This window comes from Harpia harpyja, assembly GCF_026419915.1.
Source record: "Harpia harpyja isolate bHarHar1 chromosome W unlocalized genomic scaffold, bHarHar1 primary haplotype SUPER_W_unloc_3, whole genome shotgun sequence".
In the NCBI taxonomy this organism is placed as follows: domain Eukaryota; kingdom Metazoa; phylum Chordata; class Aves; order Accipitriformes; family Accipitridae; genus Harpia; species Harpia harpyja.
In genome coordinates this window covers 253,747-374,869 of record NW_026293185.1, presented here as the reverse complement: position 1 = coordinate 374,869, position 121,123 = coordinate 253,747, and the positions used below count along the sequence as shown (strand labels likewise).

The 121,123-nt window shown below is 50.0% G+C and overlaps 2 protein-coding genes and 2 long non-coding RNA genes across 4 annotated transcripts; 3 read left to right on the top strand and 1 right to left on the bottom strand.

The window, feature by feature from the left end:
- Nucleotides 1-27,195: 27,195 nt before the first annotated feature.
- On the bottom strand, nt 27,196-36,746 carry LOC128138163 (uncharacterized; the record flags this gene model as incomplete). The annotated part of the gene is given in 7 exon segments (XM_052779471.1): nt 27,196-27,249; nt 27,252-27,402; nt 27,574-27,718; nt 28,119-28,191; nt 32,204-32,261; nt 34,634-34,740; nt 36,723-36,746. Coding segments are annotated over 7 exon segments (612 nt in total), but the record flags the coding sequence as incomplete, so codon positions are not given.
- Nucleotides 36,747-47,465: 10,719 nt separating this feature from the next.
- On the top strand, nt 47,466-48,871 carry LOC128138164 (uncharacterized). The gene is made up of 3 exons (XR_008233971.1): nt 47,466-47,573; nt 48,093-48,223; nt 48,791-48,871. It is a non-coding gene; the product is annotated as an uncharacterized LOC128138164 (long non-coding RNA).
- Nucleotides 48,872-51,447: 2,576 nt separating this feature from the next.
- On the top strand, nt 51,448-69,211 carry LOC128138162 (adenylate cyclase type 10-like; the record flags this gene model as incomplete). Its single annotated transcript, XM_052779469.1, has 23 exons — nt 51,448-51,574; nt 52,712-52,750; nt 53,398-53,541; nt 54,264-54,469; nt 54,907-55,000; nt 55,318-55,406; nt 55,977-56,168; nt 56,283-56,404; nt 57,042-57,118; nt 57,422-57,611; nt 58,523-58,575; nt 60,003-60,156; nt 60,877-61,069; nt 61,592-61,678; nt 62,124-62,407; nt 63,031-63,161; nt 64,033-64,158; nt 65,194-65,448; nt 66,146-66,484; nt 67,282-67,496; nt 67,883-67,990; nt 68,148-68,326; nt 69,008-69,211. Coding segments are annotated over 23 exons (3,582 nt in total), but the record flags the coding sequence as incomplete, so codon positions are not given.
- Nucleotides 69,212-109,543: 40,332 nt separating this feature from the next.
- On the top strand, nt 109,544-110,108 carry LOC128138165 (uncharacterized). The gene is made up of 3 exons (XR_008233972.1): nt 109,544-109,643; nt 109,906-109,965; nt 110,053-110,108. It is a non-coding gene; the product is annotated as an uncharacterized LOC128138165 (long non-coding RNA).
- The last annotated feature ends 11,015 nt before the right edge of the window (nt 110,109-121,123 follow it).

Below are 121,123 nucleotides of genomic sequence, written 5' to 3'. Positions count from 1 at the left end.
TAGCAATCATGCAATTACCCCAAATAATCTTAAGGCTGATGGATAAGAGCTTAATCTTTGCTAACGTCCTGCATTTCTTCTTAATGTGAAGAGCTTTGAAGGCGGAGGAAAAAGGGATACTTAGCTCCAGTTAATTATGACGATCAGATCTGGAGAGAAAACTGTGTTCCGTCTTGGGAAAACACTAGCCATTTATGCATTGAAATATCAATTTGAGATTTGTTTTTTTCATGAAACCCAAGAGAGAATCTATGCTAAACATTTACCTGGGACACATTGGAAATGCCCAAACCTGTTGCAGGTGTCATGCATCCAATGGATTGAATTGTTGATTCCCCCAGGAATGCTATGACTACCAGGCTATGGGTTGCTTGGAGTCCCCTGTTTGCACCCCCTGCTCTGTGTGTCTCTCTTTTGACCCTGTGCTTTCTGACGAAGGTTTTGTCTGGTTTGCCTCCCCATGCAGAATGATTTTTGGTAACTGCTGTATTTTGCTGGAAATTCTTTTGCCAGAAATTCTAAAGCCCAGCCTACCAGTGCCTTTGCAGATAGATAGCAAGGTCTAGGTAAGCTGCTGTGAACTGTCAACACCCCTTACCCACCTAACTTGCTAATGGCTGTTCTTCATCTGGTTTTTGCATGTTAGGCTGCCAACTGGCAATTTCTAGAAACTGCTTTATGTAATAGAAAGGTCTCATTTGGAAATTATCACACTATCCGAGTACTCAGCACATGCTGATGTCAGAGCCGCTGTGTCTGTAGTTTGCAGATTGGGACATTTCTTTTTAGTTGTAATAATTTTTGGATCTGAATCTACTGAAGTGTTCACAGCAAGACTGCTAAAGCTATCATGTGTTACTTGGTTTCCATGTGAACTTTATAAATTGACGCGGGTTGTTTTGAAAGCAGGCCTATAGTTTAAATTTGCTGTCAGTGCTGCTCTTACTCTGGCAAAGAGCAATCTTGTGGAAAGGCCTTCATTCTGAGGTGCGGCAATTGACCCACAGGACTGTGGGCTTTGGGTCCCCCTTTGTGCCCAGGGCTTCCTTCTGTTATGTCTGTACCTTTGATCTGTCTCTTCTTTCACGTGAGCACTTGCAGTTCCCTGTCAGAGCAAATTTTCTCTCAGCTCAGCTGAGAAAGGGCTAGACCTGAAGTTGTGTTTCTTTTAAATGAGAGCTACTGAAGAGCATTTATTGTAAAAAGGAAAACTATCAGAAGCTTCTTTTCCTTCCTCTTAAATGATGTGCGCAAGCAGCATTTAGATCAGTGTGAGCATCTGTAGTTGGAGTTTCTAAGATGAAGGTAACATTTCTCTTTCCAGTACTTGGAACCTCAAGACTGATTTTTGTCATGTAATTGTCACCAATAGTATCTGCTCCTGAATCAAAAAGATGCTTGTTATCCTGCCGGCTGCTTGTAGCAGTTACAATTAAGTCTGCCCTAATTCCAAACAGTATCACTCATAATAAAGTAATACTCAGATTCATTCTGAAGATGTTGAGAAAATTGGATTCCTCATGTGGCACTGTACCTCCTTGTGAGAGTTTCTTCGCTTCCTAAATAGTTTTCAAGTTGCTGATAATATAATTACCTGCAATGTCTGCAGTACTTGAGTAAAAGAATTAGAGAGTGTAGTAGTGTAAATGGAGTGGGCCAAAATTGGTGTAAATTGGCATAAAACTCAGTTGACTTCTGTGGAGTTATACTGATTTACTGCAGGCGAGTGTGTGGCTTGGTATTTCAGAACAGTGCTCGTGCACTGAAGCGTGCCTCTTTGTTGATTAATGTTACAAATCTGATAAACTTGGCAGAGTGGTTTTGCTGAATCATGAGCGATGCTGCTGAATAACGTGTTAATCCAAGTGGCCTGGGCTAGATACAGCAAATTCCCATCTGCGGAATGCCCACTGGCTTTCACAAAAACTCCATGAAGCTTGCAGACTTGGAATCAGTATGGCCTTTAACTGTTGACCTTTTTTCTCCACTGCTTTAACGCTGATTCTAATGTAGCCAAGGCACTTTGTGAGCGCCTGAGGATGGTGTTGGCAAGCCATGAGCTGACATGTAGGTTCTCTTTGTGTTGCTTGGGCTTTGCATGTTTGCTCATTGCATTAGTTCTCAGAAAAAAAAATGTGCTTAGTGCTTTTCTGCTTTATAATTCATTATATAATATAAATAATTGTGTTATCCTGATATATCAGCTCTTCTGCTAGCAAAACTGTCTAAATTTCTTAGAAAAATTGCTGGTTGGTGTCAACAGAATACAGGCTCCTTAGTTTTGTGCTGCAGCAGAATATCAGCTGTATTGGTCTCTTTTCTCCAAACTCATTTCATTTTTTTCTGAATTGAAGTGAGGTTGAACTCAGATTTGTCATCTTCTATATGTCATTCTTTTTGAAGCAGTTGTACAGTAATGAATGAAAATTTTATAATAGCACAAATTGATTCAATGTATTTTACACAGATTGATTTCTGCCCCGGTCGCCCGTGTCCCAGCATGGCTGTGTTATGGCCTATACAACTGTGGTTTGTGCTGTTCAACATTAATGACCTGGATGATGGGGCACAGTGCACCCTCAGCAAGTTTGTAGATGAACCCCCCCCCCCCCCCCCAAAAGAGGGGGTGTGGTTGGTAGACCTGGTGGGTGTGTTGCCATCCAGAGGGACCTCCGCAGGCTGGAGAACTGGGCTGACAGGAACCTCATGCAGTTCAGCAAGGGGAAGCACAAAGTCCTGCTCCGTGGCAGGGAAAAACCCCATGCCCCAGTATGTGCTGGGGGCTGACTGACTGGAAAGCAGCTTTGCTGAGAAGAAGGTTGGGGTCCTGGTGGACAACAACTTAGACCATGAGCCAGCAATGTGACCTTGGAGCAAAGGCGGTGGCCAACAGCATCCTGGGTGGCATTAGGAAGAGCGTCACCGGCAGGTCCATCTTCCGCTCTGCTCAGCACTGGTGAGGCCACATGTGGAGTGCTGGGTCCAGTTCTGGATTCCGCAGTGCAAGAGAGACAGGGGCATACTGGAAAGAGTCCAGCAAAGGACCATGAAGAAGATGAAGAGACTGGAGCATCTGACATAGAAGGGGAGGCCAGGAGAGCTGGGACTGTTCAGCCTGGAGGCGAGAAGGTTTGGGGGAAGCTTATCAATATAAATACCTGACGGAAGGAAGCACACAAGATGGGGCCAGGCTCTTCTCAGTAGTGCCCAGTGACAGGACAAGAGGCAGAGGGCAAACATGGAAATTCAGGAAATACCATTCAAACATAAGAAAAAGCTTTTTTTGTGTTAAATGGTTTTTGGGTTGGATTTTTTTTTTTGTTTTGGGTTTTTTTTTTACTGTGAGGGGTAGTCAGACACCGGCAGAGGTTGTCCAGAGAAGTTGTGGAATCTCCATCCTTGGAGATATTCAGAACATGATGGGACAGAGTCCTGGGCAACCTGCTGTAGCTGACGCTGCTTTGAGCAAGGGGATTGGACTAGATGATCTCCAGAGGCCCCCTCCAGCCTCAGCATTTCTGTGATTCTGTAGTGGGAACAGCAAAGCTGAATTATCACCCTGTGAGTAAAATCCTAGCATCTGATCTGCATTGCGGATCTGTTGTCTGCATTGCAGATTTTTGTTGCATTGTCTGCACACGTCTGCTGGGTGGAACTCCCTCTAACATCAGTACGAAGTAGAGGTCTGCAGTGCAGATTGACAGCTGGGATTTTTCTCTGGAGCGTTTCCCCATCTGTGTTTGAGACAAACCAGGATAACTATTTTAACTTTTTTCCTCTGTAAATCGAGTGTTTGGTGAGTTGAGTGTTCCATAGAGAAGTTCATTAAAAGGCAAGCTTCATCTCCCAGTCCTCGAAAGAAAGTGGCACTGAGTTCACAGCTCAGATGATAGGAAAGAAGAAACTCATGTGACAAGATACTAATACAGGTCTGCAAATGTAATTTAAATTTGTCTGAACAAGTTTCCTCTAAGAAGGGAGGGGAAGTGCAAATGACAGAGACAACTTCCATAGAGAAGTAGTGAAAACTTTTTTATCAGTTCCTTGTGAGTTGGGTAATGGTCTTAGTGAGATTATCTGTAGCCTTAGAAAGCATTAGTTCATTTCCAGGGTCAGCCAAATGCTTTGATCTATTTTGAATCGAAGCCTGGTAACAGAGGTTGCTGCTTGTTGCTTCTGCAGAAGCATTTCTGGGGGTCCTGCTGAGCTTTCTCTAGGTCTTAAAAAATACTGCTTAAATATTGATCTTGGCAGAGATACTAGGCTAAGGTGTCATCTATTTTTAACCAGTACTCTCTACTGATGTTGATGTCAACAGAGAACTTCTAGTGTATTTCCTCCAGCCCTGAGATAAGAGGAAGCGATAGGGAAAGCAAATAAGCCCGTTCTCTCATTAATCTTTCAATTGCTGAATTTGTGTGTCTATTGATGTGCAAAATGTGATTATACTTTTCCTTTGTCTTGTCAAAGGTAAAGTCATCTTAATGACACTCCTCTGTCCACAGACACTTTATGGGGAACTCCCTGTTAAATACTTTCAGTAGCTGGCTTCTAAAATTCTCTATTTTTGTTTGGTTTTGTTGGCCCAGGCATGGCCTCAGACGTGAGACCAGATTCTCTGCCAGTTTTATCCGTGCAGTTTTATCAGAGTACCTGCCTTTAGCAGGGCTGTACCAGTATATGCCTAAGGCAACTAAGATGTCACAAGCTGAATGGCATTAGCTAATTGGGTGCAATTCAGATGGAGAGCAAGGTAATCAATCAACCAGTTCTCTGTTCTCCTCTGAGTGCCTTCATACTTCTGTGGGAATTTCAAGGACTCTGGTGATAGAAACAAAGCACCAAAAGCTAACTTGACTCAGAATTTCAGATGGGTATCATGAACAGCGACCATCTGTGTCTTTTTTTTTTTTGAACAGGAGGTATTTTCTGGAGAGGAGGTGAAAGAAACAGGCTTGCTATGTGACCACATTGAGATAAACACTGGCTTTGTTGAACTCTGAGACAAAATGCTGGCTTTTGAGGGCCAAGTATGTGCAATTTTCAGAGTAAGTCGCCACGGCTGTAGCTCTGGCTAGACAACTGCATCCATGTTCATGCTGTTTGACATCACTGGTACAGAAAGGCTGAGTGCTGCGAGGGATACTTGCTATTCCATAGCACCTGACTACGGTCTGCCTAGCCTTGGCGAGCATTTGTGCCATACTTGACTTCTCTGTAACCATGCGGACCCCAGGGCCACCTCACTGTTACCTTTGTAAGTGGCTCTGCCCCATGTCCTCCTTGGCTGTTCACCAGTGACCACGGAGGGATTCTTTTTCAGTGGGATGTTACTAGGAAGACAGGAAAGGCAGGAGGGGTTCAGCTGTTTTGTGAGGGACTTAGGACAGCCAGAGCTGCAGGTAGAGAGCTGAGGTGACCTGTGGTGACCTCCTCGTGGTCGTGGATAAGCAGCTGGTTCACATGCAGGGGTCTAGCTCCTGTGCCAGTGTTATGTTGTGTGTGGGATTTTGTGTGATTTTTTTGTTGTTGTTGTTTTTGGGTTTGGTTTTTTTTGTGATTCTTATTGAACCAAGGCCTGTCACCTCAGGCTGTTTCTGGCAGAGTGACACCAGCATCCCTGGGTAGGACTGGATTTGCAGGACTGGGCTGTGGGCTAAATGAGCTGGCAGAAAGTCTGGAGTAGTGCCAGGTCTGGGATGAGCTGCCCAGTCCAGGAGGAGAGGGTGGTGGTCATCATCCTCTGTCTGCACTGAACTCGCATTACCTTGTGGCTTTCCTCGCTTGGCACCAGCCTGTTCAATGTCAGCATTGGAGCGTGCAGGTGTGTGAAACTACAGCCATCTGGCTTGCCCTCAACTTGGCAATGAAACTAACAGTCGCTTTCTGACAGAAGGCCATCCTTGGCTGGGCTGGGCATGTCCAGGGGTTCCCTGTTGCGTAGCATCTACTGGAGGATATTGTCCATTTGTGCCATAAGCATTCCATTTATGCTAGTGTCACTGATCAAGTCTACGATTTCTGTGTGTTTTAGGGCTTTTGCGTGGCCCAAACTTGTAAGCAGTCGAGTCCCAGCTGTTAGTTTAGTCTTGTGAAGCCCAGTGGCAGTTACCTGATCAGAAACCTCCTTGCTTGGTGCCAGTGTTGAGATGACATCATGACTGGTTACGGTGTGGCATCATTGCATCTAGTTTTCTGGGTCACACTGGCTATGGCATCGTGCTGACCTGGCCATGTAACTACTTTGGGCTATGTTTTGGGCTATGCCTCTTCTCCAGGTGTACATTGACTAGGGATGCTTCAGGTGGCTTGCGTCCAGAAGATGCACCCAAACTACATAGGAGTGCCGACTGGAAAGTGCATCAAAAGCTCACTATTTTCAAAGCGTTACTGCTTGTTGAACAAAGGCTGGTGCCTTGCTGTAGCCTAGGCAGTGTGGACATATGGCCAACTTAGCCTGCAAAGTGTCTTTGAGAAGATAGTCTCAATAGCACCAATGGAGAGTTTAGAGAGGATCGCTGAGTTCATTTTATACCTATTTCCTGAAATTTCTTCTCAGCTTTATTCTTCTTGGTCATATATTCTTAAAATGAAACTCTTCTTTACGGGAAAAAAAAAAAAAAAAAAAAAATCTGGCTCTGTAGTTTCCAGGCAGCATGGATTATAAAATGAAATAACCCAACTGTATATTTAGAAGCATGCAAGTAAATGTCTCGTAGCTAAACTTAATATAAAGGTACAGCTAATTGGAAGTAGTATGTTAACACAGAGAATAATGGTGTACTTATTTCCCATTTCACAAGGTAGAAAATAGAATTCAGTTAAATGAAATTGCAATGAAAATCATCATGATTTTGTTGTATTTCTGAGGAAGAAAGTAAACCTTGGCAATTTCTCAGGTGATTTTGGAACTTTCTTCTATTGTGGGTGTTCTTTCAACTTTAAAACATTTTCCTCAGAATTTTTTGATGCCTGTAAAAATAGTACTAATGTAGGAGACTAGCAATATTAGATAAACAATTGCCAATTAAATCAATCTCACTGTTAAAACACAATATGAGAATGTACACTGCAAAGCAGCATGAAAAAAATGCGTAGAAAAATGGTAATGCATGATTTTCAGAATAATGCGCTTTGTGGTTTTTACATCCCTGTTTAGTGGTTTGTCATAGTCCTTACCAAACAGTCATGTAAGGAACCAGCTTTGCAAAGGACCTTCCTTGCAACACTGTCCTTGGGATACCTAGTTTGTGACAGCAAAAATGGGAATGCCATGGAAAGAAGAACGAGGAATGAGAGTAGATGGATGGTTTTCCGTGTGTGTGCATGTGTAGGTAGGGAGAGCCCTGGACCATTTCATGAATGTCAGACCAGGATCCTGCTGGGAGATGCTGGTGGTCCTGCAGGATAACTCAGCCCCGGGTTGTCTTCCTTCTTCAAGTGCTCTGTCTGTGAGAAGCCTGAAAAAGGCGGCATATGTTGGAAAAGCAGGGTGTGTGGTACCAAGTGCCTGCTTTTTTTTACCCTGATAGGAGAGGAGGAATTGTGGCCTGTCACAGGCTGCAAGCCTGCTTTCCTCTCTAGTGTCAGCAAGTGGGAATTTTGCTCCTTCCAGGGCAACATGGTAGGTTGAGACCTCTGAACACACTGCAACAACTCAGCCAGGTGGGAAGCCTGAAACCATAGTGAGGGACAAAACTTAGCTGCTAGAAGAAGCATTAGAAACTGGCGGTGAAATTTGTCATGAACAGGTCCAGTGAGGAACCCGCTATGTTGTGCCCATCTCTGAGGAGATGCAAAATCCACAGCTGAATACTAAGCAAAAAGGGGGAAAAAAGTAGGAAGAAGAAAAAACCAAGCAGCATCGTTTGGAGGAAAGCACGAATTTTTCACTCTCATGTAGAATACAGGAAGTTGATTTCAAAAGTTTTGTTGTTGTCATTACCTTTTTGATACGAGTAGTTCATGCTGCTACAGGAGAATCACAATTAAAACTGATGACGGTGTGAGGGTAGCGTCCATGGTAGGAGGCAGTGCATTCCCCTCTGCCTGTGTTGGCTTGCAGAGCCTCGCTCCTCACTGAGGGAGGTGGGCTGCCACACTGCTCTGAGCAGGAGGCGGGTGATTTTGATGCTGAAGGTCATGCCCAGCTCCTCTTTCATGTGCCACAGGTCTGTGACTAGCTGATGAGTGTAGCTGCCCGTTATGTATATGCAACAGGAGATAAGAGGGCTGTTTTTCTGTGGCTCTACAAAAGCTGTGGACAAGAGGACCCAATGACAGAGGGGTGATAGCTCTGATAAGCCAGACCTCTACGCAGTGTCAAATGTTAGTGTTTATCTGACCAGTGGGTAACTGGAAGCGTTGTCAAATGGCAGATAAAACCCTAAAAACGTGCACTGTGACCATCCTTTTATCATTCGTCGCAAGTAACCGTGGGGCTAGGGATCCAAGAAGTCGGTTTTTGTTTTGCCGTTGTTCAGTTCAAGAGTGAAATCAGGAATAACTTTAAGTGAGAGTTAAATGGACTCCAAGCCTGTAGATGAAACTAAATACAGGGACGGAGACTCTGACCTTGTCTATCCACAAAAATAGCAGTGATTTAGAGATCAGTTTATGAACTTATTACTTGCATCTATTTAATTTAATTCAGTAACTGATGTGTGCAGCATTCCCTTCCGAGCACACCTGGGTAGAGGAAGATGTTACCATGCCAGTTCAGGCACTCATGCAGCAGCAGGAAATCATGAATAGAATAGCTGTTGTTTTCTTCCTTCACTTCCTCTGGATGAACATCTGAAGTAAGGCAGAGGGGCATCTTTCCACACTGTCATTCTCTGTATTTCTTTTTCTTCAGCCTGTTTCCATTGTACTTTAATTTTGTGCAGAAGTGATGGCTTGCCCATGACACCTGACTGATGGTTGTTCTCTCATTTGGCCCTTGTCATGGCAGAAGCAGGCATACTGTGATTGCTTTACTCACCACGTTAGGCTATCAACCAGCGTTTGTTGATCACTTATGCGCTTGCAGATTTGAAGTTGTCATTCTTTCCATTTGCCACAGTTCTCTTTTCTGTTTTCGTTTTTTTTTTTTTTTTTTTTTTAAAGCTTCTGGCACAGGACACAGCCCTCGCTATACTTTAAGTAATCCTCTCTGCACCCTTCCCCAAATTCATCATGGCTATTATTCAAGAAAGCAAAGAAGGGTTCAACGAACAACACTGAAACAGGAAGAATTAAGTCCTGTCAGTTTATATTTCATGGATGGCATTTTTTTAAATTCCTAATTAAATACCACAACCTTTTCTCATTTCAATTGTTGGCAATAGTTTTGCTGTAGCCCAGTGTAAATTTACTGTTCTGAGGCAAGAGAGGAGCCCTGTTGGTGGGAGAATTGTGCGGGTGGTCTAACACATGGAGCTTCCAGCTCGCCTTCCTGTTATTCAGATGCCAGAGTCTGTGATCAGTTGTATACAGCAAGTTGCCTATATTTGTGTTTCACATTTTGGTGGCACTTGCAAGATACCTACTGCTATGTATGAGTCTTGTATTTTGCCACTAGTATGAGATTGCTGCTGAGCTGATTCATCCTTGTGGAGAGTGAAGTCATATATGTAAAAAGTAAATTATTTGGCATGTGCTTGACTTACTACCCTGACTTTTTAGGATGTTGTGAGTCAAATTCAGAGTGTTTGTCCTCATCTTCAGTGATCTGGATTGGCTGTAGTTCAAGCTGCAAAGGAAGGCTGTGGTCAGCAGCCTTCTGGACAGTGGAGCTTTTTCTACAAGCGTACCAGTCTGTATAGAAAATGGAAATAACTTTAGCTTTCAAGATTTTTCTGCATTTCAATGGAAACTTACAATTCTGAACAAATCCTGCGTGCAAAGGTGGCTGGGTTAAAATCAAAGAGTGACTCCTAGGCAAACAAGAACAAGGGGAAGTTTGACAGAAAGTGGTCCAAATTCATGCAAGCATTTGGACGAGTTAGCACAATTTTTTTTTTATAAACTTGAGGAGATCTTCTTGGCCTCGTTAAGGTATCTTTCAAGGTTGTTAGTTCCTGCAACAGAGAGGTTTCCGTAGTCATCCTGAGACCTTTCAAGCATGGGATGTTTGGCTGAGCAATATTAATTGAGGAGTGAGGAGTTTTTGGAGTCTGTTATTAATAGATGAGTGATCCAGGAGAATTTAATATTTTATGAGGTTTGGGGGGAAAAAAAAGATATAAAAGAGGTACAGGAGGGGAAAATATTCCTCAGGTGAATCATTCTGTTTTACATCAATGGTTCTCATTCCACCTCCCAAAATGTGAGTTAAATATTCAGAACAAGTAATTGTGAAGTAATGGACAAAACCTGACATACACCTGCTGCATCCTTTCTACCTCTTAAATGAACAGTAAATGATGCAGCTGCTTTGCCTCACTGGGTGTATTTAGCTACAGAAATGGGGAGATGGCAATAGAGAGCTGTGATGAGGCTGTGGTAGGTTTCTGTTTTTAACAAAGGCTGCCAAATGTCAATGTGTAATTTATGATCATTTCAATAAAGACTGCTTTTAGATTGAATACAGAGGGGAAACAGGCATGTTGTGAGTGGCAGATTTATGCCCAAAGTCCTCTACTCTTAAGAATATAAGTGAAATTCGAGAACAAGTAATTCTTAAACCATATTTTACTCTGTCCACTGTAAGTTAGGAGTAAGTCGGTGCATATCAGACTGATAAAGGAGAAGTCAGATGCTGTTATCTGATTTTACTGAATGAACCTAGTCTATAGCGTCTCTCTTGGTTCTTCTCCTAGAGACAATATAGTGCTCTCTTTTTCTCATCTGCATGGAGATGCTGTTGCATTTTTTTTTTTTCCTTGATGGCAATTTTGTTGGCCAGTTGACAGCTTAAGAAAATTTCTTCTCTAAGCAAATTACCTGCAGTTTGCCAAGGGCAGGACTGAGGTTTGTGTGGGAAATCATCTTAGTTGTTGTTCATTGCTGATTTTGTTTGGTGTCAGAGGTCTTTGCTGTGCTGGCGGTTTCAATTTCAGGACAGAGTGACAATTAGAGCATTCAAAAATTTCCTCCTCCTTTTGAGGTTCTTTGCATGTTGATGCAGCTCCCCAAACGTTTTCCAGAGGCAGCCAGCCATATAATTTGCTGGAAAAGCAGTAAGGTAACCTTCCAGGTGCTTTCTACATTGCTTGTCTTGTACTTTATCATGCATGAACACAGCTAATGTTGATGAATGATAAAACCGTGTAGCATGGAGGCAGCAGTGTTTTGGGATTCCCATATTCCCCAGTGGATATCTGCAAGTGCTGCAAAAGAAAGAAACAACATGAAGAAAATGTAGGATGTGACTGATGCGCAGTTATCCCATGTGGTGCCGAGCAGAGACAGTCTGTGGCTTCTGTGTCCAGAGGGACTGTTTATTAAGGAGAAAATGTACAAATTTTTTGTGTATCCTTCAAGTGGCTTGGATTACACAGCTTTGCATGCTCACAGCAGCATAATTCTTCTGGGAATGTCCACCCAAGGAGAACCGATGTGGATGTGCAGAGCTCTGAGGTGTCCTGGGAGTTGTGGAGTGGCAGGACTGCAAGGCAGCAGGAGCATTTCTTTGCTCCGACATGATGCAGAGGCTGCATGCAGAAATATAATAGCAAATTATAGATCTTTGTGAGTCCCAAGCAGTCCTTTTAGGCAATAGTGGGGTGGAGGAAGAGATCTCCATAGCCATACCTGGTCTATGGATTTTCCATGTGGGCAATGAAAGGATGTGCCTTGGCATTTTTTAAATCAGCATTTTCTACTTGTGTGTTTCTCCATTCAGCCTGAATTTGCCTGAATTAAAGCATCTTTTTAACTTCCCTGGTAATGGAAAAGAGTCTACACTGGCACATACTGCATCGTAACCACCTGAGGAACATTGTGCTTGGTGAAAGACCTGTGATGTAAATGAGCATCAGACTGGTGGATTTACAGGCGAGGGATGTTTTGGAGTTGCACTTACAACTGGACTGCTGTAAAAGTTAGAGATGTTTTAAAACTAAAAAAGTGTTTTTAAAACCTGAAATCAGTTGTTTGTTTTGAGTGGGCCCATGTTTAGAGATGGAAATATTGAGTACAGTGTAAAACAGTTGGCATTACAGAAATGAAGGATCTCGCCCAACTGGCTTACAAGTGGTGGAGATGTAAGGATAAAAAGGAAACAAATTGCAAATTAACCTATTAACACTTTGTTGTACGTGTGACATAGACAAATCGCTGATCTACCTGTGCTGATTCCCATTTCTCTATTATTCATGTACAAAACCTCGCACTCTCCAGAATGTGTGAAAGATGGTCAGCCTTTCAAGCCATATCACTGTGTAATCTTTGTATTAATCACAGAGCAATAACTTGAAATAACACTCAGGGTAGGTGAAAACAGCATTGGACTCTAGTCTTTCTGTTGTCATCTTCACCTCTGGAAAGAAACTAAAACTATAAGGTGTGTTGCAGTGAAGCTTACAACTTGCAGTTGAGTGAGTAGGTGTATACTTGTTTTCTCATGTTGAGATATGTTTCTTCAGCTATGAAATAAATAACTGATCATTTGAAATGAATGCATGCATATGTATTTTATAATCTGAGATATGTAGTTACAGGACAGTAAGTTCCATGCTGGTGGATAGCAGTATAACAATAATATACAGCAGGTTTTTCCAATAGCTCAGGTAACTTTATGACTAGAAAACTTGCTTCCAACAATTACAAACTGAGATTCAGAAGAAAAAAAGCCATCAGTACAGTGTGAAGTATTTTCAATGCTAAACTGTGTGCATGTGTTTTTCCTTTGGAGGCAGGGCTACAAACCATACAAGAACACACAAGCATACTTGAAGAGCTGTTGACATTTACTACTTTCTGGTAATTTCTTCTGGAAAAACAACCACCCACCCCATCAAGCCAAAACACACCCTAAGGGTGTGACAAATACACTTGTATTTGTCAAGTATGTACAATTGGAGAAGGACTGTTAAGTACTCAGCTCAAAGGAGTCCTCTTAGCTGCAGATGTTTTGAAAACAGTTAATAAAAGTGGCAGTTCTTGCTCTGGAGAAGAGTACTGTCCGGTTTCAGAAGGCAAATCCTGTTCCGCTTTCTCCCTTCTCACCCAGTAAATTCACTGTATCACGTGAATCTTACTCCTGTGTTTGTCTACGCTGTGGATAGAGGATGCAGCATCCATGCTGGATGCACCAAAGGAGACTGTTTTAGCCACCTCGTTAGCCTTTGCACAGGCATTGTCTCACAAATGCCAGATTCTGTATGTGCGGGTACCTGTGGGAATCATATGTATACCTAAGGGTTGACCAGTTGATGTTGCCAACGAGACGGTATTCAAAGCAAGCTGTGATGAAAATAGCCCTACTAAGATAAGTTGCTTTAAATGAGTATGCGTATATGAACGAATGAATACTGATAAGCAATGCAGGTAATTAAGAAAGTGTATAAGACAGGTCTCTGCGTATATAGAATGTCTGGCACAGGATGCACGTTAGGCACCTATACATCAGGTAATTTTAGCAGAGCTTGAACTAAAGCAGACTATTTTTATTTTCTTTGAAACACGGAGCTTTATTTTTGTTCATACATCTGCCAAGGTTTTGATTAATTTTAGAAGTTCTGATCTCTAACTTGCCTAGTTTTTCAAGCTAAAGAGAACAAGCTTAATCTATGAATATTTACCTTCTGCAACCTGGTAATACTTTCTACATCAGCTTTTATGGTATGCAATTTAATTATGGAACAGCTGCATAACATCTAAGTGTACTAAGGCGAGGTGTGTGGTACTGTGGGGTATTTTCCAAAGCATGACAGGTAGAGGTGAAAAGCGTATTTTTGCGTTCGGAAACTTGCTCCGCCGCTGTGCTTCTTGGCCAACGATGCATGAAAGGCGCTCTCGTGCCGGCCCTGCGCTTGATTTGCATGCAGGGAGAGGTGAAAAGTGGCAGCTCCTGATGGGGCAGCAAGCCTGGAGCCCTTCCAAGCACAGGCTGTTTTGCCCAAGCCAGAACCCCTGGGGAAATGGAGCTAAGGGAAGAGCAGAGCTCGCTCCCGCTCCAGACTTGCGCTGGGCAAGAGAGCCCGAGAGAGCCAGGGCACGAGCGGTGCCTCGGAGGTGCAAGAGCAGCAGGCAAGGACCTAGGCGAAAGGGCCCAGAGGAGCCCTGACAAGGGGCTGTGCTCAGTGCTACAGAGGACAAGAAGCAACCCCCCGGGAGCATCCCTTGGAGCGCGCCGTGGGAGTCAGAAAGCTTCCTCCCCCCGGATGCGGGGCACGAGGGCCACCTTCGTGGAGCACGAGCAGCGGGCACCTAGCCACAACGGCCCAAAGGAGCCCTGGCGAGGGGCCGTGCTCAGTGCTGCAGAGGAAGGCAAAAAACCCCCGGGGACACTTGCTAGCCCACCGTGGGGGAAAAAAAAGCCTTCCTCCCCCCAGCTGCAGGGCACGAGAGGCCATCTTCGTGGTGCACGAGCAGCAGGCAGCAACCTAGCCACAACGGACCGGAGGAGCCCTGACAAGTGGTCCTGCTCAGTGCTGCAGAGGAAGGCAAAAAACCCCCGGGGCCCAGTGCCAATCTGCCCCGGGGGAAAATTCCTTCCTGACCCCAGAGCTGGCGATCGGCTATTCCCTGAGCACGTGAGCAAGACCTGCCTCCTGGTCCCACAGGCTGGTCACACCTCCCAGAAGATGCCCGAGCCCTGTTCTCCCTCAACCTGGAGCCATCTCAGGGGCTTCCGAGAGTGGCCAAATGCCCGCGGCCTGATGGACCTTGGGGGCAAGAATCCTTCTCGCGCCTTCGGGCCGCCAGCGGGTGCTCCAAGGCACTGGGACCCCGGCAACATCTCTGCATCCCACTTCTTACGGCTGCTGCCACTGGTTCCGCGGGGAGTGAGGACGGCGAGCTCTGCAGTGCTCCTCAAGAAGGCATTCCCTTGGTCTTGCCACAGCTATCCATCCAAAAAAGCCTGATGGCCTCAGGCACCTCCAGGGCTTGGTGGTTCTTCTCGTCTCCAGCAGCCTGGTGCAGCCGCCGGTCGTCCTCCCTCAGCCCCCGGCAAGTAATTCCAGCGGCTCCTCGCGGACTTCGTCTGGGCTGTCTCTGGGCCGCCTGCCAGGCAGACTGGCAGTGGGACAGGGGAGGCTGCCCCTTTTATACTGCCCCGGGGCATTGTGACTGCTGCGTTGCCGGGTGGTGGCACTGCGACACGGGGGTGAGGGGGCCCCCGTGCGCAGCCCTGCCCGCCGCCCCTTGGCCCAGCATCCTTCGGAGGAAGGCCTTTGGGGCGCCGGCCCCGGGGGCTGTGTTGCGTTACCGAGTCAAGAAGTTTGGCAGAAAATAACCCCCCTTGCGTTCCAGCTTGTCCTTAGATGTCAGAGGGGCTGGGGACGGCTAGGTTTAATTTCTTTCTGAGTGGTGTCCAATTTGACGCTCTAAGTGCGGTCGCGTTCAATGTGCTGAACTATCACGATGACGGATGCACTTAACAGCCTACTGCACTCTCGGCTTAGCCGCGTTCAACGCACGAGAATGACCAGACTTGGGGAGTTTGGTTGCGCTAACGAACTATCACGACTAGATGAATGAGCAGCGCAGCTTATTAAAGCAACAGTACAGGTTCTTTTGGATTGCCCGTGATAAACAGACTGTCTGCAAAGCACGTGCAGGTGGCAATACAGTCGACTACAAGCGCATTAAATGAGGAAAGAAAAGAGCTCTGAAGAATTCTAAGTTTCCCGGGGAAGCACTCGGTACAGCCAAGTGTTCGAATCTCACGCAAGAGGCGTCCCTGTGGCGGGGGGAGAGAGGCTCAGCCCGTCGAGTGATCCCAGAAGTCAGCGGTGTCCTCCTGACTTGTCTATGATGGTGTCTTCCCTAACATTTCTCCTCTCTTAAGCCCTTTTATATTTTCTGATTTTTTCGGTGGAGCTTGAGTGACTCTAGTCATACGTACCTTTCCTTTGATTGGTATAAAGTTCTCCTGCTTTGCTTTTAAAGGTGTACGCTAGAGAAAATTCAGAGCGCGTGCTCAGTGGGGGGGTGGTGGCACCTTGGAGGTGGGTACCTTTGGGGATGGAGGTGTGTTTTGGTGTTGTAATGAGCAAAGTTCACCCAAAGGGCTTGCTGTTGCCTGTCAGTACCCCAGAAGTGGGCACGTGTGATATAAACCAGAAGCGTAGGGCATTAGCTCGACAGAACCCCCGTTCTTTTACCTCCTTGCTCCAGTGGATTCAATGCAGGGACCAACCGTTCTCGTTCTGATCGTTCCGGTTGCCTACCCCTGCGATCACAGAGCCTGGCCGCGGCGCCTCGGCTCCGCTCCGCCCTCCGTGTTACTTTTCAGAGTCAGCACACCAAGCTCCCCTGGTGTTGCTGACATCTAAAGTTGCAGGTTATGTCGCTTAGGGAACTACCGTGGAACCGATTCTTTACGTGTCCACTGCGTTGCACCCTGGAGGTTCACCTTCCTGTGAGGGGTGGCGGGGGGCGTGTGTCATACCGACAAGTCACCTCCAGCAATCATTCCACAGGCTGTGGCTGTGCCCAGGAGGCCCGGGGGTCTCTCCCTGCCCTTGGTGGCCATGCCCTGGGCCCAGCTGCTGGGTGTCCCTGACGCCTGCTCTGCCACTCGGCTCCCAAGGCCAAGCCTGGTGCTGTTCCTCTTCTCTCGGGCCATGGCAGAAACCAAGCGTGCAGCGCAGAGACCGCCCCTATTAGCCGTCCCCTCTCTGCGCCAGAGCTAAAGCCTATGCGGCCCCGCAGCCAGGAGGAGCGGGGACTTGATGTGGCTGGACACAAGCCCTTTTCCTGGGGAGAAAGGGGGGGTGATGTTGGCAGCTGCAGCCTGGAGGCAAGCCAAAGTGTAGCCAGAGCCCTAGGCTGGGATGGTGGGTGCCAACAGCCCGCCACGGAAGTAAGCCAGGCTTTGAGAAACAAGTGCGCGGCGGTGAGCCTGGTGTGGTGGAAGGAAAGGTTGGTGGTATTCAGACCTGGACCATTTGGATCCGTGACCAAAGCCCAGCCAGGCAAACGGCAGCTCTTCCAAACTGTCAAAATAGCCCATTGCTGCTGTCGCCGTCACATCCCCTTGTCCCACTGAAACCAAGCTGCGCAGCCTCTCTATTAAACGCACCCATTGGCCGTGTTTATATGGGATGCAAAACGCGCTTCAGCCACGGGGTAAAAGCTTCAGAGCTCCTTTGTGACTTGAAGCTTTCCGAGAGTTCTTTGCCTACCTCGGTTTGTGGGAAGATGTTCGGATCTTGCCTCAAGCCCTGGCAAGTCTCCTTTTCCTTTAGGATTTAGTATTTTGAGTACTGAGAGATTGAGAGGGGTACTCTCCTTGCCATTTTGTGCATTGGTGCCAAAATTGATCTGTACCTTCAGACTATGTAAATAAGGGCATTTATGCCACAGACATTCCTTTGGTTGTGGTGATGCCAGAGGTGAAAGACGGGGGTTTGGTTCCCTCTGCAGGAACTCTGCAGAGATGCAGAGAGCACGCATGGTTTCCTCACCATTCCCTTACCAGCGCACCAAGGGACATTTGCTGCTGCACTGTCAGGGGAGGTTTGGACTTGACGTGAGGAGACATTTCTTTCCCAAGAGGGTGGTCACACCCTGAAACAGGCTTCCTGGAGAGGTGGTGGATGCCCCATGCCTGTCAGTGTTGAAGAGGCATTTGGTCAATGCCCTTAATACCATGCTTGGAACTTTTGGTCAGCCCTGAAATGGTGGGGTAGTTGGACTAGGTGATCGTTGTAGGTTCCTTCCAGCTGAACTATTCTATTCTATTCTGCTCTGTTCTGTTCTATTCCATTCTACTCTACTCTGTTCCCTGTGCTCACCATGAGTCAAATACCGATGAGAGTGTTATTGGCCTGAAACGCCAGGGGCCTTTCAGCTCCCAGAACACTTTGAAGGACACATGACACAAAGGTTACGAGTGGAAACAGGGTATTACTTTTATTTTTCTGAGTCTGCTTCGGAGCCGATGCTCACAAGCATTAACACGGTGTGCCCGTGTAGCCAGGAGCAGGCTGATGCATTCTTCAGTTGAGCTTGAGAAGACATTCTTTGCAGCCTGGCAAAGGCAAGTCAGAGAGCTACAGAAAGTAGCAGCAGGAATACAGGCCAAGCAGTCCCTGTATCCTGAAGAGTGAGACCGTGAAGAATGAGGATCAGGACCGACCACACGCCAAAGAAGAAGAAGAAGAAGAAGAAGAAGAAGGAGGAGGAGGAGCAGGAGGAGCAGGAGGAGCAGGAGGAGGAGGTGTGTGGTACCGTGGGGTATTTTCCAAAGTATGACAGGTAGAGGTGAAAAGCGTATTTTTGCGTTCGGCTACTTGCTCCGCCGCTGTGCTTCTTGGCCAACGATGCATGAAAGGCGCTCTCGTGCCGGCCCTGCGCTTGATTTGCATGCAGGGAGAGGTGAAAAGTGGCAGCTCCTGATGGGGCAGCAAGCCTGGAGCCCTTCCAAGCACAGGCTGTTTTGCCCAAGCCAGAACCCCTGGGGAAATGGAGCTAAGGGAAGAGCAGAGCTCACTCCCGCTCCAGACTTGCGCTGGGCAAGAGAGCCCGAGAGAGCCAGGGCACGAGCGGTGCCTCGGAGGTGCAAGAGCAGCAGGCAAGGACCTAGGCGAAAGGGCCCAGAGGAGCCCTGACAAGGGGCTGTGCTCAGTGCTACAGAGGACAAGAAGCAACCCCCCGGGAGCATCCCTTGGAGCGCGCCGTGGGAGTCAGAAAGCTTCCTCCCCCCGGATGCGGGGCACGAGGGCCACCTTCGTGGAGCACGAGCAGCAGGCACCTAGCCACAACGGCCCAAAGGAGCCCTGGCGAGGGGCCGTGCTCAGTGCTGCAGAGGAAGGCAAAAAACCCCCGGGGACACTTGCTAGCCCACCGTGGGGGAAAAAAAGCCTTCCTCCCCCCAGCTGCAGGGCATGAGAGGCCATCTTCATGGTGCACGAGCAGCAGGCAGTAACCTAGCCACAACAGACCGGAGGAGCCCTGACAAGTGGTCCTGCTCAGTGCTGCAGAGGAAGGCAAAAAACCCCCGGGTCCAGTGCCAATCTGCCCCGGGGGAAAATTCCTTCCTGACCCCAGAGCTGGCGATCGGCTATTCCCTGAGCACGTGAGCAAGACCTGCCTCCTGGTCCCACAGGCTGGTCATGCCTCCCAGGGGATGCCCAGCCCCAGATTTCGTCAAGGCCGCTACCCAAGACGATTTTTCTCCTTTGCAGGAAGCTCTCTCCTCCGGGATTGACCCAAGGCTCCTCCCAGGTGTCTCCCAGAGTGTTTTGACCTCTGCGTTCAGGACCGGAGATCCCAGCTACCTGCCCCAGACTCCTCCAAGTAAGTAGCTCGATACATTTTTTTTTCCTTTAGAGAAATCTCTACTCCGACAGCCACCTGAGACTCTTCCCAGGCATCTCCCAGAGTCTTTTGGCCTCTGCTTTCCGTACCTAACATCTCAGGTAGCAGCCCCAGACTCCTCCAGGGAAGCCACCCAAGATGATTTTTCTCTTTTGCAGGAAGCTCTCTCCTCCGGGATCGATCCAGGTTTCCTCCCAGGCGTCTCCCAGAGTGTTTTGACCTCTAGTTTACGAACGTAAGATCTCAGGTATCAGCCCCAGACTCCTCCAAGGAAGGTACCCGGGAGGTTTTTTTCTTTTTTGGAGGATGGTCTCCCCTCCAGCATTCCCCTGTGACTAATCCCAGTAACTCCCAGAGTCTTTTGACCCTTTCTTATAGGGACCTCAGATCCCATGTAGCAGCCCCAGACTCCTCCAAGACAGCTACCCAAGATGATTTTTCTATTTTTGCGGAAGCTCTCCCCTCCAGGATCCCCCTGTGACTCCTTCCAGGCATCTCCCAGAGTCTTTTGGCCTTTTCTTGTAGGGACCTGAGATTCCAGGTAGCAGCCCCAGACTCCTCCAAGGAAGCTACCCTTCAGGTTTTTTCCTTTGGGGAGGAAGCTCTCCCCTACGGGATCCGCCTGTAACTCCTCCCAGTAGCTCCCAGAGGCATTTGACCTCCCTTTTAGGGACCTGAGATCCCGGGTAGCAGCCCCAGACGTCTCCAAGGAAGCTACCCTTGAGGTTTTTGGGGGTTTTTTTGGAGGAACCTCTCCTATCCAGGATAGACCCAAGGTTCCTGCCAGTAACTCCCAGAGGCTTTTGGCCTTTACTTATAGGGACCTATAATCCCAGGTAGCAGCCCCAGACTCCTCGAAGGAAGCTATGCAAGATGATTTTTCTCCTTTGCAGGAAGCTCTTTTCTCTGGGATTGACCCAAGACTCTTCCCAGGTACTTCCCAGAGTTTTTTGACCTCTGCTTTATGTACCTAAGATCTCAGGTCTCAGTCCTAGACTCCTCCAAGGAAGCCACCCTTGAGGTTTTTTTCTTTTTTGGAGGAAGTTGTCCCATCCAGGATCCCCCTGTGACTCCTCCCAGTAACTCCCAGGGTCTTTTGACATCTCTTTTAGGGTCCTGAGATCCCAGGTATCAGCCCCAGACTTCTCCAAGGCAGCTACCCAAGATGTTTTTTGTCCTTTGGAGGAAGCTCTCTTCTCCGGGATCGACCCAAGACTCCTCCCAGGTATCTCTCAGAGTCTTTTGGCATCTGCTTTAAGTACCGAAGATCTCGGGTCACAGCCAGACTCCTCCAAGGCAGCTACCCAACATGATTTTTGTCCTTTTGAGGAAGCTCTGCCCTCCAGGATCCACCCACCTCTCCGGACAGGCTGCAGAAGTGGGCCTATGTGTATCTTATCAAGTTCAACAAGGCCAGGGGCATGGTACTGCACCCAGTTTGGTGCAATCTCCGGTATCAGTACAGGCTGGGGTTTGAAGTGATTGAGAGCAGCCCCATGCACGACTTGGTGGATGAAGAGCTGGACATGAGCTGACAATGTGCCATTGCAATCCAGAACGCCAACCGTATCCTGGGCCACATCAAAAGAAGCATGGCTGGCAGGTCGAGGGAGGGGATCCAGCCCCTCTCCTCTGCTCTGGTGAGACCCCCACCTGGCATACTGCATCCAGCTTCGGAGTCCCCGGCAAAAGAAAGACATGGTCCTGGTGGAGTGGGTCCAGAGGAGGGCCACAAAAATGATCAGAGGGAGGAGCACCTCTCCTGTGAGGAAAGGCTGAGAGAGCTGGGGTTGTTTATCCTGGAGAAGAGAAGGCTCCAGGGAGACCTTACTGCAGCCCTTCAGTACTTGAAAGGGGGCTTCTTTGAAAGATGGGGACAGACTTTGCAGCAGCACCTGTAGCGACAGGACAAGAGGGAATGCTTTTACACTAAAAGAGGGTAGATTTAGGCTAGCTCTAAGGGAGACATTTTTTACAGTGACGGTGGTGAGACACTGGCACAGGCTGCCCAGAGAGGTGGTAGCTAGATGCCCTATCCCTGGAAACATTCAAGGCCAGGTTGGACGGGGCTCTGAGCAACCTGATCTAGTTGAAGATGTCCCTGCTCATTGCAGGGGGGGGGTTGGACGAGATGACCTTTAAAGGTCCCTTCCAACCCAAACCATTCTATGATTTCTCTGTTGTTTCCCTCTTGGCTCCCATTACCTCAGGAGCCCCTGGCTCATCTCTCTTAAGACTTCACAAGTGTGTTCCAGTGTACCCCTCACGTCTTGGAGCAACAGGCCGAGGGTCCTCGCTAGCACCCCGTCCTCCTAACCTTGGCATGTCGCCCCACAGCTTGTCAAGGGCGAGTCTGATAGTATCCCTCTCCCCCTTGTGGCAGTACACACACAAACACACACCCCCTCCAGGAAACAAAACTCCAAACAGGGAGAAGAGAGAAAAAACCCCAAACCCTAGAGGCCGCAGGTTGAAAATTGAACTTACCAATCGAGAAGCGCCAGGTATACTGAAGTGACCTTTTGGCCAATGGGGAGTAAAATGACCGCAGATCAGATTCGACAAGGGTATAAAGAGGGTCCCGCCAGAGGACATTTTGGAATCAGTCCTCCCGAGAGCAGCGGATCTGCAGTCAGGGACTCCCCCTTGGGTCGGGACGCCGCCCGAGGTAACTCCTCGAGGTAGAGAGCCCTCATCTTTTAGGTGAGTGATACGCGCATTTTGAGTCATCATTTTAAATCTTAAGAATTCTTAAGAAGTCGGTTGTGTGGTATTAATTCCCCTTACATCATTGAGCCTGTGGTTTACAAAATGTTACCGGAGTTCTAACTAACTTTTTACTAAAGAATAAAGCTGAGCTTTAACACCTGTGGGATTTGATTGTGCGTGCCTCTGTAACATCCCTTCGAGTGTAGGTTAAAGCTCTGCCAAGGAGGCCCGCTAGCTCGTGAGCCAAGACCCCCTTCTCCCTTTGAGAAAGGCGAATCCCATCTGACACCAGCAGGCCTGGGGCCGTGCCGGCCACCCCATTATCGAAAAACCCAAAAGTCTGGCGGGGACACCAGCCACGACCCACGTATTAACGGACCGGGTCCGTCTCTTTCTTCCAGTGCCGCTGCCCGCAACTGGAAGGAGAGAGGGAAAAATAACCCGTGTTCCAGATTCCCCTCCCAACCATCCCAAGGCCCCAAAGTCTCTTTCGATCGCCCTCGGACCACGCGTTGCAGCTTCGTCGCCACCCAGGCGGAAGAGCAGTAGTGGGCAATAGCCCGTGGGCCGTCCCAGGCTAGGAAGTTTCCCAGTGCTGCCCTGAACCCGGGCCCCGGGGAGGCAGCAGGCTTCCCTAAGAGGAGGCTCTGTCCGGCATCTCGGACCCTCTGTTCCCCTCAGAAGGGAGTCACCCACACCCCTAAGCCGTCTTTGCTTCCTCGGGGAGGCGGTCGTAGGGTAGGGGGTAGGCCTTTCTGACCGTGGCAACACCTCTGGCGTAGCTGGTCCGAGCTCCACAGCCTTCCTGGACTGGCCTTCCACCTCCGGAGCCTCAGGCACCTGGGAAGGCAAGGAGGGGGTTCACCTGCCACCCCCAGCCTGGCCTCGCCTCCTTTCCTTTTTCCTTTCCTTTCCCCTTTCCTTTCCTTTCCCCTTTCCTTTCCTTTCCTTTCCTTTCCTTTCCTTTCCTTTCCTTTCCTTTCCTTTCCTTTCCTTTTCCCTGTCCTTTCCTTTTCCTTTTCCTGTCCTTTCCTTTTCCTTTCCTTTTCCCTGTCCTTTCCTTTTCCTTTTCCCTGTCCTTTCCTTTTCCTTTCCTTTTCCTTTCCTTTTCCCTGTCCTTTTTCTTTCCTTTTTCCTTTCCTTTCCTTTTCCCTGTCCTTTCCTTTTCCTTTACTTTTCCTTTCCTTTCCTTTCCTTTCCCTTTCCCTTTCCCTTTCCCTTTCCTTTCCTTTTCCTTCCCTTTCCCTTTCCCTTTCCCTTTCCTTTCCTTTTCCTTTTCCTTTCCTTTTCCCTTTCCTTTTCCTTTTCCTTTCCCCTTTCCTTTCCTTTTTCCTTCGCTTTGGAAAGGGCTGGGGGTGGCGCGGCCCCTGGGCCGAGACCTGCCGCTCCGCTCCGCTCCGCTCCGCTGCGGGCCGGGCCGGCTCCGGGGCAGCTCGCCTCGGCGACCGACTGCCGGTTGCAGTGACAGCCGGGCAGCGGCCCCAGGCTGCTCCAAGGAAGCTCCCGGAGACGAGGGTTCTCCTCTGGAGGAAGCTCTCTCCGCCGGGAGCCACCCGCCACTCCGTCCGTCCTCGGGTCCCCCTTGTCCCGGCAGGCTGCGCTGGGGCCCGGGAAGGGCCTCGGGAGAGCCCCGGGGCTGCGCTGGGGCCGGGGCCGGGGCCGGGGCCGGGGCCGGCTCTGTCCTGGCGGCGACCCCCCCTGCGGCGGGGGCACGGGAGGACCCCCTTTGGTCCGCCCCGGGACCCGGGACGGACTGACAGCGCTGCCCTCACAGCGGGGGGGGGACGGACTGACTGACAGCGGCGGGGCGGGGGTGTCGCCCCCCCTCCAGGCGCTGGGGGACGGCATCGCATCCCCCTCGGCCGCCCCTTCCTTCCCCAGGCAGAAGAAACGGCGGGGGGGGCAGGGCGGCAGACAAAAGGGGGTCCCTCGCCTCCCCTGCGACACACGGCCATGGGGGCTTCCTCCCCTGAACCGCTCCGCTCTGCCACAGATTGCCGCCAGGTCCCCGCTAGCAAGTGGGCCCGGGGTTCAAAAAGCAAGTGTCCGTGTGTGTGTGTGCAGGGGGGGGCGTGGGGGCTGTGTATCTAGCTCGCTAGCTCTCTCTCTCTCGAGCTAGTGCAACTGTAATTGCCAACAAGCGGTAACAGCAACTATCGATCCCAGGAGCACCTGGTGTCTATACAGTATTTTGATACAAACTTATCATCTCCAAGAAAGTAAATCGCAAAAAAAGCAAAGCCAGCAGCAGGACAAGCAGCGCCGGGGCAGAGGAGATTCCCCCTTTTGGGGAGGGAGTGGGTAAGTAGCACAAAAACGCCCGGCGGGAGGAGGAAAAACGGAGAAGCCTTTTCCAGTTCCGACTTCCCTCACCCACGAGCTCTCCGGCCTGATCACGCTGACTTCAGCAGCTAGGAGCATCAAGGTCCACAGTCACCAGTGCCGACAACACGGCACCGGTGCCACGAGCCCAGGTACCGCTGGAAGTGATGTCAGATGCAGAAAACCCTGTGGTAGATTAGAAAGTCCTGTTCTAAATTTAGTCAGTTAGCCAAGATCAGCCTGATCTTTTCCAGTCTTCCTGTTTAATGATGCCTCACCTGGAGCACCAATGCTGATCCTTTCTGTCCTTCCTCATGGATGGTGCGTCCCTCTTGGCAGGAAAATGAACCACTGACCCGATACAGAGCGACTGAGCGGTCAAAGCGAGGAGGGGATACCTCCTCAAAGGACCACCGAAGACCAGCCGAGACCCACGCACGTGCGGAGAAGGCACCTGATGCGTCAGGGTTACGTCCTGCTACGCGTATGCATCAGATAGTTTGAATATGTATTAGGTAGGAGTAGTTTGATAAATTAGATGCAACTGTTACTGTATAAAAGGGACACAGCTGATGAATCTGGCGTGCTTGATTTGTGCAAAGTCCACGGAGCACCCTGCGCAGAACAAAACATTATCTCTCCCGCCTGTGTGAGATTGTTCTCTTGCACACCGTGTACCGAATCCGCTTTTAGGACAACAGAAGCAAGCGTGCGGCTTTTTCCAGCCTTTATGGGATGCCAAGGGGAAGAGAGGGAAGAGCTTGCTTGTTTCTGCTTGTTCTTTTTTAAGTACCTTTCCCTTTCCTTTAAGAAAGCGGCCACTGCTTTAAAGAACAAGGTGCTTTCTCCAAGTTAAAAGAATGCCTATCATCCCAGTTAAAATAAAAACCATTTTTGTTTAGATTTCATTAACCCATGTTCTTTATCATCTAAAACGATTTTTCCAAAATGGATGCACATTTTGCCCATAATTCTGTAATGGCATTTTCCGGACTGAGACATCAAAATGTCTTTGTGTGTAGGTTGTAGCCTCAGCCAGCCCAGCTCTTGCAGGGTAAAGGCCCTTTCTTATGCAGCTGCATCTAAGATCAGGGAAGTGGGACATCCTCCTCCTGACAGAACCAGTGCTAAAGAAGACCAACTCACGGATAGCTTCCCTTATTTATGGCTTGTTCTCCGTCTGGTCAACTCTCTATCCATTCCCTGGTCCTCACCGCTGTTCGTCTCATTGTACAGCCCCCCAGCAGAAGGGACCGAACCCTGGTGCACTCAGCCTGTACCACGGTTTGTGGGACAGGCCTAAGGAGAACGGCATAAATGGAACCAGTTTCTCAACCCCATTTCTTCTTGGAGGGAAAGCATTCTTTCACTGCTGACGGGAGTCCGGGAATGAATACAGAGGCGTATAGGGTGGATAATCCATGCACCACGGTGGCAACAAGCCAAACAGACCCCGTGTTGCCTTATCTGACTCATTTAGAGCATCGCCTCATTCTGCCAGACACATTACCCCGTCAGACGGCCACACGTCGCTACTGCTGCAGTAACCACCAGTAACACAGTGTTATGCGTTAGACCAGCATTGTGCATGTACGTGCTGACGGTGCCTCAGCTCAGGAGAGGGCTGAAGAATGACGGTTTATTGCAAATGCGCTAGCGTGATGGCAAAAAGCTGCCTGAGCATGCCCTAGGCACATCTGAAATCTTAACTCCCAGCCTCATCCCACTACGTATCAAAGGCATAAATAATGACACACCTTGTAGCAGAGTGGTAAAATCTAATCCAAAACATTTTCACCAATTTTGACCTTTTTAATGCTGTGAAGCATAGGGCAGCAGTCCATCCAATACTAGAAACCTCTACTTCTTCTTCTTGGAGGGAAGGAGTGTTTTCTGCCAGGGTAAGACTGATTAAAATAACACACAGTTCCAAGCTTGTTTTATTAGAGTCTCATACAATGATTTTCAAATGTAAAATTCCCGATTTATGACACTCAAGGACCAACACCTTAAAGCTTGTTGCTCTTTTTCCAAAACCTCTAGGTTGTGAAGAAAAAGACATTCTAACCCAACATCTTCAGTACGTTAATTTGAAAACATAAACAAAGTAGAAATTCATTTTAAAGCATTTAATAGCGGAGACAAGCAATGCGTAAAGCTGAATTACAAAAGAAACAATACAACCTGACATTCATGCTACAAGTTTACCTTTCCACAACCATGAGTACTTCCAGGTCAGTTCTTTCCAACAAAGAGATGCTGTAGTGGCGAGAAGATTATGCCGGGGAAACAACAACAACAAAACCCCCCCACGTTGTACCTAAAATACTTCTCTGAGAATTGTAACAACAAGGTAATTTCTGTCCACCAGAAAGACACAACCCCAGCACAAAATAATACAGAGGAAGACCGAAAAAGTAGAGGAAACATAAAGAACAACCTGTGCCATAACGGTCTAGTCTCAATAGTTAAGGGGACTGGCATACATTATGATTAACAAGGAGCTTTATTCCTTCCAAAACTAACCCACCTATCAAACAGTTCCTGCCGACGTTCAACACGTGCTGTGCAGTGAACAGACCACTCTTGCGGCACACAGCTTCGACAGCTTTAGAGCGCTCCTTTAGTCAGCAATGCCCAGCAACTGTTGGCGGGGCTCCTTTCATTTCGGTTTGAAATGGTGTCTTTGGGACACCAAAGTTACAAAGGCCACAGTTGCTGAGCGGCCAAATAAAGGCCATACTTGCCTTAAGGGGACTGAAGGTCCCTCCCAGGAAGGCCTCGCGAGAAGGGGGAGTGTGTAAAAGTCCTTTAGAAACTGGGCTGGAGATGGCACTCCTCAGCTGATAAAAGCCACAGCCTATGAGGGCTGTGACTGAGGTCAGCAACCCTCCCCTGAGGAGTTTTTTCCCCAAAGACAGCTCAGAAGAGGACCATTTCCCGGGAATGTTGCACCTTACCACAAGACAAAAGGACACCCCTGAATGCTCCTTTGCCTTGGCAGACTTTGGTTTAACCACAGAAAAGAGGTACCCATTCTTCAAGAGAATCACCTGAACTGCCAGAATCAGGCACAGGCTCGGACAGAGCCAGGACTGCACCTGCTCGTAGCTGCAGTAGTCGTACCTTCTCCAGAACCTGGAGAGACCTCTTCCTTCTGACTCCACGTTTCCTTTGTTCACCATTTGGTCCAGTTGCTGCAGTAGCTGCACCGCACCCTCAGCCTGACCGGTTCCTGTTCTTTGTTCAAGGTTAGATCCCACAGGTGCCCCTGTAAGAAACAGCAGCAAGAACAAAAACACAAGCTCGCTCTCTCCACACTCCCTGCAGACCCAACGGCAGACCCTGAAACCGAGAGGTGGGTCCAGGCTCTGACTGACGTCACGCCTGGGAGCTTTCAAAGCAATCACAGTGCAGACTGGTTTGGAGGTAGGCTCCCATCTCACAGCCCAGCTCTGAAAGAGCTACGGAGCCTGGCTCTATGGGTGGGAATTGCTTACAGCCAAAATCATTGCTGACCTACTGCTCTTCGGTGGTTCTAATTCCTAGTCTCACGTGCTGGAAAATACCAAACACCACTTTTAAAGGAAAACTAATGCCAATGTCATCCTTGCAGCTTTTGATTTTGTATGACCAATTCGAATGAAACAAGCCAGGAATTCCTTACTTACACAAACTCACTCGGTTACAGCCCACAGTAAGGGATGCTGGACTAAACTCACGCTCATCTTCTTTGGAGGAATTCTGAAAGGAAAAGGAACCCAAGAACTTTCACACCATTGTTGAAAATATTTTGATAAAGAAATTAAAATCTAATTATATAAAAGAGTTTGGTTTGATTAAGAATTAGAAAATTGTGAAGCATAGGTAGGGGAGTGTTAAGTTTGAAATGTAGTCATAGGAACTTAGGAAGTTTAGAAAATGTACTATCTGTGATTATAAGAATTCAAGTATTGTCTAAAATCAGTTAACCACAGAAACTTTGGCAAAGATTTGTTGGTTTGTAGTGTTTTGTTTTAGGAAACTAGGGAAACCGTTATGGACGCCAGTTTGCTGCCTGGAAACCCCTTACCCTTCCCACCTCGATCTAATTATCGAGGATTCCAATCAGTAGAGTTAAGTGAGATTAAGCAATGATTGTTTTAACATAAGAATATTCATAAGATGGTGTGACTGAAGGACCAATTATTAGAAAGGTTAAATTTAAGAATAGACATAGTATGCATTTTTATGTAAACTAATATAGATGATGGTGAGAATCGTACTGCGCAGAATCACCGAAGAGAGGTCAAGAAGCGGACAAGTGAGGAAGACTATGGAAGACCACCAGAGGGCTTCTGAAGACCACCAGAGACCTTCACTGCGCTTGCGTAAAGGACATTTACATATGTTAATAGTTTCCCGGAAAACTAATGATTATGTATAACATTTCTCGGAAATCTAGTGAATATGTATAACAGGTGTGCATTTAACCTGCATAGTTAAACCAGACAGATGCACACGATAGGTGGAGCGATCCCCCGTGTGCCCAACGCTGCAAGAAAGGAGTGCCTGCTTCTTAACTTCTCATTGCTGTTAAGGAATTTTATTCCGGATTTCGGCAACACCATGTAAAATTCTGTTCTACGGGAGATCTTTGTTTCTTTGCTTGCTTGCTTGAAGAACTAAAAGGCAAGGTCTACTCTCTTGTTCTGTGACTTTAATTTCTTTCCTGCTACTATGAGGACTTTCTTCACCAATATCTTTCTACCCCTCCCTCCTCAGGACATTCCCAGGCCTAACATAAAGCTGGAATTCACGGACTAGACTTTAATATAGCAGATAGATAGTGAAAGAGGAACAGCAGCTATGGCACAGACAGAGATTTTAAAAAACATCGACAGAGGTGCTGTGGGGAATAACAGCCGCTGGACAATACAGGCCCCTAGACATCAGCTCTGCTAAGACACACTCATAGGAAGCAGAGTAACAGGGCAGGGACAAAAGTGAAAAGTGCCAGAAGCAAGAGGTGAGCCAGGAATACCCATTCGCAAGGCTATCAGCAATACAAAGGACCACAAACAACAAAACCACCAGGTAAGCTTCTTTAGGAGAAAGTAAAACAACTTTGTCACAGAGATAAGAGAAGAGAAGAATAGATCCCTCCCTGATGGTGCTTCTCTTGCACTAAGCTCAGGTTCACGTGAAATTCCAAACTTCAGATGGCCAGAGATCTTTGCAGTTTAGTCTCGGAGCATTAACTAAGGTAGCAAAATTATCTGCAGTGACAGGCTGAGCGTCTCCCCGTTCTTTCTTCCTTGGACTTCTACTGGTGCTCCTGCTAAGCAGAAAGATGCACAGGCTCAACTCCAATCATCCTGACCAGACAGCCTCCTGTCAAAATCGCAGGCCTGGAAGGCATTTGGGTGAGAGCTGAAAATGCAATCTATTCAACAGCCATGCGACTGCGGCACTTCCATGCTCCTCCTTCTGAATTGACTGCCGATGCTGTAAAGTCAGTCCTACGTGTACTAAGCAGACAGATTTCCTTCATGTTTTAATGAGACCCTTCCCTTTTTCGAGATGCACTCTAGAACACCAGCTGGATTTGGATCCAAAGTCATACACTGCTCATAAACTGAACAAGAGCCCTGGAGGAATGACCAGAAGAATCCTGAGAAAGTACAGGCACTACTGAGATGGTTTTTTCTAAACCCGATCTTTCTTCTCATCCTGAATACCAGAAGAAAACAAATGGAAAGCAAACCAAATGGAAGGCATGTCACAGAAGCACCTGGCTCTGATCTCCTAAAAAAGCACACGAGGGAGAGGTCATCTGCTCAGGATTCCATGCGGTGCTCCTGACATCTGGTCTGGTATTCATAAAGACACCAGTTTGTGTCTGGAGCTCCCTCCCAGCATAACAGTGCCCTGACTAGTGCAAATTGCAGCTACGAGTCACGGTGGCACAAGCATCTCTTCTGGAGAAGGTTCTTCTCACCTGAACTGGTATTTACCAAGTTGATGATTCACTCATCCTAGTTCCAGTTTACCTGGAAAGAGCTCAGGACATGTCCTCCCACATCAGTTAACACAGTAGGAGGTTACGGTGACGTCTGCCACCTACCACATCATTTCTCAGGGTCCAACATGCTAACCTGGAGCTCCAGCTTCCGAGGACCCTAATGTTTGGGAAATTCAGCCACTGTACAAGGAGCGGAGGCATTCTGGGGACAGCGATTATAGCAAAGCGGGGAATAAAAAAAAGCATCTTTCAGAGGATGACCTTATCCCACCAACAGAGTGTTTGGGGCACCTGAGGAAAGAAGCCAGAAAGGGCATGTGTAGAGACACCTGTCACTAATCCTGCAAAGGTGAGCCGAGGGGAATAAAAAGGGATACAGGGTTTAGAGACAAATCAGCCTGCTTGTTTTAGAGAAGTTCTTCTGTACTGGAGGCTCCTGAGGAGTTACCAGGCAGTCTCCTTCCTATCTTGAAAATCCAAGAAACCTGCCAAAAACCCCTCTTCTGAAAGAAAGTTTTGGGCTTACAACAAGGTGAGGGCTGTTTCAATACAGGAGTTTACCTGTGCAGGCTGAAGGTAACCATGCAACTAGCAGCACCTGAAATTGCAGGCCACTGTATATGCAGGGGATCCCTGCAGGGCAATTACGCTGAGATTGGCCCTCTGAAACCAGTCCTACAGCAGCAAGCAGGCAGTATGCCCTGGCCAGCAGGCAGCAAGCCCACAGACGATATTTGCGTAAAGGCTCAGCCAGTTGTGGAGAGGTCCAAAAGGTTTCTGAAATGGGGGCAGCACGTCATCGTGCAGAAACACGCAGAAATCTGGGCATCTGATGCAACTGTTCACCTCCCAAGGAATGGTGGGAGAAGCAGCTGTTCCTTTTATACCACCAGGCAACTTCCTTTCCGGACAACCCCAAGAGGAATAAGTTTGCCTCCTTGGAAAAGACTCTCTCCAAAGAGCTGGAGAGGGAAGGCGGCCAGGAAGGCAATAGCATGGCAGGGGTTTGAACTAAATGCAGAATGGCTATCAGGATCCAGAAAATGGATGAAATGCACTGGGAGGATGGGCAACAGCCAGGAGGAGGAGAACAGGGGGGGTGAGGGAAGACCGTCCTACCTAAAGGGTGTGCCTAACAGCAGCTCTGTCAGAGCAGCCTTTTAGCTTGTGGGCTAAAAGAAAAAGACTCTCGCCCTCCTGACAAGGTCTCTGGAGAACAGTGGGTTTAGAAAGCAACTGCCAATCCCTCTGGAACAATCCTGTCGTAAATCTGCCTTCTGATGACATAGCAAGAAAAGGCATGACACCGTTTCAAGAAGAGGGAGATGCCTGCAAAGCCATCTGCACAGAGAAAGGACACTGGTGAGGAGTGGCAAGTACTCGCGCTGAAGCCAGTGTCAAGGTGTCAGCACCCACTCTTGGCCCTTCATGGAGTTCTGCACAAAGGAGCATGTGAGGTAAAAGAGGACTGGAGCCTCTCGAAGACAAGGCAGGGCAACCTTCAGGTTCAGCTCTGAGAGGCTAAGCTCACCCCTAGAGTTTGTAGCTTCACAGTCAGAAAAGCCTGTGTTGGCTCCCGGTCAAACTCATCCCGTGGCTAAGTTTGATGAGCAGGAATCACAAATGCCTCCATGCAGGTGATGCAGGTGAAAAGGGAAAAAAAGTTACCTGAAGGCATTTTTATGCTTGCCACTTTAAGAATCTAGGACTAAACAGATGCTATTGCCTCTTTCTGAATATTCTGTAGCTTACTGTTTCAAATCCATGCTTTGCTTTACTCGTATGGCAAACACGCCCGGCTCCAGTTCGAAAAATAAGTCAAACAGGTAAGAACTGAGTTTACCAAAAGTCACAAAAAGGAAGCAGTCTTGTAAATGGCTGCTCAAGTATTTCATTAGAAAGCAGGGGTTTAGCACCTCCCTCTAAGCCAACAAGATAGATACCCTTAATCTGTATTTGTACTCATGTTTCAAAGTCTCATTTAAAAAATAAAAATAGGCACTCACTCCAGTATTAGGCTTTCTGCTTTTCTAGTAAGCCCAACAAGCAGTTAAAGAGAAAAACAGCGTGACGTGACAGGGAAAGGGGGATGAGCAGCGAGGTGAGAAAGCTTGCAAATCCTACAAGGTTACTAACACAAAGAGAAGGGCAGGTAGCAAAGAACCGTAGAAAGATCTTACAAGACTCGGTCGTGGAGCAATACAATGGCAGAGAGGTACAAAGTGATGCACGTGGGGAAAACCGGTCCTGGCTTCACACACAAAATAGTGCTCTTGGAGCTGATCAGCATCACCTGGAGATTCCGATAGCTCAACACTCAATAGCACTCCAAGAAAACCCAAATCCAAATGCCCCATGAGGACTTACGAGCAAAAGAGCTTCCCAAAAAGAAAAAAAAGATCAAGAAGTGGTCTGACTACAGCAGGCAAACTCCTTCCCAGGGTGGGGGAATGCTCAGACTGAATGCTCAGCTCTTCAGTCTAACAGAGTAACCAGAAAAAAATGACAGAAGGCTTGAAGTTGATGCCTGACCGGTTTAATCTTGAAATCAAGAATACACTGTAGAATTATTAACTGTTTTAATCTTTTCTGGAATAGCCTAACTGCTGGGGCAAGACACAGGACTAAGAGAGAACTGCCAGACTGGACCATGAAATAGCCCTTTCTGGCCTTGTATTTTATGAATCTACAACTCACGCCTTGGCTAAAAGAGATTAGAAAGCATTCTGGATCCTGGTCTCATTCTTCACTCATGTCCAGCAGTTTTATTGTGACTAGAAACTGATGGAGGGGGTGGGGTGGGGAATGAAAGGACTACATCTGTATGAGCAGGAAAAGAACTGGCTTCAGACTTCTCCCATTATAACCTCTGCATGAAATACATTTGGGAATTGGGTAGAATAGAAGGCAACAAGGGAGATGATTTGACATGGTCTGTACGTCGCCATGGAAGGGGAAAGGTGAGCATAAACACTTCCGACCACAACGCTGGATCTGGGACTCTCTGCCACATACTTGTGAATGTTAAGTACAGACACGAATCTTCTGTTTTTAAAAGCTACACTCCATGAAAGAAAGCAGCCTGCCAGACTATAACTAACAATGGGCCTGCCTCTGAAAGGTAATCAAGAACTAAGCTTGAAGTTAGCTACCACAAGCCAGCATTGCACCCTCGCACTGAAGGCGGCCAACAACACCCTGAGCTGCGTTAGGAAGAGTTTTGCCAGCAGCTCGAGGGAGGGAGGTGATCCTTCCCCTCTGCTCAGGGCTGCTGAGGCCAGTCTGTGTGCTCTGTCCACACTGGGCTCCCCAGGACGAGACTGGGACTCACTGGGGTGAGCCCAGCAAAGGGCCACAAAGATGATGAAGGGACTGGAGCACTCTTCATATGCGGAGAGGCTGGGACTCTTCAGCCTGGAGAAGGCTCAGGGGGCTCTTACCAATGTACACCTGATGGGAGGGAAGGAAGAAGAGGGAGCCGGGCTCTCCTCAGCAGCGCCTTCTGGCAGGACAAGAGGCAAAGGGCACAAACTGCAAAACATGAAATTAAAGCTGAACACAAGAAAAAACTTTCTGACTGCAACTGTGGTCGAGCACTGCAATCGGTTGCCCACAGAAGTTGTGGCGTCTCCACCCTTGGAGCCCACTCAAAACCTGAGGGGACACGTCCTGGGCAACCTGCTCTGGGTGACCCTGCTTGAGCAGGAGGGGTTGGACTCGATGATATCAAAGGTCCCCAAAACCTCAATGCTTCTGCGAAAGCCACAGACAGAGATCTCTGCCTCAAGCCGAGAGGCAGCAGTCATCAGCCGACGCAGAGGAACAGGCTGGGAGGCAGCTAGAAAACTGTTCCCAGTTCCTCCCTTGTCATCCCTGCCTCAGCTGTGCAAGCCAGTGCACTGCTTTGTCGAGCTGCCCAGTTCTCATCCCGCTGTGATTCTACAGGTAACGTTAACACAAAGGAGTTAAACGGGAAGAGCTCTAGTTCATGGGAACCTGAAAGCACAGGAGAACTTTCCTCCAAACGTGGGCAAAGCTGCTTAGATTCTGTCACCTAGGGAAGAGAAGGAAGAAGACAAATGGGCCAAAGGGTTACACAGGAATGAAATACGAGGAAGGCGCAAGAGACATCAAAAACATTGATATGTGCCCTGGAAGGCTACTTTGTAGTCAACTGACCTGCCCATACCCGACTGTGGGCGTGAGGCCTCTGCTCTGACTTCCACTCTTCTCCTCTTCACCATTTCTTCCACTGCAGCACTTCCTGACACTTCTTTTCTTCTCTTGACCTTCAAAACATTGCAAACGTGGTATTGATAAAATTTGGTTTTGACTTTTTCTGGCAGGTTGACCCTGGCTGAATGCCAGGTGCCCACCAAAGCCATTCTATCACTCCCCCCCGCCCCTCAGCTGGACGGGGGAGAGAAAATACAACAAAAGGGCTCGTGGGTTGAGATAAGGACAGGAGAGATCACTCACCAATTACCATCACGGGCAAAACAGACTCAGTTTGGGGAAAATTAACTGAATTTATTACCAATCAACCAGAGTAGGGTAATGAGAAATAAAACCAAATCTCAAAACACCTTCCCTGCACCCCTCCCTTCTTCCCGGGCACAACTTCACTCCCGGATTCTCTACCTACCCCCCCCAGTGGCACAGGGGGACTTTGGAATGGGGTTTACGGTCAGTTCATCACACGTTATTTCTGCCACTTCATCCTCCTCAGGGGGAGGACTCATCACACTCTTCCCCTGCTCCAGCATGGGGTCCCTCCCATGGGAAACAGTCCTCCACGAACTTCTCCAACGTGGGTCCTTCCCACGGGCCGCAGTTCTTCACGAACTGCTCCAGCATGGGTCCCTTCCACAGCATGCAGTCCTTCAGGAGCACACTGATCCAGCGTGGGTCCCCCACGGGGTCACAAGTCCTGCCAGAAAACCTGCTCTGTGGGCTCCTCTCTCCACAGATCCCAGGAGCCTGCTCCAGCGCGGGGTTCACACGGGGTCACAGCCTCCTTCGGGAACCCACCTGCTCCGGCGTGGGGTCCTCCACGGGCTGCAGGTGGAGATCTGCTCCACCGTGGACCTCCATGGGCTGCAGGGGGACAGCCTGCCTCACCATGGTCTTCACCACGGGCTGCAGGGGAATCTCTGCTCCGGCGCCTGGAGCATCTCCTCCCCCTCCTTCTGCACTGACCTGGGGGTCTGCAGGGTTGTTTCTCTTACGTGTTCTCACTCCTCTCTCCAGCTGCCATTTCTGTATGTCCCAGCAACTTTTTTTTCCTTCTTAAATATGTTATCACAGAGGTGTTACCACTGTCGCTGATTGGCTCGGCCTTGGCCGGCGGCGGGTCCGTCTTAGAGCCGGCTGGTATGGGCTCTGTTGGACATAGGGGAAGCTTCCAGCAGCTTCTCACAGAAGCCACCCCTGTAACTCCCCCCCCCGCTGCTACCAAAACCTTGCCACACAAAGCCAATACAATTTTCTATTCTAGAACAAAAGTCAGACTTAATATACATCCGTATTTCGCAACATTGTCCAGGCTTACACAACAAAACCCAAAAAATTATTCAGGAATAAAAGATTAGCTGCCTTATTCAAACAGAAGGTAAGCACTGAGAGGCCATCCAGAGAATTATGCTCAACAGTTTTAAACAAGAACTACTGCTTCCCAGGACATCCTATTTGCTCCATTTTTAGAGGAGGGCCTAGGAACGTAATTAGCAGGAACGTAATGCTAGCAGAGAGAGCGGGATTTTCTCTGGGGGAATTTGGACAGGACACCTTCACTAATTCACTCCATCTTCAGACACTTACCTGTATTGAAAACAAACCCACCCTGAGCTCTCACTAAACAACAACTTTCCAAAGAAGCTTAACTTTGTTGTTTTCGACACGTACAGCACTTAGGAAACTACTTAATTATTCAGCAATATTGACCTCATACAGACTCTCACAGTGAAGAAACCTTTTGACAGCTCAGCTCAGACTTGCCAAAAACACATTTAACTGAAGCCAGCACGGCTCTCACGTCCTCAGGCAGGACTTCATTCAAAGTCCGCTGGAATTGACAGGAAGGTTTCCCTCAACTTGGATGGTTCTAGGTGAGAATTCACTCCCACCTGACACTGCCTGACTGACACCCTGAAACAGGAGAACTATAGCATTGCCTAGATATATAATATATTCTGCTTCTCCAGACTACTTGGAATATCACTTTTTAAAAAAAAAAAACAACACACAAAACAAAACCACACACGCAACTTACAAGCTCATCACTGCCCTTGTTTACTTCTTTACCTGTAACAGAGGTATTATAAAATCTGGTGAATATTTGGTGACTGGACTTTCTTTATCCAACTGTAAAGGACATTTTTGCATTGTACCTCACTTCCTGATGTCGTGGTTTAACCCCAGCCAGCAACTAAACACCACGCAGCCGCTCACTCACTCCCCCCCACCCAGTGGGATGGGGGAGAAAATCGGGAGAAGAAGCAAAACCCGTGGGTTGAGATAAGAACGGTTTAATAGAACAGAAAAGAAGAAACTAATAATGATAATGATAACACTAATAAAATGACAACAGCAATAATGAAAGGATTGGAATGTACAAATGATACGCAGTGCAATTGCTCACCACCCGCCGACCGACACCCAGCCAGTCCCCCGAGCGGCGAATCCCTGCCCCCCACTTCCCCGTTTCTGTACTGGATGGGACGTCACATGGTATGGAATACACCGTTGGCCAGTTTGGGTCAGGTGCCCTGGCTGTGTCCTGTGCCAACTTCTTGTGCCCCTCCAGCTTTCTCACTGGCTGGGCATGAGAAGCTGAAAAATCCTTGACATTAGTCTAAACACTACTGAGCAACAACTGAAAACATCAGTGTTATCAACATTCTTCGCTCTGAACTCAAAACATAGCACTGTACCAGCTACTAGGAAGACAGTTAACTCTATCCCAGCTGAAACCAGGACACCTGAGAACAAGATAAACGACTTAGAAACAATGTTGGACTTCCATATGATATCTTGAAACTGAAGAACTGCAAATACAGCTCTTTCAGAATTCCTGGCTGTGAATAACACATGCCAATGGGATGGGGACAATTGCTTTGGACTACTTGTCCATTTGATAAAGGAGATCTGAATATCTACTAAGCGCTCACAAGAAAGACCAGCAGCAGCTTCTCCCAGGGACCAATAATCAGAACAGGAAACAGTAAGAAAAAACACTCAGTTTTCACAACAGAGCAGGTTCAATGCAGAGTCCCACAGAGGTCTCAGCTGGGGCCTGAGGCTGGTCAGGGAATTCATAGAAAACCTGGAAAATGAGACACTAGGGAGGTGACAACAGTTGCTAATTATACAAAAGACATTAGTACCATTATTACTATCATTATTTAGAAAAACAAATGCATTCTTTCTTTAGGAAAATAGAAACAAAGAGTGTGAAGTTCAACGTCAACAAATGTAGTCAAGCACAAGGAAGAAAAACACGTGTTCCATATGTATGTACTGGCTCCAGCCTAGCTACTGACATTCAAGAATGAAGGCTGGGAGCCACTGGGCATTGCTTCATAAAAATACTAGCTGAAGAGTCAGCAGTGGGTGAAAAGGCAAAGAGAAATTCTAGACATTTTCAAAAAGCAATACAGGACAAAAGAGAACACATTGCTATGCTCTCTTTCAAATCCATGGTACAGCCATACTGCACGCAGTTTTGCTCCCTCTAATTCAAAGACACAGTGGAGGAAGGGAAAGGGAAAAGCAAGACACAGATCGTAGATGTTTCCAGACATTATCCAAACATAACCATAGTGACTTACCACAAGATAGGTTTTGCTGAAAAGAGCTGAGTTCTAGATACATAGTGCAAGGTCCCATGGACCTGCTTCATCTCCTACCTCTAACTCCTTGACAGCACTTTCAGTGGTGTCAAGATCCGGAGCGCTGTGAAACAAACAGAGAGAGTTAGTCCCACCCCAACCAAAAAGCAATGGAGCTACATTCCTTGTAAGAGTTTAAACAACAACAAAACATCATTCCCATTGCACAGAGAAAATACTTAGCAGGCAAATGAATTCCCAGTTTATTGTTCTTAAAAAACATCCATTCTTCCACAAGGACTGTTCCTTTGCAATTTTCTGCCCGTTTGTATTTTGTGCGTCTGAGGAAACAAAGGATCAGAGATCAGATCTTTTCAGTCGATCCTCAGTAACCTTTAGGATTGGGGTTTTTGACAAGGTGCCCTCAAACCAGCACCTTTCTCTTCCAGCCTATTGCAATGCCATTCTGCTCAAGGGACTAAAAGAAGGAACCGGCAGGACGTGTCTCTTAATCCCCTCCACAGTGCAAACCTGCAGAGGAACGGGCCTTCACGGCATTGGGGCTAGGCCCTGTGATGCTGGGAGCTGTGTACTGCCTGCATCAAACTGTGTTCCCAACTAGTAACTACACCTTTTGTAAGTCAGCTTCTCAAAAGTTGTTTGCTGCTAGGTATCAGCCAACAATAAAATGCACAGGGAGAGAGAACGTCTCAAAGAAAAGCTGAACCCATGAAGAAGTAAACAAATGTCGCACAAATGTCACTTGGAAATAAGGAAATACGGTGGAGTGTAAGGAATTACGGCATGCAAGTATTCTCTGGTATATGGTCTGGCAGGCAGCCATTCTCATATCCTCCACATTCAGGGGCCCCAGCCAGAACTCGGTCAGAGATGAGAACTTTCCTTCCTCTTCAGAAAGGCCCTCTCCTTGCTTAACATGGAACAAGTTAATGAAAGGAATTACACAGCGCGCCACAGCAGAAGGACAGATATCACCCACCCAAGACTTACGCTGTGGTCATGAAGTCTTCATGAATCAGCAGGGACACAAAAGTACGATTCAGGAAGGGATGCTGAAGCGGCAATGAGGAGAAGAGGGTGGAAAGAATGGAAGAAAGCAAGGGGCGATGACAGGCTGCCAAACTCAAACAAATGCAGTGCTCGCTCTACCATCAGGAGATCAAACACCTGCAGGCTGTTCAGAAACGTATGCACACTACTGGCAGTGCTGTCCAAAGGGATTACACTGTGGGAAAGAGCTTGGTCACAGACAAGAGCAACATTTCAAGCATCTTCTGAACACCACACGACACCACAAGACAGACAACACACCTTCCTCTCCAAAATCAACACAGAGAACAAAACAAGGAGGAAGGTTAATCCTCCTGGATCTGACACTATTCCAGCAGAATGCTAATAAGCAAAGCTAAAGAAACAACTGCGTTTCAATTCATCCCAAAATAAACTCATGCGGCAGAATTTCAAAGACCCAGCCCACTTCTCCAAAGGAAAAAGGAGACTAGTGTGGCACGAGATTTAATGTAGCTTCAGGTCTGGAGACAGCCTAATTGGCGTGGTGTCCATAGCACAGTCTCTTCAATTCTTCTGCAGCTAACAACAGTCACTTCCAGAGTAAACCCAGGCCTTGGCAGTGCCTGTGCACATCTCATTGCAAAAGCAAATTCACTCACACTCCTAAAACCCTTCTCTAGGCAGAGGCTTGAGTCGTTGCCTATGGCATTTTAGCCCTGCTGAAACCTCACTGGCATGAAAACAGGGGTTTCGGGATGCCACGACACAGTTCTGTTTCTCTGATGCAGGGATACTTCCTGGCTCAAAAAGATCTCAGTCCTAGTTTCTGCATGGGTGCCACCACCTGAAAAGAGACTTAACCTCAATAGTTTAGAACACTTTCCAAAAGCCTCTGAGGGCATCAGCCTTGAACTGCTGTCTGATGACGATCACAGCCTTGGAACAATGTACACAGGGAGCCAGATTATGCTGAGCCACTGCTTTTTTATTAATACTTATGAATACTATCATTATTAATTTTTTATCAGAGGCTAAGACAGCAACAACTCATAAAGTTTCAGACCAAGTTTGAGCCCTACAGAACACTCCTTCAGCAGCACCCAATCTATAAGCACCTGCTTAAAAATACAACCCTTAAACCTAAGCAGCTCCAGCTCCTTTTTCAGAGCAGCTCAAACTTCTGGAATTGTTACAGATCGCAGCCTCCGGGATTCCAAGTCCCCTCTCAAACTAAAAGCTCCAGAGCTCCTCGAGTGAGCTGGTCAAGGTTTTGCCCACTCACAAAAGCACTTGCCCATCATCTCTGTCTGCCTGACTAGCAGACACAAGCAGACTCCTCCAGGGCAATACCCTCAGGGAAAGTCTCTGTTTCACTTCTAAAGGACCATCCTCTTCACTTGTTTTACATCTTCCCCCGCTGACCAGACTGCTCAGCACCCTGTGCTTTAGTTACTTTGCTGGCTGCTAACTCAAACTTCCCATTTGAGGCTTACCACACAACTGGTACCTCCCACAACCCTCCTATTCAGTGTCCCCTGCACACCCAAAGGCCGCTTTCCTTTCTCTGCCTTGCATGCCAGCAGTACCACATACTAAAACACTCTCCCTTCACTCTTGTTTCTCAGGCTTGCCACTACAGTGCCTTCTAGAAACTGAGAACAGCAGTTATCCTAAAAGTCCTGCTCAGCCCCTCTGCCTGCAGCAGAGGCACGCTCTTGTTTCAAAACAACAGGACAGGTTTGTCACAAACACATCTGAAAGAGGAGTGGCAGCGCAAGGGGAACCTTGAGAGAGAAAAAATCCCAAGAGCACAACAAACAACTACTGCCAGTGAGAGTTTCCAAAGACTCTTTCCACATCCACACTTGAGCGCCAGATTGCCAGGCCAGCGAACGGCACACTGCTAACAGCAGACAGCCCAAGAAATAAGTACATACTTTGAGTACAGAGCGCCACGGCTGTGCTGGTTTTGACTGGGAGAGAGTTAATTTTCCCCACAGTAGCTTGCACGGCGCTACGTCTTGGATTTGTGCTGAAAGCAGCGCTTACACAGCGTCAAGGCCTTTTCTGCTCCTCACACCGCCCCACCAGGGAGTCGGCTGGGGGTGCACAAGAACCTGGGGGGGCACGAGGCTGGGACAGCTGACCCCAACTGACCCAAGGGATATTCCAGACCATAGGATGTCACGCTCAGCAATATAACTGGGGGAAGAAGAAGGAAGGGGGGACATGCCCAAGTAACTGTTAGGTGTGATGGAGCCCTGCTTTCCTGCAAATAAAACACCTGCCAGACAACGAGAAGCAGTGAATGAAGTCCTGATTTTGCTTTGCTTGCATGCACAGCTTTTGCTTGACTGATTAAACCGCCTTTATCCCAACCTGCGAGTTGATTCACCCTTCCAATTCTCTCCCTCCTCCCACTGCGGGGCAGCGAGCGAGCGGCCGTGCGGGGCTTAGCTGCCTGCTGGGGTTAAACCACTACAAAGGCTCTAGAGCTTCTCAGTTGAACGCTTTAAACAAAGTTTCAAAATACCATCAGTAAAGCCAGCCTCTTTTCCCCCTGAAGCACGAAATCCACACACGGCAGTGAAACAGGAGCACTTTTTACAGCTCCCGTTACTCTCTCAGGCCGATGCTCAGCCTGTCCAAGGGCAGTAGCCACTCGGAAGTGACCGCTTTCACGCTCGGTGAAAGAAGGCAGGAAAAGAGCAGCCCGCACCGTCTGAATTTAGGGTCTCCTATGAACTCACTGTTACCTGCAGTCACCAAACGGCACGCTGTAGCTTCAACATGCTCACCTGCCAGATTTTAAGTGCGTACACAAGCCTGCCTGCATGAAGAAACCTGGTTTCAGGCAACTGACAGGGAAGTGTTGTTTTAGTTAATCTAAAAGTAGATTGTTTAGATTATACTTTAATGAAAAAAGTAATTAGGTTTTGTAATTGATCAAAAAACTGTGTAGAAGTTATACAATGAATAATTATGTTCTCATGATATGGGGAACCAAAACCCACAGATGTGCAAACAGATAAGTCAACCATAAGCAGAACAAAGAGAAGTAAAACCTTCATGTAAGCAATAATGACTAATGCATGCATCGGGAGCTGCCAACAAGAAAACTTCAACTAAAGGACAAATGATGAAGAAGATGATACGACCACTAGATGAAGTCAAGGACCACCAGAGAGGCTGCGATGTTTAAAGGGGACACTAGATGGCAGCAAAGACCACGAAATGAAAGACTGTAACATGATGACATCATTTTTTTAGAATAGGCAGGTTTATGTAAAAGATTGCCAGGAAGATAACGTGGATATGTGACAACTTTGTACATATAACTTGTTTGAAACCATCGTTTCGTTGGAGCACTTGTGGTGGACCAATCCCCAGCGCTGCCCAGCGCTGCTAATAAAGAATACCTGCTTAACAGTATCATCAAAGTGCTGTTAAGTTACATTTCTTGGTTTCAGGCCACTACCAAGGAGGAGTCTGCAGCTGCTACCCAGGAAACCCCCAGCTGTGCTCCAAGTGTTCTCCTGGCACAGGCGCAACTCTGGGTGTGCTTGGTGCGTACCATGCCTCCTGAACGAGAACAGCAACACTCAAAGTTCCTCCTGGGCAGCGTCCTGCTGGGAAGAGCAGATTTCAAGGCAGGCTGGCAGCAGACCCTGAGGCTGTGCCAGGGCTGGCCACATCTGGCTCCTTCCAGCAGGATTTAGGAAATCCTCTTCCCAGCTGTGAGTGCCAAGCCAGGGGCAGAAACAGCCCCCACCTTCGAGGGCCCAGCTGGCCTCTGACCCCCAACTATTCAAACTTCCACACAGCCTCTCCCTCTAAATCAATTCTCTTCAGGTTTGAGAAAAGAAAGCATATACTTCCAGATTAAGTAGTTAAAGACTGTCAGAGTGCGATTTTGGCTTCAATTCCAGAACAAAAGAATTTCCACTACAGAACCTCAGCCACCACCTCCTTGGTCATCTTGTCAGTGACCAACAAACACCATGCTGGAAAAAATCTAATGGCTAATAAAAAGTATCCTCTCCCTCCCAAATCTTTCCTTCTCTTATACCCTCAGACTAGCGCAGTAATAATCATACAATTATTCTGCAATTACCACCAATCTGAAACCCCTCTAAAGCATTGTTCACTGTTGATAAGGGAGAACCATCACTAACCATGCACCTACCCTTTAGTCCTTTTGCAGCAAGGCCTCTGTGACCAAGCACGTCTACATGGATATCTCTGCCTGACAGGAGATGACCGGCCAGAAAACAAAAATCTTAGGTCGTCTTGGCTCTAGTGAAAGCAAAGTATTTAGAATAATGATACAAACAATTTTAAGATGATGCAGGATCGCGGAAAAGGCAGAGGAGGTGATGTGTCGCACCCACCTCTAATTTCAGAGGAAGTTTCAAAGGGTTTTTTTTTTGTTTTTTTTTTTTTTAATCATACCCCAGCACAAGCAAAAAAGCACACACCTGCTGCTTAAGGAGAATGGAAAACCACAAGAGTAAGACTATCGAGTCTGGGTAATTACTCTTCTTTCCAGGACACATTGGTCTTTTTTTTTATTATTTTTTTATATCTCAGTGGAGAGCTTTAATGGAAAATCACTGAGTTCTGATATGGGAATAGCAAAACGTCCTCTGTAAATCTTGGAAAAGAACAGTACATTGAAGGAAAACTGTTCATATAAACTGTTAACGACACGTTTCCGCTGTCAAAGATTCTAACGCTTTTGAGCATCTTTGCCATCCTCATCTTCCTTCCCTCCACTTTCTTCTGATCGCACTATAGCTACCGTACCTCAGCATAACATTAAACTGTTCAAGTACTCTTGCAAATCGTATAAAATCCAAAATACCCCACACAGATGCCTACAGGTTTTGCTGTTACCATCACGTTAACGACACAATTGGTCCTGCCAAACCTACAACCTGCAAAACCTGAAGGCAATTAGCACACAGCCACATACGTATCGATCTTGTCCTGTTCTTGCCAAAACTGCTGGGTGACTTGTCATCAGCTTCAGTGACTAATAGCAGGCAAGACTCTCTCATCTGCCTTAGCTCTGATGCAGCTCCTAGAAAAATGGCTACTTCAGAAAGTCATGTCTTGTTATTTTGGGAACGTGTTATTTCCCACTGAGTACCAAGATGACAGCTCTTAATTATATGTCCTGAGAGCAGCCTCCACCAACTGTCCCCTGCTGCGCGCCAACACGAACAGCACTGTCCTCTCCCCTGCCCATCTCCACGCTTGGGAGGAGCTGTTCACACACCCCTACCCTGGCCATGCTGCCTGAAAACTCCTGCTGTGCTGCTCAAGGCCATGAAAACTGTTACACTACAGCTGTACCCACATCACTGTTCCTCATTCTGAGTGAGACTGCCCGTTCCTGTGTATTCCCACCTGTCTACAGCAGCTGTTGCCTTCTGTCTTGTAAGCCTTTTGGAAAAGTACCCTTTTTTTTTCTGAATACCCTCTTTGACCTCACTACAGGACAGGTCCGGAGTCCACCACCATGGCTGGTAAAGTCCGTAGCGATACAGAATTGCACAGGGATGACAAATACCCAGTGGTCCAGCTCATTTTGATTGTTTAAGACCAGGCTTTTGGGTAGAACACAGTTGAGAAAATTTGAAACCTAACACTCCCATCTTGATTGGCAGCTCTTTCTTCATCAGTTCTTTGAAATGCTTTCATTCCTTGGGAATACACAGCAAGACTTTCCTCATCAAAAGAAGCAACAAAGATCAGTCACAAAGATGCGGAAAACCGGACATCCACCTACTTGCCGCCTACCTAGTGACATTAGCAAGGCCCTGCCTATACACAAAGATTAAATTAATGGCCAATTTTCCTACACAGGAACTAAGGATCAACTGAATACAACCATCTGTTGTCACCTATTTGCACAAGAGGCACATGCTGCTTCAGCTTCTATCTTTCAGGCTGTTACCCATGAGAAAATGGAAGCATGTTTTATTGTAAGAGGAAACCTTTAATTGGAAAGCCAGTTCATGGCTTAATTTGCCTCTCTATGCACATATCTAGCGAATAGCCCAGGAAACGTTACACAAGTGATTAGCAAAGCAAACCCAGCACACCTCAAGAGATCCCGTAACTACACGAGTCTCTCTTTCCTTTTCACCCCAGTTCCCAAAGCACCGAGGCAGGAGCAGGCAGGGCAGTCACGCACTCGGCTCACACCAGGGAAGAGAGAGCAGCAACAGCCCTCTGTCACTCAGGATTAGTAACACCAATTTCTGCTCGCAACTGGGGCTCAGTCCATGTGCGGTCATGCGTTTGAGTTACGGCCTAGCCATGGTGATACTGCTCAGTTCAGGGTTAAACATGATACATTGTCCTTTAAGGAGGACAATTACTCCATAGCTTCACTATGCAAGCCTGATTATTTTGTATAAATTACGCATGCTTTGCTAAGGACTGTACCCTTGAAGAAGGAACTAAACACTGACAAAAAGGAAACATCCTGCTCCAGAAGGCACGGGATGATCGCCAAAGAACCATGAGCTAGGGGAAAAGTAAAGGCAGCAGGGGGAGATCACAACCACCGACTCAATTCAAGGCTGGAAGAACTTGCCCCCCCGCCACTTGCAAGGAGGATGCGTGCTAGTTTACATAGCAAGTGAGGCTAATTTAAATATAACTGGCCAACAGTAGATGAGATGGCGACTACTAACCAATGAATGTAAATTTAGGTGTTTTTTTACTAATCCTGTAACAGAATAAATACATTGTTCTTCTTTGGTGTGCTGTGCCAGCTTTGTGGATTTACCCCCCAGCACCCATCTCTGCGCAGACATGAAAGAAACAAATTTCTCGGCTCTGCCTGTAAGATTGGCTTACTGCACACCGGGTACCGACCCCCGCTTGTGGGACAACACATCTGCAAGTACAGTACTGACCCAGATAGGAAACAGAGGGTGCCAGTTAATCCCAGGTGCCACATACACTGTACCTTCTTCCATCGCCTCCTCTCCATGAATTGTTTTCCAGTCTCTTCTGATAGATGGTAGTTGAGAGATATTCCAGATGTCAATCATATTTTGTAGTTTGTAAGCAATAAGTAGGTATAAGCAGAATGTATGGTTTCCTTTAACGAGATAAGACATCCTGTAACTCAAAAGTAATTAAAGGATGTGTAGATAGATTTGTGAGAACGCAGGAAAACAGACATATGGACTCAAGGACGAGGGAAACTAAGCATGCAAGTAAGAAGATAAGGGGTGGTTTGTTGGCATGAGAACAGCACTTTTGGAGGTCAAAGATTACTTGGCATGAAAGATACAAGAAGAACAAAGGAAAAACAGAAGTTTAATATGGAAATATTGAAAAGGGTAAAGAACGCTTAAGCAAGGAAGAGGATGATAAGACCCCCGAAGAACACCCGACGACCACGCAAGGCAACAACTGCGACTGCGCGAAGGGCATTTGCATACGTTAATTATTTCTCGGAAATGTAATGAATAAGGTTTCCTGGAAATATGATGAATATTTATATCACACATGTCTTTAAACTTCACTAACGAGCTTTACGGCGTGCACGATAGGTGGAGCGATCCCCCGTGTACCCAGCGCTGAAATAAACACGCCTGCTTTAGAACTCACTCTCCGAGTTGCAAAGTTTGTTGCGCGCGCCACTTCCACCTCATCCCAGCTCAGATACCTGCACGCTGGCTCGGGGCTGGCGACCCTCGGGGCAGCAGCAGGAGCTGCTCTGACCCTGGTGCTGGGGTTGTTCCTGGGGCTGAGCACTCGGGCCCAGGGCTGGTGAGCTGGGCCACGGCAGGGCCCACGGGTGATGAGGTCTCCAGGTCTCCCCCGGGCCCGTCCACACGGCGAGACCACCTGCCCCTGCCCCTGCCCCTGCCCCTGCCCTGGGCCTGGCCTTGGCCTTGGCCTTGGCCCTGGTCCCCCCCTCGCCCCGGCTGCCCCACCCCGTCTCTCCCCCATTTCTCCTCAGGCCACTCCGCCTCTGCCCCCTCCGGCCCCGCCCCAGGTCGGCAGTGACTGACAGGCCAACACCGGCTCCGCTGATTGGCTCAGCCGTGGCCAATGGCGCAGCTGTTGCCGGGCGGGCAGGGGCAGCCCGGGCCTCTCCTCACAGAGCTGCCCTGCGCCAGCTGCCCCCCGCCAGGGCAGCTGCTCCTCAGCCAGCCGGGACACTGGGCCTGCGGAGAGACGGCCTGCAAGAGGGGCCATTTCACCTGGAGCTGTTCTCTCAGCAGCGCAAGGTGTGTGCGCAGGTCTGCCCTCCCTCGGTCTGCTCGTGGGGTCTGGGCCCCCTCAGGGAGGGGACGTGAGAGGACAGGAGGGGATCTGCTCTGGATTCGCTCTGGATCGGCAAGTCTTTCCCAAAAGGCGGCTCTGTCTGGGCTCCAGCCACAGCCCCGGGCGGGAGGAGCTGCGTGACGGGAGCCGCTGGCCTCGGCCAGGCCGGCACCCGGCAGGAGACAGGGCTCTGGCCCCGGTCACACCGCCCGTGCTGAGCCCAGCACCCGGGGCCTTCCTCAGGCCTCGCCTTCCCCTGGGGCTGAGGAGGAGAGACACCCTGTCCTGGCGTGGCCCAGGGCATCCTCCTGCGGCCAGAAGGAAGGACGGAGCCCCGTCCCTCTCCCCACAGGGGCTGACCACTGTCCTTCCCTTCTGTGCCTGGGGCTTCAGGGCCAAGCAAATGCTGGGGCACCGAGGGCTCCTGGGGCAGCTTTGGGCATCTCGGAAGCTGAGGCGTGGCTGCCCCTTTGCTTCTGCAGATGCAGTTATCTGCTACCCGCTCCACGATCAGAACTGCTTCTTCGTCGTGGCACGTGGACTGGACAGATGCCACGTCCCTGTTAGTCTGGGAGGACTTCAGGGAAACAAGGAGGTTGCAGCATGCACCCAGGTAGGAGGACGGTGGAAAGGAGCCCTGACAAGGTTTTTCTGCTGTTTCAGATCTGAACTCTGTGTGCATCCCAGCACCAAAGTCTGCTTTTTTTCCTCCAAGCTGCACAGCTTTTTGCCAGCAAAAGCGAGTCGGCCTGAGCTGGTCTTTGGGATAACTTGGCTCCTTCCATTTTGAATTGCGTGCCTACGCTTTTCCTTTTTTCCACCAATGTCTTCCTTTCAACCCCCTTCCCCCCAGGTTCCCTCCTCTTTCAAAGGTGATTGTGATTTCAGTTTCTAGACAGATCGTGGAGCAGGTAGACCCAGGATGTAAGTGTGGACTGGTCTATACCTTCAGAGCTGTAGGCTGAGCTGTTTTACCTTTAAAGGCTAGATAGATATGGGCTATGGGTAGAGTTTCTGTTTGCTAATTAGTACTCCTTTTGGGGCCCTGTGACAGTAAGTTTGTCTGCCTGCAGATCTGCAGCAGTTAAAACTGACACTGAAAGAGTTTCAATGATGGATGCTGTTCCGTGTGTTTCATTTTGGGTACCCATTTCACTGAGCTAGAATTATTCCTTTGCAGTTAGGTGATGGGGATCTTCTTGCACTGATCTTTTCTTTCTGGAGCGCATCCTGATATCCTTTGTCATCCAGAGCTTTCCCCTCTGTTGCTCAGAAGAGTGATGGTCGTGATGAGGACTAAATGCTGTGAGTAACGATTTCTTCAAGTCTGATTATGAAGGTGCCAAGCCCTGTTTGGAGAGTCCAAAGGCTTCATTTCAGGCCCAAAGCCTCATTTTTAGCTTCCAAAGCCTCTTTTTTAGGGACGAAATCCTCCTTTTCATGGACCATAGGCTCATTTTTAGGATTCGGTCTGCAATTTTAAGGGCCCAAAGCCTCATTTTGAGCATCCAAAGACCCATTTTTAGGGTGCAAAGCCTCAGGTTTTGGTACCAAAGCATCCTTGGAGGGCCCCAAACCTAATTTCAGGGTTCAAAGCCTCATTTTCATTTCTAAAGCACCATTTCTAGGGACCAAAGTCCCATTCTTAAGGCCTTGACCCTCATTCAGAGAGTCCAAACCCGTCTTTCACAGCTCTGAGCCTCAAATGTAGTGCTCAAAGCCCTGTATTTGGCATCAAAGCTTCATTTCGGGGGGCCACAGAGGAACCAATAGGTTCACCTTGTTGTCAGGGTCCAAAGCGTATTTGTAGCATCTCCCCCATTCTTTGCAGTGACAAAGCCTGCTTTTGAGGGCTGAAATCCTCCTTTGGAGGGTCCAAACCTGTCTTTCATTACCCATGGCCTTTTTTTAAGAAGCCACAGTTTCATTTTTAGGATCTTGTGGTGGTGTTTATGTCACTGCCGACAGGGCAGGCCCAGGAACCTGGCTTGTGCAGATGCTTGTGATGTCACCTGTGGCCAAATTCCTCTGCCGGAGAGGGCAGAGGCTGAGCGGCCTCAGGAGAAACAGGTGGGAGGTGGGCCAGGGGCAGCTGGGGCAAGGGAGGGAGCAGGGCCAGGACCAGGACCAGGGGTGCCACATGCACAGGAGCAGGTATCTCATTTTTATAGAGCAGCATCACTTTTAGGATCCAGCCGGTTGCTTTGAGGGTCCAAGCTGCATCCTGAGTTTCCAAGCCCTCATGTTTAGGCTCCAAACCCCTCTTTTAGGGCCCAAAGCCTCAGTTTTAGAGTCCAAAACTTCGATTCCAGGGTTGAAAACCTCCTTCTTATGGTCCAAAGCCTCGCTTTTTGGGCCCAGGGACTCATTTTTAGGGTTTTAATCTCTCTTTTAGGGTAGTATGCCTCATTTTTAGGTTTCAAACCTTCATTTTTAGGACTGAAAGCCACTTTGTAGAGTTCAAAGCTTCGTTTATAAGGCCCGAACACACATTTTTCAGTCCCAAAGCCTCATTTTGAGTGTCCAAATACTCATTTTAGGGTCCCAACTCTTATTTTTGTTAAGAAATCCTCATTTTGGTGGTCCAAAGCTTTATTTAGAAGCTCCAGAGCCTCATTTCGGGGTCCACAACCTTGCCTCTAAACTCAAATTTTGAGGGTCCGAACCTGATTTTCAGGGCCCAATGCCTCATTTTCAAGGTCCAAAGAATCATTTTTACAATCCAGCCCTTTATCTTTAGGGTCCTGAAGCCACATTTCAAGGGTCCAAATACCCATTTTTAAGGTCCACCCCCCCCTTTTACAGTACAACCCCCACTTTTAGAGCCCCAAGCCTCATTTTGTAGCTTCCAAAGCCTCCTTTTTGGGATCCAGTCTGCAATTTGGAGGGTCCAAATGCTCATCCGGAGGGCCCGAAGCCTCATTTTAGGGGCCAAACTCCTCCTTTAGGGTACGAAGCCTCATTTGGAGCCTCCAAAGACCCATTCTTAGGGTGCAAGGCCTTAGTTAGGTCGCTGCAAATTCAGCAACGGGTCGCTGCGCAAGCCTCCCTTCGGCACTGTCCTCCAAGAAGTGGGGTGGCGCTGGCTGCCTCCGAGTCAGCGGCTCAGCGTCAAGGAGGGAGACTGGGCCACGGCGGCAGCTGCTCAGCAGGCGATGACATACGGAGGATGTCGCTGCTAGCTGATTGTGTTGCTTGAGGACAGAGGATGGGTAAGTAAGTGATGACCTACGGAGGAGGTCACTGCCGGGTGATTGTGACCACCGCCGTGAGGGCGGAGGGCCAGTTGTCGCGCACAGAGGCCCCGGGCTCACTGTGCAAGTCGCACTGTGTGGTGAGGTCCTCGTCCTCCCAGCTGGGCACGGCCATCTTCTCCTGAGGTACCCCGTGTGCCACAGGGCGCTGATGATGGCTTCTGCCTGGGAGAGGAACCATTACCACTCACAGCTGGAGAAAGCAGCAGCTTTCCTCCCCAGTCTCATTGTTGAGGACTGTCTCAGGAGTGACAATCCCATTCAGACTGTCCACGGAGTGCTGCTCTTTGCGGATATTTCAGGTGGGGGGAGCAGGGAGGAGCAACCACGGACAGGAGCCTTTTTGGGCCACACTAGGCCCTTTGGAGCCCTGCCCCGGCTCCTCAGACAGAGTGGCCGTCTTGTCACTGCTGAGGTCTTCTGCTGGGATGCCCAAAGAGAGGGGGACGGGTTATGTTGGGCGGTCAACCGCTGCCACCGCCAGCACTGAGCCAGCGCGTGGGAAGGTGTGACCTACAGGTTCTCGGGCCGGGCAGCATGGAACTGGCTGCCGGGTCCTTTGGCCCACGTGGGCATTTCCTGACTTCTGGGTGTCCCTGTTACAGGTTTCACTGCTTTGTCAGAGAAATTCATCCAGAGGAGCGGCCCAGACAGAGGCACTGATGAGCTGGCGCAAACCCTCAATGACTACCTGTGTGACATTTTGGAGGGTAAGAGCCGTGCCGCGGGACTGTCTGGCAGCGGGCCGTGAGGCTGCTCATGGAGGGTGGAGGTGGACATGCTGGGCAGCCTGGTCCTGCCTCCTTGCAAGGGCTGGGGCTTTCTGTGGCCTGCAGGAACAGCCAGGGTGTCCTGGTGAATCAAGACCGGCACAGGTCCTTTCTGCTCCCCACTGTGGCCGAGGAGGCACCCGCTTTCTCAGCAGCTTCCTCTGTGCTTCTGGCATGAACACCCGGCTCGGTGATGCATTAGTGCCCAGAGCAGGCTGGGGGCATCCAGCAAGCGCCAGCACGCGAGTGACCTGAGGATGCTGGCGCTGATATACGTGTGTGTGTCTGTGTGTGTGTGTGTGTGTGTGTGTCTGTGACACCCTCACGAGCCCCTTTTCACGGGGGACATCTTGACCCTTCTAAGCTGACCGTGAGCACATTGTGGCCACCTCTTTGGCAGCACCTGTAGAGCAAAGCAAGAGAGTCCTCAAAGATGATGAAGGGTCTGGAGCATCTCTCCTACGAGGAAAGGCTGAGAGAGCTGGGACTGTTTAGCCTAGAGAAGAGAAGGCTTGGGGGGTGATCTTAGTAATGTGTCTAAAACCTGAAGGGAGGGTGCAATGAGGACAGAGCCAGGCTCTTTCCAGTGCTGCCCAGTGTGAGGAGCAGAGGCCACGCCCCAGGCATGCACTGAAACACAGGCCGTTCCCTCTGTACGTCAGGAAAGACTTTTAGAGTGTGAGGGTGACTGAGCGCTGGCACAGGTTGCCCAGGCAGCTTGTGGAGTCTCCCTCGTTAGAGCTCTGAAAAAATGATCTAGCCACCGTCCTGGGCAGCTGGCTCTGTGCAGCCCTGCTTGAGCAGCAGGGTTGGACCAGATGGACCCCAGAGGTCCCTTCCAGCCTCCACCTTTCTGAGATCTGGTGGCAGCTCGCAGCCCTGCCTCCCTGCCTGCTGTGCACGTACCAGGGCTGTGGCCCCTGTGAGCCTGGGAGGCAGGCCAGAGCGGTGCTTTCCTGAGCTGTGCCCCACGGTGCACCCTCACCTGGGTGCTCCTCTCGGGGTAGAGGGGCTTGCTCTGTGGCTTCTGGAAGAAGGTGCCCACGTGACTCTTCCTTTCCTTCTCTCTGTCCGCAGAGATGCTGATTTTTGGAGGAGACATCTTTAAGTTTGCTGGTATGTACGCAGGACGACGATGCCCACGTGTGCTGACCTGCGGCATTTAAGCGCTGTGGCGGCCGTTTGCTGTGCTCTCCTTCTCAAGAGGCTCTGTGCAGCACCTTGAGCCAGCTTCCTGGCCACTCACGCCCCCCCCGTGCAGTGCCCTTTCTCCAGGCTTCTCTTTCTCCCTGGGCCTGCCTGCCTCCGGTTTGGCTTTGGCAAGGGCTGTGGCCTCCCTCATTCTGCCCCTGCTGGTAGGACCCTGGGCTGGGGGTGGGGGCAAGGAAGCACTGAGAGGAGGAGACCCCCTAGAAAGCACAGCCAAAGGTGTGTGTCGGGGGGGTGGTGAGGGGCAGGGAGGCCCTGGTGGTGGCGGAGCTCGGGCTGCCAGGCTGCGAGGGGAGGAGGCGGCCCTGGTGTGCTGCAGCTGCAGAGGAGCGCTCGGGGCAGGGGGTGCCACCGCTGCCGGCTGTCGGCCGCCGTGGCTGGCCCGGGAGAGGAGCGGTGTGCCGGTGCCCAGGGTTTGGCCCTCCAGGACGATGCCCTCCCACGGGCCCATCTTCCTCAGCACGTCGGCCGGTTTCTGCTGTCCCTGCCGCTGAGCGTAGGTCGGGGAGAGTCAGGTCTCAGCAGAGCCTTTACCTTTCCCTCACTTTCCCCAGGGGATGCTGTGCTGGTGCTGTGGAGAGCACCATCCCAGGAGCTGGCTAAGACCATCAGCCTGGTGCTGCAATGTAGCCGGCAGATCCAGAGGAAGTATGGGAATCGTGACACGCACGTGGGTCAGAAGGTCCGACTGAAGATAGGTACGGGCGCTGTGGCACGGGGTGCTTCTCGCTGGCAGGGAATGGGGGGATCCGTACTGGGGCTAGTGCCAAAGGAAAGCATCTCCTGCGAGCATTTAAGGGGCCAGCCGTAGTCTGGGCGGGGATGGGAGACCAGGCCTGCTGGGTTTGCGTGCATTTGCAGCTGCAGAGGAAGCTTAAAGGCAAAGCGGGCGTCAGATCAAGTATGAGGGTCCTTGAATGTCTGATTTAGCACAGATGTCTGTGGGAGGTAGTTATCTTTCCATTTTTTCAGGTGGGGGCAGCTCTGCATCCTTTGCCCTGCTGGATTCTCCCCTGCCTCTCACAAAGAGCAAAGGGGAGCTGCTTTGCACATGGCTCTGGGAAGGGCTTTGGCAGGCTGTCGTGTGTTCTCAAGCAGACAGCTACAACCTGCCTGCATGTTGGTGGAGCAGGCAGTGACCAAGCCCGCCTGGTTTGCTGGGCTTCTGGGCAGGCTGCTGGGCTTCTGGGCAGGCAGCTGGCTAAGACAGCCGGCACTCTCAACACACTGCCTCTTTCTAGACACCCGTTTCAGGGACCTGTGTCAGTATGCCCCTGAGGAGGATGGAGGATGCCCTCCCCTTCCATAATGCCCTCCCCACTGGGCTTCAGATTAGGTTCTGAACAGCTGAGATGCTGGGGGCTGTAGAGCTCCAAATCTTCCCTGTGTCAGTGCTGCTTCTCCCTCTCTCTCTCACCAGGGATCTCTGCAGGGCCCATGGACTTCCTGCTAGTGGGAGACAGGAGGCGGCAGTACTTCTTGATCTGTGGCCAGGCCCTGGATGAAGTTCGTGAGGCCGAAGAGCTTGCGAATGCAGGTGAAGTAATCCTCTCGGCCACCTCCTGGGAGCTCTGTGAGCAGCACCGGCTCAGGACCAGGCGCCTTGCAGGCAAAAGAGCTGTGAAGGTAGGTGGATGGGATGGCCTGTAGAGCCATTTTGAGGACCCAGACCTGGACATGAAGGAGGGAGGTGTCAGAAGGCTGAGGAGCTGGATGTGGAGAGAGTTGGGGCTGTGGAAGTGGGTAGGCAGCTGAAGCTCTTGTCCTTCCATCTCAGGGGTAACGGTGGGCTGGGCTTGCTTGGTTTGAGGGGTCGGGAGGCACTGGGAGGGTTTTGGCCCCACCAGCAATGTCCTCTGTGGGTCATGGCGCTGTGGTTGACAGCTGGGGGATGCTTGGATGATGCCTGCCCAGCTCCGGTGCTTCTGAGGAAGCACTGCTGTCCCATCCAGCCAGGTGGGCTTGTTCTCCCCTTTTCTGGGCAGTGACGGTGGAGGGCGGGCTTTGTCCCCTGGGACTCCTGGGGAGGCCAGTGGCAGTGCCTTCACGCCGTGTGTCTTCAGGTTACAGGCATGGATCGGATGTCTTGGTCAGAATGCCAAGACGCTTTACGCGAGCTTGTGCAACACCCAAGGAGCCGCCGCTTGGAAGGGGAAGGTGAGTGCCAACTTCACCTAGTTCGCGGATTGCCTGGAAAGGTGGGGCCTGGCTGCTTCAGGGGCCAGAGAGGAACCACCCCCGCCCTCTTCCTCCTTTCGGTTAGCACTCATGCTTTTGGCCCTCCTGTGCATCAGCTGGGGCAGTGGCTGCTGCTGCCTTCTCCCTCCAGGGGACAGCACTGCCGTGAGCATCTGGAGGTGGCAACATGAGCAAACGCAGAAGACTCTTTCTCCCCCATTTCCAGTGCCAGCCCCTGCTTTCCGACACCTCGTAGTCCCATCCTCCCAGCAACCACCTGCTTTTTCTCTCCTCAGGTGCCATGAGGCCCGCTCTTCCCCTGCCCAGCGGCCCTAATGCGCACGACATGCTTAGCAAGTACATATCAGAAGCTGCTCTCAGGAAGGTACGTCCAGGCCACCACTGCTGGGGGCTGCATTTTTGGAGGGCAGAAGAAGTGGTGCATTGCAGAGATGGAGTTCTCACGAGAACAGACAAACAGAAGAAAACGCACCCTGAGACGACAACGCGGGGAAACTGAGCCAGGGGGCACTGGTGCTGCACCATTGCGTGTGTTGTTCTCAGAGAGATACGGGTGGTGGGAGGCAGACTTCTGTCTGTCTGTCTTTTCTGTGGGTATGGTTCTGGATGTGCTGCGGTCGTGACAGTGGGATAAAGGGGAGGTTGCACTGAAGTCCCCAGAGCATCCCTGTGGGTCGCCCCTCATGTCCATACCTGTCCCAGGATGGGGTGTTACCTGAGCAACATTCTCTCCTTTGTCATTTGCGTTAACGATTCGGTATCCGCCTGCCACAGGCTGGGCAGCCTGCCCGCCATTTGCACCGAGAGGAGGATTTAGCCCTTCCTCGGGTAGTACCTGCTATTGCCAGTATGCCTGCTCTCCCTCGGTATCTGGTATGGGGAGTAAGCCCCCGGGAGAGCAGGCTGGTGAAGCCGTCGTGCTCTTGTCTTCCAGCTTGATGACAGAGTGCCGCTGGACCTCTTCTCTGAGCTACGGCCAGTCACCAGCCTCTTCGTCCAACTGCAGTTGACTGCAGGTATCAACGCAGCGGCCATCCACACCGTCGTCCACGATGCCAGCAGGATGATGCTGGAAATCCTCTGTCCTCACAAAGGCGAAATCAACAAAATCGTCCTGTTTGATAAAGTGAGTGTGTGGGAGCAATCGCTTCCCCCCACCCTGAGAGGGTGGGCGGTGAGCAAGAGGGAGAGGCTCCCTCTTAGGCACTGTAGCAAGATGTGCTGCATCTGTCCTTGGCAGGGCTGCACGTTCCTCTGTGTGTTTGGCCTCGGCGGAGAAAAGCTGCCCTACGAGAGCATTCATGCCTTGCAGAGTGCTATTCAGATCTTCAATTCCTGCTCCACCATGCTCATGGAAACAAAGTGAGCGTGTGGTGGGGGTGCATGCTGCCTGGGATGGTGCAAGGGGGCTTCCCAGAAAGAGACGCGTCTTCTAGCTTGCTCTGCCTCGTCCCTGGGAGGAAGGAGGCCAGTGCCCTGAGAGGTGGCAGGCGAGCCCCGGGCTTAGCCCTCGGCAGCCAGGCGGAGTCCCTCCAAGCACACCCTGCTAGCCACCGTGCTGGAACGAGCCCTTGCAAGGGCGAGAGGCTCCTTGGTGCCAGAGGCAGGCCCTTCTGGGCGACTGGCCCACGAACGGGATGGGGTCCAGCCACCTGATCTCAGGTTGCTGCCATCGCAGGCAGTGACATCATGGGTGCCTTCTTCCCTCCCTCTTTGCTCACGAGAGGGCTGTGGCCTTCTGCAGGTTGCAGCTCAGGGAATGTGGCCTCAGGGGAAGCGTCCAAAACATCCCACGTGCGCTCTACCCCTGTCCTTTGTCCCTTGCAACGTGGGTATGTTGCGCCCCTGAGCTCTCCACGTCCCCAAGACCCACGCTGGCCGGACAGGATGGCGGGTGGCCCAGGCTAGCGCCGAGGGGAGGTGCGGGAAGGGATGAATCTGGGCGGGCAGGACTGCGCCTGGGGCGCTGCTGAAGCTGCGCTGTTTCCCTGTGTGCCAGGGCGGTGTCTGTTGCAGTTACCAGTGGGACGGTGTTCTGCGGAGTCACCGGCCACCCTCTGAGGCATGAATACACAGGTAGGAGGCGTGCGTCTGAGGCGCGGGAGGCTGGCGTGGGCCTGCTTAAGCATAGCACTCTGGAAGAGGAAGGCGGGCTGGGAGAGGGCTTTCCCAGCAGCCGGTCAGGAGCGGCCCAGGCAGTGCGGGTCCTGGCCCGTGGCAGGAGAATGGGCTCTGTGGCCGTTTGTTCCCCTGGGTTCTGCTGATCCCGCTGTGGGGTTGGCCTGTGCTGGAGGTGAGGCAGCCATTGGCCTGGAAGGGCGCCACGGGGCAGGTCGCACGGAGATGTCAACGCACGCGCGCTCTCTCTCTCTCTGGCAGTCCTTGGCCACAAGGTGAATTTGGCAGCCCGGATGATGGTGCACTACCCTGGGCTGGTGTCCTGTGATGCAGTGACCTACGCCTCCTCTCGGCTGCCCCCTTACTACTTCAAGGAGCTGCCGGAGAGAAAGATGAAAGGCCTCAGTCGTCCTGGCACTGTCTATCAATATGTGGGGATCACCAAGAAGAGGTGAGTGACCTCTGAGAGGGCTGGATGAGGGGATTGTGGCATCAAGGGTGCAGCCTTGGCCAGCAGAGAGGAATTAGGCAGAGAGAGACCAAGCTGGTCTCCCTTGCCTGTGGCTGAGACGGTGAGAAGCCCTGGCGCGGGAGGCTTTTTGCCTCTCTCCCCTGCTGTCTCCTGCTGCTAAGAGAGCGGGAGTGAAGCCACAGGGATGGGGAAGGTTTGCCTGTCTTGGCAGACACAACCTGGCCTTGCAGGCTCTGTCCAAATGGCTTTCAACTGTGCTTGCTCCACCACGTGCCCTGGTAATGCTGACCCAAGGAGGTTTTTGTCCCGGCTGCTTCCGAGCAGGAAGCTTTGGGCCAGCCTGTTTCCCATGGGGAAGTGTTGACCATGGGGACACTCTTCCTCATGTCTTCCTGCTGAAATGTCAGCTCTTCCTCTGGGCCAGGTTTTGACCTTCTCTTTGGATGACGGTTTGAATGTTAACATTGCCATCTCTTGGAAACTACAGGAGGACTTGAGCCAAAGGTGCTAAGGTGCTTGGCATCCCAACCCGTTGAGTGACACAAGTCCTCCTTTGCAAGACACTTGTTTCTCTTTGCCAGCGTGTGCTAGCCAACAGCACGCCCTGGCTCCTTTCACATGTCTCCGATGTCTCTTGGTTTGGCCTCTGGTGGTGGACTCTTGATACGTTCTCCTGTCCTGCCATGGCCGTTGGGCTTCTTTATGCTTGAAGCTGTCCTAGCGTGCAGCTTGAACTATGGGTGGGGGTGCATACAGGGGAAAACATGCTGCTCGGAAGAAAAGCAGGTGCACGAGGAGCACATCCTGCCCCTCTACGCCAGGCTGCTTCTCTGTGTCCCCTGGCTTCTCACCAGCTAATTGACCTGTGTTTTCTTTTCCCCTGCTTCTAGCATATTTGGCATGGGTCTTGCCAAGAAGAGGTCAGAGTACGCCCCCTTACTGGGTAGGTGGAGAATGCCTTGCTCTTCTGAAGCCCAGTTTCTTCCCCTCGGTAACTTTTAGTGCCATGCTGGGAAGGGAGAAGCTTTTGCCGGGGCTGGTGTTGCCTGCAGCGGCCCTAAGGAAGTGCGGCCTCTCTTGGCCCCTACTTGGTTGATCTCTTTGGGGTGGAAAGCAGGGTGAGGCGCCTGGTGCTGCCTTGCCGTGCTCCAGACCTGTACGAAGGTACCTTTCAGCTACGGAGCTGCTCGCACCTGGGGGCTATGTCTTTGGGATCAGGAAAGAGATTGCCTTCTGCCAGACTGATGGAGAGTTCCGGTGGTGGGTTCTCCCCCTTGTACTCCTCAGAGATCCTTTCTTGGCATCATCTGGGCGTAGACATGGAAACGTCAGGACACACGGGGTGCCTTTAATCACTCGGTGTCTTGCTGGAGGTTTTGGGCCCTGTTACAGGTTAACCCCGGGAGGCAGCTCAGCCCCACAGAGCCACTCGCTCCCCCCAGTGGGATGGGGAAGAGAATCGGAAGGGTAAAAGTGAGAACAGTGCTGGGCTGAGACACACACAGCTTAATAGGTAAAGCAAAAGCTGTGCAAGCATGCAAGGCCGAATCAGGCATTCGTTCCCTGCTTCCCATCGGCAGGCAGGTGTCTAGCCATTTCCAGGAAAGCGGGGCTGCATCGTGCGTAACGGTGACTTGGGAAGACAAACGCCTTAACTCCAAACGTCCCCCCTTCCTCCCTCTTTCCCCCAGCTCTTCTTGCCAAGCACCGCATCATATGGTATGGAATAGGCCTTTGGGCAGTTGGGGTCAGCTGTCGTGGCTGTGCCCCCTCCCAGCTTCTTGTGCGCCCCCAGCCTGCTCGCTGGCGGGGCGGCGTCAGAAATGGTAAAGGCCTTGACGCTGTGCAAGCACTCTTCAGCAATAACCGAAACAGCGTTGTGTTAGCAACAGCCGTGTCTGGTCACAAATCCAAACCAGAGCACCGTAGGAGCTATCACTGAAGAAAATTCACTCTAGCCCAGCCAAAAGACACTGAAGATGCTGCCTCGGCTACCAGGAAGTGCCCTGTGGCTCATGCTACAGCAAGGAGATGCTGCAGCGACTCGCATCATCTCTTCCAGTCTTGTGCTGGATCACTGCGGGGAGTTGCATGGGGCCAGCTGAACCTCTGTGCCTGTGGGAGGGCAGAGGGTGGTGGGACGGGGAAGAAGGCATAGGAGCTGCGCTGTGGGGCAGGCGGGCCCCCTCCCGCTCTGAGGAAGGCAGAGGTAAAAAAGCTGGGATGAGAGGGCAGGAAGGAGGCCTGGCTGTAGGCAGGCTGGTGGAAGTGGTGGCGGGACAGGGAACTGCGGTGGAGGGTGCCAGCCAAAGTGACATCTCTCTGCTTTTCAGCACACCCAGCAGCTGGTTTTCTTGTTTGTCTTCACAGGTCGGGAGAAGGAGATTGACCTCTTTGGCAGCTGCTTGAAAGCCTATGAGGACTTAGGACAAAGGCACATCCTGGCATTTGAGGGCACGATGGGCTCCGGAAAGAGCCACTTACTTACCGAACTGGCCTATTTAGGCCAGGCTGCTGGCCACAGGTACAGGTTTTTGACCTCTAGCTTTGGGACGCTGCCCCTGCCCATCACCTGGCAGGCATAGAACATTCCGTCCCCTCTGCCGGTGCGCCTGGCCCTTGGACTGCAGCCTCTCGAGAAAGCCTCCTGGAGACACTCCCTAGGAGCACCTGCATGCTCTGCTCCCGCCTCTACATCTCTGGGGAGTTGGAGGTGGCTTCTTGAGCCATGCCCTTTCCTCCTTCACTTCTGGGCCAGGCACAGATAGAAAGAAAGAGCCCAAGCCCAATGCTTTTCATCTGCCTCCAGACCCAACAGACAGCAGGGTGGCCTGTCTCGGAAGCTCTGCTTGCCCTCTGCCTGTTTCCCAGAAGGAGCACTGGGGCAGAAAAGCCTTCCTGTGGTCTGGGAAGCAGGCTGCTAAGGTCTGGAGCCCAAAGGCAAAGCCGCCACTTGCTCCATCCTTGCCCCTTAGCCCCATGAGTTCCTCTGCAGGGGGACGTAGCGAGACCTGGGCCGGCGCTGGGGAGACGCAAGAGTCTGGACCCGGCTCTCCCGGTGGCTTGGCAGCAACTGCCCCTCTGTGCCCTTTCTCGTATGAGGAGCGAAAAGCTTGGCCTCCTCTGGGAAGCACTTTGAGACGAGTGGCTGACGAGCCCCACCCCCCAAGGGCATCTGCACCCCTTTTGTCTTAGAAGGCTTGGGCTGTTGGGGATCTCAGTCCCCTTTGCTTTTGCACGGCAGGGTAGTTGCCATGGAACTGCTAGAGGTCAACGTGAGGCAGTCCTTCTGTGCCATCCGTACGCTGATGGCCAGGGCCCTGGGCCTCCAGGACTGTGAACACTGCGGTGCCAGGCAGCGCACGCTGCAGACAGTGCTCCGCGGGACAATTGAAGAGAGCAGCTTTTGCCTCCTCAATGACATTTTCCTTGTCGAGGTGAGAGCAAGAGGCCTCTCTGGCCCCTGGAGAAGGCCTTCTCGTGAGCTTTTCTGGGTCTGATGTTGTGTGGGCGCGCTGCTGGGAGTGCCTTAGCTCAGGGTTGGGAATCGTGGGGGTCATAGCACAGGTTTCCCATTCCTGGGCCCTGGGGGGCTCCCTTTCTGGGGTGAGTTCATGTCCCACGCTGCGTCTGGTGGTGCCCGGTGCCTTGTTCAGCACCTTGGAAGTGGCACTGGAGAGAGGCTGGTGCTGGGCGAGTGGTCTGCTCCAGCCAGCCCAAGCGTCCTACAGCCAGAGAACCAGCTCTTCAGCCCACCCCCAAGCCCCAGCTCTGCCAGCGACCCTCAGCAGAGGGCCTCTGCTTTAGGCTCCAGGTGAAGTCCCCACTGTGGCTCCTTGCACCTGTGCTGGGGAGAGGTAAGGTGCTGAGGCCAGCAGTTTGCTCTGCGGTCTTGCTTGGTGGGTTCGTGTGCCTAGCCCCAGAGCGATGCTCCTCCCTGACTCTGCTTTTCTGGCCAGTTTCCCGTTTCGGACAAGGTTCGCGAGATGCGTGGAATTGAAAGAAAAAAGGAGTTGCACTCGACTTGGGCAAAAGTGCTAGAGAAGGTGAGCATTTCTCCTTCCTTTCTTCCTCCTGGGTCAGAGAAGGAAAACAAGCCTGCTGGCTGCGGGCTCTGCACCACAGCAGTGTGAGCGGGTGGGAGGACCACACGCCCGGGCCATCGCCCTTCAGGGCCTGAGGAACGCCCCCCCCCCCCCCCCCGCAGCCCCACAAACACACCCCATAACTTTCCTCTTGTCAAGTGTACCCTGGACAAGGAGCAATGGCTTCTGCATTCCCTTGCCCAAGCTGCCTCCTTCTGCAGGTCAGGTGGTGTTAGGTGTGACCTTAAAATCTCAAAGAAATTAAGAGTCAGTAAGCTTCTGAGCAGGGAAGTGGCTGGGGAGAGACTTCCGAGCATCCTCTCAAGAGACAGAGGCTCAGTCTCCTCCCCTGCAAGATACTTGGGATTCCACTGGATTGCCCTCAGAACATCCTGCTTTTTTTCAGACCATTGGAGGAGAATTTGGCATATTCGTCATCGACAATGCCCATTTCATCGACCCTGCCTCCTGGAGTATCATGTCACCCGTGCTCCGAAATGTCTCCTACTTCATGGTCATGAGCTTAGCGCCGGGCTACGCAAGAACAGAGGGCTTTTGCAAAGCTGCAGCAGACAACACAACGTCCCAGAAAATCACCTATCTTCGTCTGGATGAGCTGAAACCTTCAGCTGTGGTGCAGACAGTCTGCCAGAACCTTAGAGTGGACAGCATCTCCAGGGATCTAGCGAGGTAAGTTCGAGGCGGGGGAGCTCTTCCTGAGGGCTTGAACCTATGCAGACCACGGACGGGAATCAGCCCCCAGGAAAGGGAGCGCAGGGCCACTAGAAGCATCACCGACTCTAGGGAGTACTCTAGGAGCTGGGTTGCTTGTTATGCCTTGTCCTGGCAGGCGCGAGCTGAGAGTGGGCCACTGCCGAGACACAGAGCGTGGGAGGTGTCAGCCCTTCGCGGCTGCACAGAGAGGAAGGGAGGAAGAGTCCTGAGCCCAGGCGTGGCTGGGCTGTGAAAAGGCCTTGGTCTAGGTGGCCGGGCTGTGGGGGAGATGCCCTGGGGCAGAGGCCTGCCCTGCTGCCAGAGAGGATCTAGGCTCCTGAGGAGAGGAAAGGCAGGGCTCGCTGCTCTGCGCTTTGGCCGTTGTCCACGATTCTTTTCCCATGGACTTGAGCGAAGGCTGGAGCTTCAGGGGGGCCCAAAAGCCTAAGCCAGCAGAGGACTGTCCCATTCAAAGGCGAGGTGCAGCTGTGACAAAGATGCTGGCTACCCTGTATTGCCCAAGTGACTCGCTGCCCACCTGAACCGTGTTTCACCTTACTCCCCTTGTGGTGGTCACTGCCGCGTCTGCTCCTGTCCAGGTTCCTGATCCAAAGAAGCTCGGGGATCCCGTATTACTGCAAGGAGCTGCTGGGCTGCCTTCTTTGCAACGACATGCTCCGCACCCGGAGGCGGGCTGAAAAAGCAGAGGACAACTGGGAGAGCCTGATCAGTAAGCACCTTTGCTGCTGACTAGCGAGTTGCTGCGGCGCATTCTCCGCAGCACAGTCTTGCCCCATCATTCCCCCGCGGGTCTGGGCAGAGTCAGATCTTGCAGCGGTGCAGAACGTGGTCTGGCGGAGGCGTGGGCTCCTGCGTGCCTTGCTGTTGGGACAGCCAAAGCAGGGGCTAGCGAGTTCTGGTGGCTTGGAGGGGCCTAAATTCTTGGGGCGGGGGCTGGGGGGCTAAAACAACAGGGGAAATGGTTCCAGAGCACATGTGTTTGTAGTGTTTCTTAGGCGTTCTAATGGGCACGGAATTTACCCTGGCCCAACGCCAGCTCACTTGAGAACAAACCCCAGCTTGAGGCGAGGGACGGGCCCGGGAAACTTGAATTCAAAACCATAAATCCCCACAAGGGTACTGGTAACGGAAGAAAACGGTGGCAATGCCACCGAGCACGCCATGCCAGCCGGAGTGCTGTGGCCTTGGGAACAGCCAGGGCTGATGCTACATTTTGCATGATCCCTGGCAATTTCCCTGGCTGTGGAGGTAGCCCTGTCGAAGGCAGCAATGCTGCTGCTTTCTGTCGCGGGGCATTCAGTTGCCCCCTAGGCACTCCAGAAGCTTTGACTGAGGGGCTGTTTGGGAAAGCTGGTCTGAAGGCAGAACACCTGTCTGTCCTGGGAGGGCTATGCAAAGAAATGCTTGCAGTGGGAACTGTTTTGCTGTGCTTAATGACCACGTTCAGCACATGCAGGTCCCTGCGCTTGCACTGGGCCACGTCAAGTGGGACTTGTCCCCTCTCAGGCGAATTTTGAAACATTTGCAAGCCGCAAGTTACTTTGCACATTGCCTTATTCGTGTTCTCTTGCTCCACCCAGCTTCTGCAGTTGAGGCTTCACCCCTCGCAGCAACCTCGAGCTCCAGCGCGGGGAATGATGGCAGGGTCTGCATCATCAGACCAGACGTGAACCCGGAGAACACGGTGCTGCCCACCACCTTGAAAGGTGAGGGACCGAGAGCCGCTCTGCCGGCTCGCGGCTGTGCTGGGGCCCCTTGGCGGGGCATTGGCTAGAGGGAGGCTGGGCGTTTGTGTGCTGCAGAGTCACCCTCTCAGCTTGGGGGCTCTGCTGGGAAGGTGGCTCCAGTGCAACCAGAAACAGGCCTGGGGTTGCGGGCAGCCATTTTCCCCTCCTGGGCGTGGACCAGCTGTGAGCCTGCTGGCTGCTTTCCAGCAGCAGGTAGGAGAGAAAAGGCTATTGGTGCAACACTAGGATGGCTCCCTTTTCTCACAGAAACAAATGCTTTGCTGGGAAAAGTCTTTGACTTGCCGCTGACTCAGCTGTGATCGCGGCTTTGCCCTCGCTATTTTCTTCTTAAGCTCCCCAGCTAACGGTGCTCTCGAGGCACTTAATCCAAACCAAATCCATTGGTTTTTTTCTGTGGATTGGCACGGAAATCCCCCCATAGCCAGGGGAGCTGGATGGGGGAGCCGTCAACGACTGTCCCTCCTCTCTAGCCGTAGCCATTTGTATGACCCTTGAAGAAACGTCATGCTAAAGCGTTCCTGCTGTTAAGTTGTTTTGTCCCGTCCCGTCCTGTCCCCCAAAACAATGAAAACCAAACGAAAGGCATAGTATTGTCTGGCCAAGTTAAGAGAGCCACTGTGGGGAGTTCTGCGTCCACCTCTGCGCTGGGGAAGGTTCTCTGTTTTCTGTGTGCGCTGTTGGGCAAAAGCCTACTCCAGATGCGGTAGGGCGCATCATGGATGCATGTACCTGCTGGATCCTGCCCTCCTCACCCCAGGTGGGCGAGTGTTTGTTCGAGCGTCTCGCTCTTCCCCAGGCCTTGTGGCCTGTGATTCCAACAGGTGCGGAGCCATTTTGAAGATGCCTGCCCTGGGTTGCAATTGCCCAGCAGGTGCGGTGCCGAGGAGAAGAGGCCAAAGTCGACCCCGTTTCATGTGTTGAGACTTTCCAGCCTCTCCAGCCTCAGCATGGGAAACAGGCAAGAGAGAAAGAGGTGTTGCTTCTTTTTGACAGAGATTGTGCTGGCCCAGCTGGACCGGATAAAGCCACTGAAGCAGATGGTTTTGAAGTTTGCAGCTGTCATCGGGCCAGTGTTTACCACCCAGCTGCTGTCGCACATCCTTCCTGACGGCATGAGGCACAAGACGAATTGCTTGTTGGACATGCTGGTGAGCGACAGCATCCTTAAGTGGCTGAAAACCACAGAGGTGCCAGAAGATGTCCGAGATCCTACCAAGGGGCCAGGCACCTCTCGGCAGGCAGGGAGTGGTAAGTGGTAGCAGTAAAGAGGCCAAGGGAGCTCCCAGCTGTGTCCTGGTGGGGCTCCCCAGGGCATGGTGCGCTTCCCCCCTCTGCCCCAGTAATGGCTGGGTGGAGCTCAGGCAGGCATGGGGGTTCGGGATGGCTTGTTCAAAGATCTTACAAGTCAATCTCAAAGAAGACTAGCTTTGCGCTGGAGGGAAGTTCCCACCAGCCGTCCCAAGTGCCTCTGCTCCTCTGCCTTCAAGTGCTGCTCGTAGCGCAGGCACGGGAGGGCATCTGGAATCACCGATATCCTCTCCCAGTTGCCTGCGGCATCCAGATCAAAGATGCCCTCCAAAGTGCCCCAGGGCCTTTGAGAGGCTTTTGTTCAGCTTTGATTCCCCTGTGGTGCAGCAGGGGAAGCTCAGGAGGCTGGGGACTGCCTTGCCAAGAGCGGAGAGAAAGCACTGGCCGGGGCTTGCTTCGGCTGGCGGCAACATCCCCAGCTCCTGTCTGGAGCACAGCTGAGCGCTGTGTCCCCAGGGCTGTGCTAGCATCAGCAAGGCAAGGCGGGCCCTTTCGCCTCGTCCTGCAAGGCTCGGTGTGCAGCAGCGCCGGTTTGCTGCTAAGGATGCTCACCAAGGCACGACTTTCATGCCCCGGCTGGGACGGCCCTGAGGCCTGGCCCCAGCTCAGGCTGATGCAAAGGCCCTTTGCCCTGCAGGTGTGGAGAGACCCTCTCCGAGCAAGAAGACCACGGAGCGGCAGTCTGGCGTGCTGGTCTTCCGTGTCCCACTGCTGCGGGAGGCTGCCTACGAGCTGTGGCCCGAGAGACAGCGGGTCGCCTTGCACCGCAAGTGCGCCGCCTTCCTGGAGCGGCACGCGCACAAATGCAAGAGCTGCGGCCAAGGGGACTTTGTTGCCTTCCACCGCTTCACCGTCACCAGCACCCGGGAGGGAGGGAGCAGTCAGGGCCCTGCTGAGCAGGGCGACCCTCGCAGCTGGGAGGCCTTGGTGCTGGCAGGAGAACAGCTGAAGAGGGATAGGACCCACGGCCCTGAGGGTATGCTGTGCACCATGCTCCGCAGCCTGGGCCCTCCAGGACCCCAGGGGGGCTGTGCTGGGGATGGGGTGGGAGGACATCTGCTAGGGACGAGCCCAGGAGGTGAGGATGGCCACTGCAGACTTTCGGCAGTGTGTCGGGACCCTTGCAAGGATCCTTGCGAGCCCGCTGGGAGAGGGAGAGTAGCTCTTCCCCTGTGGTATGTGAGGAGGTGTCTAACCCCCTGTTTTCTTTCCTGATGCTGCAGGTGCTCTGCAGCAGCAGCAGGCTTTCCTGGAGGAGGATTTTGGGTGAGCAGACACGGTTTTGATGATTTTGGAAGGCAGTGAGCTCAGGGTGTCCAGAGGAGACAAAGGAAGCGCCGCCATTTGGCTGCCGGTTGTGACTGCAGCTTAGGGAAGAGGCTTTCTGTGGGGTGGGAGCTGGGAGGAGATGGCCATGGAGATGAGGGAGTGCTTGAGGAAGCCCGTGGGCTCAGAGCCATCATCACACTACACTGGAGCAGCCCTTGCTTTCCGGTTCCTACAGAGTAGCACTGCAAAATCTGCAGGGGAAAACCTGCCCTGGGGACTCGAGTGGTTTGCCTGTGGGAAGAGGTGACAGAAAGCCCAAGCTTGTCTCTTTCTCCCTACCTACAAAGCACCTGTACGGGTCATACGTGCCCATGGCCTCGTGCTCTGCTTTGAACAAAGGGCTTCTGATGCCGTCTCTGTGGGGAGAAAGAGCAGTACAAGTGATGCCCGTGTATTCTTTGCTCTCTTCTTCTCCTGGGAACCGTCCTCTGACTAGTGTGGCAGGATGGTTTCTGGCAAAGAGCGAACAGACAGCTGAGCTGCCCAGCAAGACCAACAGGAAGCACAGCGGTACATGCTCCTGTGAATGCAAAGCCATCGTGGAATCGGTGCTTGTGCCTTTGGCTCGCCACTACGTGGCGATGGGCGATGCTGCCAGAGCCTTCTACTACCTTCTGGAGTCTGCGGCTGCCTACCTGCATGTCTCCAACAGCTACATGGTGAGTTGCCCTGCTTGCCAGCAGCCACTGTGCACAGAGTCCTGCCTGCCTGCCTGCCTGGCCGTTGCACTAGGGCGTGCCTTCGCGGGACCTCGGAAAGGAAATGCTGGGGTCAGACCCTGACTTTTTCCTCTGGTTTGCCTCTTCTGTGGCAAGAGACACAAGGCACTGTGCCCTTAGCACGAGGGGCATTAGCAGGGAGGCAGTCTGAAGGATCACTGGTGCCTGTCTGTGCTCTGAGACAGTGTGACTGTGTTTGGGCGGGCATCACCAGGGGGAGAAACAGGCCCTCCTAAGACAGATGCCAGAGGCAATGATGAGGGAGGACAAGGCTGGCCATGGGCTCTGCACCCACGCTCACCTGCTCTCTGTGTGCTTGCGCAAAGGCCCTCATGAAGCTGAACGAAGCGGAGGTCCTGAGGAACTCGCTGGAGAAGAAAGCAAATGTGATCGCCTGCTTTGAAGAGGCCACCTTCTTCAGCCTCAAAGGGGAGGTAAGAGACGGGCAGGTCTGGAGGGATCTCCTGGGGGACGGAGCTGGATGCCTTCCCCGGTTGCAGGGGATATCCCTGGCATCTCCAGCCACTTGGAGGTTCCTGCAGTCTCCTGGGCAACTAGTCCATATCGGGATGTTTCCCTTTTCCTCTGCAGGTCTGCTGGCATATGGGGCACATGAAGCTGGCAGAGAAACTGCTCAGGAAGGCTTTGAGCCTGCTCGGAAGACAATTCCCCCAGACCTCCACTGGAACCTTTGTCAGGTCTCAGGTGGAAAAGTTGCCGTGTGCCACTTGTGTTGCCAGAAGAGCATCCTCCCTTCCGCAGGAGGCCCGGTAAGAAGCAGAACTGAGAAGCCAGGGGAGGAAGAGCCATTTCCCACCTGGTCCCAGGCATCCCGGCCCAACCTGCCTAGGCTTGAGGCCACCCTGAACCTGACACATAGGCCTTAGCAGGACCGAGGCAGTAAGGAGCCACGTGCGGGTAGACCGGGGGACGCCAGAGCCCCACACTCCCTCCCTCCTTGCGCAGTCACGGGAACAAAGCACGCCCTTGGGTCAAAAGCAGCTTGCAGCTGGGGGTGTGTCTGCCGGCACGTGGCGGCTGTGGCAGGGGGTTGGTGGTGGCTGGCAACAGAGAGCTGTAAACGGGGAGTAGAGGCTGAAGAGGGGCAGGGGGTCTGGAGGCAGGACCAGGACGTGGGGAAGGAGCAGTAGGTGGAGGTGAGGTGTGAGGATGAGGAAGCTCAGAGGGTGATACCCCTTTTCCTGCCGGTTCCCAGCTTTGCTTGGCCCCCCTGGCACTGCAGTGCCAACACGCCCTCTCAGGCGGTCAGCTTCCCCTGACACCGCTTCGTTGTTTGCCCCCTTCCGCTCCAGCAGCCGCCCCTCCGTCAGCTCCCTTTCCTCCGAGGAGGTGCACCTGGCTTGTCCGCCGCCCTGCTTTCCCCCGGCCCTGTCCCATTTAGCACTGCACAGCTAGAGCCTCCGGGCCAAGCAGTTTCTCTCGTGTGGCAGGAGGAAGAGGCTAGCCTGGCTGCTGCGGCAGAGCTGCTGTCTTTCCTTACTGGAGCACCTCTTCAGCCTGGAGGGCACTTCCAGCGGACAGACGTTCTCCCTCCTGGCAGCGCGCATGAAGGCCAACACGGACAGGGCAGTGGACTCCTACCAAGCAGCAGACTCCTGCCACAGATAGACTTACAACAGAAGGGTGGCAATGAAGTTACCTCATTAGCAGCTCCGTTATTATGACCTTTGCTGGCGGGCCTTTCTTTCTTTCTGAGGCACGGAGTGATACACTGTCTTATCATTTCTGTTGATGGCTACTGCGGCTCCATCAGCGATGGCTACAGCTCTCTCGCAGGCCCTGGTGCAGAGTCCTGATGGAAGACGCTTCTGATTTGAGGTCACATTAAAACCAGAGACCTCTCAAACCCTAGCCCTCTCTGTTGTTCTTGCTCCTCACCGCCTACGTACGGTCAGCTGGCTACTGCTGCTCCCTGTCTTTCCCCCGCTAAAGGGGAGGGCTTCCCAGGGTTTGGGGGTGTCGCGTCCCAATTTCTCAGGACAATGACTCAGGTTTGCCGATTCCCAGGTCAGGATTAAGGTGAAACAACACCAGGAATCCTTTAACTCACAAAACTCAACTTTTATTCGCTCACAACAAGAATTGGCATGCTCACCGCAAGAATTCGCATGCTCCCAACAAAAATTGGCATGAAACTATGTTGGTAAACTAACATGTGATAACCGTACATCACCAAACATACACTACAGGCCTTGCTCATTTGGGAATCAGTTCGGGGAAGACAATGAGGAGAGCCCTCCCGTTGAGTCACGAGGTTCAGAGCAGACCCCCTTGCTTTCTAGGCTCCTTCTCAGAGAGGAGCCTAGGGGCGGCTGGATGCACTCTTAGTCCCAGACCTGGTCAACCGTTTATGCCTAAAGGGATAAGATGTAGGCATTATGGAAAAGGAGAGGGGGCGGGAGAGGGAGAGAGAAGAAGATTTCACCAGTCCTGGGTCCAGCATTGGTTCAGTCAGCCGAGGGGTCCAGGCAGCTGAGGGGTCCCGTTGCAGTGGGCTTGCACACCTGGGGCTTCAGTTTGTGTGTCCTTTTGTCATCCTTGCCCCTCCTTTGGGCGGGCACTCAAACTCCTTACACTAATTAGGTAGCCTTTGGGAAACAGGTCTGTGGGCTTGGGGGTTGTTTGGGGAGTAACTTCCCCTTGCCTGCAGATGTGACCTTTTGCCATGCATGGTGAGCTGCCCTGCTCAGCACATCAAGAGCAGCGTATCAGAACAGGGAGCTGTGCACCCTCCAGCATGCCCTCTCCTCCCCCTCCTGTTGGGGTGCTGATGGGCTGCTTTTCACCTGTGGTTCCTTGCTGGGCAGAGTTCCTTGTTATGTCCCCGCAGAACTTGCCCCACCACAATGTTTGAGACGTTAACTTTTTCAGTCCCTCACAGGGGTCCCAGGTTTGGGGTCCCCAGGGTTTGAGGGTCCCAGATTTGGGGGTTTCCAGGGTTGAGGGATCCCCAGGGCTTGGGGGCTCTGGGATCTGGGGGCTCCAGGGGTCTGGGGGTCCCAGGTTTGGGGGTCTCAAGCTTGGGGGAGTGCCTGGGGTTTGGGGGTCCCCAGTGTTTGGGGATGCTGGGTTGGGGGAGTTGCAGGGTTGGGGGGGTTGCCAGATTTGGGGGCTCCCATGTTTGGGCATCCTGGTTTTGGGGGTTCCTTGGTTGGGGGTCGCTGGGGTTTGGAAGGCCCGGGTTTGGGAGGTCCCAGGCTTGGGGGTCACCACGTTAAGGATCCACGGAAGTCTTAGATTTGGCTTCCAAAGCCTCATTTTGGTGGTCTGAAGGCTCTGCTGCAGTTGGCAAAGTCTCCTTCTTAGTTTCCAAAGCCGCCTTTTCAAGCTCCAAGGCCTCATTTGTATGATCCAGCCCGTTGCTTTGAGGGTCCAAGCTGCATCCTGAGTTTCCAAGCCCTCATGTTTAGGCTCCAAACCCCTCTTTTAGGGCCCAAAGCCTCAGTTTTAGAGTCCAAAACTTCGATTCCAGGGTTGAAAACCTCCTTCTTATGGTCCAAAGCCTCGCTTTTTTGGGCCCAGGGACTCATTTTTAGGGTTTTAATCTCTCTTTTAGGGTAGTATGCCTCATTTTTAGGTTTCAAACCTTCATTTTTAGGACTGAAAGCCACTTTGTAGAGTTCAAAGCTTCGTTTATAAGGCCCGAACACACATTTTTCAGTCCCAAAGCCTCATTTTGAGTGTCCAAATACTCATTTTAGGGTCCCAACTCTTATTTTTGTTAAGAAATCCTCATTTTGGTGGTCCAAAGCTTTATTTAGAAGCTCCAGAGCCTCATTTCGGGGTCCACAACCTTGTCTCTAAACTCAAATTTTGAGGGTCCGAACCTGATTTTCAGGGCCCCATGCCCACAAAATCAACACTTAAGTACCTAAGACAAGGACTTGCAGGTGTCACCTGCAGGTCCTAAAGCTGGCACCAGAAGTGCTCATTAGGAAGACACAGGCACACCTCAGGATGTCCACAGCCTCAGGAAAATCATGCTTCAGCTGATTGCATTACCAAAGGAAAAACCTAAGTATTCAGAGGCCCTTAATATTCAGTTTGCTTATGCCGGCAATATAGGACAACTCCCTCCAAAAGAACCCATGAAGATAGCAAAAGAAAGAGAAGTATTTGTAAATCTTCTTGTAATTTTTATGTATTACATGAATAATAATTAAAATGTATTATTATTGTTGGTGGTGTTGTTTCTATCGTTACTATTATCTCCCCAACATGGCCTTCCTAGAAGTTACTCCAGCCAAACAGATGACCATATACTCCATATTCATTTTAACTAGTATTAAGGGCCAGTGGGAGTGCCTGAGGCCATTTCAAATTAGTTTCCTGACATATTTTACTAATTTGTCTTTTTAATGTTTGATTCATTCTTTCCACCTTCCCACTAGATTGTGGTCTCCAAGGTGTATGTAAGTCCCATGTAATTCTCAAAATTCTACTAACACCCTGGACCACTTCTGCAACAAAATGGGAACCTCTATCAGAAGAGATTCCAATTGGTACTCCAAATGTCGGGATAATTTCTTGTAATAACCATTTAATGACCTCCTTTGCTTGATTGGTCCGACAGGGAAAGGCTTCTGGCCATCCTGTAAAAGTATCAACCCCCACCAGAATGTATCGATACCCATTCTGTCGAGGTAACTCTGAAAAATCTATTTGCCAATAATCCCCTGGTTCCATTCCTGATTTCAATATTCCCCTTTGAACCTTCTTCTTTACAACTGCATTGGTTTGTTGTTTTTTTGTTTTTTTTTTTTAAACATATCTCACATTTCGCAGTTGTCATTTTAGCTCTTTCTAGCATTTTTATTGATACCACTTGCCTTTTCAAAAGAGTTACTAATGCTTCTGCCCCCCAATGACATTCCTTATGTTTTGTCTGTACTGTTTCCCTCATTACAAATGGTGGGATTACTACTTGACCTTTGATGTCACCCACCATCCTTTCAGATCTTCCTTGCATTTAATAATCTCCCCAGTTTCTCACCCTCCTCTGAATACTTAGGTTTTTCCTTTGGTAATGCAATAATTTTTGTAGGAATTAATGCCATTTGTAAGGCATTCCTTTTGGCTGCTTCCCTAGCTGATTTATCTGCTAATCTGTTCCCTACAATCTCTTTTGTATTCCCTGATTGATGTGCTTTACAGTGCATGATTGCTACTGCAGCTGGTTTCCGAACTGCTTGTAATAAATGCAAAATCTCCTCTTTATATTTAATGTTGGACCCCTGAGAGGATAATAATCCTCTCTCCTTCCATAAAATCCCATGGACATGGACCACACCAAATGCATATTTCGAATCAGTCCAGATATTCACTTTCTTTTCTTCACTCAATTCTAGAGCCCTTGTCAAAGCCACTAATTCCGCCTTCTGAGCTGAAGTTGTGCTTGGCAAATCATTGGCTTCTCTAACTGATTTTTCAGTTGTCACCGCGTAGCCTGCATAGCGGATTCCATTTTCGACGAAACTGCTACCATCTGTGTACAATTCCCAGTCCGGATTGTCCATAGGTACATCCTTCAGATCCTCTCGACTGGAATATACATACTCAATGGTAGTCGGGCAATCATGTTCCAGTTGTCCTTCTTCCTGTATAGAACTCAGAAAAACTACAGGATTAGTTAAGTTAGTGGTTTTCAAAATCACATTATCTTGTTCCATTAAAATTACCTGATATTTCAGCATTCTGCTCGGGGATAGCCAATGGCCCCCCTTTTGCTCCAGCACTGATATCACCATATGTGGCACATATACCACCATCATTCTTCTCAAAGTCAATTTTCGAGCCTCCTGTATTATCATCACAGTGGCTGCTACTGCTCTCAAACAAGCAGGCCAGCCCTTACTTACAAAGTCCAATTGTTTGGAAAAATATCCAACCGGTCGCTTCCAACTTCCCATCTTCTGAGTCAGCACTCCCAGTGCAATGTGTTGTTTCTCATGTACAAATAACGGGAAGTCTTTAGTCAGATGCAGAAGTCCCAGGGCTGGTGCTGTCATCAGGGCCTGTTTTAGATTCTTGAAAGCTCTCTGCTGATCTGGACCTCATTCAAATGGTGGACCTTTAAGAGCTTCATATAATGGTTTAGCCAACAGACCATAGTTCATTATCCATAGCCGACACCACCCAGTCATTCCTAAAAAGGTTCTCAATTCGTGGGTATTTCTCGGCTCCGGGATACTACAAATTGCTTCTTTGCGGTCTGTTCCCAACTGTCTTTGCCCTTGTGAGATTTCAAAACCCAGATATATCACAGTCTGTTTTGCTAGCTGGGTCTTAGTTCTAGAGACTTTGTATCCGCTTAGCCCCCAAAAGTTTAAAAGATCAATTGTTACCTTTATACACGCTGGTCTCTCTTCTGTCGCTATCAATATGTCGTCTACATACTGTAGGAGCAAATGTCCAGGTTTGGGACCATCTCGTTTCCACATCTCAAGTTCTTTTGCTAATTAGCTCCCCAAAATTGTTGGACTGTTCTTGAATCCTTGCGGCAATCTTGTCCCTGTCAGTTGTGTTTTTCATCCTCTTTTTGGCTTTTCTCACTCGAAAGCAAATAATTTTCAACTTCCTTCTTCCACGGGTATACAAAAGAAAGCATCCTTCAAAGCAAGCACTGTAAACCACTGGTGATTCTCCCCTAGAGCTGTTAAAAGTGTATATGGGTTGGCCACTACAGGATGTATATCTTTCACTATCTGATTTATCGCCCTCAGATCCTGTACTAATCTATATTCTCCTGATGGCTTTTTCACTGGTAAAATTGGAGTATTATATTCAGATTCACACTCCTCTCAAATTCCATATTCCCAAAATTTATCAATTAATTTCTTGATTCCCAATCTAGCCTCAGGTTTAACTGGATACTGCTTTAATCTCACTGGCTTCACAATTTTTCTTCAGTTCTACCTTTACAGGCTGTGTCATTTTAGATTCTCCAAGTATCTCTGTGTTCCAAACTGTAGGGTTCACAGCATCATCAACTTCTTGTGGCATCTCCTGAATCTTAACCTTCTCCTGTATCATCAATATTTCTCCTGTCTTTGATTCTAGTATTTTTAAAAGAATTTCTCCTCCCGCAAAAGCTATCTGTGCATTTAATTTGGGTAACAAATCTCGACCCAACAAGGGTATTGGACATCCTGGCACATACAAAAGTTCATGTGTAATAATTGCCTTATTTCCAAATTTTAAATCAAGGGGTTGAAAGAATGGTCTATTTTCCTGTTTCCCAGTCGCTCCAATTATGTTAAGCTATTTTATTTCCCAATTTCCCTTTATAAGTATTCAAAACAGAATATACTGCTCCCGTATCAACTAAAAATTCAACTTTATCATTTCCCAGCTTAATTGTAACCAGAGGTTCAGCTGGGTTCCCCTCCGGCCCCCTTCATTCATTTAAAGTCATCATTTTTGCAGCCTCTTGCTGACTTGTTTGCAATTTAGGGCAATCCTTTTTCCAATGTCCATCCTCCTTACAATATGCACACTGATTCATTCCTAGAGGTGCATTAGGTTCCCGGTTACCAAAGTTTCTAAAACCTCCTCTTCCCCGAGCTCATCCTCTTCCTCTTGCTGCATTCCCTGTTAAGACAGCTATTAATCTACTGTCTCTGATCTTTTTTTTTCTTTTCTTCGCTTTGCTTTTCTTCCTTCTCTCGATTATTATAGACTTTCCATGCTGTTTCTAACATTTTATTTAAATTTCTTGAATCCTCTCCCTCCAATTTTTGGAGGTTTTGCCTTATATCAGGTGCTGACTGCCCCATAAAAAATCGAAGCCAATTGTTGTTGTTCTGCCTCTGTTTCCAATTTCAAATCAGTATATTTTCTAGCAGTTTCCTTCAATTTTTCCAAAAACACAGAGGGAGATTCATTTTTATCTTGCTTTATCTCATACAATTTAGACCAATTCAAAGCTTTCGGCATTGCATGCTTTACTCCATACAATACCTATTTTTGATATCGAGTTAACCTTCTCCTGTGTACAGGGTCATTTGGATCCCACTGGGGATCTCCCGAAGGAAAACTCTGTTCCAAAGTTCCAGAGAGCCTTTCATTCATAAGTGCTGCCTCTGCTTGTGCTTTTCCAGTTTTTATTACCATCTGTTTTTCAGTACTATCCAATAAATTATTCTCCCTGACTCAATACTCCTCTCCCGTGAATGTGAGGGAGAGAGATCCTGCTCCTCCCTTGGTGGGGCTATTTCTAATTCTAGTTCCATTTCATCTTCTTTTGGTACCGTACATCTAATGCACCTCCTTCCAATATCACAAGCTGAACAACAACTCTTAGCTTTCTTATTTTCTGAAGTTAATGTCATCACCAAATTGTCTCGACTAATTAACTTGCATTCTTTTTGCCAATCCGTTCTCTGCCTCAAATAAAAGAACAGATCCACATATGGCAATTCACTCCATTTACCCTCTCTCCTACAAAATAACATTAACTATAATATAGGATTATAACTTAAAGTTCCACTTGTTGGTCATTTTTCCTGATCTTCCAAAACATACAAAGGCCACCAATGATTACAATATTCAACCATTTGACTTTTACGTAAATCATCATGTAATTCACTCCAGTGTGCCAATAAACATCCCAATGGTGATGTTTTTGGTATCTTTTCATCAGTGGTTATATTTCCCATACTCTTACTCTTAAATAATTTGGCTAATGCCATTATACTTATATATCAAATACCAAATGCACCAAATATCAAATATCAAAGTTCCAAATATTAATAACCAAATATCAAATGCCAAATATCAAGTATCAAGTATCAAATACCAAACACCAAACACCAAACAAATGCAAATGACAATTGTCCCAAATACACAAATGTCCAACCCAGCAATAGCTTTCGCTTATGACTTACGGGCAGACGCCTAGGCTTCTACACAAACGGGTACCCTCTGAGCCCCAACCCTGCGAAGCTTTTGCCGCGCCTTACGGGCAGGCTATCCAAACAAATTTCAAAGAAGAAGTGCCTTACCCTTTCTCCAGGGAATGTTGCGAGGAGCTTTGTGAGTCGAGAGCGATGGTTCCCCCCCGAGAATCCCTCGGTGCCGGCTGGAGTTCGATCACCACTCGATCTCGTCCAGTCTCACTCGCAAGGTCCCATCTGGGTCGCCAAAACTGTTGCCGAAATCCGGAATAAAACTCCTTAACAGCAATGAGAAGTTAAGAAGCAGGCACTCCTTTCTTGCAGCGCTGGGCACACGGGGGATCGCTCCACCTATCGTGTGCATCTGTCTGGTTTAACTATGCAGGTTAAATGCACACCTGTTATACATATTCACTAGATTTCTGAGAAATGTTATACATAATCATTAGTTTTCCGGGAAACTATTAACATATGTAAATGTCCTTTACGCAAGCGCAGTGAAGGTCTCTGGTCTCTGGTGGTCTTCCATAGTCTTCCTCACTTGTCCGCTTCTTGACCTCTCTTCGATGATTCTGCGCAGTACGATTCTCACCATCATCTATATTAGTTTACATAAAAATGCATACTATGTCTATTCTTAAATTTAACCTTTCTAATAATTGGTCCTTCAGTCACACCATCTTATTAATAGTCTTATGTTAAAACAATCATTGGTTAATCTCACTTAACTCTACTGATTGGAATCCTCGATAATTAGATCGAGGTGGGAAGGGTAAGGGGTTTCCAGGCAGCAAACTGGCATCCATAACGGTTTCCCTAGTTTCCTAAAACAAAACACTACAAACCAACAAATCTTTGCCAAAGTTTCTGTGGTTAACTGATTTTAGACAATACTTGAATTCTTATAGTCACACATAGTACATTTTCTAAAGTTCCTAAGTTCCTATGACTACATTTCAAACTTAACACTCCCCTACCTATGCTTCACAATTTTCTAATTCTTAATCAAACCAAACTCTCTTATATAATTAGATTTTAATTTCTTTATCAAAATATTTTCAACAGTAGATATATGGATGTAGATAAGAACTGTTTAATAATTATCTAGCTTATAATGAAGTTAAAGAAATTTCAATAGAGGTAGACATGGCCCAAGGGGATGAGAAGTGATGCTTAACGTTTGCATTGTTGAGGCTGGCTGGGGCAGGAGATAGGCCCTGATAAGAAGCAGCAGTCGACCCCAAGAAGCAGCCAAGACCGGCCTTGTGACTTCTTGGAACTAATTTTAATAGGAAGCGGGGATAGATCATGCCTATGTATAGGCGCATTGCAAAACTCTATGTATATGTAACACTTGACTGTTTAAATTTGAAGTAAGTTGCCGAGTCAGGCGCGCACGACTTTGGTGGGACTACCCCCCGCGCTGCCCAGCGCTGAATGAACATACCTACTTTACAATCTCACCGACTGTGGAGTCTGTTTTCCGCACGTCAGTTTGGCGAGCCAGCCAGGAGACTCTCTGCTCGGCTGCGGGACCGACTGCGGAGCGGACGCCCCTCGGCGCGCCCCGAGCGCTTTCCTCGGAGGAGCCTCCGCTGCCAGCCGCTCACCGCGGGAGCAGACAACAACCTCCTGAAGCTGCGGACCAAACGGTATGTGTCTCAGAGGGAGCCTGTAAATTGTACGGGCCGGGGCAGCTGGTAAATCGCGCAGAGACGTCTGGTGTGCAGCGTAGTCCCCGTATGGGAGGAGGGTACCCTGGACGGTAACAAGGGGGGATTTGCTGACCAATAGAGCGGCCGCTAGCGATCTTGGGGGTAGATCGAGCAAATCCGGGGTGACCGCTGCATCCAGTGTCGGGAGCCAGGACGGACCTGTCGATGACTGGTATATAAGAGGCAGGAGAAGGGCAGGCGCACCCCCTCGCAATTGCGCTTAGTTTATGGGGTAAGAGGACCCCCTCGCAATTGCGCTTGGTTTATTTTTGCAGCTGCTGAAAGGTTGTCAACCGGAGCGATGATTGTATGATGTGAATGTTTGGAAATTTAGGTTAAAGATTTTGTGTGGGTGTGTGGAAATGATATATTGAAATTTATAGGTGTATGTATGTTTGTTAATGTGTGAATGTCTTTACGTATTAATAGGGGTGATTCCCTGCTTTGTATGTGGGCTTGTAACTGCACTATATAGTAATTAGCATCCGGCTTGGGTTTTGTTGAAGTGTAACTCTTGTGGGAGAAGGTGGTACTGTAGCAGACGGAAAACAGACTGCCTTGAGTGTTTTCCCCAAATTCCACACTTTTATGATTGGGAAAGAGTTCACTAAGAATCCAAAATAGTGAGATTGGTGTGTAAAGGAAAATTTAATTCCAGAAATTTGGGACATGTGGGAGGGAAACTGGGGGAAGACTATAAAGAAGTGTAAGGAACGGTTTGCATAGAAGCTTATTAAAAGGAGAAGCCACAATCAAACTTAAGAATCATTAGGAAGAGTATTAAAATGGGAAACAATCAAGGAGGAGTATTGAGGAAGAGTCCTCTGGGTTGTGTAATTGCCCACTGGAAAGATATTGTTGGGACCGGAGGTACGGAAAGTAAAAAGAACCTTATTAAATATTGCAATCAATGGTGGCCGTTGTATAAGTTAGAAGGTGATGCTAAGTGGCCACTTAATGGGTCAATAGATTATAATACTCTATTACAACTAATGCTGTTTTTAAGGAGAGAAGGAAAATGGGATGAGGTTTCATACGCAGACATGTTTCTCACCCTCCAAAACCAGCCGGAGTGGCAAAGGGACTGTGGAATGGTACCCTCACAGGACCCCATGGTGTCTGCACTTGAGCGAGAGAACAACAAGGAGCTTAGAGGTAAACTGAGGCGATGTTGTTCGGCATGTAGTATTGGACAAAGATGTACAAAGACAAATAAAATCCATCAGGCACCAGAACAAGATCTAACTGATTTGTTTAAGCCTCCCCCTCGACCACAGGAACAGGATGCAGACTCGGATAGAACTCCGACCCCCCCGGACAGCCCTGTATCTTCCCGTACTAGGAAGAAAACTACCTCAACAGCTTTACAAGTACCTCTCCGAGAGGCGGTGGGGCCGGATGGTGGGACGATGTTAATCAAAGTACCCTTTTCTACTGCTGACCTAGGGGAATGGAAAAAGGTTGCAAAACATTATAGGAGAGATCCGATAGGTGTAACTAAGCATTTCCAATTTATTGTAAAACAGCATAACCCTGATTGGAAGGATATACAGCTATTATTGGAATATATGACTGAGACGGAGAAACAGCTAATTTTAAAAACAGCAGGGAACAGTGCTGAAGATCATTATAAGATTACAGGAGGGGACATTAAGGAATATTTCCTTCTCCAAGACCCAAAGTGGGATGTTAATAGAGCTGCATATATGGAAAGATTGCAGGGGTATCAGGAGTGGATTACAAAAGGAACAGAGAGCGCAATCCCCAAAACTATAAACTGGTCAGCTTTATATGCAATTAAACAGAGTCCTTCCGAGTCTCCATCTGAATTCCTGGATCGATTGAGGGATGTAATGCGCCGCAGCACACCGCTGGATCCTGGGTCAGAGGTAGGAATACAACAATTAGTCTCCCTGTTTGGGGGGCAATCTACAGGGGATATAAGGCGCAAACTTCAGAAATTATGGCCTACAGAGAGTAGGAATTTAGAAATATTGTTGGATGAAGCATGGAGAGTATTTAGTAACAGAGAGGAAGGATATAGTCAAGGGCAAAGGAAATCAATGGCTGTTATCCAGGAAGAAAGAGGAAGAGGGCCTAGACGAGACTTGCCCCGACTGGGCAAGGATCAATGCGCTTTGTGTAAGAAATTCGGTCATTGGAAAAAGGAATGCCCAAGGAAGACGGAGGATCAGAGGGCTCAAACAGGAGGAACGGTAGCCCATGTGAAGGGAGATTGACGGGAACCTGGGGAATCTACCCTAGCGGATCCACTGGTTATAATTAAGCTAGGGAAAACACAGCAAGAGGTAGAATTTTTGGTAGATATAGGAGCAACATACTCGGTTCTGAATCAAGCTTTGATGCCCCTGGGAGATGATTATGTCATGGTGAAAGGAGCGACTGGCCAAAGTGAAAAGGCATATTTTTGTAAACCTTTAGAATATAAATTAGGAAAACAGTGGGGCATTCATAAATTTTTATATATGCCCAACTCCCCAAAGGCACTTTTGGGAAGGGACTTGTTGGAACAATTGGGAGCAAAAATTGTATTCAAAAAGGGAGAAATTACTCTGGAGGTAAAAGATCAGCAATATATTCAAATATTGAGCCTAACCTTAACCAGTCTCCCCCTAGAAGGAAGCATTAACGAGGACACCTTAAACCAAGTGTACCTGGGGCTATGGGCTACCGATGCACCTGGAAGAGCGAAAAGTGCTCCACCTGTTGAAGTTAGGATCAAGGAAGGCCAAAAGCCAGTAAGAATTAAACAATATCCCCTACAGAAGGAAGACAGAGAAGGAATCTGGGTGGTGATAGAAAAATTTTTGCAGTTGGGATTATTAAAAGAGTGTGAGTCTGAATTCAATACCCCTATATTACCTGTTCGGAAGCCCGATGGGTCATAGCGGGTGGTCCAAGACTTACAGGCGGTGAATAAGATAACTGAAGATCTTTACCCGGTAGTGGTGAACCCATATACCCTGTTGACTGTATTAACATCTGAATTGACTTAGTTTACTGTTTTAGATTTGAAGGATGCTTTCTTTTGCCTCCCTCTCCATGAAGCCAGCCAAAAATTATTTGCATTTGAATGGGAAAACCCCAAGAGTGGTCGAAAGACCCAGCTCACTTGGACGGTGTTGCCACAAGGATTTAAGAATAGTCCTACCATTTTTGGCAATCAGCTTGCGAAAGACTTAGAATCCTGGGAAGCCCCGTCTGAGGAAGGGAAGCTGTTGCAGTATGTGGATGATATCCTGATCGCCACCAAAACAGAGAAAGACTGTATGACATGGACAGTGAGTCTGTTGAATTTCCTGGGACTCCAGGGGTACCAGGTATCCAAGAAAAAGGCACAGGTAATGCAACGCAAAGTGAATTATTTGGGCTATGAAATTAGTGCGGGACAAAGAACTTTGGGACAGGCCCGTAAAGAGGCAATATGCCAAACTCGGAGACCTCAGACAGTAAAAGAGTTACGGACTTTTCTTGGAATGATGGGGTGGTGCCGATTGTGGATCTATAATTATGGATTGCTTGCTAAACCACTGTATGCATTGACAGCCACTGAGCAGAAACACCTTGAGTGGGACAAGGAGACCGAACGAGCCTTTGAGCTACTGAAAAAGGCTTTGATGTCGGCCCCGGCCTTAGGACTCCCAGATGTGAGTAAGCCGTTTCTTCTTTACTCCCACGAGAAGCAGGGCATTGCCCTGGGAATATTAGCACAAAACCTGGGTCCGTATCGACGGGCAGTTGCCTACCTTTCTAAGCAGTTAGACACGACTGCAAAAGGTTGGCCTGGATGCCTGCGGGCGGTTGTGGCTGTGATATTGAATATACAGGAAGCCCGAAAGTTTACTCTGGGCCAGAAAATGACTGTTTTGGTGTCTCACACAGTATCAGCAGTACTGGAAGCGAAAGGTGGACACTGGCTCTCTCCGCAAAGATTCCTGAGATATCCAGCTATATTGGTAGAGCAGGATGATGTGGAGATTGTAGTCACTAACATTGTCAACCCAGCTTCTTTTCTCAGCGGGAACACAGGAGAACCGGTACATCATGACTGTTTGGAAACCATCGAAGCAACATACGCAAGCCGCCCAGACCTGAAAGACAGCCCCATGGAAAACGGGGAAACTTGGTTCACAGACGGAAGCAGTTACGTCCTAAATGGTAATCGACATGTGGGATACGCCGTCACCACCAGCCAAGAGGTAATAGAATCAGGGGCTTTGCCTATGAACACCTCTGTACAGAAGGCAGAAATAATTGCTCTAACCAGCGCCCTGGAATTGGCCCAAGGCAAAGTTGTGAACATTTATACAGACTCAAAATATGCCTTTGGAGTTGTACACGCACATGGAGCAGTTTGGAAGGAGAGAGGACTATTGAGTTCTCAAGGGAAAAATATCAAACACGCAGAAGAAATTCTGAAGTTACTGGAAGCTGTCCAGCTCCCTAAGAAAGTAGCAATTATGCATATTAAGGCACACCAGAAAGTGAGCTCAGATTTGGAAAGAGGGAATGAGCTGGCGGACAGGGAGGCAGAACAAGTGGCCAAAACAAAGGTAAAAACAGAAGGGGCCTTAATTCCTGATAGGCAGATTTCCCTAGAAGGTAAGCCAGAATACACCAAGGAAGATCAGAAGCTCATTACAGATTTAGAAGGGTCATATAATGAAGAGGGGTGGGCTCATACCCCACAAGTAAAGCTAATCGTTCCCTCTTGCTTATTATGGCATTTGATACGGGAGGAACATAGGAAAAGACGTTGGGGAACAGAGGCTCTGTATAATCATTTGATAAGAGAAATTGTGGCTAGAAATTTATACCCCACGGTGAGACAGGTGACTCAACAGTGTGACCTTTGCCTCCAGACTAATCCTAAAAATACCCCAAAGCTGGAAATGGGCCAGATTGGAAAAGGCAATGGGCCTGGACAACAATGGCAAATTGATTTTACAGAACTTCCAAGAAAAGGGGGGTATCAATATTTATTGGTATTAACGGATACCTTTTCAGGTTGGCCAGAAGCATTCCCAACAAGAACGGCTAAAGCTCGGGAGGTAACTAAAATACTGGTGCAAGAGATAATACCACGTTTTGGGGTTCCAGCAACCATATCCTCTGACAGAGGACCACATTTTGTCTCAAAAATAGTACAACAAATTAGCCGCTATTTGGGTATAGATTGGCAGCTTCATACTCCATATCACCCCCAGTCGAGTGGTCAAGTGGAAAAAATGAACCACTTAATCAAACAGCAAATTGTGAAATTAGGACAAGAAGCAAATTTGACATGGCCTCAGTCTCTCCCTTTAGCCCTTCTGCGTATACGAACAAGACCAAGGGTGAGGGAAGGACTGAGCCCCTTTGAAATTCTGTACGGACAACCCTATGGGATACAGAGAGGGGTGTCTGTACAAGCGGGGGATGAAATTATGACTTCTTACATGGTAGCATTAGGTAAACAACTCAATAAAATCAGGAAGCATGTGGTAGGGACTCGAGGGAGAGGTTTGGATGGGCCTGTACATAATATACAACCAGGAGATTATGTGTATATGAAGTCTCTTACAGAAAAAACTCTGGAGCCGCAGTGGGAAGGACCATTTCAAGTATTACTTACCTCCTTCACCGCGATTAGGATCAAGGAACAGGGCGCCTGGATCCATCACACTAGGGTGAAGAAGGCACCCAAAGGACAATGGACTTCACAAGAAAAGGGACCTTTGAGGCTCAAATTTGCAAGACATTGATTGTCATGCTCCTGAGTTGGACCTTGCCTAAGGGGCAGGCTTGGGATCGAAATACTTATTTAAATATGACAGAGAGTATCTCGAAAGTACTAAATTTATCAGATTGTTGGGTATGTAATCCCCTTCCTCAGGGGAACATGGAACTCCCCTTTTTAGGAGTCCCAACCACAAATTGGACATGTCTTATTAAGGACGGGCCAGACAGGAATGGATTATGCCTTTATGGAAAGGGAAATACCCAGCGGGGACCCAGCTTTGATCTGGAGGTCCCTGACCCTAAAGAGGTCTTAATTACTGGCCGTTGCTTAAATATTACTGAAAATATTTGGGGAGACTCTTACAGTGAATGGAAAAAGAATCAGTTACGACGAAATCTCGAGACCAACAAATACTTTGAGAGGATGCTAGATAGGGAAACAATGTATTAGAAGTACTAGGATTAGATATAGTAAAAGAATTTACTATTTTCTAGAAAAGGGGGGACTGAGACAAGGGGAGTCAAAAGAATCTCAGTAGACATAATAAAGGGGGATGAGAGATGATGTTTAGCGCTTACATTGTTGAAATTAGCTGAGGCAAAGACAGTCTTTGATAAGAAGAGCTGGTCCCAAGGACCAGCCAATGAGGTAGAGACAGGTCCTGATAAGAAGCAGGAGCAGGCCCCAAGAGCCAGCTAAGACTGGTCTTGTGGCTTGGGTGAATACCAAGAAATCACTGAGCCTGCGCAAGAAAAAAGGTTACTAGCCGTGACGAAGAGGAGTCATCTATCTTCATCTCTGCGACCACCAGACGACCACCATAAAGAGGCACTGCGCAAGCGCAGTTGAGAGGAGACTATGGCAATGACCTCTCGGAGCTAATTTTAATAAGAAGCGGGGATAGGTCATGCATATGTATAGGCATATTGTGAATATGTAACACTTGACTGTATAAACTTGAGACAAACTGCCGAGTCGGGCGCACACGACTTTGGTGGCACTACCCCCTGTGCTGCCCAGCGCTGAATGAACATACCTACTTTACAATCTCACTGATTGTGGAGTCTGTTTTCTGCACGTCAATACCACCTCCTAGCATGTTCTGCTAACCTCCCAAACACTGGCTGGAGCACCAAACTGCTCTCACGTGGAAGCATAGAAATCCAACCATAGGTTGTCCCATAGGCACGCAATGGTGAACGTCCTATGTCTCCTCTGTCCACAGGCCTGAGGATGGGAAGCCACAAGTGCTGTTCACTTACCCAAGCCTAAAGAGCTTTAGGATCTCTACTGCCTTTGGGGAAACACAAGCCTGAGAAAGATTTGCTCCATACCTAATCACCACTGAAACACTGAATCGAAAGGGAGACGAGGAGAATGGAAGACGCAGCAGGTCTGCCAAGCAAAGAAACCGAGGAAGTTTCTCCATGCACAGAAGCACAGCTGGAGACATAACTCCTGCTGGCACGCGGATTGAACTTCATCCCTTTGGGTCCCTTTGGGAATACCAAGCACCCGGATTGTTCTGGAGGATGCAGCATTTTACAAAGGGGACCCTCAGAAAGAATCAGAGAGGGGTAGCTTTATTGCCTGGGAAAGTGCCCTGACACACACCTGCTTCCCAGATAGCGTAGGACAATTAAAATCTAGTAACTCACTAGTAAGCGGGGGCTAATTTCTGGCCCATCATGATTCTAACAACAGCCAACAAATCCCTCCGCTAGTTTTATTCAGACTGTATTTATGACAGTTCTTTTGCTCTACACTTTCAGGGGAAGCAGATTACACAGCTTGCCTCTTTGATGTGGAGGGCCGGGTTTCAAAAGAATACTACAAGCCCAAAAGAGCACAGCATAGTCCAGCTTATACATAAAATAAATATTACATCACAAGCCATACTGCACGATTCTACCAGAGAAAATGGTCTTTATGTAGGTGCATGGGAAGTGGGCCTTCTGCTCAAAAAAAAAAAAAAAAAAAAAAAAAAAGAAAATCCTGATTTAAAAAGTTGATATACTAAAACAGTCACACGACATCCTTTTTGATTCGCCTCTAAATCCACACGTAGATTTTATTCCTTCACTGGCATCTGAAATCGTACTGCTTGAGGCACTTTTCATGTAAAACCAAGAAAGCTCAACTCAGAAGGCAAAGACCCTTCTTAATGGAACTGAGTATCTGTGACTACAATACACCTTCCCCCTCATTTAACCATAACAGCATAGTAAACACAGTTTTTAAATTCCAAGTGGAGAGATTCCAACTTTGAAGACTACAAGACATTCTCCTTTTAGCACAAAATAATCACTTTCTTTTCACTTCTCTGCCAGCCTTACCCTCACGTTTCTTGGTTTTCATGCTGCAGCACAGGAAGCCCAGCTGCACAAAGACTTCCACTGCTCACACCAGTGTGCAAAGCATTGAGGAACCTTGGCTCAGTCTTGGCAGTACAGGAGCAATCCATCTCAAGTGCACTACACATTTGGCATTTGGGGGTATCACAGAGAGAGAGTCAATTATTGCCTTTCCTCCCAGTAACAACAGCAACAGAAAAAAGAAACCCTCCTCGCTTCCACGTCTCTTCTTTGCAGGCTAGAGAGTTCCAGCAGCGACTACCTATTTTACCCAACCTACAAGGCAACTTTTGAACGATTTTCAAAGCTGGCCCAAAAACCACATCATAAATAATCATCAGTGTAAAGAAAGACCAGAGGTCCCTGCACTACTAGAGATATGCAGGAACACTTATTTACTAGAACCCTTCGTAAAAACAAAATGTTTGTGATGGCATCTGAACTACAAATTTCTTTTTAGGCAGAAAGACCTAGTGAATGGGAATATCCTGCAACACTTTGATTGCTTGTTAGCACTTGCCTGGTTTCATGACTATGCTAATTATTTTATGAATATGTATGTATAACTTGCATATAAATTGTGTAACTGACTTGACGCGGTGCGCATATTAGGAGGAGCAAATTATCAGGTATTTATTTTGCTGTTGGTGCCAAGGCCACAGTTGTGCGAGGCATTACACAAGCAGATGAAATCCTTGCCCAAAAGAGATTGCAAACCACCTGTGTCTTAACACACTCACTGCATTTCAAGCCTTCCACCTGTGACAACATCCTCTCAGGGGGCACACTTGCCTGCTCTAATCAAACACTCACTCAGCAGAGGTAATACTGAACTGATACAAAAACTGGGCCCAACCTCTACATTCATGGCTGGGATACAAGACTCCTATCACAGAGCTCACTCTTCAGTCCCACCTGAGGTATGTACCTTAAATTGCATTTCCCACTGGTCAAATACTCTTCCTCAGAGCTCTCTTTAAACTGAGGGCTCGCGGTAAGGGAGAGAAGAGAGTTCCTTACCTCTTGTGCAGTCAGGGCATGTTCCCCTGCTAAAAGCAGCATACTCAGGCCTCCCATTTGTGTCGGATCTGTTAAAAGAGTAAAACCAAGCCTAAGGAAAACTTTAGGTTCTTCTGCAGAGGTTTAACTAGAATCTTGGCAACTTTATTTGGGACATGAAAGGTATTTGCACTACAGTACCATGTGCAGTAAAGGAAACCGGTCTTGCTGTTTGATTCCAACACTGCATCCTCCAACAAAAAGAGGCTGCTATGTTTGAGGAACGTGGATGGAAACTTCACCTGCCATCCCAATGTTACGCTGTGGCATTTTTGTCACTTTTTGTCACTTTCCTCGGGCTTGGTAAATCTTTTGCAGAGTCTGAAGCAAAGGCCCATAGCTTTTTCCTGTTTGTATCAGCGGATGTCTGGGATTTCACAGGTCGGTTTGTTGTGGGGCACCACTTGTACCCTGGATTTGCCTTCATAAATGCGTCCTTGTACTAGAAAAGAAAAGGAAAATTGCCAGTCATGGCATTATACTATCCACAAGGCAATAGAGTGCACTGCTTGTAAGAGGATTTAACACAGTAAGTAATCCTTAAATATCTTGATTTTTTAACAGTTTAGTCACGTGCTTAGAGTCTGACTGCCAAAACAATCTAACAAGAAGAACTATTAAGACAAGAAGAGCTGTATTTAAAAGAGCGGGGTTTCTCTTTCCTCTCCTGAGGGTTTACCACCCAGAGCAGGCTGAAGTTCTGATCCTGCATACTGCTCCCCAGTGCTTGTATGCTCACTCTGGGAAAGAAAGACAGCTATTCCAATTCTTTTGCAGGTACAATCTTTGTTTACTTTCTAGTTTGAATGAAATGAAAACAGGTGTTTAGCAATAAATGCAACATGATGCTCCTTACCTTGCACTCCTTTTTCTCTAATAGAACTGTATCTTAGAATATTTGAGTATATTCTTTCCCAAACCAGGCACTGAAAATAAACCACTACCAGTATCGCCTCACTTTCAGGAACTTCTGATACATCATCCCAGTGGTCCTCCCAAAAGGTACCAGGCTGCATGAAATAAAGTGGGAACACTTAAAACTGTCTTTGGCCTGGAGCACACGGCACACATCTCAGTTGTTTGCTATATTCTTGCTATGAGGCAGCAAAATGAACAAAGCCAGGCTCCACACAGGGCGGTAGTGGGAAAAGGTCTGGATCCCACACAGTTTGTGCGGTAGGGGGAAGGATGGGAACCTATTTTATTCTCAAGATGCAACAGTGATGTTTTCTAAATACCTTGCTGACCAGACCAAAACAAGATGTTTGAACATTAACAGCAATAAAAAGAGCACATTTCAGTATTTTAAATGTGTTGCTGTGCAAGGTGGAGAATGGACCAACCAGAGGAACATGCCACATTGTCCTGGTTTCAGCTGGGGTAGAGTTAATTGTCTTCCTAGTAGCTGGTATGGTGCTATGGTTTGAGTTCAGTATGCGAAGAATGCTGATAACACTGATGTTTTCAGCTGTTGCTAAGTAGTGTTTAGACTAAAGTCAAGGATTTTTCAGCTTCTCATGCCCAGCCAGCGAGAAAGGTGGAGGGGCACAAGCAGCTGGCACAGGGCACAGCCAGGGCAGCTGACCCAAACTGGCCAACGGGGTATTCCATACCATGCAACACCACATCTAGTATAGAAACTGGGGGGAGTGGGGGCAGGGGATCGCCGCTCGGGGACTAGCTGGGTGTCGGTCAGCGGGTGGTGAGCAATTGCACTGCGCATCGTTTGTACATTCCAATCCTTTTATTATTGCTGTTGTCATTTTATTAGTCTTATCATTATCAGTATTAGTTTCTTCTTTTCTGTTCTATTAAACCGTTCTTATCTCAACCCACGAGTTTTACTTCTTTTCCCGATTTTCTCCCCCATCCCACCGGGTGGGGGGGGGGGGAGTGAGTGAGCGGCTGTGTGGTGCTTAGTTGCTGGCTGGGGTTAAACCACGACACACATGTTCCAGCTGCAGATGTTTGCCTAACAACTGACGGGGAGCACAGCACTGGCTGCTGTGGGAGTCCTTGCATTGGCAAAGACGCATGCACGATCCTAACCAGGAGACTACTGCATATTGTGGTTAACAGGAGAAGAGGTAATGGGAGAAGGCACGGCCCTGGCGCTGTGCAATGCTGCAAATAGAGCTTTGTCTTCAAGCCTGGGTTGTGCGGCATATATCCCTTGTTCACAGGATAACCTCAGGCAGCTAATTGTAACAAAGGAGCCTGTAGACAGCTCCTGCTCCTGGCAATTACACGTCCTTGTCTCTATCACAAAGTGAAGCAACAGGTTCTCAAGTGAACATCCTTTTGTTTGACAGCAGAAATGATGAATGGTATTATTTTGTTCTAAGAAAATCCTGGAAGAGCTCAAAAGATCAAGTTGCCATTGGAACCTCTCCACAGGGGGGAACTGCACCACGTGCCGTGGCCTGATTGGAGGTCCCTCTGACCACACCACTTGGGGTTCCCAGCATCTGAAGGACATAAGATTATCTAAACCATCCTCTTCTTCCTTCTGGTGTTAGCTTCAGTAAATGGAATTCTAATCAATACATTACATAGTCTGAGGGCCTTTCTTACAGGGATCACAAAGAAAACTATGTCCAGTGCACTACTGTTTCAAACCCCAAAGAAGGCTTCCCAGTGTACTGTTTAGGGCTTAGAGTTTATTATCTAAGGATTTAGACCTTTCCATTTAACGGGAAGTCATCCAGCCTGAGCCCCAAAGTGATAAACCGTAAACATTGGAACCCAAATGGTCATTGGGGATTTGAAGTTTATGGATGAGGTTAGATTTGAAATCCCGTGCCCTGATCAGTAAATGAGGAAACTGCAAACCCTGACTGGTAAATAACAAGCCCCACAAAATCAAGTAATAAACCATGGCTCCTGAGTGAGAAACCCTCAAGAACAAACTCTAAACTATAAACTGGAACTGAAAAATCCTGAACCTTCAGTTTTTAACACAGTTGAAAACACATTGAAGAGCATCCATCTACGGATCCAAAGCTACAGCACTAATTCAGTACTGAGGCACGATCAACACCCACTGCAAGGTCCTGGGCTCCCTTTCCCACCAGATCTGTCTGCGTTCCTCATCCTTAACCACACAGGGGTCTTATTCTCTCCCTGATCCCCTGGGAGCCTACCCAGTGCTCCGCTCCCTGACCTGGACCCACCTCTAGCACATACCCATGCCTACATCTTGGTGTTCTGATTTTGGCCAGCACTTGAGCTTACCAACTTCCTGGCACCCTGTCTCAAAGCCATTCATCCCTACACTGGTCCCCTGCCCTGGTAAGCAAGGTCAGACTTTTTTCTTCTGCTCAGAAGAAATGACTGTCCAGCGTTACATGGCCAACTCATCTGTGAAGAACACACACATGCAAGGCACGTCCCAAGACACCCAGCTGTACAAAAAGGACTGCTGAAATGTTGCGCCTCACTAAGAGTGTCACTGAAACTTTTCTAATGCGACAATGGTTATGTAGAGATACTACATATAACACGTTAAACAAAAGGCCATCCCAACAGAGCACTTGGAACAAAAAGTGGCCTCATCGCGCCAAATTGTGTCAGCATTAGAACCTTACTGCCTCACCTTTCTCTGCACTCCTATAGCAGCATTAGGTGGCTCAGTAGAGGTTCTTTTTGTACACACTGAAAGTTCCTGGCCCTCGCTTTCCCTTTGCAGCCAATTCACAGGTTGAACAGCACTGGGGATCTGTGCTTGCCTCAGCACTGAAACATCTTGTTATTCACATTCTCTGCACAGCCTATTTCCAAAATTGAAAACGTCCAGCTAGGTCTCCCACAAGGAAGGTTCCAGACAAGAGAAGGCAAGAGGGGCTTAGGAGGAAGAGGTACCACAAGACAAAGGTCAGCAAGAGGAGGAGGAGGAGGCAACAGTGGGGGAAACAAGTGGAGGCACTAGGAGGCCACAGCAGGACACAGGAGGTAAAGGAGGAGGAGGCAAAAGGAGGTAGCAGGAAAAGGAGGAGGAGGAGGCAACAAGAGGCAACAGAAAGCGAAAAAGGAGGAGACCACAGGATGCCAGATGGGGTAACAGGAGGCAGGCGGAGGATGAGGCAATAGAGAGCCACAGGAGAAGGAAAAAAGAGGAGGCAAGAGGAGGACATAGTAGGACACAAGAGACAAAAGAAGGAGGAGGCAACAGGAGGCAAGAAAAAGAGAGAAAGGAGGAGACAATAGGATGCAACACTAACAAAGAGAGGAGTAGGCAACAGGATGCTCTAGGTGGCAACAGGAGGAGGAGGAGGCAACAGGAAGCAACAGTGGGAGGGGGAATAGTGGAGGCAAGAGGAGGACACAGCAGGACACAGGACGTAGAGGAGGAGGAGGCAACAAGAATCAATAGGAGAAGGAGGAGGAGGCAACAGGATGCCACAGGAAGCAACAGGAGGCAATAGAAGTAAGAAAAAGATGAGGCAACAAGGGACACAGGAGGACACCAGACGTAAACCAGGAGGATGTAAAAGGAAGCAAAAGAGGAGAAGGCAATGGTATGCCATAAGCTGCATGAAGAGGAAACAGGATAAAACAGGTAATGGAGGAGGAGAAAGAGGTGGAGGAGGATGAGGAGGATGTAGGAATCAGTGGAGGCAACAGGAGAAATAGGAAGCAATGTGAGGAGGGGGGAGGCGACTGGAGGCAACAGCAGGCAACAGGAAAAGGCGTCTTCCTCCTTCTCGGGACTCCTCTTGCCTTTTATTGCCTCCTCCTCCACTTGCTTCAGTCTTCTGCTCTTGTCTCCTGCTGCCTCCTCTTTCCTTCTCCTTCTCCTCTTCCTCCTCCTTTGGCCTCCTTTTGCCTCATCATCCTCTTGCCTCCTCTTACCTCCTCTTGCCTCTTCCTCCTCCTCCTGTTTACTCTCTTCGCCTCCTAGTGCCGAATCTGGCTCATGTTGCCGAATCTCCTCCCCCTCCTCTTTCTTCCTCTTGCCTCTTGTTGCCTCCTCTTGCCTCCTCCTCCACCTCCTGCCATTGGTTCCTCTTGCCTCCCGTTCATTCCTCCACCTCACCCTGCTTTTGCCTCCCCCTCTTCTTCCTCGTATTATTGCCTCCTGTTGCATCTTGCTGCCTCCTGTTGCATCCTCCTCCTCCTCTTGCCTCCTGTCTCCACGTCCTCTTGCCTTCTGCCGCCTTTCCTTGCCTGCTCTTCCCTCATTCTCCTGGGACCTCCTCTTGCCTCCTGGAGGAGAAGGGAACATGAGGGGGAGGCCGAGGACAAAACAGGTAGCAAGAGGAGGCAAGAGGAGAAAAGAGGAAGAGGGGAAGGAGGAGGAGGACACACCAAGGGTCAAAAGAAGGCAGCCAAAGGAGAAGGAGGAGGAGGAAGCAAGAGGACACAAGAGGAGGATGAGGAAGTGAAGGCAACAGGAGGCAGCAGAAGGCAACAGTTGAGAAGAGGAGGCCTACGAGATGGAGAAAAAGACAGAGGAAATAGGAGGCAAGAGAAGGCAAGAGGGGCTTAGGAGGAAGAGGTACCGGGAGACAAAGGTCAGCAAGAGGAGAAGGAGGAGGCGACAGGAGGCAACAGTGGGGGGAAATATGTGGAGGCAAGAGGAGGCCACAGCACGACACAGGAGGTAAAGGAGGAGGAGGCAACAGGAGGCAGCAGGAAAGGAGGAGGAGGCAACAGAGAGAGAAAAAGGAGGGGACAACACGATGCCAGATGAAGTAAGAGGAGGCAAGCGGAGGAGGAGGCAATAGGAGGCCACGGGAGAAGGAAAAAAGCAGAGGGAAGAACAGGACAGAGTAGGACATGGGGCTGCCAAGGGAAGGTGAGGGCCACCAACAGCTTTCAGTCCTGGCACCTTGCATGTGGGAGACCGAGGTGGTGGGTGTCCATTTTGGACCCGGGCTCTGGCTGGGCTGAGGGAGTAGATGAGGGTGACGGTTAGGTGGTAGAGCGAGCGCAGAGCCCCTTCCCCCTCCGCTGCCTCCCTGTGACAGAGTAAGGCTTCCCACGCGCTGCTGGTTAAGACACAGAAAGGCTTTCCCTGTGCTGACTCATCACGACACAGAAAAGCTTCCCCTCTCCTACCTCGGTACGTCACAGGAACCCTTACCCTGTGTTGCCTCAGTAGGACACAGAAAGGCTGTCCCTGCACTGGGGCTGGAAAACACAGAAATGCTTCTGCCACGCTGCCTCAGTGTGACACAGAAAGGCTTCCCCCACAATGATTCGGCTGTCTTGGAGAGGTCCAGAGGAGCCACTGGGCATGGACCTACTTCTAACATTGACAAAATGTCTCAGGTAGCTACCCTGGAGGTGTCTGGGGCTGCTACTTGGCACTTCACTTGTCTCTCGAGGAAGCCTAAAAACTCTTTGAGAAGTCCCGGGGAGATACAGGGCACGGATATGCCTCCAACTTAAACAACGCTCCTCGGGTGGCTACCTTAGAAGAGTCTGGGGCTGCTACCTGGAAACTCACCTGTCTCCAGAAGAAACCAAAATGCTCCTGGAGTTGCCTGGGAGGAGCACTGGGCAGCCAGAAGGCATGGACCTGCCTCTAACGTGGACAAAATGCCTTGGGCAACAACCTTGGAGGAGTCTAGAGCTGCTACCTGGGAATTCCTCCTCCACAAGAGGCCAAGACACCCCTGGAGATAACTGGAAGGAGTAATGGGGAGCTACTAGGCATGCACTTGAGTCCTACATGAAGAAACCTTGTCAGGCTGAAAGGAAGCTGCTGAATCTTGGATCATGTAATTAAGTTTCTCTTAATCACCCCCAAGACCCCTTGACCTATGTATTAACACTAATCAATAACCTACTGTTTAAAAGTAGATTGTTTAGATTATACTTTAATGAAAAAAGTAATTAGGTTTTGTAATTGATCAAAAAACTGTGTAGAAGTTATACAATGAATAATTATGTTATGATATGGGGAACCAAAACCCACAGATGTGCAAACAGATAAGTCAACCATAAGCAGAACAAAGAGAAGTAAAACCTTCATGTAAGCAATAATGACTAATGCATGCATCGGGAGCTGCCAACAAGAAAACGTCAACTAAAGGACAAATGATGAAGAAGATGATACGACCACCAGATGAAGTCAAGGACCACCAGAGAGGCTGCGATGTTTAAGGGGGACACTAGATGGCAGCAAAGTCCACGAAATGAAAGACTGTAACATGATGACATCTTTTTTTAGACTAGGCGGGTTTATGTAAAAGATTGCCAGGAAGATAACGTGGCTATGTAACAACTTTGTACATATAACTTGTTTGAAACCATCGTTTCGTTGGAGCACTTGTGGTGGACTAATCCCCAGCGCTGCCCAGCGCTGCTAATAAAGAATACCTGCTTAACAGTATCATCAAAGTGCTGTTAAGTTACATTTCTTGGTTTCAGGCCACTACCAAGGAGGAGTCTGCAGCTGCTACCCAGGAAACCCCCAGCTGTGCTCCAAGTGTTCTCCTGGCACAGGCGCAACTCTGGGTGTGCTTGGTGCGTACCATGCCTCCTGAAGGAGAACAGCAACACTCAAAGTTCCTCCTGGGCAGCGTCCTGCTGGGAAGAGCAGATTTCAAGGCAGGCTGGCAGCAGACCCTGAGGCTGTGCCAGGGCTGGCCACATCTGGCTCCTTCCAGCAGGATTTAGGAAATCCTCTTCCCAGCTGTGAGTGCCAAGCCGGGGGCAGAAACAGCCCCCACCTTCGAGGGCCCAGCTGGCCTCTGACCCCCAACTATTCAGACTTCCACACAGGCTCTCCCTCTAACTCAATTCTCTTCAGCTTTGAGAAAAGAAAGCATATACTTCCAGATTAAGTAGTCAAAGACTGTCAGAGGGCGATTTTGGCTTCAATTCCAGAACAAAAGAATTTCCACTACAGAACCTCAGCCACCACCTCCTTGATCATCTTGTCAGTGACCAACAAACACCATGCTGGAAAAAATCTAATGGCTAATAAAAAGTATCCTCTCCCTCCCAAATCTTTCCTTCTCTTATACCCTCAGACTAGGGCAGTAATAATCATACAATTATTCTGTAATTACCACCAATCTGAAACCCCTCTAAAGCATCGTTCACTGTTGATAAGGGAGAACCATCACTAACCATGCACCTACCCTTTAGTCCTTTTGCAGCAAGGCCTCTGTGACCAAGCACGTCTACATGGATATCTCTGCCTGACAGGAGATGACCGGCCAGAAAACAAAAATCTTAGGTCGTCTTGGCTCTAGTGAAAGCAAAGTATTTAGAATAATGATACAAACAATTTTAAGATGATGCAGGATCGCGGAAAAGGCAGAGGAGGTGATGTATCGCACCCACCTCTAACTTCAGAGGAAGTTTCAAGGGGTTTTCTTTTTTTTTTTTTTTTTTTAATCATAGCCCAGCACAAGCAAAAAAGCACACACCTGCTGCTTAAGGAGAATGGAAAACCACAAGAGTAAGACTATTGAGTCTGGGTAATTACTCTTCTTTCCAGGACACATTGGTCTTTTTTTTTTTTTATTTTTTTATATCTCATTGGAGAGCTTTAATGGAAAATCACTGAGTTCTGATATGGGAATAGCAAAACGTCCTCTGTAAATCTTGGAAAAGAACAGTACATTGAAGGAAAACTGTTCATATAAACTGTTAATGACACGTTTCCGCTGTCAAAGATTCTAACGCTTTTGAGCATCTTTGCCATCCTCATCTTCCTTCCCTCCCCTTTCTTCTGATCGCACTATAGCTACCGTACCTCAGCATAACATTAAACTGTTCAAGGACTCTTGCAAATCGTATAAAATCCAAAATACCACACACAGATGCCTACAGGTTTTGCTATTACCATCACGTTAACGACACAATTGGTCCTGCCAAACCTACTGTCGTGGTTTCAGCCCAGCCGGTAACAAAGGACCACGCAGCCGCTAGCTCACTCCTCCCGCCCCCCTCCGGTGGGATAGGGAGGAGACGGAGGAGAGAAAAGAAAAAAAACCTGGAACCTCGAGGGTTGAGATAAGGGCAGTTTACTGGGACAACGCAAAAGAAAAGTTACAACAACAACAACGGTACTAATGAAAGAATATACAAAAAGAGTGATGCACAGTGCAACTGCTCACCACCCGGAACCCGATGCTCCGCCACTGAAAGTCCCGAGCCCTCCCCCCGCCCCGCTCCCCATTTATATACTGAGCATGATGGCACATGCTATGGAATAGCTCCTTGGCTAGTTGAGGTCGGCTGCCCCGGCTATGCCCCCCCCCACCTCCCAGGTTCCTGTAAAAATTAACTCTATCCCAGCTGAACCCAGGACATTATCCACCCCTTATTCTATACCATCTACATCATCCCCAGATCTTACATTTTCCAATCAACTACTATCACTTTCCTTGTCTTATATATATATATGTATATGGACACCTCCCCCCACACACACACACACACAAATAGTATTCCCTTAGTCGATGGGCTATCCCTCCAATGTGTCCATCAATTTTATTTAGTCCATGACTTTGGGGCTCCATCTGTTGTAACAGTTCTTCAGGATAAGAGAGATGGTGTGAGGTGTTAGGTTGTTGTATGCTGCCTCTGGAACTTGTGGCTGGTACATTTGGTGCAACCCACACCCTTGGCCTGCAGGTCGAAGAGGCTGATCTTGAGGAAATTGCTGGGCACCAGTTCAAGTTCTATCACTGTTGTACTTGGCTCAGTTTCAAAGTCCATCCTTCAGTCATTTGGGTAATTCTTACAGTAATACCCTTGATATGGCATATAGACACTATAGATACAATGACATACATTGGCAGGTTATTTAGCAGTTAAATATCACACAGCCTAATTCACTGGCTATTCTCTCCCAAAATCAAATCTCCCTGAGGTACACATCGAACTTCCCCATCCTTCTGCATCACCCACCAGGTGTACCCAGGTCCCTGAGCAAAAACAACCCCTTGGATGGGTTTGTCTCTGCTTGAGGGGGGACTAACCCAGACTGCCTTTCCTAACATACTTCTCATGCGCACTACAGGGACTTTATCCCCTTCTACAGTATGTGGAAGTCTTGGTTGGGCAGGGCCAGCCCGATTGGCAGATCCTCTAGTATTAACTAACCAGGTGGCTTTTGTTAAATGTGTATCCCAATGTTTGAAAGTTCCACCCCCCATTGCTCTCAATGTAGTTTTCAGCAGTCCATTGTATCGTTCGATTTTTCCGGAGGCTGGTGCGTGATAAGGGATGTGATATACCCACTCAATGCCATGCTCTTTGGCCCAGGCGTCTGTGAGGTTGTTTCGGAAGTGAGTCCCGTTGTCCGACTCAATTCTTTCTGGGGTGCCGTGTCGCCATAAAACTTTCTCTTCAAGGCCCAGGATAGTGTTCTGGGCAGTGGCGTGGGACACAGGATACGTTTCCAGCCGTCCAGTGGTTGCTTCCACCATTGTAAGCACATGGCACTTGCCTTGGCAGGTTCGTGGGAGTGTGATATAGTCAATCTGCCAGGCCTCCCACTGTTTATATTTCAGCCATCGCCCTCCACACGACAGGGGTTTTAACCGCTTGGCTTGCTTAATTGCAGCACGTTTCACATTCATGGATAACCTGCGCGATAGTGTCCATGGTCAAGTCCACCCCTCGATCACGAGCCCATCTATATGTTGCATCTCTTCCCTGATGGCCCGAGGTATCATGGGCCCACTGAGCCATAAATAGCTCACCCCTATGTTGCCAGTCCAGGTCCACCTGAGACACTTCAATCTTGGCGGCCTGATCTGCCTGCTGGTTGTTTTGATGTTCTTCAGTGGCCCGACTCTTGGGTACATGAGCATCTACGTGACGTACTTTTACCACTAGCTTCTCTATCCGAACAGCAATATCTTGCCACAGTGCGGCCGCCCAGAGGGGTTTACCTCTGCGCTGCCAGTTGCTCTTCTTCCATTGCTGTAGCCACCCCCATAGGGCATTCGCCACCATCCATGAGTCAGTATAGAGATAGAGCACTGGCCACTTCTCTCTTTCAGCAATGTCTAATGCTAGCTGGATGGCTTTCACCTCTGCAAACTGAATTGATTCACTTTCTCCTTCAGCAGTTTCTGCGACTTGTCGTGTAGGACTCCATACAGCAGCCTTCCACCTCCGATGTTTTCCCACAATGCGGCAGGACCCATCAGTGACCAGGGCATATTGCCTCTCATTTTCTGGCAGTTTATTATACAGCTGGGCCTCTTCAGCCCGTGTCACCTCCTCCTCTGGCGACATTCCAAAATCTTTGCCTTCTGGCCAGTCCATGATCACTTCCACAATTCCTGGGCGACTGCGGTTTCCTATGTGAGCTCGTTGTGTGATCAGTGCGGCGCACTTACTCCACGTGGCATCAGTTGCATGATGTGTAGAGGAGACTTTCCCTTTGAACGTCCAGCCCAGCACTGGCAGTCGGGGTGCTAAGAGGAGCTGTGTTTCAGTACCAACCACTTCTGAGGCAGCTCAAACTCCTTCATATGCTGCCAATATCTCTTTTTCAGTTGGAGTATAGCGAGCCTCGGATCCTCTCTATCCCCGACTCCAAAACCCCAGGGGTCGGCCTTAGGTCTCCCCATGTGCTTTCTGCCAGAGGCTCCAGGTAGGGCCATTCTCCCCAGCTCCAGTGTAGAGCACATTTTTAACATCTTGTCCTGCCCGGACTGGCCCAAGGGCTACTGCATGAACAATCTCCCACTTAATTTGTTCAAAGGCTTGTCGTTGCTCAGGCCCCCATTTAAAATCGTTCTTCCGGGTAACTTGGTAGAGAGGACTTACTATTTGACTGTAATTTGGAATGTGCTTTCTCCAAAAGCCCCCGACACCTAAGAAAGCCTGTGTTTCCTTTTTATTAGTCGGTGGGGACATAGCTGCTATTTTGTTGATCACATCCATAGGGATCTGACGACGCCCATCTTGCCATTTTACTCCTAAGAACTGGATCTCCTGTGCAGGTCCCTTGACCTTACTTTCTTTTATGGCAAAACCAGCCTTCAAAAGGATTTGGATTATTTTCTTCCCTTTCTCAAAAACTTCTTCTGCCGTGTTGCCCCATACGATGATGCCATCAATGTACTGCAGGTGCTCTGGAGCTTCACCTTTTTCCAGTGCAGCCTGGATCAGTCCATGGCAAATAGTGGGGCTGTGTTTCCACCCCTGGGGCATTCGATTCCAGGTGTACTGGATGCCCCTCCAAATGAAAGCAAACTGTGGCCTGCACTCCGCTGCCAAAGGAATGGAGAAAAATGCATTGGCAATGTCAATTGTGGCATACCACTTAGCTGCCTTTGATTCCAGTTCGTATTGAAGCTCTAACATATCTGGCACAGCAGCGCTCAGCGGTGGCGTGACTTCATTCAGCCCACAATAATCTACTGTTAGTCTCCATTCCCCATTAGATTTCCGCACGGGCCATATGGGACTATTAAAGGGTGAGTGAGTCTTGCTGATCACTCCTTGGCTCTCCAATTGGCAAATCAGCTTATGGATGGGGATCAGGGAGTCTCGGTTGGTGCGATATTGCCGCCAGTGCACCGTCGTGGTAGCAATTGGCACCTGTTGTTCTTCAACCTTCAGCAACTCCACAACCGAAGGGTCTTGAGAGAGACCAGGCAGGGTAGACAGCTGTTCAATCTCCTCCGTCTCCAATGCAGCTATACCAAAGGCCCAACGGTACCCTTTTGGGTCCTTGAAATACCCCCTCCTGAGATAATCTATGCCAAGGATGCACGGGGCCTCTGGGCCAGTTGCAATGGGGTGTTTATGCCACTCATTCCCGGTTAGACTCATTTCAGCTTCCAATACGGTTAGCTCTTGGGATCCCCCTGTCACACCAGAGATACAGATGGGTTCTGCCCCTTTACAACTTGATGGCATTAGGGTGCATTGTGCACCAGTGTCTACTAGAGCCTTATATTCCTGTGGGTCTGATGTGCCAGGCCATCGATTCCACACTGTCCGGTAGACTCGGTTGTCCCTTTCCTCCACCTGGCTGGAGGCAGGGCCCCTCTAATCCTGGTTAGAATATCCGTTACTCACTTTTCGCACACGTGAATCAGAAGTCCCTTCAAGAGGATCAGAAATGGGATCAGCCCATCTACTGCGTCTGGGGGACTGCTCACGGGAAACTGGAGCAGCAGTTTTCCAAGAAGAATCCTCTTTTCTGGTTGCTTTTTCTCGCAACTCCTGCACCCGTGCATCCAGGACTGAGGTAGGTTTTCCATCCCACTTCCTCATGTCCTCTCCATGGTCACACAGGTAAAACCACAGGTTAGCCCGTCGTGTGTACTTTCTCTCTCCTCTCTCTTGGGCAGAGGAATGCTTACTCCTAATAGCTGCAATGCGGGCCTGTACAGGTGGGGAGGAGGACATATCCACTTTGAATTGCTGGAACTCTCGGGACAATTCCTCTACAGCCGAGACACAGGCCCGTAGGGAGGAAGAGAGACTTCCTTCGTATTGCCGGAGTTGGACAGCCAATTCGTCCACCGTTTGTCCATAGCCTTCTTTCCAGGACGTTACTGCCAATGAGTTGGCATAGGTTGGTGGTGCGCTTCGTAGAAACTTCCGCCACATCGGTTGTGTGCATTGGACTTCATCTGGATCTGTGGGTGGCTGCGCATTTTCTGGATCATTATAAATCACCTCCAGCACGGCTAATTCCCTCAGGTACTGGATACCTCTCTCCATGGTGGTCCACTTGCCTTGGTGACATGTAACTTCATCCTTGAAGGGGTATCTTTCCTTTACACCTAACAGAAGTCGCCTCCAGAGGCTGAGGACTTGTGTTTTTCTCCCAATCGCCTTGTCGATGCCCCCTTCCCTAGACAGAGATCCCAACTGCTTGGCTTCCTTACCCTCTAATTCCACACTACTAGCCCCACTACCCCAGCATCGGAGCAGCCAGGTAACAATGTGCTCACCTGGGTGGCGGCTAAAATCTTTTCGCATGTCACGCAACGCACTCAGGGATAGAGATCGGGTAATTATTTCAGGTTCTGCCTCTTCCTCCTGTTCTCGCGATGACCCTGGTTCATCTTCACCTCTCACTAAGCGAACTGATTTCTTTGTGTGTTTCTTTTTCTGTACAGGGGTGACTGATACTGGCACAGGTTGGTTCTCTGGTTTAGCTGCAGTACCTGTCACCGGGGTTGGGGTAGCCACGCTGCCTGTTGTCGGCGTTGGGGTAGCCACGGTGCCTGTTGCCCTGTTTTCCATCTTTTCCCCCTGAGGGTGCTGCCTAATATCAAGCAGTGTTTGGTAGATACTGGCCAGGGCCCAGCACAGTGCAGTGAGTTGTGTGTCTCTGGAATAGCCACAGCATTCTCCTTTCAAATATTCTACCACTTCATGAGGGTTCTGTAGTTGTTCGGGAGTGAACTTCCAAGCCACTGGAGGTGAGAAGTTCTCTAGATACCTGCCCGTATCCTCCCACATGCCGTGCCACCCATGAATATCCAGCTTTGGGGCAGATCTCTGGATGGTACTCTTAAAAAGCCTTTTTGTAGCCCTAAACAAGACCTGAAACACATTCAGGAGGCATAGCACTAACAGCACACTGGCTTGCACATCCCAAGGATATTCAAAATTCTCAAAAGCTGTTGTAATTAGTCGGAAGGAGAGAAGGGAGGTGAATGGACGGGGGGAAGTATCCCCCCCTGACTTCCCCATGGATTGGGTGTAATTACCAATAAAATCCGATAGAAGGTGCCCGAAGTATGGAAATTATATCACTGCCTCATACAGATACCAGCTTAACCTCATGACCAGTGATGTAATCATTTCACAAGTCGACATTGCCCAGTACAGCAAAATGATAATCCCAATCACTCTCCCAGAGGTGAGAAACGTAACTATGTATTGCCTGTAGAGCATATAGCAACTTACAAAATGCCACCACGTAAACAAATGAACCAACATTGTGACTAACATCTATTTATCTAATATAAGAAATGCGTATGACAAATTTGTTTCAACACGCTCTGGCCAGATCCGTTGTTATCTCAACCCTTCGTGCCCCACGTTGGGCGCCAAAAAGGACTGTGGTGGTTTCAGCCCAGCCAGTAACAAAGGACCACGCAGCCGCTCGCTCACTCCTCCTGCCCCCCTCCGGTGGGATAGGGAGGAGAATCAGAGGAGAGAAAAGGGGAAAAAAAAAAATGGAACCTCGAGGGTTGAGATAAGGGCAGTTTACTGGGACAACACAAAAAAAAAGAGAAGTTACAACATCAACAACGGTACTAATAAAAGAATATAGAAAAGGAGTGATGCACAGTGCAACTGCTCACCACCCAGAACCCGACACTCCGCCACTTCCCCCACCGAAAGTCGAGAGAGAGCTCCCCCCCGGCCCCGCTCCCCATTTATATACTGAGCATGATGTCACATGCTATGGAATAGCTCTTTGGCTAGTTCAGGTCAGCTGCCCTGGCTGTGCCCCCCCCACCTCCCAGGTTCCTGTAAAAATTAACTCTATCCCAGCTGAACCCAGGACAGATGTCCCAGACAAAGCCCTGTCCAGCAGCATGTCCTGAATTAAAGCAATAAAGTTGAGTGCATTAATGAAGATTTGAGCTACCCGATGAAGGCAGGATCCTTGGAAGAACTGTCAACTGAAATGAATAGGGTTATATTATTATTATATAATTTTTGTTATTATGCTTCTAGGAATTACACGTAAATCTTTTATACTCAAAGGTGACATTTAATGAGTGTATCTTACTTGACAAAATTCCTTTACAGGATGATGTTTGATTAACATATTTTTGTCTAATAAGAATAGTACAGCTAATCTCCGTGTTAATTTGAATAAGGCTGTTGTTTTTGAACAGTAGTTTCTTTGTATTTTGGTTTAGAAGTTACGACCTTTTCTTGCATTGCTTCTCATAAGCACCTCTAAACGGATGTTTAGATACATTATTTGAGCAATTTTCGTCTTGTGGTACCTTTACCTACTTATTGTCATGCTGTTAGGTGATTGGGGATTATTTTTTAGGAACTATTTCTGTCACTTAGCAGCCCTCAGTGTCTTCAAAAACCTTTGTTTATTTAGCTCCTAAGTAATTTTCTTCTTCAGAATGGTAGTACAAATAACAGATATAGCAGTGTTGATAGCATCACTGATACAAGGTACTTGTTGTGTATGTAGCCCACAACACAAAAGAATACAGAATACAAAAGCCCAGAATACAAAAGTTGGGAGGAAGGAGTGGCTGAGTGGGACTCCTATGGCTGGCAATTCCTGTAAGCCTGGAACTCCCTGTTGTTGCTGTTTAGGGGGGGTCTGCCTTCAGTGCAGCAAAACTGAAGACCAACCCAGGTGAATCCTGATGTAGTAGGTGGAAACTGCTGGGTTTGGCTTGGGAGGAGGGACTGTGACCTGAACACAGCTCCCCAGGGCATGATGCCCTTCCCCCCACCGTGCCCTGGTGATGGGGGGGTGGGTGTTTTGATGACTCAAAATGCACGTATCACTTCCAAAAAGGCAAGGAACTCAATCCAGTGTTGACCAGGGATATGGTCAGAGATACGACCAGAGATCCAAGGCAGGGCAGGGGCTCGGCTTTGCTTTCCCACCCTCATCCCTTCGTGCCCTTCCCATGGGCCTGGCCACGTCCAACGCCACAGGCTGCTCTGCACACAGCAGGCTGTCTGCCCCCGGGTCTCTCCCGGACACCGCGAGGCACCGCGGGAGTCCTCCCTTGGCGCTGGGAGTTCAGACCACTCTCCTGGGCGTGGGAGGGACAGCAGAATCACTGCCACAACTCTCTGTTCTCCTTGCAGACCCTGCGAGCCATGGACACCATGCTGGAGACGATGGTGCGCAGCTGTTCTGCCACCAGAGTCAGCGAGGAGCTGCAGAGTATCTTTCAGGTCTGGCATGTGAAAGGGGGGGCTTCACAGGGGCTGTTCCTCACCCTGGGGAGAAGGGGGTGTCCACTCTTGAGTGCATGGTCCTCACCCCAGTGCCATGCAGAGAGAGCACGCTGCAGGGAGGCTGCCCACCTCCCTTGGTAACCAGGGGCTGCCCAGCAGGCTCTTCTGGAGCACAGTGCCTGCAGAGGGTGGCATCTGCCTTCCTGCCCGGCCACAAGGTTGGCCCAGGGGATTTGTCCCAAGCCTGCGAGGGACCCTAGGGGCAGGAACCCCGCTACAGGCTTTGCTCGAGATCCCAGGCAGCCTTGACGGACTGTGAGAGTCCAGCCCGGGAGCCGAGCAGTGCTGCTTCAGCTGGAGGCCATGTCTGCTCCCAGGGCACACCAGCAGCTTCTCTCTTCCCAGATGCTGCTGAACTTCACCAACTCTGAGAGAGCAGCTGTGCGGGAGAGGGCCGTGGGGAGGATTACGGTTCTGAGCCTTTTGCTGTCCAAGAATCCCACACTGAAGGTGAGGAGCCAGGCACCCTCCAGCCAGGCCATCTCCCCCTCCCTGCACACCAGAGCAGCCTGCAGCTCTCCCCACGCGGGGCTGCTGCCCAGCTAGCTGCTTTGGGAGCCGCGGCCGGCACGGCCCTGCAAAGCCCTGACTCACCGGGGATCCGGCCCTGGGCGCACTCTTGGGTTCAGGGCTTTGGCACCAGCTGCCTGCCCTCAACCCTTCTGCTGTTCTGCCTCCCTCGCCCAGGCTTGGCACCGCTTTGGACAAGACCCGTACGGCCCTCTCTGCTATGGAGACGTCCAGATCCCAATGCTGGGACAGCTGCTGGGACGTCTCCTCCTTTTCCGCTCTTCCAAGGAACAAATAAGCTGTGCTGCTTCTGATGCTGTTTATTTGCTCCATGTATTCATGCATAAACAAAAAAGTAAGGGGAGTTGTGGTGGGCTTCGTCCCTCTGCACGCAGACATCTGCTTCTCTTCCTGACCTCCTTTGCCCCTCATAGCTGCTCCCCGTAGCATCCCAGCTGTCGTTTTGCTGCAGAACCTGAGCGCTCTCCTGAAGTCCAGGACCTCTTCTCCGCTGCTCTCCTTCCTCCCTAGTTTCAGGATCTTGAAGCCCGCTGTTTTGCAGTCCCCACAGCCAAAGCCACCATTGATTGCCATGTCCCAAAGCCACGTCTGCCCTGTTAGTGAAGAGCTGATCCATCTGTGCACCACCACGGCTGGTCCCTCCAGTGCCTGGAGCAAGAAGCTGTTCCTGACACCCTCCAGAAACCTCCTTGACCGCTTCTGTCCTGCCATCTTGCAAGCAGCTCTCAGGGCCGTTCGGTAAGCTTGCTGGCAAAGCTGCTGTGTCTTACTGACTCTTCTGTGTCCCTCCCCGCTCTTTAGGCAGGTCAACGCTAAAGGCTAAAGCACCGCGGCTCCGTTGGGAAGACGAGATCACCTCCTTGCTGCGTGTGACCGCCATCAAAGACATGGTAATGAGCTTCCCCCTTGCCGGGGCTCTTGTCCCTGCCGTCAGCCGGGGACTTGTGTCAGCAAAGGCATCCAGAATCGGCGGGGCTGGCATGGCCTCACTGGCCCTGGTGAGAGGGCTCCTGCTGTCCCCGAGCAGGGACCATGCGAGGGCTGCACTCCAGTGTCCCACCAGCAGCAGCTCCAGCCCTCCTGGCCACCAGCAAGCCCTGCTTCTCTGGAGGGCCAGCACACTGTGCCCAGGAGCCCAACCCTCCCCCCTCACCCTGGGGGCCCTCTCTTCTCGTCCTCCCCCACCCAGTGACTGCAGCCCCTGCGGCCAGCTTTCCTGCGGGCACTGCTGCCAGCCAGCACTGCCGGCCATCTCTCGCCAGGGCCGCTCGCACTTGCCCAGCGAAGCAGCACCGTCAGGGCACTCGGTGTGACGCGTCTTCGCTCCCTTCCTTCCTCCCATAGTCCTTTGCAAAATACCTCACATCTTCTGAGAGGGCAGACATCATCCTTGTGGCCATCGAGGCGATGAGAGACTCCAGCATCCGTGAGAAGGAGGCGGCAAGAAAAGTGCTGCACGAGGTCATGAGAGACCCTGACTTCTGGCTGGCGGATGTAAGTGGCCTGTGGCCGCACTGCCCTGCCCTTCAGCCCTGTCAGGCCTTGTTCCTCCCTCCATCCCTCCCTCCCAAACCCAGCTGTCTCGGGCACCGCAAGCCACCGGAAGGCAGCAGAGAGGGCTGGGAAGGGCAGCGGAGGAAATGGCTGCACTCCAGTGCCAGCACCATCCTCACCTGTGTCCTCCTCTCCAGGTGCCAAAGATCATGAGCTGCATCCACAGAAACCTGGGATGCATCAACACGGAGTCAGCCCGGCAGAGCGTGGAGTCACTACTTCTCCTGATGAGCGACTGCTACCCCATCCAAGTGGTCACGAGCCTGCTGAAGTTCTCTCCGTCAGCAGACAGGTACTGGCCCTGACAGCCCTGAGGGCTTCTTCCCCATGGGGAGAGGGGCCCGGAGACTCTCTGGCTGCCAGACCCAAGGAATACTGCAGGACACCCCGAGGAGCAGGGCCCTCCATCCCACCACGCCTTCCAGCCCTGGTGGGTCGGCCAGGCCCGCAGCAGCCAAAGCTGGCCAAGCCAGCCCAGAGCCCTGCCACCACGCTCCTCCCAGCCCCACGGGGAACACCGCCTCAGCCTTCTGCTGCTGGCCCAGGGCATCCCAGCCGAGGGGTAGGGTCTGCCTTATGCGGGGCTGACCCAGGCCATGCTGCTGTGGCCGAGGCAGCCCTGCTGACAGAGCGCTCTGGCTTGCAGCACCGGCACGGCCGTGTGGGAGGCGATGTTGTCCACGCCCCGGACTTTGGAGGTGGTCTTCAAGGAGCAACTCGGCAAACTCCAGGGCATGGAATCACACAGCCCGGTCACCTCGGCCGCGGAGGACGCCTGCACCCCTCACTTGGCTGTGAGTTACCGGAAAGGGTCTTGATCACCTTCAACGAGCCCTGCAGGCTCTGCCAGGATCTCACAGCTGTGTTGTTTCAGCCGATGGCCTCCAGTGAGATCCAGTCAGAGGATTCTGGTGATGAGTCCCACATTGAGAGCTACCAGGGGCATCCAAGCCTGCGGACGGTCTCCCTGTTGCTCGAAAGCCTCATCACGCTGTCGGAGAGACCTGACTTGGTGAGCAGGGCATCATAAAGGGGAGCCATGTTGGCAGCCAGGCGCTGGGGCAGCGGGTAAGGCTGTCGCTTGGCCTTGGCTGGGAGTCGGGTGGTGGGGTGACTGCTCCAAATGCCCTCCCTGCCATGGTGGGGGCCTGGTGGCTGCCTGGGGAGCTTTCCAGGCACAGAGGGTTACCAAGCCATCTGTCCCTTCAGGCCTGTGGCAAAAGGGGGTGGCTGAGCAGGGGGCAGGGAGCCTTTGCTTTCCTGCCCTCCCCGACCTAGCCCTGCTCTCCCGCGTCCCCAGCAGTGTGCCCACGGCCACCACCTACCAGGAGGCTGCCACAGAGACTCCTGTGCCGCCACCTGCCAGGAAGCCAGACAGGAGGCTGGAGCTCAGCGACCAGAGCATTCTCGCCAGGGTGGTCGCGGACCGTTTCACAAAGAGGAAACTCTGTCTTTCATACAGGCAGGAAAAATACAGGTCCTCCAGCCACACATCGCCGAGGTGTTCCACAACGGCAACACAGATATCAAGATGAAGGTCCTGATGGTCTTCAGAAACGTGATGGGTCACCTGAAGAGGACGGAGGCCAGCGCCATGGCTCTGCAGCTGGCGGAGGAGCTCCTACCCCTCTTTGATGACGTAAGGCTGATGTGGGAGCCTGAACCCTGCAGATGGGCACCCTGCAATGACAGCTGCCCTTCAGCCCAGCCCTGCGAGCAGCACTCACGGCAGGGACTTCTCTCCTTTCTCCCTCGGGCTCTTGTGGGATGGCTTCTGGGTTCTGCAGCCCAGCATGGCTTCCCCTGACAGGCTGATGACCCTGGGCGACCTGAGTCCCCTGTGCTGGGGCCCAGCCTGGCCCCTGTGCAAAGCACCTGTGGGCCAAGAGCTGCTCTCAGAGCCCCGAGGGCTCCCCAGCTGCGCTGCCAGGCAGGACCACAGATTGCCACAGCTCCTGCGCGCAGAGCCCTCCCCCAGAGCATCTCCCCACACACCTGCCCTCGGGCTAATGCTCACAGTAAGCAGGCAGTGGCTGTTTCTCAAGTCCCCCTCCCCTTCTCCCTACCAGGAGTCCAGCCAGATGAGAGAGCTCTCCATCAGCCTCTTCCGAGATGTGATGCAGACTGTGGTGGGGAATGACAAGAGGAGGATGAAGAAGAAAGTGCGAAGGGGCCTTCTCCCGCTCTTCTTTCACATGTGTGATGAGACCGACAGCGTGGCCAAGGTAGAGATTCCAAAGCTGGCCGGCGACACAGGGAAAGGCGTGCTGACCCCCCGGGCACCAGGGCCAAGAGCTGCTGGCACGCGGACTCTGGGAGCGTGTGTCATCTCGGGGTCCGACTGACCGAGTCGCTGAGGGCAGGGCAGGGCTCCCCTCCGTCCCTGCACCGCTTCCACCGCTGCCCTCCTCATCCCCCAGTGCCTCTTGCTGCAGAGGCAGAAGGGGAGGTGGGATCCACTCCCAGCCACGCTCCCTCCACTCAGCCCTCCTCCTAAGGCTGTCCCTTAGGCAGGGTCCCTGCAGAACCAGCGTGAGCAGGGGCAGAGAAGCTGGCATGGACATTTCCCTGCTCCGGCAGGGCTCAGCAGCAGCCCGTGGCCCGAGGCATGAATACGCACGTCCCTACAGGCTTCCCTGCTGTCCCTGCAGGTGTCAGAGGCCAGAGGTTTTCAGCCTCGATCCCTGTCCCCCAGGGCTGTGCCCAGGACACCCCCAGATGTTTGGGCCAGGGCATGTCCCAGCTTCCCAAGGGCAGGATCACCCCAGGAGCAAAGCCCAGAGGAGGGGGACGCCAGCTCTCCTTCCCCAGACCGTGGTGCCATCTCCCAGCTTCTGCTGCTCTCCAGGTCTCTGGGGAAGCCCTCATCACCACCGCAGAGCTCCTCAAGTGGAAAGAGCTCAAACACCTGGTGCAGACACAGCAGACATGGAGGATTGGAGAGTGCTTGGTGAGGACAAGCCCCAGGGCCTGGGGACCCTGGCCCGTCTGCGCCTTGCAGTGGGACGGAGGGGGTCTCAGCACCCCTTGGACCCCTCTGCCTGTGGCGCTCTCTCAAACTCACTCCTGCAGAGCTCCTGGCTGGGAGACGGGAATGGCCGGGGGGGGACGGGGAACGAGGGCTGCCGGGAGGAGGGACTGCTCCGGCCAACTGGGGAGGCTCTGTGACATGCCGGTACCCTTGTGCCCTCTCGCTCTCTCTCTCCAGCTGGTGCAGGACAGGAGCAGGGCGGAAGAATACTTGAGCCAGAGCCTGCCATACCTGGGGGACGCTCAGGCCACCTTGCGAGAGGTGGCCGTGAGGTTCATCGGTGAGCCACAGCCCCCGGGGTCCCTCTTTTGGCAGAGCCCCAGCTGCCCCGCGCGGGGCCTTGGCCTCCTTCTCCCACCCCTGCCCACGCAGGTGGGCTTGGTGGCCGCCTTGCGCAGTCCCACCCCCCCTCGGCTACTGGTCTTCCCTGGGCTCAGCCCTGGCGAGGGGGAGGAGGGCGTGCAAGCCCAGGCGGCAGGGCTGGGGCTGTGCTGCTGGGAGCATGCTGGGGAGCGGGAGGTCTGACGACGCTCTGTGCCTAGGGCTTGCTGCGCGGCCCCTGAGGGACCAAAGCAGGGAGAAGCTGGCTGAGATCTGCAGGGGTGAGTAGGGAGCGTGGTCTGGAGGGGACGCCCGGGCGTCTCTGCAGACACGGTGGGTCATCTCGGCTCTGTTTCTTTCGGTTGCAGCTCTTCAGCCCATGCAAGAAGACAGCGAACCCGCCATCTGTTCCCTGGCACTTCAGACCGCCCTCATCCTGAACTCTCCAAGGGTGCAGCGGACACAGGGACGCAGCCTGCGAGCATTGTGCTGCGGGTGCTGCTGAGCCAGGCAGAGGTGCAGCTTTCCTCGGGAAAGCAGCTGTATTTTAATAAAGCTGGAACAACAAGCCCAAACCCACAGTGTCCGTCAGCTGTGTCGCGTGCTGAGCAGACAGCGTCATCCCTGGCCTGTCCCGCTGCCTGCAGGACAGCTCGCCCCTCGGCACGCCCTGGCCCCAGGCTTGTTTTACAAGTTTACCCCTCGACTACGGGTCTTTCCCCAGAAGAAGCCACCTTTGTTCACCCCCTGGGGAAGTCTTTTCCTTAGGGAGGCAGAGCGCAAAGGGGAAATGGCAGCCCCCGAAGGAATCGGGATTGCCCGGAGAGCTGCCTGACACCCACGCTTGCCAGCAGCCCTCCAGAAGTTCTCCTTCGCTTCAGTCCCAGAGTCCTTCCCCACGCACAGCACCCCGGGGTATAGCTGGTATAGTGCTGTAGGTTGTATTTAGCATGACAATAATGTTGACAAAACAGTGATGTTTTAGTTGTCACGAGGCAGTGTTTATACTAAGTCAAGGATGTTTCAGCTTCTCATACTGCCCTGCCAGTGGAGGCTAGGAGTCCACACAGCTGGGACAGCTGACCCAAATGAGCCAAAAGGGTATTCCATAGCATATGATGTCCTGCCCAGTATATAAACGAGGGAAGCTGGCCAGGGGATGCTGCAGCTCAGGGATTGGCTGGGCACCTGTAGAGAAATTCCATGTGCGGACGGACAACAGCACACCAATGTGATGATCAAAGTCGCCGGTTTATTGAGCATAGCAGATCATTCTTATACAATTCTCTAAGTTCCTCAAAAGCTCTGATTGGTTGCTGCGTGCAAGCATACAGTGTCCACGCGCATAAACATAAAACATAATTGGTTATACTACTCTGTACACGCGCATAAACATAAGGCATAATTGGTTATACTACTCTGTACACGCACATAAACATAAGGCATAATTGGTTATATCAATCAAAACGTGAAACTTGTCTCAATCTAATTGGTCAAGATAAACTGCCTAATTGAGGTTGTTTGTGCCAAGTTCCCTTTATCGTGGAATGTGCACCTGTGTTCTTCTAATTGGTAACTTTCTGTTTTTGTCTCCTTGTTTACCCTGTTCAAGGCCTTCTAAAGGCATCTGGAATGCTCTCGTGTACCCTACTTTCAGACCCAGTCACTAAGGTCCATATAATTGACTCCTACAGGCACCGGTCGGTGGGTGGTGAGCAAATATTTATTCGTTAATGCGTGTAAGTCCTGGGAGTGAGTCTGCTCCGGGGCTTGGTGCCCGTACGCTCACCCTTCCCCTGGGACAACTTGGCAGTCGTTACTGCGGCAGCAGATACAGAGAACGAAAATACAGCGATGGGGAGCGAGAGAAAGAAACTGCGGTAGGTTGACCCTGGCTGGGTGCCAGGTGCCCACCAAAGCCGCTCTATCGCTCCCCCTCCTCAGCTGGACAGGGGAGAGAAAAACATAACAAAAGGCTCACGGGTCAAGATAAGGACAGCTTAATAAAGTGAAAGCAAAGGTCGCGCGCAAAAGCAAAGAAAAACAAATGATGTTATTCTCTAGTTCCCGTCAGCAGGCGATGTCTGACCGCCTCCTGGGAAGCAGGGCTTCGGTATGCGTAGCGGTCACTCCAAAAGACGAAAACACCCCCCTTCCGTCTCCCTTTACTTAGCTTTTATATCTAAGCTGACGTCCTATGGCATGGAACATCTGTTTGATTGGTTTAGGTCAGCTATCCTGGCTACGTCCCCTCCCGAGATCTTGCCCAGCCCCGGCCCGCCGTTGACGGGAGCAGAAATGTTGGAGAGACAGCCTCGATGCTGTGCCAGCGCTGCTCAGCAGTAGACAAAACACTGGAGTGTTATCGACACCTTTCTAGGTACCGATGCAGAGCACAGCACTACAAGGGCTGCTATGGGGAGAATTAACTCCATCTCAGCCAGACCCAATACAGGAACAGAAAGGGAAAAATAAAATGAGGGAGAAAGGCTGAGGAGCAGAGGAAGAAAGGTACAGGGCGATGCAAAGGTGTTTTGCTGAATACAATGACCTTGCTATTTCTCGACCCAATTATTTACTAACAGGTGGTAGATAAAAGTTCTGTATGTTACAAAACGTAGGAGAAATTGGTTTTGGATGGCCTTGCAGTTTCTGAAGAAGATTAGGACTTTAGCCCTCTCCGATAACTTAGCTTAGAAGTATCCATATGGATTACATCAAAGGGTAAGCATAGATAATAGAAGCACTAGCGAGCACTCTTTAGGATAAATTGTATGAAATATGCGGAAGATCGCACTGTGCAGAATCATCCGAGAAGGGTCAGACAGCAGACAAGCAAGGAGAACTACTGAAGACCGCCAGAGGACTCCTGAAGACCACCAGAGACCTCGAGTACGCCTGCGCGAAGGACGTTTACATATGATGATAATGAGTTCCCAGAAAACTAATGAATATGTAAAACTTTTCTCAGAAATCTGCTGAATACATATATAGAACCTGTATATAAACTATGCAATTAGCCTGACCAGGTACACACAATAGGAGGAGAAATGCCCTGTATGCCCAGCGCTGCAATAAAGGATACCTGCTGAATAGTCTTTTGACTATTGAGTCCCGATTTCGGCTTTTCACGGCTTCAAGGGAAAAGGACAGCGAGATGGAGAAATCGATAAAAGAGGGATGAGGAGCCCTGCAGGGACGTGGCAGAAGAAACACAGGGTCGGGGAGCATCACACGGCCCAGCTCACCTTCTCCCTCGGCGCAGTCGCAGCCCGGCAGTGCTTGACAACTGCTCTGCTCCTCCCTCGGCCTCTCTGCAGGCAGCCACCCCGTTAGAGGGAGGGGCTGTCACCATCATCCCCACTGCCTGCACCTGGGGCTCCTCCAGCCCTGGCCCACAGCTGGAGCCCAGCAGGACCACCAGGGGGGCATCCCCCGACCCCCACAATGCATCACCTCCTCCCCTGGACTCCCTCACAGCCCCTCGCTCCCTGCAGAGGGAGTGCAAAGGAGACGGCGAGTGTTTATTCAGTCATGCATGTAGTAAGTTCTGGGAGTGCATCTGCTCTGGGGCTCGAGGCCATCGCTGCTCCCCCTGCCCCTGGGACACCTTACAGTCGGTTGGTTGGCTCCTGGGGTGATGAGCTGGTGGGCAGAGGTGGAGGCTGCCAAAAACGATCAGGGTGCAGCACGCTAGAAGAGAGGAGAAAAGTGGCAGCCTCCTGGAGAGTGGGGGCTGTACTCAGAAAGCATGAGGCGGAGAACGGGACAGCGAGAGAAGGACGGGGACAGGGAGCCCGACAGGGATGGAGAAAGACACAGCAGGGAGAGCAGGAAGAGAGAGCGGGACAGCAACTGACAAGGAAGGATGGGGAGCAGGATGGAGATGCAGGAAAAACCTGGTATAGGCAGCATGACAGAGAGGGAAGAAAAAAGAACAAGGGCAGGGAGTTGGACTGAAAGATGCAGAAACACAAAAAAGGGACAAGGAACAGGGCACAGAAGGAAGAATGAAACGACAGAGAGTCAGGACAAATGATGGATGGAAGGGGCAAGGGCATGGGAAACAAACTGCATAGCTACACATAGCTACACAAACTGTACAAGCTACAGGGCAGAGAGGGAAGAATTAAGAAGGGGTGACAGTGAGGAATTAAGGAATAGGGACAGAGAGCTTGCCAGAGAGAGGTGGAGAAAGGCAAAAGACCGCACAGATGACAGGGCAGAGAGGGAGGAATTAAAAAACCAGGGACAGGGAGCTGGACAGAAAGAGAGGCAGAAATAAAATGGGAAAAAGCAACAGGCCACAGGGCAGAGAGAGAGGAATTGATAAATAGGGACAGGGGACCAGACAGAGCATGACAGAGAACAGAAAAGCAAGCAGTGGGCTACAGGGAAGAGAGAGGAAATAAAGAACAGGGAATGGGAGCCAGACAGAGACAAAGAGAAAGCGGGGGCAGAAAGCAATGGCCTAAAAGACGTATAGGGAGGAAGTAAAAACTAGTAGCAGGGAGCCAGACAAGAGAGATGGAGTAAGACAGACAAATAGTGTGGGGCTTCGAGACAGAGACTGTGGAATTAAAACGGAGGGAGGGAGCCCAACAGAGAGAAGGGGGGGGTGGATCCAGACAGGCTATGGGGGCCAGAGGGAGGAATTAAGAACTGGGGACAAGGAGCCAGACAGAGAGAGATGGAAATCGCGGGGAATAGCTCTGGGCGCAGGAAGGAGGAGGAATTAATAAATAGGGACAGGGAGCTGGACAGAGAGGGTTGGAGAAAGGCAAAAATATCGGCATGGTACAGGGCAGAAAGGAAGAATTTAAAAATGGGGGCAGTGAGACTGACGTAGAGAGATGGAGAAAAGAAAAAAGCGACGAGCTATGCGGAAGAGAGGGAGGAATTAAAAAACAGGGCCGGGAAGCAAGAAAGAGCAAGGTGGAGAGCAAGGTGGAGAAAGGCGAGGGGGAACCCGAGGGTCAACAGGACAGAGCGGGAGGAATTAAAAGTGAGGGACTGGGAAAGGAGAGTCAACGAAAGAAACAGAATCACAACGTGCTGCAGAACTGAGAAGGAAGAAACTGAACAACAGGGACGGGGAGCCAGAGAAAGAAAGAGTAGCAATGGGCTACAGGACAGAGAGGGAGGAATGAAAAAATAGAGATCAGGGGGTGGGCAGAGAGAGATGGAGAAAGAGAAAATAGCCAGGGGCAACAGGGCAGAGAGAGGGGAGGGAGGAAGGAAAAAACAGGGATCCAGAGCCAAACACAGAGAGAGACAGCACAAGGAAGTTATAGCGACGGGCTACAGGGAGGAGAGCGGAATGAAAAGATAGGGACAGGGGGCCAGATGCAGGGTGACACACACGGGAAGTATAGCAACAGCCTGAGGGTGGAGAGGGAGGAATTAAAACAGTGACAGGGAGCCAGAGGTGGTGGTGGTGGTGGTGACACAAATAAGGGGCAGGGGGAAGAAAGATGGGCTGCAGGGAAGAGAAGGAGGAATTAAAAAATTGGTATCCAGAGCTGGACAGAGAGATGGAGAAAGAAAAAAATTGAAAAATAGGGAGAGGGAGCCAGCTAGAGAGACAGAGAAAGGAAAAAAATGCGGTGGGCTCCAAGACAGTGAGGGAGGAATTTCAAAAAGGAAGGGACCAGGAGCCATGCAGAGAGAGACAGAGAAAGTGAAGATAGCAATGGGCCGCAGGGCAGCAAGGGAAGAATTAAAAAGTAGGGACGGGGAGCTGGACAAGAGAGAGGTGAGGAAAGATCAACAACAACGTTGTGCTACAAGGCCGAGAGGGAGAAACTGAAAAATAGGGACCGAGAGCCAGAAAAAGGAGAGACAGAGAAAGAACAAATCACAGTAGGCCACAGGACAGAGGAGGAGGAATTTAAAGAGTGATGTGTAGAGGGCAGAGGAGGAGGAATTTAAAGAGTGATGTGTAGAGAGCAGAGAAGGAGGAATTTAAAAAAAAAAAAAAAAAAAGGACAGGGACAGGAAGCTGGACAGAGAGACACAGAGAAAGAAAAAACAGCAATGGTCCACAAGACAGACAGGGAGGAATTAAAAAATCCTGGCAGGGAGCCAGAGAGGGAAAGACAGCAGAAGAAATGACAATTGCAATGCGGCACAGGGCAAGGAAAGAGAAAATTGAAAAACAGGGCCTGGGAACTGGAGAGAGGCAGAGAAAAAAAAAGCTGCTCTAGCAGCAAAACGCGCCAGCATGCATGCGCGGCTCCCGAGCTGCAGTACCCACCTTTGGTCGCCAGGAGGCAGAATCCCCATAACGATCCTCCTCTGAGCGTCAGCTGGATGAGAGATGACTGACAGCCCAGCCCAGTATAGACCAGCCAAAGGTGGTAACTACTTACTGGGGGTACAGGGCTCACATTTCCCTGCCCTTTTCCCACTCGCAGCCCGGGCAGTCATCTTCATTGCCTCCGTACCAAAAAGAACCCGAGTGGCTGGAGCGTTTCCATCCTCTGCATTTGACTGCTTTAAAAGTCTGGGGGTCGCTTCTGTCCATGCCCCCCACCCCATTACCTGCAGAGGAGAAGCAGCACAGATAACCCTGGGAGGCTGTGGGACGAGGTCGTACGCAATCAGAGTCTACACTTACAGATCCACCACAACAGCTACAGCCCTTGCGCTGCTGCTGCTGTACATCTTGCTTGTTTGGGGAATAAAGCTGAAAGTGAAGTGGAAAACTGCAAAGAGCAAAATGAAAAATAAAGGATAAATCTCAATAATTCACTATAAAGGATAAATCTCAATAATTCACTTTATACTAAAAAGGTGTGCCCATGTTTATATACATCCAATAAAAATACATTATTGAAGCAGTAACTCACCAAAACCACCTCAGGACTCACTGTCACTAGTTACAAGGCTGCTAATGCTTCTTGGGAAAACCTGGAAAACACACGGAAGCGACGCCAGTTTGTCCTGTTTTGTCCACATCTCTTCTTGGACCTTGATTGCTTTTAGTACAGATGCTGGTTATCTCAGTAAGGTTTTCGAGTACTACTATAAGACATTTTAAAAAACTCATTGGCTGCAAATGCATAAAGCTTTTATCGTGAAAACAAAGCCTGTTTCTTCTGAACAGCTGAACTCTTACGAACAGTTTTTTCCCTCTTTTAGTACAAAATTATTTTCACGGTATCATTTACTAGTAAGTGCACAGAAGCAGAAGATTATATGCTTTCAGGAAGAGAAAATAAACGGAGGGAAGTAAACTTTGCATAGGCGTAACATGCTCCAGAACAGACCTTAGTTTTACTATTTGTATTAAAATATTTCACAGAAAAAATGTAGAAGGAGAGTTGGCACATTCTTAATGTTAACTTTAGTCCATACTACAAGTACCTTCAGAAAAACGCAGACACACATCATAGGTGTACCTTGTACTCACAGACCACTATAGAATCTTTCCATGTGTCTTGTACTTTCATGGCAGAAGAAAGGGCAACCGCAGTGAAATGGTGGCAGCTGACATCCACCTGAGAGAGGAAAAAACCCTTTAGCATAAAACTAGGTAAAAATCCCAAACTGCCTTTTTTTGTGAAGGTTTGTGAAGACTGTATGACTGAGCGGAGGAAAAAGTATTTTGCATCATCTTCGGTACAGTTGTTGACACAGGCCACTAGAGCTTTTGCGTTTTTTTTGACAACTGTGCCTTTTTTTTTTTTTTTTTTTGGCTCATTGGCAGCTTTAGTTTCACTAAAACTCACTTTCCTAGATACACGCAGATGACAGACATAGATACCTACATACATTTTCTCAAGCCTTAGTATAGCCAAGACTTCATCACCCTATACATCTCAAGTTGAGTATTTTTGCTAAAGAGCACAGCAACATATCTGTCTTTGTGAACTGCCTCGTTGCAAAAAACGAATGATTTTTTCCAGGCCGTTGCTCCAAACGGTCAAGATCTTTTAAAACTGCAGTTGTGCCACCAAACCCGCTCAGGGTCCCTCCTAGCTTTTGACTGCCCTGAGATTTAACAGGCACACGCTCCATTCCATCTTCCAACAGCAAAAATACGTTAACGCTCTCGGACCCAGAGCACAACCCTACAGATGTCCACACACACACACCTTGCCGTTTTGATGAGGAGCCACTGAGCATCCCTGCGAGCACAGCTGCACACGCCACATCGGTTTCACCTATGCCGTGAGTTACCGGTTTCAGTGAATGTAGTTTCTGACGCTTTAAACCGAAAACCGTATCTCGACACTTCACCACAGCAGAAATGACCCATACCTAGAATGCTACAAAAATGCAGTAACACAAATTGCAAACCCACAGCAGCAACAGCTTCAGAAATATTTAGACCAGGAACAAGGGAGAAAAACAAAACAGCTTCATCTCACGCACAGGGGAGCGGCAGGCAGAGAAAAGGGTCGGCATTCCGAGCCCTTACAGAAAACAGGCATTCTCCTTCCATTCCTCAGCCTGTCCGTTAGGTCTAAATACCGCAACGCTACTGTGGCAATATCGAGAGTAGGGAACAACAGCCCTGCCACTGGACTAGCCATTGACCCATGCTATTTACGCAGCAGGACGCATACACAGAGGGACATGTTTTGCCACACACAACCCTGAACTTCCTCAAAATTTATGTTTACCAAAAAAAGCCATTTGGAACATATTGCCAAACAACATTTGGCAATAAAGCTTTGATGCGTTTGACACACAAATTTTTGGTAACTTGCTATTTGCTTCCTGTTGTTGTTGTTGTTCCTTCAGAAATTCTACTTGCAGCCAACTTATTCACTACTGGTTCAAGCATTTGCCTTCCTGCTATTACCAGCACATTTACAGAGGCAAGTAACTTAATTGCTCTTCTACAATTATCCAAATGACAACTACAGCCATGAAAGAGAAGGAGAGGTCAGGCAGCAGAAGAGCTCTGCAGGCTGGCACCAGTCAATGTTGCACTCTCTAAAAACAAACAACAACAAAACAAAACTGTGACCCTATTTTTTTTTTTTCTTTCAGAGCTCATCCCTGTCTCAGCATTTTGTCTTGTCAGAGCATGAAGTGCAGGTGATCTGTACCCTGACGGCATTCGTGTGTGAGGAACACCTGTTCAGAAATAGTCCAGATCTGTAGAGACTGGTGTCATTTTTATGGTTTTAATCATCATAACTCAAATTTTATATACTCACGCATTTGTGAGGAAACAATTAACTTTTAGACATTGCTTCTCCTTTTTGGGGAAAAAAAAAAAAAGTGTTAGAGACTGAAAAAAAATTATGATTCAGAGCTCCCAACCACGAGGGAGTGGTGGAGAAATCGGTGAAAGCGAAGACCAACAGCAGCAACATTAAGTGAAAGTTGGCTTTAATTCCGATCACGTACTTAAGCGACTCTCCAAGTCTATGCCTCAGTCCTATGAATGACTAGTCCTTTTTTGGAAAGACAAACTCTTTTACTTAAAAGTCCTAGACTGAAGACTCCGCTGAACAGAATGGGGACTGTGCCACGGGACAACATGCCATCAACACTCTAATGAGAAAAAAAATCAAATAAAAATCAAGTTTAAGTACCAGTTTCCATCAGGTTTCATTCATTACATGTCTACTGGCATCTAGGTGCTCAAAATGAACTATAGGGACACCACATATTCCTAAAAATTCAGTTATACCTAAAAAAATAAAAGGCTATTTCCAACTTGCCCATAAAATCAGCATGAACAAAGAGAAGAGAAACACTTGGCCCTAAAGAAGCTAACAGGCAGCTCTGAGTTTATCGTAGATGAAAGTTTGTTCTTTCACCTGAAAAAAACATATCAAGGGACCAATTCAGGAACAGGGCACGATCTGTTAACAGCAATTTTTCATCAGCTTTTCTGCACTGGCAGCAAATTTGCCTTTTCTGGGTGTTTGATGTGGAGTATCTGTAGTGCCCTCGAACTCGCAAATGTTTCTCCCCACTCCCCCAGCCCAATACGTGCGATTACCTGAGCAGCAAGCGGAATTAACCATGCAGGATTTTCTTCGTGTGACACGGAAGGTGACACTGGGAAAAGAGGAGGCAAAAAGTGAACCTGCTTGTCACACCCAGCCAACAGTGAAAAGACAGGGGAGCATTCTGCTGGAAGGGCTCTGCGCCCCAGGAGCTCCGACCAGCCCGTTTCTCTCCCCTTTGCCCGGTACCGAGGGGACGACGACACCTCGCCTGCACCCCCTCGCAGGGGGGGCTGCCCCAGGAGAGCCGGGGGACCCCCACCTCACTTCTGCCCTCGGGAACGGACCGGGCGAGACCCTCCACGCAGAGAGAGGAGCGTGGCGTGGATCACATCCCCAAAGCAAGAGGCCGGGCTCTCCGCTGGCAGAAGGACAACTCCCCTCCCTGCTGCTCGGAGCTGCTTGCTACGGACAGCCCTGCCTGTGCCTGGCCGCTCTTCTGCCATGCTGGGAGCGCAGTCCAGCCGACGGACGCTCCAGTGAAAAGACAGTCCAGCTAATTGCAGCTCCTGCTCATTACAGCCACAGGTAATTTTGCCTCTGGCTAATGCACGCTCCAGACAGCAGACACCCCGCCTCGTTCCAGCTCCTGCTTGCTACAGTTCTGGCTAATTGAAGCCCCAGCTCCGCACTGAAGCTCCAGTTGATTTCAGCTTCTTCTTCTTACAAGTTCCAGCTACGTGCAACAGTCTGAGCTTTCGATAAGGTTGTGAATCAATTGGTGTCAAAACTTGAGCATTAGGATTAAACATCATAGTTATACGCTGTATAAATATTCATTAGTTTGTGCGATTAACTACTTAACAACTATTCTAAGCAGAGTAGAAAGAAGAGCTGGACTCAAAGAGGGCACGTGGGGTCTGAAAAGCGCCTTTCCCCCCAGAGACCATCACAGATGTTGAGTTCAGCCTGCTGCATGCTTGCCTCCTGAACTTCGGGGTCCAACACAACCAGACCCCCATCTCTGGGGAAGGTCCATGCACCCTGTCCACCCCCTGCTTTCCCCCGCAGCCCCCAACACCCTCCCACCTGCCTGCCTCTCACCCGTCTACAAAACCAGCCAAGCCGGCCTCTGCTTTTGGCCCCCAAACCAGCTGACTCGGTGCCCATTTAGAAACCAAAAAACCCAGGTGCTGAGCCTGTTCTCAAGGCCCAAAAATGCAGGGCTGGACCTCTGCTTCTGAGTCAAAAGCTGCGCAGCTCAGTCTGTTTCCGAGCTGCAAAATCAGCCGTGTGAGCCTGTTTAGAAGCCCCAGAACAGAAAACTCGTTCTCCGTTTCTGACCCTGCAGTGCCCATGGGCAATGCTGAGTGTAGCCACCCCACAGCCCTGCACCCCCGGGGCCCCACAAGCAGTTTTGGGGAGTGCTGGGGAACTGCGGAGGGCCCGGCCCCATGCCTCTGAGGGGCAGCCCCAGCACTGGCAGGGCGTTGCTTCATTATTGCCATTTCAGGCTTTATTTCCC